Genomic DNA, 144,179 nt, shown 5'->3' with positions numbered 1-144,179 from the left:
CATTAATCTCAGGTAGGTACTCACCACACACAGCGCATTAATCTCAGGTAGGTACTCACCACACACAGCGCATTAATCTCAGGTAGGTACTCACCACACACAGCGCATTAATCTCAGGTAGGTACTCACCACACACAGCGCATTAATCTCAGGTAGGTACTCACCACACACAGCGCATTAATCTCAGGTAGGTACTCACCACACAGCAGCACACAGCACATTAATCTCAGGTAGGTACTCAGCACACAGCAGCACACAGCACATTAATCTCAGGTAGGTACTCAGCACACACAGCGCATTAATCTCAGGTAGGTACTCACCACACACAGCGCATTAATCTCAGGTAGGTACTCACCACACACAGCGCATTAATCTCAGGTAGGTACTCACCACACAGCGCATTAATCTCAGGTAGGTACTCAGCACACAGCAGCACACAGCACATTAATCTCAGGTAGGTACTCACCACACACAGCGCATTAATCTCAGGTAGGTACTCACCACACACAGCGCATTAATCTCAGGTAGGTACTCACCACACACAGCGCATTAATCTCAGGTAGGTACTCACCACACACAGCGCATTAATCTCAGGTAGGTACTCACCACACACAGCGCATTAATCTCAGGTAGGTACTCACCACACACAGCGCATTAATCTCAGGTAGGTACTCACCACACACAGCGCATTAATCTCAGGTAGGTACTCACCACACACAGCGCATTAATCTCAGGTAGGTACTCACCACACACAGCGCATTAATCTCAGGTAGGTACTCACCACACACAGCGCATTAATCTCAGGTAGGTACTCACCACACACAGCGCATTAATCTCAGATAGGTACTCACCACACAGCGCATTAATCTCAGGTAGGTACTCAGCACACAGCACATTAATCTCAGGTAGGTACTCACCACACAGCGCATTAATCTCAGGTAGGTACTCACCACACAGCGCATTAATCTCAGGTAGGTACTCACCACACAGCGCATTAATCTCAGGTAGGTACTCAGCACACAGCGCATTAATCTCAGGTAGGTACTCACCACACGGCGCATTAATCTCAAGTAGGTACTCACCACACAGCGCATTAATCTCAGGTAGGTACTCACCACACAGCGCATTAATCTCAGGTAGGTACTCACCACACGTAGCAGCACACAGCGCATTAATCTCAGGTAGGTACTCACCACACAGCACATTAATCTCAGGTAGGTACTCAGCACACAGCGCATTAATCTCAGGTAGGTACTCACCACACAGCGCAGAAATCTTCCTCTCCCACGTTGAAAGTAGTATAAAAGGCTCCAACCATCAGCTTCCTCTGTAGGCTCGGAATTCGCGGGCAAATTCAAGTATCGGTGACGTCACCGGTCACGTGAGGCGCGGGCACAGCTCTCATCGTGCACGGCAGCTGAACTGTACTGCTCGTGCACAATGGGAGGTCACATGGTGCCGATTCCAGACACCTCATTGGCTGGAATCGGCAGCAGGAATAACCGCAGTGTAAACTACTAATATGCCACCCGTCCACTAACCCTGCGATACACTTCCCTGCGGAACTCCGCCCACCGAACCTCTCACAGCCAATGAGCGCAGAGAGAAAGGGGAGCCAATCACTAGGCGGCTGTCATGTTTGTAGTACACAGGATCGCGAGCTGTGATTGGTCGGGTACTTTCCTGGAGCGTGGAGTGTGTGAGGAGAAAGTCCCGAGCGGACGTCAGCGGGAGGCGAAGGATGTGGTAGTGCGGCGTGTGAGAAGGGGAAACGGAGGAGACTTGTCCTCACAGAGGGGACTTGTGGCAGTTTATAGGAGGGAGAGGTGATTGTATCCTCGGGGGGGGGGGATATAACACTTTTAGTACATGATACTTTTTATTAGTTTTTTCTTGGAGACTGGCTGACAACACCAGAATTGTTTTCGTTTTTTTTTCTCTGACGACATCCACTGTGCGGGGTAAACAATGCTTTACCTTGATAGGCCAGACCTTCACGGACGCAGCAATGCCAAATATGTTTTCTTGTTTTGTTATTTAGATTCTTTTTTTGTTATAAATACGGCAAAATGGTTTTTTTTAACTTTTATTTCCCTTTTTATTTCTTTTTTAATAATTAATAAAACTTTAAACTAATTTTTACTGTATTTTTTTAGTCCCCATAGGGGACTTGAACTTGCGATGGTTTGATTCCTCCTGCAGTATGATGCCATAGCATTACATTATACCCTGCTCTGGCATCTTATCACGGGGGAAGCACTGCGGACCCTCGAACATTGATCAGGACATTTAAAGGGGTTGTCCCGCGCCGAAACGGGTTTTTTTTTTCAACCCCCCCCGTTCGGCGCGAGACAACCCCGATGCAGGGGTTAAAAAAACAAACCGCTCAGCGCTTACCTGAATCCCGGCGGTCCGGCGTCTTCATACTTACCTGCTGAAGATGGCCGCCGGGGTCTGCTCCCTCCGTGGACCGCAGCTCTTCTGTGCGGTCCATTGCCGATTCCAGCCTCCTGATTGGCTGGAATCGGCATGTGACGGGGCGGAGCTACACGGAGCCGGCATTCTGCACGAGCGGCTCCATTGAAGAGAGCAGAAGACCCGGACTGCGCAAGCGCGGCTAATTTGGCCATCGGAGGGCGAAAATTAGTCGGCTCCATGGGAACGAGGACGCTAGCAACGGAGCAGGTAAGTATAAAACTTTTTATAACTTCTGTATGGCTCATAATTAATGCACAATGTACATTACAAAGTGCATTAATATGGCCATACAGAAGTGTATAGACCCACTTGCTGCCGCGGGACAACCCCTTTAAATGCTGCTGTCAAAATTGCCTGCAGCATTTAAAGGGTTAACAGCTCTGATCAGCGGCGTGGCTTTTCGAAGCTGTTGCGGGTGGGTGTCAGCTGTAGGAAACAGACAGAATACCCCACAACTGCCAAAGAAAGAAAACATTACACAAAACCAATCCCTCCCCTAGAAGTTAACGGAACAGAATGAAACTTTCTCTGTGATTGTAACGTTGATCTAAGTAACTGATTACATATCAGGGCAAAAGATAATTTATTGCAGATAACTGAACACTTGAAGGGAGGATCTAGTACCCTGTTATACCGCCTCTAGCTTGGATACAAGATGTGATACAGGCGGGCATGGAGGCTCTAGTACCCTGTTATACCGCCTCTAACTTGGATACAAGATGTGATACAGGCGGGCATGGAGGCTCTAGTACCCTGTTATACCGCCTCTAACTTGGATACAAGATGTGATACGGGCAGGCATGGAGGCTCTAGTACCCTGTTGTACTGCCTATAGCTTAGATACAAGATGTGATACGGACGGGCATGAAGGCTCTAGTACCCTGTTGTACCACCTCTAGCTTGGATACAAGATGTGATACGGACGGGCATGAAGGCTCTAGTACCCTGTTGTACCACCTCTAGCTTGGATACAAGATGTGATACTGCCGGGCATGGAGGCTCTAGTACCCTGTTGTACTGCCTCTAGCTTGGATACAAGATGTGATACGGTGGGCATGAAGGTTCTAGTACCCTGTTGTACCACCTCTAGCTTAGATCCAATATGTGATACATGCGGGCATGGAGGCACTAGTACCCTGTTGTACCGCCTCTAGCTTGGATACAAGATGTGATACAGGCAGGCATGGAGGCTCTAGTACCCTGTTGTACCGCCTCTAGCTTGGATACAAGATGTGATACAGGCGGGTATGGAGGCTCTAGTACCCTGTTGTACCGCCTCTAGCTTGTATACGAAATGTGATACAGGCGGGCATGGAGGCTCTAGTACCCTGTTGTACTGGCTCTAGCTTGGATACAAGATGTGATACAGACTGGCATGCAGGCTCTGGTACCCTGTTGTACCAGCTCTGGCTTGGATACAAGATGTGGTACAGGCAGGCATGGAGGCTCTAGTACCCTGTTGTACCACCTCTAGCTTGGATACAAGATGTGATACAGACTGGCATGCAGGCTCTAGTATCCTGTTGGGCTGCCTCTAGCTTGGATACAAGATGTGATACAGGCAGGCATGGAGGCTCTAGTACCCTGTTGTACCGGCTCTGGCTTGGATACAAGATGTGGTACAGGCAGGCATGGAGGCTCTAGTACCCCGTTGTACCACCTCTAACTTGGATCCAAGATGTGATATGGGCGGGCATGGAGGCTCTAGTACCCTGTTGTACCACCTCTAGCTTGGATACAAGATGTGATGCGGATGGGCATGGAGGCTCTAGTACCCTGTTGTACCGCCTCTAGCTTGGATACAAGGGGTGATAAAGGAAGGCATGGAGGCATACAGGTTCTGGATGGTGTCCTGCGGCCTGTCAGTCCACATTTGCTGTAACTGAGCCTCTAGATTGTGCAAACTCGCAGGTTGTCGAAGTCTACAAGTCCTAGATGGTCCCATACATGTTCTATTGGTGATAAATCTGGTGACTGGATAGGCACAGAAGTGTGACAATGTTGTGGGGGCTTCCTGTGACCCCCTTGTGTGCGGCAGAGCATTATCCTGCTGGAAGCCTCTTGGAAGCCGCCATGAGAGGAACACATATGGCTGCAGATGTCCTGAAAATATCGCTGAGCTGTATTGTCCCTCGTACCACTACTATGGGGGACCGACTGTCATATGAGAACACCCCCAGAACATCACACCAGCAGGGGGCAGTGTGCCGCTCCACAGCAATTGCAGGATTAAGGCGCTCACCCCGAGGTCTCCAAGACACAAACATGGCTATTGTCAGCGCCAAAACTAAACCTGGATTAGTCGCTAAAGACAACACGGTCCACTCCCAGCACTCCCTTAACCCTTTCCAATCCACTGTCTGACCTCTGAAGACATTATGATTTAAGGCTGTACAGCTCTGATATTGGAAGACGTCCGTCGGGGTTCTCTTGCTGTATATTGCCAGCCTCTCTGCTGTCGGAGCCTATCCAACATGTCACCTCATGCAGTACTGGCTTTAGCCAGCAGATAGCGCCGTTGTATAATGGCAGAAAAAGAGTCAGCCCCCCTAGGAAAACCAGGATACAAATTGGATTGGAAAGGGTTAAGGTTTCTAAACTACAACTGTGAATTGGCTCCACACTTTTTCTGGGATAACCCTCTATTTTTTCCCCTCTAGGCTCTGATAATTCTGCAACTTTTCATTGGTGGGAGTCCAATGAATTTAATATAATACACACATTGAACTTGTAACACCAAGAAGGGAAATTGGAATTATGGAAATCACGGGATCGATAGACTTGTTAACGGTATGCAAATGATAAAAAAATGGAAATAAAGTATTTAAAACCTCTCGATTTATTCAGTATTGAATATGAGCGCCACGCACAGAAATACACGATTACACGCCTTGGTATGCTACCGCTGAGACTATTAGTGGTTGTCTGAGAAATGGTCTGCCGTGCTGAATGTACTTGGGCACACATCATCAACATGCGCTGCTGACAGCGCCCTTTATAATTGCCAATTAATGATGTCTCCGATGTGCGCGATGGGATACAAATCCAGAGATTCTGCTAGCCGTGGTAGGTAGCACGTGTAGGCCACGCAAGCTGCTCACAGTTGCACAAGCAATGTGTTGCCTGGCGTTGATAAATGGCTCCTGGCACACTTCAGCGAAACGGCCATACCACTGGTTCCACTAACAAGTCAATCTAACACTGAGTTGTTCGTGTACCTAGAAGACTGGAGGGGTCTGGCTACCGTACATTATGCCACCCCACTCCATAATGTTGGCAGTAAGACCAGTGTGACGTTCTCCCGTGAAGGCCTCTTTATAGAGTTGCCTATGTGGTCTCCACACAAAAGTGGGACTCATTGCTGAAGAGGATAGACCTCCATTCCACCCTCCATTGTTGTCTTGCTTTGCACCATTTTAGTCTTCGAGAGTGCTGGTGTGAGGTCAGTAGAAGACCTGCCGTTGGACCTCTGGCTCGTAGCCCAGGGCTGTGCAAGTGCCTTCTGATGGTTTATGTAGACCCTGTACAACACTTTAGGCTTGGGATGTGAAGTGCAGTTTCACTTGCAGTACAGAAGGGATCACTATGCACCATTCTTCTAATTGGATGACCTGTTCATGCAGAGGTTCGCCTCTGTGCACCTCCTACTGTCATTGTCCTCCCAACCACTGGCACAGGTGATGTTGAACGGTGCTGACATCTTGGCCTACCCGCGTAGTGATCTGCCATAATGCTAAACTAAGGTCTCTTGGTTCAAGGATTCTGTCCGCAACATGTGCTGATAACTGGCACGTTACTTGACATTAGACGTCGTACAATCATACTGTTCATCTGATTATTTTTTTTTAAGGCTTCATGTGACTGAAAATTTGCTTTCAATCTGGCTTTGATGCCGCTGAAGCCCCTCCCACATGCCACAGATTGGAGCTAGGTGCTTGACAATTTGAACACCTTCTACTTCCTCAGTTTGCTTGTCCTTCTTGGTGTTGTCATTTCAATGTTGAGGAATACCATCTACTTACTCTACAAAAAACTAAAAAGGCCGAAGTTGCAAAATATTTCAATACCATCTACTTAACAATTGGATGTCTTTTGTATACCATAACAGATACGAATAGGACATTCTCTGGTTTTGAAGGGACCTGTGACTCTAACTCCAACCTTAAGGGCGCATTCAGACAACCGGGTATTCACGCCGGCCGATATACGGCGTCTCTCTCTGCAGGGGGAGGAGGCTAGAAGAGCCAGGAGCAGTGCTCTGAGCTCCCACCCCCTCTCTGCCTCCTCTCCACCCCCTGCACTATTTTCAATGAGAAGAGGCGGGATGGGGGCGGAGCTAATTCCCGCAATTTAGCCCCGCTCCCATTCCGCCTCCTCTCATTGCAAATAGTGCAGAGGGGGTGGAGAGGAGGTAGAGAGGGGGCGGGAGCTCAGAGCACTGCTCCCAACTCTTCCAGCCTCCTCCCCCTGCAGAGAGAGACGCCGTATATCGACCGGCATGAATACCTGGCCGATGTACGGTCGTCTGAATAAGCCCTAAAGGAGTATTCCAGAACTTTAAAATTTTTTAAAATTATGATTGACACCGCCATTTAGATACCCACCAATCAGCTGATTCCCGGGGCTGCTGTCACTCCTCCGGTTAGTGCAGGGAGCTAAAAACACTGGCAATAGTGCAGCAGCTCAAATTGAATTCAATAGGGGCAGCATCTGCAGTACCAACTAACACCTCTCTGCTGACCACAGTGGCAGTAGACCCGGGGATCCAAGAAAATGTAAATAATCCCGGAATGTCTTTTCTTATAGGCTTACTTACCTGTTTGTCGATCCACCATATGGGATTTGCTTTCAATAAATTTACAAATATGGGAATGGTATATAAAGCTCTTATGCAATGTTACCTGGTCCGCAGTCGAATAGCTCATGCAGTGCCAAATTATCCGGCCACATGTTATTTTGACTGATTTTTAATAGTGGAGTTCCTACACTTATGGTGGTCTTGCCCTGTCTTGATCATGGTCCGGAGCCAAGTGTTTAGACTTCTGCAGAGTCTATTTCTTATACATAGAACAAACCTACTTTAGGCTGGGTTCCCACAGGGCGGAATCCCATTGGAAATCTCGCGGTTTGGCCGCAGCGAAAAACCGTGAGATTTCCGCCGGGAAAGCGCTGCTTCAAAACCTGCTGCACTTAGCCGTGGGTTTTGGAATGGCTTGGCCGCATGCTTTTCCGTTGCGGCCAGCGCTCCCATAGCGGACCGTGCAACTGCAACGGAAAAAAAAATTGACATGCTGTGGCCGTGGAATCCGCGCCGCAGCGCCGGCTTTGCCGTGACGGATTGGTTGTCACGTGGACGAGATTTTTGACAAATCTCGTCCACATGGCTGGCTTATTCTGGGATTGGTGGCCGCAGCAAAATTTTGGACGGAATTTTCGCTGCAAATCCGCCCTGTGTGAACCCAGCCCTGAAGTCATTATTTTAAACACTACTGCCCCTTAACTTATAGGCAATTTAACCCTTTGAGGATATGGCCATTCTTTGTAGTATCTGTCTTGACTGCAATTTTGTATCGAACTTAACCCTTTCCAATCCACTGTCTGACCTCTGAAGACATTAGGGTTTAAGGCTGTACAGCTCCTCTGCTGGAAGACGTCCGTCGGGGTTCTCTTACTGTATATTGCCAGCCTCTCTGCTGTCGGAGCCTATCCATCGTGTCACCTCATGCAGTACTGGCTTTAGCCAGCATATAGCGCCGTTGTATAACAACAGAAAAAGAGTAAGCCCCCTAGGAAAACCAGGATACAAATTGGATTGGAAAGGGTTAAGGGCTATCTTGTTTCAATTGTTTCAGTTTACAGCTCTGTAATGTCTTATTCTATCTGCTATCTATAAGTGCTGCCGAATATGTTCATATAGTATTTAAAAAATTAATAACAGGTTTTGATATAATTTTTAATTGCCAACTATTCAGAAGACCTCTACAGTAGATGCTCTGTGGAAATTTTCAGGGTAGGGTGCCACAGAGCGGCTGCCACATACCTGTGATGGGATTGTAAGCTGCGGCTCTCTGGGGCTCACAAATGGTTTAAGTGGTAACTGACTGTTCATGATTGATGGTCACGGGGTTGTAGTCAAACAGACGGCCAAGAACAATGAACAGTCAGTTACCACTTTGCGACATCTTAGACACGTGGTAGCTGTGCAGCAGCCACTAAGTGGCACCTTATATCCTCAGAAGGTTCCCTAATGATTTACTAAACTAGCGGTAGACAAGAGGTTGAGACTGAAAATAGTAACCGGATTACTGAATGTTATAACCTGTAGCCTGCTAACGGAGGACATGGGTTGCAATTCTTACTGCCTGGCAGATGCCCAGAAAATGCTGCACACTGGAAGGCTTAGTGCCAACTGTCAAAATGGGTGGGGGAGGGATGAATGGTATGGGGATGTTTCTCGGGGTTTGGGGTACCCTCTTATTTCCAGTGAATGTATCAGGCAGATGGATATGGATCAGCCTTGCCACACACAGGTTTAGTTTTGGGAGTACCTTGGGGAACCCCAGTATTCATGCTTAACTCCTCCAAATAGGATACTGACTTTGTTGCAGGGCCCCTGAGCCATTGTGTCCTGGTCATGTGGCTGCTGGCGCTGCACTGGGCCAAGCCGTGGTACCTGTAGGTGTGAACAGGAGCGTAGTGAAGAAACGGGCTGAAATCTGCCAACTTTGGTACGTTAATGAAGTTCAATCTGAAGGTCAAGCAGGCAATAGTAGAGTCCAGAACACAGAGCCGAGGTCAGGGAGCACAGACATCAGAATGGTCAATAAACAGGCAAGGGTCAGAACCAGGCATACACACAGACTGGAGCCTTGTCACAATGGCTAATGAGACCAATTACTTGTGCATAAAGAAATGATTTGAGGAGTTTGGTGTGGACCTGGACAGCCCTGACCTGAACACCATTGAAGACTTTTGTAATGAACTGGAATGTCAATGTCAAACCAAACCTCCTTTGACATCAGTGCCCGACGCCACCAATGCCCTTTTGTCTGATGGGCACAAAATTTCTAAAATCTTGTGGAAACAAATCAATCTGCAGTAATTCTTCCATGGCCGCTGATCCTGTGAGTGGCTGAGCGTCTCATGTACAATGGACAGCCCGCTGCTTCTTCCAGGCTCCGTATAGAGGGCTGGGCAGTGAGCCGCTGGGATAGGCTGGTATTCAATTTGTCGTCTTTTTTAACCTGTGTTTTTTTTTTTTTGTTTTTTTTAATGTCCCGGAATACCCCTTTAATTCATGCACATTGCACGCTCTTATACAACAAGCTGGCCTAGCAGCCCAACATGTACCATTATTACTTAGGATCCCGACTAGTATACACCCCCTGGTGGTTAGATACAGATTACAGCAATGCTGTCTCCTCAATTTCGGTGTCTTGTGCGGCTCCTACGAGGGCTTTGCCAACACTTTTAGATATAAATCGCCTAAGGCCTCGGTTCCTGTTAGAACATTGTTCAACGCATGGCAGGTCGCTCGGGCCAAATCATCAAATTTTCTGTCCACCTGGGTTTTTATCCACCTCTCAGAACTCCAGACCATATATCACATCCTGAGTTCAGGCACTTACAGCTTCGACATGCTATAGGAGTAGAATTTGGGTCACTACAATACTTTGTACTAGTTTGAAGGATTGACTTTGTACCCCTGATTTGGTTAACTCTTACTAGTCTGTATACACAACTCCAATCTAGAAGTGGTATGTCCTTTGAGAGTTCCTTTTGTAAATGGGCAATTCTTGTCCGGGAGCTTATGGACTGAGAAGAGATGATGAATATCTTTTTCTCAACTGTGGTGAGTGTCCAGGATATCAGGATATCCTAATACAATACAAATGTCCTTACGGAGTGTAGTACACCCCCTGCTGGTATGAAGAGGTTTGGGTATTTCTGACAATGGTGGCTGCTTCCAGTGCCAAATTCAACAAGGATCCTTCATCCATGTGTAATGGCAGTGCTTCCCAACTCCAGTCCTCAGGGACCCCAACAGGTCATGTTTTCAGGATATCCTATAGTAAGAACACCTGTGGCAATGTCTGAGGCACTGATGATAATTACATCACCTGTGGAATACTGAGGAAATCCTGAAAACATGGCCTGTTGGGGGGTAATTGAAACCAATAGGGGAAAAAATGATCCATTGATTTCCAGGTAGCCGGCTCAAGCTTGACTCGGCCACAGTAAAATGAGAATGGGGGGGGGGGTATAGATGACTGGAGAAGGCAATGGCAAACCACCCCGCAAAAACAATGTGCAAAGAAAGTGTCACGATGTGACGTCGCCCTAGGAGTCGGTCATGACTCGGTGTTTGCACCAGGGGACTTTACGTTTACTTTATTTCCATTTTAATTCTTTCCCTGCAGGGAAATGGAATTGTGGCTGAAGCCATAATACAGATGTGAACAGAGCCTGATCAGTCCTGATTAGAGATGAGCGAGCGTACTCGGAAAAGCACTACTCGCTCGAGTAATTTGCTTTATCCGAGTATCGCTGTGCTCGTCCCTGAAGATTCGGGTGCCGCTGCGGCTGACAGGTGAGTCGCAGCGGAGAGCAGGGGAGAGCGGGCGGGAGAGAAAGATCTTACCTCCATTCCTCCCCGCTCTCCCCTGCAGCTCCCCGCTCCGTGCCGGCACCCGAATCTTCAGGGACGAGCACAGCGATACTCGGATAAAGCAAATTACTCGAGCGAGTAGTGCTTTTCCGAGTACGCTCGCTCATCTCTAGTCCTGATGTATGATACTGGATACTCTTGTTTGTTGTTTTACTTTTTTGTATTGTTTATTGAACCAAACAAATCTAGTGGAAGCCTTCTCAGAATAGGGGAGGCAGTAATTGCAAAAGCAGGCTTGTCAGGAGTCCATACGCTCCCGGCTATACAGTGTACAGTATATTTGAGGCAATTTCCAGTTAACTTTTAATGCCATCTAGTGGATAAATGTGGTTACTACAAATAATTTCTGAAACAAGGTTTTAATTGTTTTGAAACTGGAGAGGACTGGCTTTGGTCTGTATTCCAAGTCATTGTAATGAGGCCTGTTAAAAGGTCAGACATCTACTTGTAAAAATGCTGCCTTCTAATAGGTGGTGCTGTAGAGGCATTCCCGACCATATGTGGCAAGTTGGGGTCACTCCCCTATCGAATCAACGTCCTTTCTGTCAGGAATGGGCACCCCACTCATAAAGATTAGGAGACTTGGGTTTTCTTGCAAATCTGGCGCCTACCAGCATGTATTTCATGAACAGCATAATGCCATAACATACACTAAAGTTTATCCATACCCCACTGGGGTAAGAGTCTTGGGGCGTCCTCCCTGTTACACTCTGGCCTTTACTGTCAACAATGGACCTGCTGAGCTGTCAACTTCCCCCTGAGTGCATCAGGAACTGATCCTTTTATGTTGCTTCCTACCATTCCCACGGGTTTTTTGCTTTCACTTCTGATACCAGAATGCCTGGCTACAGCCCCCTACAGGCCATTCTGTGTACTTCACTCCTACAATACTTATTTTATTTTTGTCCCACTAGGGGACTTTAATATCACCAAATCATTCTTTATCATGTTATCATTCTTCTAATACACTACTATACTGAAGTATAGTAGTGTATTACAAAGCCTATGAAGCTTAGTTAGAGGCTGAGCCTCATAGGCCACTGTAGCTAAAAGAGCAGGAGAATATATTCAAGCCTCTGGGTGCTATAGCAATCCAGTGGGACCCTGCAATCGCATTGTGGGTGCCCAATGGGTGAAAGAGGGAACCTCCTCCCTCTGTCAGTGTTTTACATGCCATGGTCGCAGAGACTGCTGCATGTAAAGGGTTAAACAGCAAGGATCGATGGTCTCTTCGGTCCCCACTGTTAGAGTAGGTGCCAGGCTGTTATCTGACAGCTGAGCACCCGTTCTCCCTGGCACAGGAGAACCATGCCACGCTTCTGATGCAGCACCGTCGAAAGATAGCGCATCAGAATAAAGCCTCTTAACGGCCGTTGTCAAAAGGTGTATGGGCGGTCGTTGATGTACTAGGACATTGCTTTAATTTATGGAATAGATAAATGGTAGGCCTTTCCAAGAGTTACTTTAGCACAGGAACGCAACTATTGTGCAGTCATTCGGCCTGAGTGAAGAGACGCTTTACCTGTTTCTTTACTGAAGACATCCTTGAAGTCCGTGTAAGGCCCTTGCAGCCAATTTAAATACCCACAGGATGGGCCAATGACTGGAAGAGAACATAGATGTCAAGGATCTCCCCAGTAAGTAATATAGCTTGCGTTCCAGTCAATGACTGCTGTGTCCTTATAAAGCTATGGTAAACCCAAAAAGAGAGGACTGACAGACCTCTGCATGATGTAGAATGAAATTTAATCCAGAAAGAACACTCCAACCTTCAAGGTCCAAAGAGAGATGGTGAAGTAGATGACTTCTGGCAGAACTTTGTTGAAGAAGATGAAGTCCAACAGCCCACAGGCAAATCCTTATTCAGGTGAGGTGGATAGAATGCAACACCACTCAGGGAACTTGAACCATGGATCCCTTCAAAAGTCCAAACATAGGGGGGCGTGGCCTAACCGAGCACCAAGATGGCTGCTTGATCTTGGCGCTCTGAGAACCTAAACTCTTTAAAGCAACAAAAAGCGACTTTGGAGACATTTCATCCACCCTACCTTGATCCTCGGATACCTCTCCACTATCTGAGCTACTGGCGGAGGTCTGCCTGATGGCTGGTCAGGTGTTTGGAGGTCTTCTGTCTTCCCCGCGTCCACTGCGCCTGGGGTCCTCTCTGTGCCACCCGTCCCACCTGTGGAGGGCAAGGTCCCGATCTACCCGACGAGCGGTCCTGAGGGGTCCGCGGCTGCTTGAAAGATCCCCCGCGGGTGCCGACAGCGGAGGATAGCGGAGCCGAGATTCCCTCTCATACACACTGCTTGCTGGGGTCCGCCGGTGCACCTGCCGTCCCTGGAGGTTTCTCTCCTCTGTCGGAGGAGGCTGGGGGACTCGGCGCTGCAAGGAGTCTCACTCTGTGGTTAGCTGCCGTCCCGGAGAATACAGCCGCTTCCTCTGGTGTGCCGGGAGCGGGTAAGAAGCCTGTCTCGAGCGCTGCTCTGAGCCGTCGGCTGCTGTCGGTCCCGCGATTCCAACCGGCAGCCCTGCAACATCGGAGGTAGGAGAAGCTTCTGCCCTCTAGCAAGCCCCGCGCTGCCGGTGATTGAAGCCCCGAGGGCTTCTAACGAGCACTCTGTTGTACCGGAGCCTGGGGAAGACCCTGCCGCTGGTGGATACTTTGTACCCGCTCCGGAGATTTCCCCATCGGCACTCCACTTCATCAGTGCCAGGGGGGAGGATTGCCTTATTGAAAAACCCCCACCGCTGTCCAACGCCATTTTGGGGTCCCAGCACTACTTAACAGAGAGCGGAGGCAAGTGCACATCTTCTGTTAACCCCTTGGTGCCCATAAAAGATATACTTGGGACATTGTGCTGCCTACTCACCCCAGAATAGATTGGGGAGAAGATCCCTCCTGCATTTAGATTAATGTTGCTTCACCAAGGTACAGAGGGGGGCAACTTATTAACTCTTTCTTAACCCCTCATGTCCCAGTTTTTGTTTTTTCTTTGTGAGGAAGTACTCGCACCAGTAAATAGGAAAGCTTGGAGAGACCCAAGGGGTCCCTATCACTGACGAGTGTCTCTCCTGTCTTCTGCCCGTCTGCCATGACCCGCCGCAAATCTACAAAACCGTCTCCTCAGCGCGTAGCTGATTTTTTCACGGTCCGCAGCAGTAGAAGAGGACCGGCTCCCACGCTCGCAGCGTCTCCGGAGGGCCCATCCACCGAAACTCCGGATTCTCAGCGAGGACTGGGATCTACACCGGGCAGCCCGGGTGCTTCCGGAGGAGGAGAGGCCCGTTCCCCTTCTATGATGGGAGAGGTGAGTGAAGCTGCAGCATCCACTACATACACCAACTCCCTCCCAACTAAAATGGGGCCCCACATCATTTCTGCCTCAGGAGGTGACCTCACTCCCTCAGCCAGCCCAGACAAAAGAAGACCCAGACTAGACACAGCCTTGCAAACACCACTTCCCCCATCAGACAGTGCAGAACTGATAGACAGGCTTCCTTCCTCAAACCAACCCGCGTCGGAAGCATTTATTAAAGAAATGATGGTGGCACTAAGAAACTCCATGCGGGAAGACCTTAATTCTATCTCATCACGTATTAGCACCTCGATTGCAGACGTGGAGGAAAGAACCACACACATTGAACATAAGATGGAGGAATTAACTAAGTCTCACAACACACTCATAGACGCGCACTACTCATTAGAGGAAGATGTGTCCCAGATTAAAATTAAAATGGCGGATCTAGAAGACCGCAACAGACGAAACAATATCAAATTTAGGGGTATCCCCGAAAACGTTAGCCCACCCGAGCTAAAAGACTTCCTAACACAACTGATGAAAAGAATGCTTCCTTCCACCCCCTCTCAAGAACTCATCATCGACAGAGCGCATCGTCTACAAAAACCAAAATTCCTCCCAGACAACATCCCGCGCGATGTTATAGCGAGAATCCACTTCTACCATATCAAAGAAGCCCTCATGTACGCCTCTCGCAAAGCGCCGGATCTTCCCTCTCAGTTCACAAGTATCCAGCTATTTGCGGATCTATCGGCCGCCACTATCCAAGCCAGAAAGGCATTCACTCGTATAACCACCTCACTCAGAAGAGAAAAAATCCCATATAAATGGGGATACCCCACAAAATTAATTCTTCACAAAGAGGGATCAAATTTCATCATCAACAACCCCGAAGACGGAGAAAAGATCCTAACATCCTGGGGCATTCCTATCTCGGACAGACTTCAGGACAAAGCTGAACCCCCCCCCTCCGGAAAGCCTCGTGAGGGGTCCCACTTCCCCTCTCCCCGTTGAAATGTCTCCGCCTATATCATAGTTTGGAGGTTCCTATATGTCAGGCGAACTCTCTTCCCCAGAAAATATGCAGGTTCCTGACCCTGCTAGAAATATTTTGGTTTTGCTGTGTTTTCTCATGTTCCATCAGCTTTCAAACCCTGAGCTTAGGAAAAGCTCCATACCAGACCACTTGTTCTGGTACTTTTGGCTGATTTTTTATGTTATACAGGTTCATATTTCCCTCCCTTATGCTCCTTCCTTTAAAAGTGGTTTTATAACAGAGATTCGTGGCCTCCTCATCGCTTATCTATCTAACCCATGGCTGTAAAAATTTGCTCCCTTAATACTAAAGGTTTAAACTCTCCTTTCAAGCGATCATCTGTCTGGAAAGATGCCCTTCAAAATAATGTAGATGTATTATGCCTTCAAGAGACGCATTTCGCGAGCTCAGCCCACCCCCAATTCTCCCACAGGAAATACCCAAACATTTTCTTATCCTGTGCGGAGAAGAAAAAAGCTGGGGTGTTGATCGCACTCAGGGACACCATCAGTGTTTCCCTTACGGAGCAAATTATTGACACTCATGGAAGGTTTATAATATTGGTAGGCCTGTTTAATAATATTCAAATAACTCTGGTGAACATCTACGCCCCAAACTCCTCCCAAATTTCCTTCTTAAACAAAACTCTCAGGAAGATAAGAAAATCGCATGTGGGTAAACTCATAATATGTGGTGATTTCAATATGGTCCCTGACAAACAGTTAGACTCCACCAGCTCCACAAATAGAACCTCCCCAGTCCTGGCCCCGTGGCTCCACAAAGAAGCGCTTTATGACACCTTTAGATGTCTCAACGCATCCTCAAAGGAATTTACATATTACTCCCCTCGGCACAGATCCTTCTCTAGGATCGATTTGTTTCTAGTTGACAGGTGGACCCTACCTGGAATTCTACGCGCTGAAATAGGAAACACTACATGGTCAGACCACTCACCCATCTACCTCTCGCTTAGCGTAACTAACTCTTCTCCAGCACCGAGAAATTGGAGAATCAACCCCTCTCTCATAAGAATTCCTCAATTCAACCAGGATATTAAGCAACACTTAGCTGAATACTTTTCAACGAACGCGAACCCAGATACAAACATATTTTCTACATGGTGCGCTCATAAAGCGTTCATGCGGGGCATTCTAATTAAAATTAGCTCTTACCACAAGAAGAAAAAACAACTTTACATAACCAACATTCTTTCGCAAATCACAAAACTAGAGCAAAGTATGCAATCCTCTCCCACACTAACGCTTCATAAAGAATTGATGAATCTCCGGCTCAATCTCCGAAGATCATTAATCGAAGAGTTCGACAATTCGTCTAAATGGTCAAAAATGAACTACTACTCAGAATTTAATAAACCCTCAAAATTGATGGCCAAAATAGCAAAAAAACGCCAAGCGACAGCAAAAATACCGTACCTTATCAAACAAGACGGTTTAGAAACAAAAATAACTCACCCCCAGGGCATAGCTGATGAGTTTAGTCATTTTTATGCCAAACTCTACAATCTCCACAATGACCCACTAACACCACAACCTGACAAAGCCCAGATTAATACCTTTCTGGATAAAATTGAACTCCCACACATCACAGAAGAACAACTTGGAAAGTTAAATACCCCTACAACACCTGCAGAAGTTCTCAATGCAATTAAATCTCTAAAACCCCACAAGGCTCCAGGTCCAGACGGTTTCTCAAATGAAGATTACAAAGATTTCGCTCTGGACCTGGCCCCTTACCTCTCTGAAACATTTAATAAAGCCATCATTGGTAGCACCTTCCCAGAAGAGATGCTTAAGGCCACCATAGTGACCATTCCAAAGCCAGGTAAACCCTCAAGTTCTACAGCAAACTACAGGCCCATCTCCCTGCTAAACTGTGACATAAAAATATACTCAAAACTAATAGCCCAACGACTGCTAAATGTGCTCCCACAAATCATTCATAGCGACCAAGTGGGCTTTACAAAAGGTAGGCAGGCATCAAATGGGACCAGGAGGGTGCTCAATTTGCTTTCGGCGGCGGAGGCGAACCGCACGCCGTCCCTGATCCTGGCTTTGGATGCAGAAAAAGCCTTTGATAGGCTCCACTGGGGGTTCGCCTTCGCCACCTTGGAAAAATTCGGCTTTAGGGGAAATATTCTCAGAGCCATTCAGGCTCTATATAGCTCACCTTCCGCAGAGGTTTTGATAGATGGCACCCGCTCAAGAAATTTCAAAATAACAAACGGTACCCGCCAGGGGTGTCCTCTGTCCCCACTGCTGTTTACATTAATCATGGAACCATTTGCTGAATCTATCAGAATAAATCCCAAAATTAAAGGAATCTCTGCAGGGCTTAGACAGCATAAAATCAGCCTATTTGCGGATAACGTTCTGTTATTACTCACTGACCCCTTATCTTCATTGAGAGAGGTATGCAAAACAATCCAACAGTTCAGTAAGGCATCATACTATAGGTTAAATATAGATAAGTCACAAATTCTGGCAATCAATATAGATAATTCTTTAAAAGACAGCATTAAAAAGGAATTCCCCTTCCAGTGGCAGAGTAAATCTATCCCCTACTTGGGAATAAAACTGTGCTTTCCAATCAACGACATAATTTCTGCCAATTTCTCCCCCTTATTAGAAGAACTCCAAACAGAGCTGAAAAATCTCGCGACTAAAGAACCGTCATGGCTAGGGCGAGTTGTCCTATATAAAATGCTAATCTTACCAAAAATCCTGTACTGTTTCCGCACTCTCACCCTACCGATCTCTAGGATGGAAATCTCAAAATTTCAAAAGCAACTCTCTAACTTCATTTGGGGAGGAAAGAGGCCTAGGGTGGCTGCGTCTATCTTATACCTCAATAGAAAACAGGGTGGCCTGGGTGTACCCAACTTGTGGTCTTACCTACATGCGATCAATAATAATCAAATCAGACATTGGGTGAGGGGTACCACGGGCCCGGGCTCGCTCCCAATTGAATCTCACCTCCTTGACAACAAGCCTTTCAAACCTCTTCTCCTAGCCTCACTTTTAAGTTCTCTAATACCCTCACTTCCACAAATCCAATGCCTGGCCCTACTGTCACCTCCAATGCGTGCTTCCCTCCATTCATGGAACTGGCTAGCACAAAAAACCAGAGACCAGAAGGGAAGAGACAATATTAAAATACCTATTACGACTCTTGAATATTTCATCCCCAACCTGCGTCTGAAATCTTGGGCTGAGAGTGGTATAATAAATGTAGAAGACCTGATACAAGGAGAGGACATCGTCCCCTTCCATACCCTAATGAAACACAACTCTATTCCAAGGGGAGAATTCTTCAAATATCTTCAGATCCGTTCCCTTCTTCAAAGCTCCCAACTCTGGAAGGTGAACATACCAAATGAAAATAAAAAGATCCTTAGTGGCTCCACCCCGTTGTCTCGATCCCTTGTGAGAACTTGCTATGGCGCTCTTTCAGGCGACATGAGAGAAACAAAAAAAGTTCATCTTCTCAATTGGGAGAGAGACACGGGAGGGAGAAATACAACAAACCAATGGATTTCAGCATTTGAATGGGCTAACAAGTCAACTCTTAATGCAAATATTCTCGAGGCCCACATAAAAGTGCTGACCAGATGGTACTACACCCTGGTGACCCTAGCTAGAGTCTTTCCTAATACAAGTGATTCCTGCTGGAGGCAATGTGGCCTCCCAGGCAGTATATACCACATCTTCTGGAGCTGCCCAAAACTCACGCGGTTCTGGGACGAAGTCTTTTCCCTTATAAGAAAAATTACAAAAACAACTACTATTAAGTCCCCAAGACTAGCAATTCTTCTACTGGATAGTGGGAAGTTCCCTACTCAATCGAGGAAGATTGCTTGCCACATTCTCCTTACCGGTAAACTACTAATATCAAGAAAGTGGAAGACCGAGGTGTCTCCTACCATATCTGACCTAATCCAGACAATATCAGATCATAGTATATATGAAAAACTTTACGCCCAAAAGAATGGAGGCTTCTCAGCATATCTAAACAAGTGGAACCCATGGCTGCATCTGTTTCCCAACTAACCACTTTTCATCCCCTCCCCCCCCCCCCCCCCTTTATCCCAATTAAAAGTTTATCTAAACGTTCTTTCTCTTTTTATATAACTTTTTTTTTTCTCTCTCTCTTTTTCTCTTCTTTTCATCTTTGGCCTTTTGCTGGATTCTGGCAGAGAAATAAGGCGATGTTAATGTTCTGATAATTCACAGAAGATGAATAAGTTCATTTGATTCATGTAACATTACACTCTCACAACTGTTCCCAAGAATTTTGACCCAACAACGGGATTCATGAACAGAAGACTTGTACTTGTGTTGTTACTCATGTTAAATTTACATTAATGTTACTTTATTCTTGTCATCTGCTGTATTGCTACCAAGATAAAAAACCAATAAAAATCTAATGATAAAAAAAAAAAAAAAAGTCCAAACATAGTATCAAGAACGTGGCAGCATAAATGGTGAAGATTAGAACACTAAGGGTTTATTCCTTCATGTCTTTAAAGGGGTTGTCCCGTGAAATCAAGTGGGGGTATACACTTCTGTATGGCCATATTAATGCACTTTGTAATATACATCGTGCATTAAATATGAGCCATACAGAAGTTATACACTTATCTGCTCCGTTGCTGGCGTCCCCGTCTCCATGGCTCCGACTAATTTCTGCATCTTCTGGCTTCTTTAGACGCGCTTGCGCTGTCCGTTCTTCTGCTCTGTTGAATGGGGCCGCTCCGGTGTGCTCGCGCCGGAGAGCTGGTCTGCGCATCGTCATCGTAGCTCCGCCTCCGTCACGTGGTGCCGATCAGCCAATTAGGTGGCTGTAATCGGCAGTGGAACGCAAGACAGGAGAAGATAATCCACGGTGCACCATGGGAGAAAACTGCGGTGCATCCCTGGGAAAGGACCGGCGGCCATCTTTAAAAGAAGAAAAGAAGAAACTGCCCCAACGGGGATGGAGGTAAGCGATTTTTTTTTCTTTTTTTTTTTTCTTTAAATAACAAAGGGATTGTTTTTAACGGGGCACAATGTGGGGGTATGTTGAAAAAAAAAATTTTGATTTCGCCGCGGGACAACCCCTTTAAAGATAAAGCTACGTTTCGACCTGCATTTGGTCTTTATCAAGCAAGAGATTGAGTTTTTCATCCACAAAGGGTTGTAGACTGTTCCATAGGGAATCCCCAGGTTGCTAAACTGTGAAGCTAAGCAAATAACCCCAAATCACTGTACCAACTTTTTCACAGAAATATAACACCTTAGCAGAGCGCCGGAACCAAATGGACCTTGTTTCGTAGGCACCGTGGGTGGGCCCTTGGGCGTTATCTGATGACAAGGGAATTTGGTGCTACTGGCCCTTTACTAGACTGGAATTTTAGACCTGCATATGAGCCCTGGCATAGTAATGTAGTGCAGGAGAGCAGTGGTGGTGAGGAAGATGACGCCGGACCCCACAGCAAGTACATTTACAGGTCCTGACTGCATCCTCTGAAAGTTTCCTGTCTGGCTATTGGAAAACCAATGTAAGTTAACATTGACTAATAATTCTGGAAAGAACTGAGTTGTCTAAACACCTACCTCCCCCTCTATATGCGTTGTAACTACCATCATACATTATATAATTGTTACGCGTGCTGCTGGGATCTGTAGTTCTAAGCTTCCTAGCAGCACAGACCTCACAGGGTTAATTGATTGAGCTGGCTGGGTGTGGTACTTCCTGCTAGCCAATCTCCTGGGTCTGTGCTCACATATAAACCCAGCTCCTGGTCAGTCTCTGTATGGTGTTCAGTGTGAGCAATCATGAATCCTTGTCTGTTGAAGTTTGCTGTGTGACCTGCTATCTGTGTTTTGTTGCAGCTTGCTGTGTGATCTGTGCCTTGCGGTTCATGTCCATTTGTACGTTTATTTTGTGTCAGTTTGGTCTGCTGAGTTTGTTTGCTATGTCTGCGCTAGGTTGGCCCCTAGGGCCCTCTAGTAGATGTGTCTTGCTAGTGTAGGGACTGCAAGATACGAGGGGCCTTGCAGCTTAAGTTCATTGGCCAATGTACGAACTAACACCTCACTTTTATATTCAGCTTATCATCTGGTATTAGTGTTTGCATTGTGGCTGCTGTATGCTCTGTATTCTGGCTCAGTGTGTCCTGTTGTTCAGTCCCTGTCATATGTATGTGTCCTGTTCTGGTGCGTGGCCCCTAGGATCAGCTAGGGCCGAGATCCGAAGACCGCTGGGCTGCCTTTATTGGGGCAATGTCCCTGCTTAGGTAGGGCCTTGCCAACCTCCTTGTAGCACAGGGTCAGTTTGCCAGAAACCCGTGTGCGTACCCAGTCCCCTTTGGTCACGATCGTGTGGGCCCCGTGCTTAGTTTGCCCACACGATCGTAACAATAATGTCAGTGCCGAAAAAATTTGTTTTTAACGTTCTATGTTTCTAATTTTATCAGGATGGTACTGTGTATATATGTTTACAAGGAAGATTGTAATTAGGAAATAATTTAGCCGGAATGGATGGTAGAGTCCCCAGACATGGAGGCCATTGCCCCACTCACACGCCCTATAACTTAATCCAGTGGACTCTGCAAATGTTGAACTTTTGTTTCTAGTTAATGTTGTGCATCTAAGCCCAAACTGCTTGGTTCAAACTTAAGTCACAAATATGAACCATCCTGTACTTTTTACAGAAACTAACTGATTTGTGCAAAATTGCATGAGGGCGCTTAAGAGTGCGCTCTACCAGGCTCAGACCTCTAAATAACTTGATTCCTGAGGCATTGGATGACTTGGGCAGGGCTAATATCATTTTTATCCTGCCTTTTTTCCCCTCATTGTATATTTATATGCAGCTGTAAACATATGTATATAAACTCAGTAGCTTGGGGTTGAATTTAAATTGAACTTACAGCTTTTAGGGGGCTTTTGTTTAATTGACAATTGTATTATCCCATTGAATTGAGGTAACACGTTGTTTATGCACATGGCAAACTGGGGAAAATTTGCACAAAAAAAGTGTAATTATTGTCTCTCTTTTTTTCTAGTACTACAAAAAAGTTAATAATTAGAGATGAGCGAGCACGCTCGGATAAGGCAGTTACTCGAGCGAGCATCGCTTTTCTCGAGTAACTGCATTTGCGTCCGAGCAGGCTCGGGGGGGCGCCAGGCGTGAGTGGGGGGGGGGGGGGAGGGAGAGAGATCTCTTACTCCCCCCCCCCCCCCCGCCCCCCGAGCCTGCTCGGACGAGAATGCAGTTACTCGAGAAGAGCGATGCTCACTCAAGTAACTGCCTTATCCGAGCGTGCTCGCTCATCTCTATTAATAAGCTATACGAACCCAAAAATGGAACCATTAAAAATACAACTCTTCTCACAAAACACGAGCTCTCATACAGATATGTTGACTAAAAAAGGCTTTTGCTCTCTGAATGCAGTAACGCAAAATAAAAAATTTTGGCTGCACTAAATGTCAAAAATAGGCTTGGTCTTCATGGGGTTAAATGTAAAATCATTTCTACTTAAATGGCTAAGGAAGGTCAATATATTTAATAGGATACTTATCAGTAGTGTATACATTTTAAAGTTAAAAATTAATGTTGTAGTTAGCCGTTTAGTCGTTCACGCCCCCCGGCGACCCTAAAGCTGAGCTTCCTCCATGTTTTTGCACTGCTTCTTTCAGCTGGTTGATATCCATGCGAGTATCCGCTCTGACAGTATCAGCCATCGTGTCCTTTGGCGGCCGGGTCGTCTTTTGCCACTGATCTGCTCGCATTACATGGCCAAAATACGTGAGTCCGGTCATCTTGCCCTCCAGTGATATATCGGGTCTTATACGATTCAGGACTTCTCTACTTGTTACTCTCGCCGTCCAGGGTATACACAGCAGCTTTCGCTAGCACCACAGCTCAAACGCATCAATCCTCCTATCAGCTTTTTACAGAGTCCAGCTTTCACATCCTTACATGGCTATGGGGAAAATGATTGTCTGTAATATTTAACAATTAATACAGAACATTAAACACTAGGTGGCGACATTATATCAAAACCATTTAGTTGGTTGTGAATCGGTATCTTCATACTGTTTTGTTTTTTTCTTTTTTTTAAATGTCATAGTTTTTGTTATAGTGGGTTTTTTATGCATACTATAAAGTTTGTTTTAATTCTCATTTATTCTTTTTTATAGGTTTACGGCACTTGATGAAAATGTCATAAACCTTAGATAACCCCCTTTTTCTGAGACTGATATGAGAATAGTTAAAGGGGTTGTCCCGCGGCACCAAGTGGGTCTATACACTTCTGTATGGCCATATTAATGCACTTTGTAATGTACATTGTGCATTAATTATGAGCCATACAGAAGTTATAAAAAGTTTTTCACTTACCTGCTCCATTGCTGGCTTCCTCGTCTCCATGGTTGCCGTCTAATTTTCGCCGTCTAATGGCCAAATTAGACGCGCTTGCGCAGTCCGGCTCTTCTTATCTTCTCAATGGAGCTCCGTGTAGCTCCGCCCCGTCACGTGCCGATTCCAGCCAATCAGGAGGCTGGAATCGGCAATGGACCGCACAGAAGCCCTGCGGTCCACGGAGGGAGAAGATGCCAGCGGCTATCTTCACCGGGTAAGTAAGAAGTCACCGGAGCGCGGGGATTCAGGTAAGCGCTGTCCGGTGATCTTTTTTAACCCCTGCATCGGGGCTGTCTCACGCCGAACGGGGGGGGGGTTTGAAAAAAAAAAAAACCCCGTTTCGGCGCGGGACAACCCCTTTAAACCTGAACATTCATGTGACTTTTCAGAATAAGCTCCCCTGTGTGTACATGAAGAATAACACTATCTTTTGCCATTATATGACTCGCATTGTGAATTTTAATCTGTTTTCCCTCTGCAGGCTTCCTCACTACTTCTTCTATTTTTCGCTGAGATGGTGGGTGGACAGTGTCTGCTATGATACATCCTGTAAAGTGCACATATGGAAAGTAAGAAAGTCTGCTTTCTAACATACAGTGAAGCAGCAGCAGCATGGGATACTTTATAGAAAAGTATTGAGCAATGTAGATGTGAACCCAGTAGCCGTGAGACAGTAAAACACTTACTATTAGCTGCAGCACCATCTGTGCGTATCTCTCTCACTTAGCTCTTCCAACCCTCCTTCCCTTCCAATTTTCATAGACTTCTATGAACAGCAAGTAATCTGACCTCTCAGTAAGCTTTTTATCCATTTTGTCTACCAAAATAGATTTGAGCAGTTTTTAAGAAAAATTGATTAAAAGGGTTTTCCAGGGAAATACAATTGATGACCTATCATCTGGATAGGTCATCAATAGAGATAACCAAGCACGCTCGTTTAAGGCTGATGCTCGATAGACCATCATCAGTCTTTTCGAGTAACTGCTTACTCGTCCAAGCAACATGCAGGGGGGGGGGGGAGTGAGAGAGCATGATGCTTAGACGAGTAAGCAGTTACTTGAAAAGACCGATGCTCTTTCGAGTATCAGCTTTAACCCCTTAACGACCAATGACGTACCTGGTACGTCATGGAGCGTCGGGGTATGTATGAAGAGAGGTTGCGTGGCAACCTCTCTTCATACAGTGCGGGCATCAGCTGTTTATAACAATTCTGACAGCGGCATTTAAATCCCCCGAACGATGTTCGGGGGTCCCGCGCGGCCCCCCCGCGGTGAGATCGGGGGAGCCTTGCACGTATCATGGCAGCCGGGGGGCCTAATGAAAGGCCCCAGGGCTGCCTTAGCAGACTGCCTATCAAGCCGTCCCCGTGGGGTGGCTTCATAGGCTGCCTGTCAAAAAGCAGTATGACGTAATGCTATAGCATTACGTCATACTGCAGGAGCGATCAAAGCATCGCATCTTAAAGTCCCCCAGGGGGACTTCAAAGTAAAGTAAAAAAAAGAATCAATAAAGTTTTTTTTTAATTGGAAAAAAAAAAAAGTTGTAAAAGTTTAAATCACCCCCCTTTTGCCATATCTGTTATTAAAAAATCTAAATAATAAATTAAAAATATGTATTTGATATCGCCGCGTCCGTAAAAGTCCAATCTATCAAAGTAGCACATAATTTTTCCCACACGGTGAACGTCGTCCGAAACAAAAAATGAAGAACGCCAGAAATGCATTTTTTTAGTTACCCTGTCTCCAATAAAAAATGCAATAAAAAGCGATCAAAAAGTCATATGTATTCCAAAATGGTACTATCAGAAACTACAGGACATCCCGCAAAAAATGAGACCTTGCTCAACTACGTCGACGGAAAAATAAAAAAGTTATCGCGCGCACAAAATGACGACAGAAAATAATTGAAAAAAATGTTATGTCTTTAAAAAAAAAAAAGAGGAGTATAGTAAAAAAAAACCTAAACAAGTTTGGCATCGTAGTAATCGTACCGACCCATAGAATAAAGTTATCATGTCGTTTTTGTTGCCATTTGTGCGCCGTAGAAGCAAGACGTACTAAAAGATGGCAAAATGTCGTTTTTTTTCCATTTTACTCCACTTAGAATTTTTTAAAAGTTTTTCAGTACATTATATGGTACTTTAAATAGCACCATTGAAAAATACAACTCATCCCGCAAAAAACAAGCCCTCATACAGTGACGTGGATGGAAAAATAAAGGAGTTATGATTTTTTTAAAGGGGGGAGGAAAAAACGAAAATGGAAAACGAAAAATGGCCGCGTCATTAAGGGGTTAAACGAGCGTGCTCGCCCATCTCTAGTCATCAATAGTTGACTGACCGGGGTCCACCGCTCGGGAACCCGACCGATCAGCTGGGCGGGTGCATGCTGTCAGCACCACACTAACACAGAGGTCGGTGTGTAAGTCTTCTGCGCCGATCTCTGTGTAGTGACCGACGCTTGTAACTGCAGGCACGGCTCTCATTGAAATTGATGAGAGCCTTGCCTGCAGTTATGAGTGTCGGCCACTTCATGAGAGGTCGGCGTGGAAACTTTTGCTCCAAATACACAAAGGTTTGATCGGAAGCCTCCGAGCTGACCTCCTTATAGTGGCCAGTGCTTGTAACTGCAGGTCATCAGTAGTATTTCCCTGGAAAACCCTTTTAACATTAGGAGGAAGCCAGAGGAAATGAGTGGAGAAAGAAGCATCCTTCACTGATAAGCATTATAAAGTTTATTATATTTGCCTATTATTGATTTATGCAAGGTTTACTGAGAGGCTGATGACCTTTTACAGCCTGGTTTCACATCTGTGCTTATATTTTCTATTCTGTTGGAGTAGCAGAAAAATGAAAATAGCGGCGGTGCCGGATTCGTCACACGACGGGGGGCACCCAACGGACCCTACTTGCTATTATGGGGTCCAATGAGTTTCTGTCACGGTGTTGTCATTTTACTGGGAAAAATCGCCCTCCTAATTGCAGCTCCTAATGGAGCCTTTAAGATACATGAGGAACTAGTCTAATGTTTGTTGCGAATACACAAACGGAAGCCAATAGAACGTGACTTAGGAAACACTGAGAGAATAGAGCTTTCCACACAATATCACTATATCTCAGTTCTGTAAAGCAGTAATATTTGGGTATTCCTCATTGCCTAACCGTTCCACTGCTGAGAATCCAGGTTTCATTGCTGTTAATCCCTAATATCCAGCCCCACTAACACATTTCTGCTGCTGGTCTTAAAATGTGTGATGTTAGGAAAGATACTGTACAACTGAAGGGAAGGCATAACTTGTGAATGCAACCAATTGGTTGATAATGTTGGTACCAGGGTACCATGAGCTCCTTACCTTGGTGCGTTGGCCAGTCTTGGCGAGTGGCTGTGCAGCTCTTTTAGTATTCAGCCATACATCCAGGTTCGCCAACAATTTATAAATTTCCAGTCTATGAATATAAGGAGATTTTTTTTCTCTAGCTTCTGTAAAAAAAAATAACTGCGACTGAGTTTCCTTTTTTCCCTGGAGGAGTTCGCGCAGACAGAGTTCGGGAAGCTGTCACTGTAGTTATCATTTTGCAGTTCAGTTAATGTTGCTAGAGGGTTTATATCAGTCTATAGACATAGATCACTGAGAATTGTTAGCATTCATTTACATTTTCTAATTTGTCTGTAAAAAAAATGTTGCCTGTCTGCAAATCTTGGGCAGATCAGATGGGGTGGAGGGTACATCAAATATGGAAGTAGCTACCCCTCCATGTGATCAACACAAGGGGAATCGGACAGCACAGCCAAAGTGGAGTAAATATAAATTCCTTTATTCAGTGTTGACCTATTTCATAGTACTTTTAGTGTCCTGTGACACCATGTATATATTTTCTATTTGCTTTCAGCTGCTTTAATCCCTTAGTGACTGCCGTATAAAGGGACCTTATTTCGATGGATACGCCTTTTTACAGTGAATTGGAATAAGGCTGTCATCCAATTAAAGGACAAAAAGTATTTAGCTAAATACTTTTTGTCCTTAGGACAAATATTTTACTCTGATTATATCACATTATCACGAAGCTCAGAGATGCTTTTTCTAATAGAATATTATTTATATCTCTCTGTGGGGGTCTCTTCCCTGCAAGGAAAGCCCTCTCTATGTCCTGCAGCTCTCCCGACACCTTGGGGATTGGATATATGTGAATGGGACTTTGAAGACCTTGTGGCGCATTCCTATGGTGTTATCCAATTAAAGGGTCCCATTAGACGACCTTAGGGCAGATATCTCAGGTATACGCTCTGCTCCAGAGATAAAAGACATGGAGGTTTTTACGAATGCAGTAATAAATGCGAACGGTGACTGGCCAGAGCTCCCCATCACAGGCCTTCCGGACCTTATATAATCTTCCTCAAGTCTCCAATTAAAAGGGCAGTCCATTCCATCTCAGACATCCTGGAATGTTTTAGATCATATTACCAAGAGCTTTACAACCTGCGAGATAGCCAGGGAGAAAGATGAACGCAGGACCTTTTGGATATAGACGCTTACCTAGATAGATTTGCCCCAAAGGCCCTCTCAGAAGGAGAGTCCAATAGCCTAGAAGGAGATATCTCTGAACAAGAGATCCAAGATGTGATCAGAGAACTAAAATTAGGTAAGAGACCAGGCCTGGATGGTTTCACTGCCAGATTCTTCAAAGCCTGTGTATACGTACTGCCCCCCTTCTCATGAGATCCTTTAATTCAATCTCTAGATTGTTCCCGTACCAAGCCCTACAGGCTATAATCACGGTAATCCCTAAGATAGGCAAAGACCCTACTTCTTGTAGCAACTACCATCCCATATCGCTTCTAAATATAGACACTAAAATATTCTTAAATATTCTGGCTTCTCGTTTGAAACAGTTTATCCCAGCTTTAATCAACAAGGAACAGACTGATTTTGGGCCGGGAAGCCAGGGACAACGCAATCAAACCTGTTTCCCTGATCTTGCAGGTTCTGCTCACTAGGGCTCCCATGTGCCTTCTATCAAAAATGTGTTTTATTAGAGACTTGTACATAACAGATTATAATGAAAGCATTGTTCTCCATATTATTCGTATCTGTGAAATATTCATAACAATGTCTTAAACTGCAATTTGGTAAATGGAATGCTTATGAATTCAATAAAGTTATTCCTTAAGGTATCTCTAAATTTTCTTTGTTCAACGTTCTAAATCTATGTAATAGTCCTTTTCATTATGACCAATTAACGAGTGATGGGGGTATCCGTTCCCTAACAATGCTACTGACTATATCAATGTCAATGTTGCCCCAGTAAGGGGTAGTAGCACCCCCATGTGCCTTCTGTCAGTTGATGCCGAAAAAGCCTTTGACCGGGTCTATTGAGGGTTCCTGGAGTCGACCCTGCGGAGGATCGGCCTGGGCCTTAGGTTTTTGAGATGGATCATGGCTTTATATCATAACCCGACTGTCTGCATGAGGGTGAACGGCTCCCTTTTCTCTCATCTCAAAATTAACAATGGAATAAGACAGGGAAGCCCTCCTTCCCCTTACTTATATGTGCTGGTGATGGAGTCCCTGGCCAATGATCTCAGGAAAAACCCGGATATCCAGGGGTTTAAGACAGAAATGTTCGAACACAAACTTGCCTTGTTCACGGATGACCTCCTGATATACCTCTCGAATCCAAGAATTGCCTTCCCGGTTGTCCTGGCGGAGTTTGAGAGCTTTGGTAGAGTTAATAATTTCAAAGTTAATGTCCATAAATCAGAGATCCTCAATGTAACACTCCTGCCAGCTGAGGCTTCGATTCTTGGAGCATCTTTCACGCTGAAATGGAGAGCTGACTACATTAAATACCTGGGTGTTAACCTTGCCAGTGACCACAACAACCTGTTTGATCTGAATTTCTAACCGAGTCTTGTTAAATTCGGAAAGGAGCTTAAGCAGTGGCACCCTCTCACTATATCCTGGTTTGGGAGAATTAATGTACTAAAAATGGACTCCCTTCCCAAGTATTATACTTATTCTAAATCTTACCACTGAGACTTCCTAAATCTTATTTTGCCAGAATTCGCCGAATAGCTCTTGATTTTGTGTGGGGAGGCTCTAAGCCCTGGGTGAAATTTAAAACCCTTAGACGTCAGAAGGCGTATCATAAGGCTGCCATATGTAATTGTGTTCTAGACATCTTTCACAAGAGATCCACCAAACTTTGTGTGGAGTTGGAACATGAGAGTGCTCCTGTTCATATAAATGGCTCTTTCCGGCTCTTGCCTTCGGTGTCCCATAAAATTCCTGCAAGGACCCCTTTCCTGCGACAGCTCTTAGATGCATGGAATGGTTTTGCCTACTATTTCGGTCTAGTCTCCCAACCGTGTCCACTTACCCCCCCTGATAAGGAACTCGGATCTGCCCTTGCTGCTGGGAGGTTCTTTTATCTCAGCGGGAGGGGACTCGCTTCCTCCACGAATCAGAGACGTCGGGTTGGCCTCGGGTCTTCACCCGCTGAGTGAGTTGTTTGGCGAGGGGGGTTCCAGGACTGGAGTGTGATTTCAATACCTGCAGATTAGTCACTTTATGCACTCTTAGGGACCTTTAGCTTTTCTCTTGTCTCCTCTCTCCCAGTTGGAACAACTATGTATGTCCTCCACGCCCTTAGTGGCAGAGGTTTCGGTACTGTATTGCCTCTTGCTGATGGTGGAGACCCATAATGATGCGGTGAAGTGTGTGGAGAACTGGGAGTGGGAGCTCGGTAAATCTTTTCCACAGGAGGTCTGGACCAAGTCCTTCACGCTGACGCATGCCCTTTCAGTATCCTCTCAATTTCAAGAAACCAATTACAAGACACTATCCCAATAGTATAGGACCCATTCACCATTAGCTAGGATGTATCCCCAGACCCTAGACATCTGCTGGAGATGCTCCCAGGAGAGATGCAGTTTCTTACATATTTGGTGGTCCTGTCCACTGATCCTTCCTCTCTGGCAAGAGATTACCAGTCTATATAACGTAGTTTACAGGGATCCAGTGGTCTTCACACCAGAAGCAGCCCTAATATCTATGCTCCCAGGACCAGTGTCAAAAACTGGTCACTGCCACTTATCTGCTCGCATGATATGGCCAAAATAAGTGAGCCCGGTCATCTTGCCCTCCAGTAATATATCAGGTCTTATATGATTCAGCACTTCTCTGTTTGTTACTCTCCCCATCCAGGGCATATGCAGCAGCTTTCGCCACACCGCAGCTTCAACGCATCAATCCTCCTTCTGTTAGCGTTTTCCAGAGTCCAGCTTTCACATTCATACATGGTGTTACATTCGTGTGGGCAAATAAGCACTGGGCCCACACAAACGTGCCCAAAACAGGCTGAGTATAACACAAACACGGGAACCTAAGACAGAATTCCCAACAGAACACTGCATACTGCGGACTGACTGATGGACAGACAACATAGGGACTAACAAATGACCAAAACTATCGCCATGCATACTAGTACACATAAGCAGATGTCATAGCTATAAACGTACGAGGTATTGGTTCGTACATTGGCCAATGAACGTAAGCCACAAGGCCCACGACAAGGCTCCTTGTGTCTTGCGGTCCCTACACTAGCAAGACACATCTACTAGAGGACCCTAAGTGACACTCTAGCCTAGAAATGGCAAATAACTCAGCAGGACAAAGCAGAGACAAACTGACAAAAAATAAACGTAAGAACGGACATGAACCAACAAGACACCAAACACACAGCAAGCGGCAACAGATAAGGATACATGACTGCTCACTCTGGACACCAAACAGACACTGACAGGAGCTGGCTTTATATGTGAGCAAACACCCAGGGGATTGGCTGCTGGAGATCACCACATCCTGCCAGCACAATACCACACCTGTGGGCTTGTGCTGCTAGAAACCATAGTACAACAGATCCCAACCAGTACAACCTAACACATGACTATAGGGAAAATGATGGTCTGCACTATTTAGAAATTAATACAGAGCATTCAACACTAGGTGGCGACATATCAAAATCATCTTGTTGGTTATGAACCAGTATCTTCATACTGTTTTTTGCTTGTTTTTTTTAAGCTGTTATAGTGGGGGTTTTTATGTATACTATAAAGTTTGTTTTAATTCTCATTTATTCTTTTTTATAGGTTTATGGCATGTGATGGAAATGCCATAAACCTTAGCTGACCCCGTTAAGATGCCCCTGTGTAAAAGATCAGTAGCTAGCAGTATTGAAGGCACATTTTCTTCAAATAGGTTAGTTTTGTATCACCATCAGCAACTTTGTCTTGTGTTATACTTGATGTTTTTCTGAGACTGATATGAGAATAGTTAAACCTGAACTCTCATGTGACTTTTTAGAATAAGCTCCCCTGTGTGTACATAAAGAATAACACTATCTCTTGCCGTTATATAACTCGCATTGTGAATTTTAATCTGTTTTCCCTCTGCAGGCTTCCTCACTACTTCTTCTACTTTTTCGCTGAGATGGTGGGTGGACAGTGTCTGCTATGATACATCCTGTAAAGTGCACATATGGAAAGTAAGAAAGTCTGCTTCCCTATCAGTTTCTAACATACAGTGAAGCAGCAGCAGCAGCATGGGATACTTTATAGAAAAGTATTGAGCAGTGTAGATGTGAACCCAGTAGCTGTGAGACAGTAAAACACTTACTATTAGCTGCAGCACCATCTGTGCGTATCTCTCTCACTTAGCTCTTCCAACCCTCCTTCCCTTCCAATTTCCATAGACTTCTATGGACAGCAAGTAATTAGACCTCTCAGTAAGCTTTTTATCCATTTTGTCTACCAAAATAGATTTGAGCAGTGTTTAAGAAAAATTGATTAAAAGGGTTTTCCAGGGAAATACAATTGATGACCTATCATCTGGATAGGTCATCAATAGAGATAACCAAGCACGCTCGTTTAAGGCTGATACTCGATAGACCATCGGTCTTTTCGAGTAACTGCTTACTCGCCCGAACACCATGCGGGGGGTGCGGCAGGGGAGAGAGTGAGAGATCTCTCTCTCTCCCCCCTGCTCCCTGCCACCCCCCCGCATAGTGCTTAGACGAGTAAGCAGTTACTTGAAAAGACCGATGCTCTTTCGAGTATCAGCCTTAAACGAGCATGCTCGCCCATCTCTAGTCACCAATAGTTGACTGACCGGGGTCCGCCGCTCGGGAACCCGACCGATCAGCTGGGCGGGTGCATGCTGTCAGCACCACACTAACACAGAGGTCGGTGTGTAATTCTCCTGCGCCGATCTCTGTGACCGATGCTTGTAACTGCAGGCACGGCTCTCATTGAAATCAATGTGAGCCTTGCCTGCAGTTATGAGTGCCGGCCACTTCATGGGAGGTCGGCGTGGAGACTTCTGCTCCAAATACACAAAGGTTTGATCGGAAGCCTCCGAGCTGACCTCCTTATAGTGGCCAGTGCTTGTAACTGCAGGTCATCAGTAGTATTTCCCTGGAAAAGCCCTGTAACATTAGGAGGCAGCCAGAGGAAATGAGCCTAAGTGGAGAAGAAGCATCCTTCACTGATAAGCATTATAAAGTTTATTATATTTGCCTGTATTATTGATTTATGTAAGGTTTACTGAGAGACTAATGACCTTTTACAGCCTGGTTTCACATCCGTGCTTATATTTTCTATTCTGTTGGAGTAGCAGAAAAATGAAAATAGCGGCAGTGCCGGATTCGTCACACGACGGGGGGCACCCAACGGACCCCACTTGCTATTATGGGGTCCATTGAGTTTCTGTCACGGTGTTGTCATTTTAGTGGGAAAAAATCGCCCTCCTAACTGCAGCTCCTAATGGAGCCTTTAAGATACATGAGGAACTAGTCTAATGTTTGTTGAGAATACACAAACGGAAGCCAATAGAACGTGACTTAGGAAACACTGAGAGAATAGAGCTGTCCACACAATATCACTATATCTCAGGTCTGTATAGCAGTCATATTTGGGTATTCCTCATTGCCTAACCATTCCACTGCTGAGAATCCAGGTTTCATCCAGCCCCACTAACACATTTCTGCTGCTGGTCTTGAAAAGTGTGATGTTAGGAAAGATACTGTACAACTGAAGGGAAGGCATAACTTGTGAATGCAACCAATTGGTTGATAATGTTGGTACCAGGGTACCATGAGCTCTTTACCTTGGTGCGTTGGCGAGTCTTGGCGAGTGGCTGTGCAGCTCTTTTAGTATTCAGCCATACATCCAGGTTCGCCAACAATTTGTAAATTTCCAGTCTGTGAATATAAGGAGAATTTTTTTTTCTAGCTTCTGTAAAAAAATAGCTGCGACTGAGTTTTCTTTTTTTTTTCCTGGAGGAGTTCGCGCAGACAGAGTTCGGGAAGCTATTGTCACTGTAGCTATCATTTTGCAGTTCAGTTAATGTTGCTAGAGGGTTTATATCAGTCTATAGACATAGATCACTGAGAATTGTTAGAATTTATTTAGATTTTCTAATTTGTCTAAAAAATGTTGCCTGTCTGCAAATCTTGGGCAGATCAGATGGGGTGGAGGGTACATCAAATATGGAAGTAGCTACCCCTCCATGTGATCAACGCAAGGGGAATCGGACAGCACAGCCAAAGTGGAGTAAATATAAATTCCTTTATTCAGTGTTGACCTATTTCATAGTACTTTTAGTGTCCTGTGACACCATGTATATATTTTCTATTTGCTTTCAGCTGCTTTAATCCCTTAGTGACTGCCGTATAAAGGGACCTTATGTCGATGGATACGCCTTTTTACAGTGAATTGGAATAAGGCTGTCATCCAATAAAAGGGTCCCATCAAATGACCTCAGGGCAGATATCTCAGGTATATCTTGAATACCTGTAGGAGAATTCTCTCCATCCTGGACCAGTATATAGAGATAAATGGCATGGAGGTTTTTACGAATGCAGTAATAAATGCGAACAGGGGCTGGCCAGGGCTCTCCATCACAGGATGTCCGGACCCTATATAATCTCCCTAAATTCTCCAATTAAAGGGGCAGTCCATTCCACCTTAGACATCCTGGAATGTTTTAGATCATATTACCAAGACCTTTACAACCTGCCGGATAGCCTGGGAGAAAAACAAACGTAGGACCTTTTGGATATTGACGCTTACCCAGATAGATTTGCCCCAAAGGTCCTCTCAGAGGGAGAGTCCAATAGCCTAGAAGGAGATATCTCTGAACAAGAGATCCAAGATGTGATCAGGGACCTAAAATTAGGTAAGAGCCCAGGCCCAGATGGTTTCACCCCAAGATTCTTCAAAGCCTGTGGAGACCTATTGACCCCCCCCCCCTTCTAATGAGATCCTTCAATTTAATCTGTAGATCGTTTTTGTACCAAGCTCTACCGGCTATAATCACGGTCATCCCTAAGATAGGCAAAGACCCTACTTCTTGTAGCAACTACCATCCCATATCGCTTCTAAATATAGACACTAAAATATTCTCCAAAATTCTGGCTTCCCGCCTGAAACAGTTTATCCCAGCTTTCATCAACAAGGAACAGACTGGTTTTGTGCCAGGGTTGGAAGCCAGGGATAATGCAATCAAACCTGTTTCCCTGATCTTACAGGCTCGGCTCACTGGGGCACCCATGTGCCGTCTGTCAGTTGATGTCGAAAAGGCCTTTGACTGAGTCCATTGAGGGTTCCTGGAGTCGACCCCACGGAGGATTGGCCTGGGCCCTAGGTTTTTGAGATGTATCATGGCTTTGCATCATAACCCGACGGCCTGGATGAGTGTGAACGGCTCCCTTTTCTCTCATCTCAAAATTAACAATGGAATGAGACAGGGAAGCCCTCCTTCCCCTTACTTATATGTACTGGTGATGGAGTCCCTGGCCAATGATCTCAGGAAAAACCCAGATATCCAGGGGTTTAAGACAGAAATGTTCGAACACAAACTTGCTTTGTTCGCGAATGACCTCCTGATATACCTCAAAAATCCAAAAATTGCCTTCCTGGTTGTCCTGGCGGAGTTAGAGAGCTTTGGTAGAGTTAGTAATTTTAAAGTTAGTGTCCATAAATCAGAGATCCTCAATATAACAATCCCGCCAGCTGAGGTTCGATTCTTGGAGCATCTTTCACGCTGAAATGAAGAGCTGACTACATTAAATACCTGGGTGTTAACCTTGCCAGTGACCACAACAACCTATTTGATCCGAATTTTAAACTGAGGCTTGTTAGATTCGGAAAGAAGCTTAAGCAGTGGCGCCCTCTTACTATATCCTGGTTTGGGAGAATTAACATATTAAAAATGGACTTCCTTTCTAAGTTTTTATACATATTCCAAACCTTACCACTGAGACTCCCTAAATCTTATTTTGCCAGAATTCGTCAATTAGCTCTTTATTTTGTATGGGTAGAGTCTCTAAGCCCCGGGTGAAATTTAAAACCCTTATACGTCAGAAGGCAAATGGTGGGGTTGGTTTACTCAGCTTCTCCCTATATCATAAGGCTGCCGTATGTAATTGTGTTGTAGACATCCTTAACAACAGATCCCCCAAACCTTGCGTGGAGCTAGAACACGTGTGCTCCCATGCATATAAATGGCTCTTTCTGGCTTTCGCCTTCAGTGTCCCATAAGATTCCTGCGAGGATCTGTTTCCTGCGACAGCTCTTGGATGCGTGGAATGGTTTTGCTCCCCACTTCGATCTAGTCTCCTGACCTGGTCCCCTTACACCCCTGATAGGGAACCCAGATCTGCCCTTGCTGCTGGGAGGTTCTTCTATCCTAGTGGGAGGGGACTCTCTTCCTCCACGAATCAGAAACGTTGTCTCGGCCTTGGGTCTTCGTCCACTGAGTGAGGTGTTGGGCGAGGGGGTTTCCAGGACTCAAGCTTGGTTTCAATACCTGCAGATTAGTCACTTTATGCACTCTTAGGGACCTTTAGTTCTTCTCTTGTCTCCTCTCTCCCAATTTGAACAACTATGTATGTCCTCCACGCCCTTAGTGGCATGGGTTTTGGTACTGTATCGGCTCTTGTTGATGGCGGAGACCCATAATGACTAGTGTGTGGAGAACCAGGAGAGGGAGCTTGGGAAATCTTTTCCAGAGGAGGTCTAGACCAAGTCCTTCATGCTGATGCATTCCCCTTCAGTATCCTCTAAATTTCAAGAAACCAATTACAAGATACTATCCCAATGGTACAGGACCCCTTCACTATTAGCTAGGATGTATCCCCAGACACCTGTTGGAGATACTCCCAGGAGAGAGGCAGTTTCATATTTGGTGGTCCTGTCCACTGATCCTTTCCCTCTGGCAAGAGATTACCAGCCTCTTTAACGTGTTTTACAGGGATTCAGTGGTCCTCACACCAGAAGCAGCCCTATAATCCATGCTCCCAGGACCAGTGTCAAAAACTAAAAAAAAAAACCTTTTTTTCTTATGGCTATGCGCCAGATAATCCCAAAGTTATAGAAATCATCCTTGCCCCCTACAAGAATTATGTGGGTGGAAACCATTGATCATATTTCCCAAATGGAAGAGCTGGTTGCAAATGATGGTAACAAAGTCGAAAAATTCTATGCGACTTGGACGGCTTGGTTACTCTTTTGCAACTTGCATGATCTGAACACCTGGCTCCAACTAGGTGTTGTACCTCCATAGACTTGATCAACCTTACTATCCAAGAGGTTATGTAACAACTGCTACTGCGGATGCGTACTTCTTTTGCTATCCCCGGTTATCCCCCTAACCTTCTTACACCTTCCCTGTAGTCTTACTATTATTCTCACGCTTGTGACTTGCCACTGAGCTCTTTCAACTGTTGAGCGATATTGGTGGAGTCCTTGGTTTTTACCGTAGACCCTCCCGCCAGTCAGTTTATACTCGGAGTCACGGAGGAATATTGTGTATACCTTTACACGAAGCCGTGTCAAAGAGCAAATGTACTAATATGTTTACGGTACAATATTTTGGTAATGTATCTCTAAAATCTGAATAAAAACATTTTGAATGATAAGATGATTTCAGCTGTGTTTCCCCTTTTAAGTGATTTATTCTTGATCTGTGGCAAGTAATATAATACATACTGTAGCTATGCTTTTATTAGTTCTTGCATGTTTGTAAGAGAAGTGAAAGTAAAACGTGGTTAAAAATAAATGATGATTATCGCAGATCTCCTGTAAGTACTGCAGGGATTTTACAGCAGAAATCAAGGAAAATCTCCAGGGTACTTTTCTAGAGAGAGATGAGTTTGGCTTCTGGTAGTTCATATTTTATGGTTCATATATTATTTATACATTTGAAAAATAAAATTGTGTCACATAGGAATTTCTCTTGCATCTGGACAGCTTTTTAATTTTGTCCTAAATAACTTGCAAAATGTCTACTTTGCACATAGCCTATCCACTAAGATATTAGTTTTTTGGGGGGATTTAGGCCCATTTCGGGGCCCCAGTAGAGTGAATCATACAACCCAGGGGTCATATCAGAGGCTGCAGCACCCCTGGCATCAGCACTCCTATCGTTGGCACCATGATGCCAGGAGTTTGGGGATGTGACTCTGCAGCCTCTGATTGGCTGTAGCAGTCACATGCTTCCGGCTGTCTGACTACACGGAAGTCACCGCCAAATACTGGCAGTGACAATCATCTGCATCCCGGGACTCCAGGAGGGGTGAGTATACCCTAATTTTTTAAAATTTTATTTTATGCAGGGCCAAGCTAGGGGACAGGGTATTGTCCTAATGACAAAACCCCTTTAAGGAAATCTCAAGCACAAGTCAACGTCTAACATGTTCCAGATACATTTAAGCATGAGCCTTAAACAAGCGTGCTCGCTCATCTCTAATGGCTGTACATTAGGGTGTCACTAAAAATTGAAATACACTGGCCTTGAGGTACCAGTAAATTTTGAGACAGAGCAAGAAAACTTTGGGATAATCACTTTTGCCTAAAATTGAACTAATTTAGTTGTTGGCACCAATAAATAAATTTTAAAAAGTGTCCAACCTAATACTTAAATATTATCATTCTTAAACCTTATGCTTTGTGGCACCTATGAATCAATTGTCTTCAAACTTTGTATTTACTATTTTATTATTGAGAGTCCAGGTAGTAATGGTTTTTGTGGAGAGGGTACCACTAGGGTGGAGGAAGTCTTATCTAGACCATGCAGGGCTCACTGGGACTAAGCCATGCAAATGATTGATAGAATAATCTTCCAGAGCACCACCTATTAGACTAATGGCCCCCTGTTAAAAGGTCCGATATTGACTCATACGTTGACTACCATGCCAATAAGTGACCCTGTGCCAGATTATTCCATCACTCATTTGCATTATTTTATTATTAAAAGGAACTAAATTATAGAATGGATCATTGGTTTTTCAAAAGTTGCAATTTTAAGTGGCATCCTATGCTACAAGCATAGTCATTTTCTACTGAAATAAATATAACTAAATGGGTTATCCAGGACTGAACTATTGATAACGTATCCTGAGGATAGGTCCTCAATAGTTAATTGGCGGGGGTCCACCAATCGTGACACCCACTGATTAGCTGTTATCTGGCTCACTGTCAATGTGAACGGATCCAGAAGCGGAAGGCTCCGTACACATTGTAGTGGCCCGGATTGGTAATGCAGGCACAGCTTCCATTGGATCCTCATTGATCAGCTATTGATGACCTTCTCTGGGAACAGGTTATTACTAGTTCAGGCCCAGACAGCCTTTTTAATGAAGCAATCATGTTTTGGAACCCTTATTGATTTATATAGAGTGATTATACCTGAGGTACCACATCTCTGCTGATGGGTGGGATTGGTTGTGGCTGTTCTCTGATTGGTGGGATTGTTCTCTGGATTGTGGAGAGTATTTTTTTTGAAAACTTATTTGTTGTATGATTTTTTTTTTCTCGTTCTTTCATAATTTAAAAACAATGTTTCTAACATCTTGCTCTTACAATGTATGGGCAATGTGATTAAAGGAGAAATTAAAGATATCAAAAACAAATCTCAGATGTTTTGCACGTTTTCAAAGTTCACATCTACTTTTCTAAGACACAAGAAGACAAGGACCATCTTTTGTAATATCTCTGAAGAGGTTTTATTATTTTTAATTTATGTATCTATATTCATAATCTGTTACATAAATATCGTAATATTGTGGGCAGCATCTGAAGCCGCTCTCACACAGGCGTTTTTACAGCATTTAGCGCAGAATTTCAGACGCTGTCAGTGTAAGAGCAGCCTAAAGTAACAATACATATATAATACAGTATATCATCATGAGAAATGTATTCCATGCATCTAATGAATTATGGTAAAGTGCATATAAAGGTCCACGTAGTCTTACTTCATAGTACTGAAGAAGGGGAGCCTGCAAAACAAGAAGTTCGGTTTAAATCTTTATATGATAAAACAATGATAGAAAGTTACATTTAGTTTATTTTAGTGACAGGCATGCCGATTACATTGATATATCTGCTGTATGTATCTATGCAGTAGATTTGGAGAAACTTGCCCTCTAGTCACTGACTGACCGCTATTAGTGAGCATAGAGAGAGCTATGGTTCATTGGCTGGAGGGTGGGGTGGGTGTGGCTAGCTGCAGCTCAACAATATGCAGGAGTACATCTGTGTCTGGTTGCTACTAATAAAATGCAAGTTTCTCCAAAACTACTGCACAGATACACACAGCAGACAGATCACTGTCATTGGTGTGATGGGCGTTACATTATGGAGCTCTCAGTGAGGGCAGCAAAAAGATGGTGACATTCCCTTTAACATTATGTAAGACCACAGTTATAAAGGAGTTGTCCATTTTGGAAAATCACTACTTGTTAGAATAGTTACTAGACAATAAGCTCATCATAAACTGTCCACCAGCTGCAAGGCTGAGTTTACACATCCGTATTGGTGTACATCCAGCTTTTCATCACGGGGTTCCATATGAATACCAGTGAACGATATTCAAATGAGGACGACGACTGAATCATTGACTTAATGAGGGAAACCAGAGACCAAAGATGCAAGATTTGGTCTCTAGTTGACCAGATTTATTCAGAACTTTTCGGTGGTGGCCAAACCCCTGACAAGTAGCTCGCTGGAAGTCATTTTGTAGGGCTCCAACAGTCCTTCTCCTTGCACAGAGGAGCAGATACCGGTCCTGATGCTGGGTTGATGCCTTTCTACAGCCCTGTCTAGCTTTCTCTGTAATGGCTCGTGTCCTGATATCTGCACCATGCTCTTCAGGCCGTACTGGGAGGCACAGCAAACCTTCTTGCAACGGCATGTATGAAGGTGCCATCCTGGAGGAGCAGGACTACCCCTGCAACCAGATTGGGGCGCAGGGACCGCCCCATGCTACCAGCAGTAACAAGGACGTTAGTAAAACACAAAACTACAGAAGAATCAGTCAGGAAGGATAAGGAGAGATTAACCCTTTCCAATCCACTCTGAGGACATTATGATTTAAGGCTGTACACCTCTGATGTTGGAGGACGTCCGTCGGGGTTCTCTTACTGTATATTGCCAGCCTCTCTGCTGTTGAAGCCTATCCAACGTGTCACCTCATGCAGTACTGGCTTTAGCCAGCAGATAGCGCTGTTGTATAACGGCAGAAAAAGAGTAAGCCCCCTAGGAAAATTAGGATACAAATTGGATTGGAAAGGGTTAATTGTCTCTGGCTACCAACTGCAAAGCCATTCCCTTTTGGGGGTTGTCTTCCTGTTGCCTGTCCAGTGCTTCGGTTGTCACTTTTATTTGCACCAAAGCAGATGAAATTCATTTACAATCATTTATGGTTCTTGAAGTGTAAGGGATTTGGGGTTATACTGTGATGTTTGAGGGTTCTCTTCATTGTTTTGAACACTGTGTATTTATATCTGCCACCTACTGGAGCCGATTGTTTATATATTTTATTGTTTCTGCCAAAAATATATCTGAGACCTTGTCCTCTTTCCATTATTTCCTTGTAGAATTATTCTGCAGCTAATCATCTGCATACTAATTAGTCATTTTAATATGGTAATTTTAAATCTCAGTTACAAGCAGACAAGTATTTTTTGGCTTGCCCATGACCAGCTTAATTCTGCTCTTCATTGGTTAACTAGAAACATGCCTATTCCTTTCAGCTTATTATAAGGAGCACCAATCAACAAAGCATGTCAGCGCTTTATGTATTTTGCACAGCACAAGAATTCCTGGTATTGAGACAAGCTATTAGATCATTACTACGTTCCTTCATCCTCATAGAGCTGTCACTGGTTGTCCTTGGTACCATCTTGGTTTATCGATGATATATTACCCATGCCCAAGGTGTGTTCCCTGAGCATAATCATGTCTTTGTGACACACTAGTGGTCCCAGAGCCCAGTGAGCAGCATTATGGTTTAATCAGACCAATCAAGGTTTTTGACCCCAAAACAATGCGTGGTTGATAGGATATTCTGTACCTTGTACCCTAAAAATGCTCCAAGTTATTAGATATGCACAGTACTGCCATGGAGCAAAGAAGGCCTTACAGGAAATAGTAAGAATGTAGTGAAAGAGTTTGAACATCACATACAATTCTATCCATATCTATAATGTACAGAAAAATTAAGAGGTTTCCGCACTCCAGAGGATGCCAATGAGGAAAGTGGTCCATTTACCCCGTGTCACAACTCAAAGGCATCATGAAAACACAGGTGAGCAGTATAGGACTTATTCATTATCTATGCAGTCCTTCAAAATCCATTGCAAAATTCTAGAGAAATTAGTCAAAATCGACTTATCCTTTCAGTTTCTGTTGCTATGATTTGCATTTTCTTGTAAATGAAGAAATGTTTTGTAAGCACTTCTTATAGTTTTCACAATCACAGACGGTTAGTCATAGTCTTTTATTAGGACTGGTAAAATAGATTACATGTAGGCATAGCATCTACAGTGGAAACACCTTTTAGATGACTACCCAAGATGGCCATGTAGGGGGTTGGTTCTGTCAAAGAAGATGGCCAGTATTCATAGCAGAGTTGCAAGGAAAAGTAAGTGAACCCTTTGGAATTCACTAGACTTCTGCATTAATAAAATGTGACCCATTTGTTATCTAAATGTCAAGTAGGTAAATTTCACACAAGCGTATGACGGGCACATTTGTAAGCCCTTTTAATACAGACAAGTGTCCTTGCCTCACCATTGGTCTACAGACCGCTACACAAAGGACCATAGATGCGTCCTACAGTTCAATCGTATTCTGGAGCTTAAAAAATAATAAACCAACAACTATTCACCTCTTGCATGCTGCAGCCACTCAGGCCTGCGGTCCACACTCACTTCTGAGTCCATCGGTCATATGCCAATCTAAGCATGTAACTGCTGTGGCCAATCGATGATCACAGTATCGTTGAAGTCAGTGATTGGCCACAGCAGTCATATGCTGATAAAGACCCAAAACCACTGGACCTAGAAGTGAGTGGAGACTGGGGAAAGCTGCATAAAGGATGCATTGCAGCCTGCTGGGTTAAAGGGAGCCTGTCAATTCCCCACAGTTCCATAAACTAAATCTAAAAGAGTAAAAGGTTCCCCTTCGTTTCGTGATCGAAAGGAGTTTCAAAAAGACCCGTTAGTCCATAGCTCAAGCTGTATAAAATTTATTATGCAACGCGTTTTGGCTTCTAAACTAGGCCTTTCTCAAGCATACATGTGTTCAATGCAAACCGCACTGGTATATATACACACATATCTTCAAAAAACACCCTCGCAGTTAGATAACTCGTGACAGACGCCGGAGCAGCCGCAGCCCTGACGTCACTAGTAGGTGTTGTTTTTTCCTCAGGTGATTAAATACGTCACCTGCTTGTTTGGTGGAAATCAATGTGCGTTTCACCCTCCCACCTCATTGGCTAAAGAACTCTGGAGCGCAGCGTGGATTTAGAATTGATGAAATGGAGTGATTCTGCAGAATATATATCTGAAGAATTGTCCTTTGCTAATAAGAGATTAATTTAAAAAAAACTTTTTAAATTTTTGGTTTTAACCTTTATCCAATAGACATCTGAATTGTAATGAAGGATTTTAGGTCTTTGTATAATTATTTTTACATTTATTTGAATGATTGATTTTTTTTTGTATAAAGTCTTTATTTATAAATTTTGGGGTGGATACAGAAAGAAAAAGGGGAAAGCCGCTTATCCGGATCGAAACCCGGAAAGGATGTATGTGGGAAAGAAAAACAAGAAACAGTATTTGTGACTATCATACGAAGCTATACAATTTTAATCCTGCTATTGAGACTGGATGGAGTCCGGTGCAGAAACAGAATGACGTCATTATGTTTGATATATGGAATGCACACTGCGCTCCAGAGCTCTTTAGCCAATGAGGTGCGAGGGTGAAACACACGTTGCGTTCCACCAAACAAGTTGGTGGCGTATTCGATCACCTTAAGGAAAGAAAACCGCACCTACTAGTGACATCAGGGCTGCGGCTGCTCCGGCATCTGTCACGAGTTATCTAACTGTGAGGGTGTTTTTTTGAAGATATGTATGTATATATACCAGTGCGGTTCGCATTGAATATATGTATGCTTGAGAAAGGCCCAGTTTAGATGCCGAAACAGGTTGCCTAATAAATTTTATACAGATCGATCTATGGACTAACGGGTCCTTTTGAAACTCCTCTCGATCACGGAACGCGGGCAACCTTTTACTTTTTTCAATTCACATATATGAAAGCCCCGGTTATCCAGTAGGCTTTACTTCCTGGGACGCTCTCCAGACAACTGGATCCAGGATCTAAGTAGGATGATGAGCGAACGTGGACACTAGGTGCCAGTGGATTCTCTTTTCCAGGGAATTCCACCGAGCACCAGGTAAGTGCTTGCCAGTATTATCTAGTGTGTGTGTGTGTGTGTGTGTGTGTGTGTGTGTGTGTGTGTGTGTGTGTGTGTATGTATGTATGTATGTATATATATATATATATATATATATATATATATATATATTTATATATATATTTATTTTTTTTAAGACAAGGCGCTAACAGCTATTTTCATTAAATCTAAAAGAAGTTTCACTGTATTAGATGCTATACCTACACAAATCCATTGTATCAGTTCTAATAACAGACTATGACTGATACAGCCTGTGATTGTGAAAATGACAAGCACTAATTGCAAAACATTTCTTCATTTACAAGAAAGTGCAAGCCGTAACAGAGAAGAAACTGAAAGGACATATTTAATTTTGACTCATTATGTCTCTATTATTTTGCATTGCAAATTTGAAGGGATTCTTCCACTTATGACTATCGATGAGCAAATTGGCAGAGGTCCACCATTTGGGAGTCCTGGCAATCATCTGATCCTGCAGGGTGGTCCCTGTGTATATAGAGCTGTCTTTATGCTGCAAGAAGACAGCACTTGACATTAAAGTGAATGGGACTCAGAGTGCAATACCAGCTGGGGGCATTGAGTAATGTATGGAGCTATCTGCTTCTGCGAAAAGATAGCTCCGTACACACAGTGACTGGCCTGCGGAAAATGCTGTACATCGGAAGTCAAGAAATTAGTTTGGGTCATCAGTACTCAAAAATAACATATCAGAGCTTGAGCAGGTTCAAAGACAGGCAACTAAGTTAATAAATGGAATTGGCGGACTAGAATAGTTATCAAAATTTGGGTTCTTCAGTTTAGTAAAAAGATGGCTGAGCGGCGACCTAATAACTATTTATAAATATATCAGAGGACAATACAGAGATCTCTCCTAGGATCTACACTTTGTAAAAAAAAATCAAGCACCTAATTTGTCGATTTTCTGCAAAACGCGGCATGCAGTTCCATCTCAGGCAGATATGCGAATGCTTAGAGTTGTGGTGATTAGATGAACGGTCTTATCACCTGAGATCCTAAAAGTGGTTCCCCCATGGCCTATAAGAGGCTCTGGGAGGCTCCTTCTGTGTAGTGACCTCTTCTTCTACTTGTGTAGAGCTTGTTGACCACTACGACACAATCAAAGATTTTCATCAGTTAACAGTTTAAGAGGGGGCGCATTATTGGAATGCGAGAATCTGGATGATGGTATCGATGAATTGCCGCTACCTGGGCCATTCTGACCAGATTGTTAGAAATTGTTGGTTCCAATGTATGTTTAAGGGCATGCACACAAGGCGAGAAGGCTCAGGATGCCCTCAAGGTGAGCGCTTCAATTCTGTCTTTGCAGTGGAGAGGCACACTGCCCCCACTGCTGGTGTGATGGTCTGATGGGCCAATGCATACACCAGTCAGTCACCCTTAGTAGTGGTAAGAGGGACAATAGGCTGAACTAGATGGACATATATCTTTTACACACTGTTACTACATTATCTCCACGGTCCTGATTAAACTGCATTGTCGTTCCTTGGCTTAGGCAGGGTGTGATGGTAATAACTGGTTACGTTTTGGTAATATTATTAGGTAATAATAAGCACCCTTGTTCAGTCACTGCTATTATTTACATATGCTGTGCGGCAAGTCAATGCATATGCACCTTGTCTGATCTGTGCTACATACAGCACTCCGGCTCTGAGTTGGAGACGTCAATCAATAATCATAGAGTGAGTTTTGGATGCAATATTGGGGAGAGTATCCAGAGTAGTCCAAGGGAGCCGATCACCCATTGAAGGATCTGTTGCTAATTTTCATGGCACACACAAAGTCAAAGAATGGCGATTTTGGGGTCATGGAAGGACTGTCAGAATGTTGCTGCTTCTATTCATATCGCCAACCTATACTCAGTGCAAATACTGCTGAGCAATTTCCTTTAAATCATCACACTACATTATTCCTAGAACAGTCATTACATAATATTACATGTACGACATCACTGGATGGTGAACGAGTATTCTAAGAAAGTGAAAGTCAGTCCCATTTGTTACTTGACAGATTCATGATACTTGCCTAGGTTCTGTTTACACCATGTGTGGAGTATGTCTGGAGTATAAGCTGGAAAAATCTCCAAATGTATACATTTGGACATATAGGTCCAATGTACAAAACTGTCGGGCTGTATAGTTGCATATACAGTATGCTGCCCCTTGACTCCCATAATAAATGAACAAACTAAACTTATACTGAGGATTTTTTTCTGTGATCCCCTTGTATTGAAAAATAAAGAGAACTACACTTTTCCATACAGTGAAAAAAATATAGTGATCCATACCAACCAAATGTATGACAAAAAGGCCGGGAGCATTTGCTGGAGTATACATCACTCATAAACCACGAACATAGCTTTCAATGACTTGAGATAGAGAATGCGCATTATTAGCAGTAACCGGCTAGCCCTGGTATTACTGCATCCTTAGATTCTTCATTTGCATGTAGAATAAAACGGTCTGTGACTGAGGAGGAAGGAAATATGTCCCAAAAAACCTTGGTCTTGTCATTCTGAAACATTGCAGTTAGAGATGAGCGAGTATACTCACTAAGGCACATTACTCGAGCGAGTAGTGCCTTAGCCGAGTATCTCCCCGCTCGTCTCTAAAGATTCGGGGGCCGGCACGGGTGACAGGTGAGTTGCGGGGGGGAGAGGAAAGAGACAGAGATCTCCCCTCCGTTCCTCCCCGCTCTCTCCCCGCCGCTCCCCCCCATCCCAAATCTTTAGAGACGAGCAGGGAGATACTCAGCTAAGGCACTACTCACTCGAGTAATGTGCCTTAGCGAGTATACTCGCTCATCTCTAATTGCAGTCTATTAAGATACTTTTGTATGTTTGATATATCAGATTGGACTGCCTCAGTATATCAGCCATCTCTGTTTTGTGCTCAAATGCCTATAGGAAACATGTTACATATTGATTTTAGGTTAGATACAGACTTTTAATAAAAATTTCATGCATGTATGCACTTCTCAATATTCCGTTATGACCCAAAGCTACACGTCATCTTGATGCTATAAGGGACGCTGATTAAGCCAAAGTCAGCTGCTATCATATGCTGCTGTTAATGTGTAACTGAGTCAACCATATCAGCATCCATATCTGTTACTAAAGCTTCTTAGAGTCCCTCCAACAAGTCATATGGGAATGTGTCATGCTTATTCAGCTTAGTGAATGTACAAAGTAGTTTTTTTTTGGTATCCTGAGACAATTCTTAAAATAATTCGCTTTATATAAACTACATTTTAAACCGGGTAACCTTTGCATTCGGAGGCTACACTCTAGAAAGAAAAAAGTGGCTAGCTCTATTAAGTATCAGTATTTACCCCTCTTTAGGCTAAGATCAGACGAGTGTTTTTTTGCGCATGTCTATGTGTGCAAAAAAAGTGCAGCTATTAAAACCATTTGTTTCTCATGACGTGTTTACATCTCCAGTGTTTACAGGTGCAAAATACTCGCACCTGCAAAAGATAGGACATGCGTATGTTGGTAAGGTCCGTGCTGCGCGCAAAGAATCCCCACGGGGAGTCCCCTCATTAAGGTACACTGTCACAGTGCTTAGTGATGATGGGACTCCCCACAGGGATGAAAGAATCCCCTGTCACAGCGGACCGCGATACCACCCCATTGCTTTCAATAGGACCGTCACTGCTGCTGCCCCATTGAAAGCAATGGGATGAAGGCAATCCGTGCAGGAATTTTTGGTAAAGGGCTTGAAAAAAATATATACATACATCACCTAGCAGCACTGTCAGGGCTCTGGTGTGTCTTCTCCCTGGCACTCTTTTGTATCATTTTTTCTGGCCGGAGATTTTAAAAATCCCCACCCCTTGAAAGCGCTGCCTCTGATTGGTCACATCGCTCAGTCAATCAGAGGCAGTGCTCAGCTGTAAATCATTGAATGCTGAGTGCTGCCACCGATTGGTCATAGCACTCAGCCAATCACAGGCAGCGCTCAGCCATTCATTGAATTCAATGAATGGCTGAGCGTTGCCTCTGATTGACTGAGCGCTATGACCAATTAGAGGCAGCGCTCAGTCAATCTGCCACAGCTGTGGCAGGGGATTCTTCCTCTGTCACAGCTGTGGCAGGGAATTCTTTAGTCCCTGCTGCAGTCCTATCATCACTGAACACTTACATTTAGTTTGATTATTGTTCAATTTATTGTGAGTTTATTGTGACACGGATGATTGGCTCTTTGCAAAAAAAACAAGTTTGTGTTTAGCTCAGTTTCCAATTGCACATAGGGAAAACTGAAAAATATGCAGATTGTGTTGCGCTCGCACTTATCGCGCTTCACTTTCCATTGCAGCTTCTATGTAAATGAAGTACATTATTTTGTGCAACTTTGTGATAAGGAAATGAATATTTCAGTTCCTTTTGACATGATTCGAAGCCAGCTGTTATTAGAAAAGAATGTAGTCATTTTGTCAGGTTGTTTTGAAAATGGGTTATTTAGGGTGGTTTCACATCTGCGTTGGAACCTCTGATGGGAGCTTCCACCGCAGATCCAGCTAAAAGCCAGGCAGCTCAGCTGAAAGTAAAAGGACCTAATTATAGTCAATGGGGTACATTCAGCGCTGTTCGGTTAAGTCCTAATACAAAGCCATTCGGCAAGGGGATTCCCCTTTCCTGCCAGCTGTCTGTAGCAGGAAAGTAGGACCCCTGCCAAAGGTGTGAAACCACACTTAGATGCTTAGTGGCTTGTAGGCAGGACTTCGGGAGTCAAGTTGTCTTATTAGAGTAGGAATCCAAGAGACAACGAGGACCCTTGTCGTGGGTCTTACGTTCTTTGGCCAAGTTACTAATACCTTGTATTTATTAGCTATTCCATCTGTTGATGCGTGTTGGTATTATTGGTGTTTGGCATTTGTCAGCCGTTGTTGTTTGTTTGCACACCTGTCCGGTGTATCTGTAGCATTTCAGTACAGATTGTTGGTGACATCTGTTGTTGGGTATGCACGTTCTCTCTCCCTGTGTGAACACAACCTTGTGTTCATCCCAGGCATGGCTGCACCATGTGCTCAGGGTGAACGAGTCAGAATGTCTCAGGCCTTAACTGTGTTGCGTCCTTGTAGGTCACGCCTGCACAGACGTGATATTATCATTATTTGTACATTAATAATGTTTAGTTTTAAGCTTTTTGAACTTAAAAGAATTGTTTGTATTTATTTAAAATACCCCATATATAGTATATTTTCACTCCGTGGAAAGCTACATAAAGTGCTGGTAGAGGGGTTAAAATGGTGCAATACCAAAAATATACTGAAGGAGCAAAAATATATATCAGAGTGTTAGTGAACATCATTTAAAACATCTATGCATTAGGAATTATTTTGCCAAATAGTGGTAAAGTTGGGATTTGCATGCCTTCGGGATATAGGAACATACCTTTTTTCTTGAAACACTTGAAACACCAATGTCGTTTTTTATAAAATATAGTTACCATTACTACAAAGGAAATCACAATACATCCAATTATTATTATTATTATTATGATCACTGTATGCAGAGGCTGATGAGCAGAATCTAAGGAAAATGAAGAAAAAATTAATATCAGGCTTTATTAATCACTAATTATTTTATTAAGGTGCAGTAAAATCATATGGCTACATTTAAAGTAGAAAAAATAATTTAAAAAGTTCATATATGGAGTAATGTTGGGAAAAATGGTAAATGGGGTCAGCAATTTCATAAAATATACTGGAACCTAGCATGTGATATGGCAATTCTAGCCTCTGGGCTTCCTGAGAGGGAAAATTAAATGGTGTCCATCTCTCCCCAATAAGAAACGGGAAGGCTGGATACTGTAGGTGTGTAGAGATTGCTATGTGTCAAGATTTGTTGGTATATCCTAAGCTTTAAGTCCCACCCTTCAAAATATTGGTCACAAGTTCTAAACATTTTCTGTTTCTAGACCGGTGACTTTTTCTGGTCCACATTGCCATACTGAACCATATCCAAGGGCCACAAGGATATTCCCATCTGAGACATTTATGGTATATCCTAAGCATATGCCATAAATCAAAATAAGTTTCACTTCCAGGATTCCCACCTACTCCAGAGAGGAGGAGAAAATGCATGTGGCTCTCTCCATTGTAGATGATGGATGTTGAGGTAGCTGCCTGGCATTTCATAAGTCCTATAAACTGGATAGAGAGAGCTACAGGCATATATGATGCCTCTAAGGCCGCCGGCACACAGGCGGATTTGCATTGCGGAATCTGGAGCCGGTGTCCGCCTCCGGATTCTGCAGCAAATACAGACCATAGCATGCTATGGCAAATCGCAATTTCATCTCCACGAGCGGAAATCTATTACGATTTGCCGCTGCAGAGAAGAAATCGCAGCACGCTGCGATTCTGTGCGGACTTCGCAAGGACGGCTTCCATTCAATGGAAGCCGTCCGATCTGCGGCCCTTCTGCAATCACATTGCAGAAAGGTTCCGGATTCCGTGTCATCGCTAAGCAATGACAGGGGCACTATTACTACTGCAGCCACTATAGGAGTCACTATTACTACTGCGGCCACTATAGGGTCACTATTACTACTGCGGCCACTAACACACAGTCACTATTACTACTGGGGCAACTAACAAGTTGACTTGTTGCTATGCAGGTCACTATTACTACTGCAGCTACTATACAGGTTACTATTATTACTGGGATCACTAACAGAAAAACTATTGATACCACAGCCATTAAGGGGGTGACTATTACTACTGCGGCCACTATAGGGGTCACAATTATTACTGGGGCCTCTTATAGCCGTCACTAATTCTACTGGGACTGCATACATGGTTACTGTTACTACTGGAGCCACTAACGGACACTATTACTACTGCGCCACTAGCACAGTCGGGGCAACTAACGAGCTGAGTGGCCACTATGCAGGTCACTATTACTACTGCAGCCACTATTCAGATTAGTATTATTATTAGGACCACTAACAGGGGCACTATGACTTGTGCAACCATTAAGGGTGTGACTATTACTACTGTGGCCACTGTTGAGGTTACTATTACTACTCGGATAACTAACGAGTTCACTGTTACTACTCGGGCCACTATGCAGGTCACTACTAGTAATGGCACCAATAACGGGCACTATTACTATTGTGGCCATTAATGGGCCCATTATTACTATTGGTGCCACTAAGGGTGGTATTTACTATTGGGGCCACTACTGAAGGCACAATTATTCTGTAATTTCAGACAAGTCTTAATTGTTCAAATATGTGTTGAGTATCTTGTGTATTTTCAATGCCTGTAAAATCAGTGGATTTTTTTCTGTGTCTCGCAGCGCAGAAAACTCGCATGACTTTGTCACCCATGTGAATGCCCTTTAACCCCTTCAGTGGCAGGTTTCTTAAATGAGTCAACAGTGCTATAAAAACCCCAGAAGATTTCAGATGACAGCTCAGTGCTCTGCACATTTCAGCACTAGAGCTGTCCACGAAAATCTTCCCGGGTTTAACTGCATGGTCAGTGCAGCAAGCCCTGGAGATCTTCCGGGAATGCTACTAAAGGGGTTAATAGAACAGAAGAATGGAACACTGAACAGAGCCTTACTAATGTGAAAATTGTAGCAGTTTCGAGGATTCTCAATATGTATATTTTATTAGCTGTGAATATTTATTTAAATGGTCACTGTCATTTCAGCAAACTTATGTTGATATGACAGCTAATGCGATAAGCAGTAAAAATGGCAATTGACTAGATTTACCAAAAGTTACATATTTTGGCCGGAAAACTCACTCACAAATGCTGGCCACTAGGGGTCTCCCTTTCTTCTAACTTGTCAAGTGATGCCCATGTCTAGTAACAGACACCAGGAAATTAGGGAGGGCGGTGGGTCTAAGCTAGTACAAAAAAGCTCCATGTAATACATCCAGCCGTGCATCATGCTTTCCTCAGCTGCTAAACTGGTGCCATGGGAGTTATCTCCCCCCTCCTGTCTTATCACTTAGTCATCACTGAGTCATCACTGCCTGCATAGAAGAACTGTCATAATATTTACTCCAAATTGATACCAATAGAAACAACAGGATGTCCCTAAAATAAAAAAATAAAAAATAAAAAAAAAGAGCCCTCGTACAACTGTGTCGACAAAAAAATAAAAAGGTAATGACAGTCAGAAGATGTTGTCAAAAAATTATTTTTTACAAAGATATTTAAATTTTAAAAATACTGCAGCAAAATAAAAAACAAAAACTATGTAAGTTTGGTATCGTAGTAATCGTACTGGTCCACAGAATGAAGTTATAAAATCATTTTGCTGCAGTTTTTACACCGTAGAAACAAGACCCCTCCAAAGATGGTGGAGGTGCACTTTTTATCCCATTTCACTCCACGTAGAATTTTAAAAAGTTTTTCAGTACATTATATGGTACATTAAATAGCACCATTGAAAAATACAACTCGTTGCACAAAAAACAAGCCCTCATACAGCGACGCTGATAGATAAATAAAAGTTAGGCTTTTTCAAAAACAGGGAGGAAAAAAAGATGAGAAGAAGGGCCATGTACTTAATGGGTTAATACAGCACAAGCATGGGTTAACCCTTTGCAATCCAATTTTGGATTCAGGGTTTCCTAGGGGGCTCTCTCTTTCTGCCATTATATAAGGGCGCCATCTGCTGGCTAGAGCCACTACTGCGGTATGTGACATGCAGGAGAAGCCCCCGACAACAGAGTGGCCAGTAATCTACAGTAAGAATACCCTGCCGGAAGTCTTCCGATATCGGAGCTGTATAGCCTTCAATCAGAATGTCTTTAGATGTCAGACAGTGGATTGGAAAGGGTTAAAAATGGAATGTGATTCTTTATTGATTTATCTCAGTGTCCTGGTAATACTATGTAATGCCACTGCTTTGTGTTGGACAAGGAAACTGAATATTTTAATACTAGTAAAACTTTGTGGGTAAGTTATTTGCATGTATTTCCTGCAGTGTGATTACCAATTTAGTGACCTTATCCAAGGCTGAATGATATAATCAGTGTACATCATGGGTGGTTACCCACATGAGCCTGGAGTGTTACAGAAATATTATGCAAAGCAGGATCACATAAGCAAATAGGACAATGTTGGACAATCGCATGGCTATAACAACTATCAGAAAGACATAGTATCTGTCACATCCGTGCGGCACACAAGCACCACGCTCAGCACGGACGCAATGGGATGAGAACAACTACAGTAGCTGATAGACTATTGCACTAAAGAACAGTGCACGCCACAACTAAAGTACGTAGCCCAGATAGAAGGCCCGAGCGACACCAGAGTACAACACTCCGCACAGGGAACGTACACACAGTAGGAAATAGCCGCACACCACGCTATGCTGAACGGTAGCACCACTCCAAGGAGAAGGAAGCCTGGCCCTAACCTAGCAGGGGGGGTGAAGGGTCCCTGCCTAGAAGCAGAATATTCGGCTCGATAGAGATGGCCCCACGGTCTTCACCCTGGGCTCTGATTGTCCCTGTAGCGACACCTGGAGAGATGAACCGAACAGCAAAGCAAAACAGAAATGAAAAGCAAAAATACAACTGAAAACGAACCCGCAGAAACTTATTTGCAAGTAGCAAAACACCCAGCATAGCAGAGCTCCAAACTCTAGAGACTCCACTATGGAACAGAATAAGCAGCAGTGGGCACATGGAGGAGTGAGAATATAAAGCCACTCTGCCCCTGAAACACTGGCAGAGTGAATAGAAAACCATACCTCCACCTACTCCCAGGCTTGACTAATCCAGCATGCATCCATGCAGCAAAGACAGACAGCACCAGCAGTCTCTGCACATGGTGCATTAACCCTTGACCTGCATAACAAGGCGACAAGACTTGGCCTTTGTCGAGGACCCCACGCCACGGCGCTGTTGCGACCGACAAGCCGCAACAGTTTCAAAATAATTACAGACACATTACATTGGGGATTACAGTGTGATTATTCTCAGTAAGAGAAACCAAGTAATCTTGTAGATATGATACATTTTAATGGCTAACAAAAAGACAGGATGTTACAGCAAGCTTTCAGGTTCTATCCATGCTTCGTCAGGCTAATGAATGAAATTAGTTTGGATGGCACACAAATATAACATACAAATGCAGAGGGGATGGGGGACACACCTCTTGATCTAAAATTTCTAACTCCAGATGAGGTTTGACTAAGGAAGAGTAGAGGGGCATAATGACCTCACGTGATCTAGACTCTATGCTTCTCTTAATACATCCCAGAATTGTGTTTGCCTTTTTGGCTGCTGCATCACATTGTTGACTCATGTTCAGTCTATGATCTATTAGTATACCCAAGTCTTTTTCACATGTGCTGCTGCTTATCCAAATTCCTCCAATTCTATATGTGCTTTTTTCATTTTTCAGATGTAGGACTTTACATTTCGCCGCCCACTGTTCAAGCTTTTCTAGATCTTTTTAAATACTCTCTCTCTCTCTTCCCTAGTGTTAGCTATCCCTCCTAGCTTTGTGTCATTGGCCAATTTGATCAGTTTCCCATCAAATCACTCCTCACGATCATTTATAAAAGATCATATAAAAAAATAATTTATAAAAATGTTGCATTACAACCTGGAGTTAAAGTGGATTTAGATTTGTATGTGATAGAACTGACAAAATAAGGCTCCCTGCACACAGTAGAGCGGGATTCTGCATGCGGAATCCATCTCTAGCAGCAGCGGCCCCCACGCATACCTGCTCTGTCACCGTCTTTTCTGTACTGCAGATGGACCCGGCGGTTCGCATCGTGCATGCGCAGTACAGATTTTTTTTTCAGAATTCTATTTTGCAGTCTCTAGTCAGAGACGCAGAATTGGCGACCTGTCCGCATCTTGATTGCAGATGGAGCGCGGGTCGGATGGCTTCCATTGCCTTCAATGGAAGCCGTCCGTGTGGAGCCTGCATAAAAATGGAGCATGCTGCAACTTTTCCTCCGCAAGCGGAAATGCAATTAATTTTTGCTCGTGTGTAGAAAGCAGCGGATCTCCATAGGAAGTACCAAGTAGTGATAGCTGCAAATTAATGGCACGGACGCCGACCGCGGATTCCACAGCAAATATCCGCCCGTGTGCAGGAGGCCTAATCCAAATTGTTGTAATGGAATGAAAAAAAAAATCTTGTTTAATAAAATAAATAAATAAATAAACCCTAAGACGTTGTGAGGGCCTATGTCAGTGGTGGCGAACCTATGGCACGCGTGCCAGAAGCGGCACTCAGAGCCTTCCCAGCTGGCACTCGCCACCATCGGCCGCTCACCACATTAGTAAATACCGGCAGGGGTGCCGCAGCTTCCCTGCTGGTATGCACTCAGCAGCACTGCTAGAGGCGCTGATCCCGGCGCACACTGTGACGTCAGTGTGCAGCCGGATCCTCCTCCCCCCTCCTCTGATGTCTCCTACTTGGTTTCGCGAGAGCAGGGAAGGGAGGAGGTGTCCGGAAGCACGTCACAGTGTGCTCCTGGGATCAGTGACAGCAACAGGGCCAAACAGAAGAGGTGGGGGGTATTTGGGTCTCAGAGGGTAGTGGGGGCGCTATTACTACAGGGGCCACTGTGGGATGTCACTATTACTACTGGGGATTCTGTGAAGTGTCACTATTACTACTGGGGACCACTGTGGGGTATCACTATTACCACTGGGGCCGCTGTGGGATGTCACTATTACTACTGGGGGCTACTGTGGGATGTCACTGTTACTACTGGGGGCTGCTGTGGGATGTCACTATTACTACTGGGGGTGCTGTGGGATGTCATTATTACTACTGGGGCCGCTGTGTGGTGTCACTATTACTACTGGGGCCACTGTGGGATGTCACTATTACCACTGAGGCCACTGTGTGGTGTCGCTATTACTACTGGGGGGCCACTGTGCGGTGTCACTATTACTGCTGGGGCTGCTGTGCGGGGTCACTATAACAACTAAAGCCGCTTTGGGGGGGTCACTATAAGCGCAGGGGCTGCTCTGGGGTTGTCACCCTTACTGCTGGGGCCGCGCTTGGAGGGGTCAATATCACTGCTGGGATATGTTTACACGAAGTGGAAATGCTGCAGAATGTCCTCAGCGGAAATTTTCGTGGCAAATTCCATAGCATTTCCGTATTCAAAAGAAGTCAAAATCTGCACCCAGTCTATTTTGAAATAGCCCTGTCCTTTTAAGAACGACGGAGGTAAAAATGATACGTCGTGATAAGCCCCACCCCCGACGTGTTGGCACTTTGCGATAAATAAGTGGGTTTTGAGTTGCAGTTTGGGCACTCGGTCTCTAAAACGTTCGCCATCACTGGCCTATGTATTCATCCTCTTTGCTATAAAACCAGTAAGGCCAGATTCACATGAGAGTATGCGTATTTGCGTGCACATTTGTACTACGTTTTTGCAGATTGGGCATTTTTTACTGTACTTTTTGCGAGCGCAAAAAACAAACACGCACCGATACTCTCAGCCATTGAAATAGCCAATAAGTTTAATAAGTTCAAGATGTGTTCTTTCCTTGTGCAAATGAACAGGAAAAGAGAACATGCTGCATATTTTTCTGCGCCACCGAATTGCACACTCCAAATACGCGCATGTGAATAAACCCATTGAAATCAATGGGTTCTGTTTTCTGCGTATTGCGCACACAGATTTTATGTATGTGAATATGTCCAAGTGAATCTGGCCTAAATAAGGTTTGGTCCAAGAAACTAATCTTGGAAGTCCCATAATTAGTTGAATAAGGTCTGTTTGAAATCAAAGTGTTACATGATCTATCACATGATGTCAGTATAAATGCATGTGTTCTGCTAGGCCACTGAGTCTGCAACACCACTAAAAAAGCAACATGAAGATCAAGAAACTCCCAAACAGGCCATAGACAAAGCTTTGGAGAAGTATAGATCCGGGTTGAGGTTATAAAAAAAAATCCCAAACTTTAAACATGCTACCAAGCACCACTAAAAGGGTATTCCCATCTCATTGTTTCATTGCTGAGATGGGAAACCTGTGGCTGTTTAAGACTAAGAAGGAGGTCCATCTTCCAGCAGGACAATGACCCTAGAACTACTGCTAAAGCCACACTGGAATCGTTTAAGGCGAAAGATTTAAATGCCTTGGGATGGTTTCGTTAAATCACCAACCTCAATCCAATTGAAAATTAAGGTCATGAGTTGAAGACTGCTGTATACCAACACCCATCTAATTTGAGGGAGTTGGAGTAGTTTTGCATAGAAGAATTGGTAAAAATCCGAGAGTCTACATGTGCTAAGAAACAAAAAACTTGCATCTCTAGTAGCAACAAAAGGTGGCTCCACAAAGTATTGATTTTCAGGGGTCGAATACTTATGCATACTAAAGTTCTTTCTTTTTTGTCTGGCTCACAGCAAAAAAATGTTGCACCTTCAAAACTCATTTACTACTGTAAAGGCCAATTTACACAGAGCGATGATCGCTCAAAAATCACTCAGCTTGAGTTTGAGTGACAGCTTTGAGCGATCATTTCGCATAAACTATTAAGTAGCTACTCAGCTACTTAGTAGCTTATTAGCATGCAAATGAAGCCTTTAGCTGAATGCAGTTAATAGCAGGAGGGCTCTTATCTGCATTCAGCTCCTTTGTTCTCCAATGGGTTAAACAGTTGAAACAATACTGTCAGCACTACCCGCGGAGAACTCAGCGTGCGGCCCTGATAAGACTGCAGGATGATTTTTAGGCTGGCTTGAATTTAACGTTCAACTAGCTGATGACACCCAGCTATACACCTCTTCCCGTGACATCTCTGCACCTTTACTCCAAAACATCCCTACCTGTCTGTCTGCTGTCTCTAACACCATGTCCTCTCTCTACCTAAAACTAAACCTCTCTAAAACTGACTTACTGGTATTTCCACCCTCCACTAACCAACCTCCTCCTGACATCTCCATCTCAGTGTGTGGCGCCTTCATAACTCCTAGACATCATGCCCGCTGCCTTGGGGTCATATTTGACTCTGATCTCTCTTTTACCCCCTACATCCAATCTCTGGCCCGAACATGTCAGCTGCACCTCAAGAACATCGCAAGAATCCGCTCTTTTCTCAATGTAGACATGCTAAAAACGCTAACTGTTGCCCTCATCCACTCTCTGCTCGATTATTGCAACCTGTTGCTGATCGGCCTCCCCTGCACCAGATTCTACCCTCTCCAATCCATCCTGAATGCGGCAGCTAGGCTCATCTTCCTGTCCAGACGCTACTCGGACGCCTCTGCCCTGTGCCAGTCACTGCACTGGCTGCCCGTTAAATACAGAATTCAATTTAAACTCGCTACCTTCATCCACAAAGCCCTCCACAGTGCAGCGCCCCCCCTATATCGCCTCCCTCATCTCAATACATCAACTAGCCCGGGCTCTCCGCTCTGCTAACGAAACCAGATTGAGCCCCCCTTTAATTCAAACTTCTCATTCCCGCCTCCAAGACTTCTCCAGAGGAGCACCAGTCCTCTAGAACACACTACCAAAGGATACCCGAGCAATCCAGGACTCGCAGAACTTCAGGCGTGCTCTAAAAATGCACCTCTTCAGGGAGGCATACCACATTCCCTAAACAAACCCCTCTGTACTCCGCCTGATAATATGCTCCCTGACCTACTGACTGCAATCCTTGCCAGCCGCCATCAACTGCCCTTGCAGTCATACTGTTTCTGCCGTCACACGGCTAAATGTCTGACCATTGTCTATGTGTATAGCATCCCTCACTCTCCACCTCGCCATACCGTGCACATCTCCAGCCCCTTTACCTTCTGTATCCCCCGATTATCTGTAGTATGTAAGCTCGTTGGAGCAGGACCCCCACCCCTATTGTTTCCATCAATTGATTACTATGTAACCGTGGTTCTGTAATGTTTGTACTTTTGTCTTTCTGTATCCCCCTGTCTATGTAAGCGCTGCGGAATATGTTGGCGCTATACAAATAAAGTTTACTATTATTATTAACTAGCAGTGCACGATGGCCGCGTGTTTAGATGTAATGATTATCGCTCAAACAATCGCTTTTGAGTGATCATCATTCCGTGTAAACGAGCCTTTAGCGCTTTGGGTAAAATCTAGTTAAATTGATCTTTAACCCATTCCCGCTGCAGGGCGTAAGTTTACGTCCTGGGAGCGGGGTACTTCCCGCAACAGGGCGTAAACTTACGTCCTGGAGATAGCGCGGGATCACATATGATCCAGCGCTATCCCGCAGCGGGAGCTGGCTGTCAGTCACAGCCGGCGTCCCGCTGCAGCAGCGGGGGGACATCGGAGATGCGCCCGCCACTTTTAACCCCTTCCCTTCCGGCGCGGCTCCCTCTGTGTCTCCGGCCGGAACTCGCGATGTCATCGCGAGAGCCCGGCCTGTCACCATGGCAACAGGACGCCAGACACTGGCGTCCTGTATTGCCTATGCCTGAGATCGCTGTATGAGCGATAAGGCATGGGAGAGCAGTAGCTCTGCCATGCCTTATACCAGCGATCATCAGGGCAGTGGTTAAAGTCCCTCAGAGGGACACAAACAGTGTGAAAAAAAGAAAGATTTAAAAAATGAATTAAAAAAATGTAAAAAAACCATTTTTTATGCTTTTTCTCAGATTAGCATAAAAAAAGGTAAAAAAAAAATAAAACCCCACATATTTGGTATTGTCGCGTCCGTAACGATGCGTACAATAAGTTGCACATGCTTTTGATTGTGCACCGAAAAAAACGCTAAAAAAAAGCTAAAAAACTGAGGCAAAATGCTCATTTTTAGCATTTTGCCTCACTAAAAACGCAATAAAAGTGATAAAAAAAGTCGTATGTATGCTAAAATGGTACCAATAAAATCTACAGCTCGTCTCGCAAAAAATAAGCCCTCATAGAGCTCTGTACATCAAAAAATAAAAAAGTTACGTGACTTTGAATGCAGCAATTTAGAATAGAAAAAAGATTTCCAAAAAAAAGGGTTTTTATTGCAGAAAAGTGGGAAAACCTTAAAAAAATGTTAGAATTTTGGTATCGTTGTAACCGTACCGGTCTGCAGAAAAAATGGAAAGTCTCATTTATGCTGCATGATTAACGGTGTAAAAAAAAAATAAAAAAATCTATGGCAGAATTGATGCGTTTTCTCTCTCTGCTATCATTAAAAAAAAAAAATTAAAATTTACAATATAGTCTATGTACCCAAAATTGGCATCGATAAAAACTACAGTTCGCCACGCAAAAAACAAGCCCTCATACGGCCGCGTCCACGGAAAAATAAAAAAGTTATGGCTTTTGAAAAATGGAGATGGAAAAATACCAAAAAATCACTTGGTCCTCAACGCCAAAATAGGCCATGTCATTAAGGGGTTAAATCACTTCCACATTAGGCTGGGTTTCCATGCTGCAGTAACTTCATACTATTGGAAAGTGTAGACTTAAAAATTGGGTTGATGTCTACTAAAAATACTGATTTCTGCACGGTTGTCTAAGGGTATAATGTGCATAGTAGCTGGTATCGAGTGAAAGAAAGCTTGGGGATGTTGGGATTCAATGTGGAATAAAAGCCAGATTAGAGTAAATTGACCCTAGCTGGAGCAAAGTTCTGTGTCGGCGCATGGAGGAGCAGAGATATGACTCCTATATGAAGAGGTGTGCGCCTTTTCATATGTTAGTCACATGATGTTCTGGCGGAAATTATATTAAGATCGGCATTTGAATGCATTCTTCCTACTTCATATATATGTGGATGGTCTGCACCTTCTTCATACAATTCCTTCCCACCATGGGCATCCATAGCAGGAGGGACTGAAGACAGAGGTTCCTCAATCTAGTGGTGGTTTCAAGTGGTGGACCCCCACTATTTTAACATTTATTATATGTTTAGTGGATGGCTAACAAATGTCAATAGTTGGAAAGTTGATATATGTTGGGTTTCCTGTTTGCTATTGGATATAATCAATATGTCTGTGTATGTGTGTGTTTTTTGTTTTGAGCAGTTAGCAGGAACACATTGAGGAATTGAAACTAAAAGTAAAGATAAAATCCTTGTAAACAGTATAAACTTTGTTTACACAACAGGACAGGAAAATCCCCTTGTAATATGCTAAAAACAGGGATGTTGATTCTGAGAACTTTTAGCAATCTTACCATTCCTCTGTGGAAATCGGTTATAATTTGGTCCATAAGTAAGAAGCTCTACATTCCCTGAAAGTAAGAAAGTTTTATCAAGTGAATTCACATTAAAACTGCAAAGAAAATATTCCATTCAAATTATATATAATAGTATGATTTTTGTTATAAAATTCACAATCTGCCATTTCTGGTACAGATATGAGCATCAGTGTTTGCACTTCCAGTAAGGGTCCTTTTACATAATGTGACTGTTCTCAGTAAGAGAAGCCAAGTCATCTTGTAGATATGATACCTTTTAATGGCTAACAAAAATACATGATGTTATAGCGAGCTTTCAAACCTAAGCAGGGTTCTTCCTCAGGCTTAGGCCAAATGCCCACAGACATATTATTGCAGCGGAATTCACGGTCAGACACCGAATTCTGCAGCAATGTCCGTCTATAGACATGCTGTGTTACATGATTCTCCCCTGCCTACGAGCGGAAATAGACTGCGGGGGGGAAACGCAGCATTTTCTATTCTATGCGGAATATCGCACAAACGGCTTCCATTGCAGTCAATGGAAGCCATCCATCCCGCGATACTTCGACAGTGAGCACTGCGGAAGTACCACAAGAATCCGTGTCACAGCCCAACGCCGCCGGCAGAGACACTCGCGAGTGAGTATAGGGTCTCTGGGGGGTCGCGGGTCTGTTTCTGCTGTGATATTTCACAGTCGGAATCTGACCTGGACGTGGGCATGAGTCCTTAAATGGAATGGATCAGAAGAGGCATATATATATGTATTACACTATTACACACACACATATATATATATATATATATATATATACACACACACAATAATACACACGCCAGTCGTTTCAGTAATAATCGCTCCTGTGTGAAAGTGAATGGAGGCAGAGCAGACTGGAGATCTCCATTCATAGTAAACAGGCGGTCGTTCATAGATGAACAACTGCTGATCATCGTTTGATTTTGCATACACTGAACGATGAACAGATTATCATTCAGATTCCCGCGATCCAGCAAGAATCTGATTGATTATATGTTCAGTGTAAAAGGGCCTTAAGTTCTCATGTGTTTTGCATAACTTTGTCATAGATATAGTACTGTGCAAACGTTTTAGGCAGGTGGAGAAAATATACTGAAAAGGCTTTCAAAAACAGAAGTGTTAATAGTTCAATTTATCAAATGCAAAGTGAATGAACAAAAGAAATAAAATAAAAATAAATCTAAATCGAATCAATACTTGGTGTGACGGCCATTTGCCTTCAAAACAGCAGCACTCCTGGGTACACGAAGTCAGGGATTTCTGGAATTATAGTCAGGTATATGATTAACCAATTATAGCAGACAGGTAAAAAATGATCATCGTAGCAGCATTTGTCTTATAGACTCCGTGAAAAGAGCTCAGCCCGGACCTCACGTTCTGTTCCTGATGTCTGCGTTTTATATATTTGTCTCGATCATTTCTCTCATATAACCCTCTCTGACAGACATAAGCGTTGGCTTGTAGATTGCCGGCTGCCACCTTCTAACATTTTTAAACAACTTTCCTGTATTTTACTATAAGGCTGGTTCACACGGAACTGAAATCTCGCGGAATGACCGCACGAGAATACTGCAAGATTTCCACAGGAGAGCCGCAGCTTCAAAACCCGCGGCATTGCAACAGGTTTTTGGAACGGTTCGGCCGCTGGCATTCCATTGTTGCTTTCTCTACCCATAGAGAGGAGTGAGGCCGCAATGGAAAAAAAGAAAAATTGAGATGCTGCGGCTGTCAATTCCGCAATTAATCGCCGGTTTCGCCTAGCTTTGCCGCGATGGATTGGCCGCCCCGTGTGGATGAGATTTTTGCAAAATCTCGTCCACATAGCTGGCTAATCCCAGGATTTGGGGCCGCGGGAGGATTTGCCGCACAGAATTTCCGCGGCAAATCCGTCTTGTGTGAACCCAGCCTAAGGGTGTATTTACTTGTGGCAAATTTGTTGCAGAGATTTCTGAGACTGAAAATCAATTCCATTAATCAATTCTGTTCAATTTTTCTGCTACAAAGTTGCTACATGTGAATATACCCTGGAAAGGGATGCTTCTATTCATAGATCAGCAAAGTCTGTTGGGAGCCTCTTTCATAAATTCCTCCATATATGATAGAATAGCCCTCCGTTGCAGTACTATCTTCTAGACAAAATTATGGAACATGACGAGCCCCATTCTACAGGGTCTGTCGGACATTGTTGTTATCCATCATATCATTGATTCAGCACTGTGTCCTGGCTTCCATTATAAATTGATTCCACAATGTGAACAGATATCAAAAATATATGCTATCAGGCACAGAGGTTCAATCACCATGTAATGTTTTAATACATTGTATACGGACAACTTTAAGAATGTAGACAAGTCTAAGAACCAGCCCATACATCCCATCATAGCATTACTACTGTACAAAACAATGAGTGTCAATCCAATTCTCATTTGCTGTTGCGAGGGCTAGAGCTTATAAGGGCCAGGTACTGATCATGTTCTGAAAAACTCTGGCATTGTTTTGGGGGCCAAGAGATAGGCATGAGATCTTCATCCCCAGAATACATCATCTTTAAACAACAGACAGAATTATTTGGGAATTTACAGACATTAGGAATTCACAGACTTGCAGTGGATTGAAGTCCCTTAAGAATGTAAGGGTTAGAAGTTCGGTCGTCTTGCATTTGTCCAGCTTCCTCACATTTTACATCCAATCTTAGTAGTCTGTACTTTAGATATTTAACACAGTTTAAAAACCTTTTATTCAAGCAAAAAAAAACAAAAAACACATCATAGCATTTTATGGTTTGCTCAGATGGTAGATGTTGGGCTCCATTTCTCCAATCTCCAAAAACTAGTGGGAAGTTGACCAGGATTGAAGTCCCTCAGCTAAAGGTCCTTTTACATGAGCTGATTGTGGGGCTTGATCTTTCCTCCATATACTCATTCACCCTACACTCCGGCCATGTAAGGGAACCGTTTCAGCCTACCAATGAGTGAATGTTTGTTCATGAACTGATTGGTGATACTTCTCTCTGTGTGAGGAAGGAGATGTACAGCTGGCCTATGGGGGACAAAAGATCGTAGTAGTGATCATGTACGGTGGATGTCAGTAAGGGGTTAAAGTGATGGAGAAGGCCTGGTATGCTGTTTTCACATTTCTGTTCGGAGCCAGTGTTTCTGACATAAGTGACGTAAAAAAATAGAGCAGCGACATAAACTTGCAGGAATGCTGCCTTCCAATAGGCCACGCTGCAGAGGTATTGTTGTTCCATCCTTCCTTATTTCAATATTTCCCAGAGGAGCATGGATGGCCTTATAAGTGTTGTCACTCACCCTTTAGGGGCTCTCTTTAAGGAGAAATGATACCCTTCCAGACCCAAGGGCTGTCCAAACACAGGGGATTAACTTTACCTATGGTGACCTGACTGGGCTTACAAACACTTTGAAAGTTTATGGTTCAAAATATTTTTATTGGGTTTGCACACATGAACAATTTTGAGAGAATAACGTATTAACTTGATATACACATTGCTTCAATGGCTCTTGTGCATTTTGTCATTTTGTCATAAATGTCGTTCAAATAACATTTCGTATAAACTAGCGAAAGAAATAACTAGATTAACATAGTGGAGATTAGTAGTGAAAGAAAAAGAGAAAGAAATAGATAGATAATAGAGGACAGAGTGGGGGGGGGGAGATGGGTCAGTGGGGCAGGGTGAGGGAGGGGGGTGTGGAGCACTAATGGCCACACTAAAGCAACTTGTGTTAGTAATGTGTACCTTAGGGATAGTGGATTCAGGTTGGAACAACGCCCGATTGGAGCCAGGTCTTTAGGTCGTTGGAATTGCGAAATAGTATCCAAGCTGACCAGATTGAGTAGTATCTCTCTCTTTTGTTATCGTCTCGAGCCATTATTTCCTCCATTTGTGCTATATGGTCCACAGTCTCCAGCCATTGGATCCTTGAGGGAGGTAGGGGAGACTTCCAGAGCCGTGGAATTATTTGTCTCATGGCTATTAGGAAGAATTTGAATGGGCTTTTTTTGTTTTTGGTTATGGAGCCAGGGAGTATAGATAGTAGTGCCGCCTCCGGTGTAAGGACTACCGAGTCCCTGAAGATAGCGTTATAGAGGTTAGTTATATCACTCCAGTGGGGGGAGACCAAAGGGCACTCCCACCAGATATGGAGGAGACTACCTCTTCCCCGGGAACAGCGCCAGCAGGTATCTGGGGTCTGGGGATACATCCTGGCCAGAGTTGTGGGTGTTCTGTACCACTGTGAGAGTAGTTTGTAGTTGGTTTCTTGAAATTTAGATGAGGTTGTTAGAGTGTGGGTTAAGACAAAGGACTTAAGCCAGTCTTCCTCTAGGAAAGTTTTCCCCAGCTCTCTCTCCCATTTCCCCTTAAAAGCTACAGCATCATTTTGAGTCTCTGCCGACACGAGGAGATGGTACATTACCGAGACCCCGGACCTAATCGGCGTGTGAGCCACACAGAGTTTCTCAAACTGGGAAAGAGGAGAACAGAGAGCTTCCACGGGTCCCTGGATCTGGACAAAATGTCTTATTTGAAGGTATCTTAGCCACGCTCCAGGTCTGGAGACCCCATCTCCCAGGATCTCATTCATAGGCTTAACCCCTGACGTGGAAATGACATCTCTAATTCGCAGGGGAGGACAGGTCCCCTCTGGTAGTTGGGAGAGCTTCTCGTTTAGCAAGGGAAACTCTGGATTCCCTGACAGGGGGGTAAGGGGACCTGGTCTGGAAACTAGTCCAAAGCGATTTGCGAAACTGTTCCAGGTGTCCAGTAGCCGACTTGTCAGAGGTGGTATAGGTGTGACTCTGCGAGATGCGATTGGCGAGAGCCAGAAGAGGCCCATGATTTGCGAGGGGATACTCTCGTGTTCGAGTTCGACCCAGAGCTTGGATGTCCTATTGTGAATGATGTCCAGAATGCAATTGCAGATGGATGCCTTATGGTATAAAGAGAAACTTGGAAGGCCCACTCCTCCATCTCTCTTTTGGCGTATTAGAGTCTTGAATCTCACCCGGGGCCTGGAGCCACCCCAGACGAAGTCGCGAGATATCTGGTGTATTTTATCAAAGTACGATTTAGGCAGCTTTAATGGGAGGGTTGTGAAGAGGTATAGAAACTTAGGGAGGGAGTCCATTTTTAAAGCATTAATTCTCCCGAACCAGGAGATGGTAAGGGGGCGCCATTTTTTAAGGTCCCTTCCTAAGTTAGCCAGAATCGGTTTGTAATTTAGGTTAGAGATCGTTTGGGTCGCTAGTTAATGCGATTCCAAGGTAGTTAATGTGATCACCCTTCCATTTTATGTTGAAAGAGGACTCTAGGCTCGTAGCTTCATCTGATGGAATTGTTATATTTAAAATTTCGGACTTGTGAGCGTTAATTTTGAAGTTACTGACCCTACCAAAGCATCTAAGTTCTGATAGAATTACTGGTAAGGCAATTCTCGGGTTGGTAAGATATACCAGAAGGTCATCCGCGAACAGAGCCAATTTGTGCTCTGATGCGCTTGTTCTGTAGCCTTGTATATCGGGGTTGGCTCTGAGGGCGTTGGCCAGGGACTCCATCACCAGGACGTATAGGAAGGGGGACAATGGACAGCCCTGTCTTGTTCCATTGTTGATTTTTAGGGGGGAGGAAAGAGATCCGTTAACTCTGACACACGCTGTGGGATGTCGGTACAATGCCATAATCCAGGACAGACACCTAGGTCCCACACCAATTTTTCGAAGGGTTGCTTCCAAGAACCCCCAGTGCACTCTGTCGAACGCCTTTTCAGCATCTACTGACAAGAGGCACAGGGGGCTCCCCGCGAGACGGGCTCTAGAGATTAGGGAGACAGAACGGATCGTATTATCTTTCGCCTCCCGTCCTGGGACAAATCCAGTCTGCTCTTTATTAATTAAGGCTGGGATGAGCGGTTTCAGGCGGGTTGCCAGAATTTTGGCGAATATCTTGGTGTCTATATTTATTAATGAAATAGGGCGATAATTACTGCAGGATGAGTGGTCTTTCCCTGGTTTAGGGATAACTGTTATTATGGCTTGTAGAGCCTGATGTGGGAATGGGCATAAGTCCGAGACAGAGTTAAAGGATTTCAACAAGAGGGGGGCCAGTAGACTCCCGTATGTTTTGTAGAATCGGGGGGTAAACCCATCTGGTCCCGGGCTCTTGCCTAGTTTAAGATCTTTAATTACATCATGGATCTCCCCCTCCGTAAAGCTTTCCTCGAGACTATCTGTGTCCCCCCTTGAAATAGTTCCGGGTGCGTGTCTATTAAGGTAGTCTTCTATGGTTGGGGGGTTTTGCTGGGACACTGCTCCCCTATTTTCCGATAGATTGTAAAGATCATGATAGTAGGATCTGAAACATTCTAATATGTCTGCGGTGGAATAAATCTGACCTTTTCTGGGAGAGTTTAGGGAGGCTATATAAGGTGTAGACGTCCTGGGATGGAGGGCCCCGGCCAACCCCCGGCCACATTTATTTCCGAATTCGTAGAAGCCCCCCCGTCTCCTATCTCTGGAGCAATCACTTTGGAAAGTTTATACTTTGCTTGCCACCATGCTTCACAGACAATTGCCTTTCTTCCCCACTGCCAAGCTCTTGGGTAATAAACTCCCAGGGATAAACTGCCTGCATAAAATGAACGGAAAGCAAATCGATTTATCGTTCATCACTCAATCTTCGGCTGCGTTTATACTGAACAATTATTGTTCATTTTCGCTTGTTTGATTGATCGTTCCGTGTAAAAGGGCCTTTAGTGGCAATGTGAAGCATTGTAATAGAACCTTCTCCAGTGTGATTGGCCGAGCGGCTCTGCTCACTGTGCCGTCTTGATAAAAGGACATTACAGGTGTTTGGTGAGGTACTAGGGGGGGGCAGTAAAAAAATTGTAGAGAACATTTAGTTTTACGCTTAAAATACAAAATAATCTGTAGTTTAATTAGCAATTGATCACTGCAAATGTTCAAAAATGCACAGCTGGCTTCTCATTCACATATTTATGCTAAATAGAAAACTCCCTAAATAATTTCTGTTGTGAAAAGTAGTAAATAAATGAGAAAACAGATCTAATCACTCCGGGGATTTACAGGAAAAGAACCCAAGGCCCATAATATCACAACAATGTTTGGAAAGAATCTGGCATTTCCCTAATGCTGCTCTTGCGGAATATGGGACCATATTGAAAATCCGGGATAATCATTAAATTTAAGACTTTTCAAAAATGCAAAGAAAAGTTGTGAAAAATAAAAAGAGATTGTTTAGTATTTTAGTTCACCATTTAAATGTAAGCAAATATCTGACATTGATCAATTTCATTCCTTTCATTTGTAGTCAGGTGGATTTGATCTACTCAACGTAAGTTTAAAGGGGTTATCTCAAAATCTAGATTTTTTAAAAGTCCTGTACTAAAGACGCCTGCACACGAACGGGCAGGAGCCCGCAGCTGAATCCGACCCTGGCAGCAGCCGGCATCCACATGTAGCTGTCTTTTTCTCTTATCTGTACTGTGGATGGTTGCGGCTAGCCATCGGACATGTGCAGTACACATTTGTTTTTAAATGTTTACTTTACCTGTGCCATCGCTAGGCGATGACGCTGAATTTGCGACCATTACGCATTATCAATTGCGGAAGGACTGTAGGTCGGACGGCTTCCATTGACTTCAATGGAAGCTGTCCATGCAGAATCCACACTAAAATAGAGCATGCTGCGAGTTTTCTTCCACTTGCGGAAATCGCAATTTGATCCCACAAGTGTGCAGGAAGAAGCGATTTTCCATGGCATGTAATGAACGGTATTAACTGCGGATGCCGACTGCGGATTCCAGAATGCAAATCTATTCATGTGCAGGCAGCCTAACATCTCGTTTAGGCCTGCTTCACACGGGCTACAAAATCGCACGATTTTGTAACAATGCAAGATCACTACAAAACGCATGTATGTGAGGGCCCTAGTTTTCAATTGGTTCCTTCACACGAGCGATGTTTTTTAGCCTGACAGAACCCATTGGAAAGCGTGGGCTTCAGATACGTGCGTTTTGTAGCCTGTGTGAAACATGCCTTAAGCATACATAGATGTGCCCTAATCAACTTACTATCTCATCTCTTTCCATTTACTCTGCCTCTGTTTGATCTGTTCCTCCTTCTGGATGTACATTGCAAAGAAAAATGGGTGGTCTTGCAACACCTGCTCATATGACTGCTATTTACTTCTGGCAAACTACATTTCCCCCAAGTGCCTTGTGTCTCCTTACAGGGGTGCTGTCATTAAAAAAGAAAAATTCTATACTTACCTATTCCTCCCCCCCGTCAGTCTCTTTACCTCATCTTCTCCTCCCCAATCTTCTCCTGTCTCCTGCAGTCCAGGGGAGGAAGGTCAATTCACCTCCAGCTGCCTGACTCTTCTCCTTCCTGTGAGGTTACATACATTGGTTGGCAGTCTTCCTCTTGCCAACCAATGTACGTTACGTCACAGGCCAGCAGGGGGAGTGCCTATCTACTGCAGAGGTTGCCCATGTGAGCTTTCTCTGAAATGGATTAGAATTCCTTCCTAGGCAGTGAACGCTACATCACTGGGACCTGACCTTCACTGACCCGGCCCGAAGGAATGTAAGGAATGCAGCCTTCATAACAAGCCGCTGGCCGAAGTACAGTGAAGTGACCCCGGGGAACTGCAGAAACTCAGTCAGGAGAAGATGTTCTAAGGAGACTGACTAGGGAGGAATAGGCGAGTACAGAATTTTTTTTTTCAATGACAACCCCTTTTAGACTCATTGTACTGTACTTCATGTCACACTGTGCCGTGAAGACACCAAAACTGTGCATGCGATCGATATCTTCATGCACAGAGTGAGGGAACTTGTTATGGAAGTTATGGATCTATACTGCATGCTCATTATGATCATGCTAGGATAACTGTTGCTAGCTACCTGATGGCAATTGGGTAGAGACAAACTGCTAGCATAGACTTTTGGGGATGGTAAAAGCTGGAGTTGTGTTTACTACTAGAAAATGATTATATCTGACAATTGCATTTATTTTAGCAGTGGAGGACAATGACGCATAAATATGATTGTGTGAACACCCATTTAACTTGATCTACATGCAGCCATTGTTCTCTTAGTGGCTGTTGGGTTTCACAAAACATTTTGTACTAAGTAGCAGTGCGACAATGGAAATATGGAACAAGAACTACGAAGTTGGTTAATCCGAGCAAATAGCTTTCTCAAATTATGGTTTGTACTGAAGGTTTCTAACAGGGTGGTGCACGGTTTCAATAGCTATTTTTCATCCACAGCAAAAGACAGACCATAAGTCACCGCAACGGCCAAAGCGTAACAACGTTATCACAGATACCGAATCCAATTATTAACAACTCCAGTTATTAAAAGTACCATAATAAAATGCTTAGTCAGCAATGGCCTCAAAGGACAAGTATTGTAGCAGTCTCTATACTACTTCTAAGGCCCAATGTCCATGGGCGACTTTTTGCTGTGGAATCCGGAGCAGGCGTTCTGCTCCAGATTCCGTAGCAATAACCCTTCATAGCATGCTATGGTAAAACGATCTTTCATGTTCACGAGCGGAAACCAATTGCGGTTTCCGCTTGCGGATTTTAAAAAATCGCTGCATGCTCCATTTTGCTGTGGTTCCTGCCCGGGCGGCTGTCATTGAAGTCGGATTCCATGGGAAAGCAAGAGTTTCAAAAAGGAAGAACTCTACTGCGCATGTGCGCCGGCCGGTGCTTCTGCACACATCCGCAGTGCAGAGAAAAGAAGACCCGGACAGGTAAGCAGGGTCCTCGGACGCAGGCTGGATCGGAATCTGACCCGCCCGTGAACATGAGGCCTTAGCAGGAGAAACCAGGGCAAACAATAACAGCATCGTGGAAGGCGTTAGTACTTAGCAGTATAGATGTGATTTCAGTATTAGTAGCACAGTAAATCATTCACTATTAGCTGCAGCAGAAACATTTGTGTAAGGCTATCTGCTTTTTCACCCTCCTCTTCATCCCCATGTCCTCTCCATAGACTGCTATGGGCAGCATCAGACAACACCCCCTCTACGCCCTGCTATTTGTCGTGTTATCTCTGTTACTAGAAATGGACTTCACATGGCAACAGGCAAAATTAGAAGTAATGGAGACCTCTAGTTTCAGCACAAAAAAACCCAACTCATTTTAGGTAAATAAGGCAAATCACACTTTTGCTAATCGCAGTTTAAATTTAAATTCTATGATAAAAAATATTTTCCCTTTGCAGAACTAGCATTCTGAAATGTTTCATCGGATTCTATCACACCTCGGTTTAGATGGACTACTAACCTCATTTTAAAAACTGCAATAATGAAAATAGTGAAAATTTGGAAAAATAAAAAGTTTCCAAAATGTTGTAATGTCAATGTGTGTTATGATGAATGGGGTAATGTGTAAAGCCAGTACTTATTATCAGTATGAATTTGGGTTTACAGTAATTTATCATCAAAAATTAAGAATAATGTACACATGAAATAATTAAGTAAAACACCCAACACATTTTACATGCTATGGAATCCTGATTCCTTAAAGGGGTTGTCCGGTTGTAAACTATTGATGGCCTATTCTTAGGGTAGACCATCAGTAGTAGATCGGTCACGTTCTGCTACCCGGGACCCCTGCTGATCAGCAGTTTGCCAGGCTGGTTCACTCATGCACTAAGGTCATTTCTGCAGGAAGCAGACAGCTCTATTCTCTCGGCAGTGACCAAGCTTGGTATTACACTCATAAATTCCAATGGGAACTTGGCCTGTAATACCAAGCCTGGCCACTGCAGTGGGAAAAGAGCTGACTGCTTCCTGCAGAAATCAGCTGAGATAATCGCTTATCTGTGACCCCTATCGTTCTAGTATTGATGGTCTATCCTAAGGATAGGCCATCAGCAGTTTGCAACAGGACAACCCCTTTAAACTTTCCATGCCCTTATGTAGAGATTGTGTAATATATATTCTTTGGAATAGCATAGTGTCATATCGCAAACATTCCATTGTTTAGCTTTGCTTATAGTAAATCTATTCTCTGAAAGTACCTGAATGTTCCAGCAAAGCTTCTGTCTCTTCATTAAGCGCTTCGTTCCAGAACACACAATTGTAGTACTGATTCATATCTACGGCTTTGATTGTACTTGTTGTTCTATATAATCCATCTGAAGTTCGAGAGTGGGAAGTATTTACCGGAGAACTTACATTCACTCCATTTGTTTTCCAATAAACCTCTGCCTTGGGAAAACCTAATGACTCACAAGTCAAAGATATTTCATTGTCTTCTGTTACGTGAGAGGACGTTGCAATTTTACTATAAGATGCTGTAATGAAAATAATTACAAAAAACCATAATATAAATACACATTATGTGGCAGACAATCTGGTTGGTTTCACATCTGCGCTGGGGATTTCGCCTTCCTGCTCCGTTCAGGAAGCAGGTATGGGGAATCCCCACGGCTGAACTGCTCAGTTCCTGGACAGAATCGAACAGTGCCGGGCAGACCCCATTGACTAGAATGGGGTCCGCCTGCTTTCTGCCCAGCTGCCTGGGTTTTAGACAGAAGAAAACGCTGCATGCATCGTATTTTCAGCCGTACCTGTGATACAACCTCCAACCGGAGGTTCCGACGCAGATGTGAAACCAGCCTTACCGAATATACATCATGCTGCTCCATGACTGTTGCCATAGCTACTAAGTTTAAAAGGCTTTCCCGTATTATTTTTTCCTATATACTTCTGATTTTTTTGTTTTTTGCAATTTACAACATTTTACAAAATATTTGCAGTCATTGAATGGGATCGTCCTTGTTTACGACCAGAGGATGAACATGATCATGTTCTGATATAGATACAATGGTGGCTAGGCTTAGTTTACAGGTAGAAATTTTTTTTGCAGTCCGGCCACTGATTTATCTGCCTCACCACTTCCAGTAGGGCATATATCGGTCGGGTTTTCACACTAAGTTCCACTACCGCCCCACCCGCTCCCATTGCAAACAGTGGCGAGGGGCAGAGAGGAGGCGGGAGCTCAGTGCATTAGCTCCCGGACCAGCCCGCCTGCTCCTCTTGCAGAGAGGGGCAGCGTATATCGGCTGGGCGTAAAAACCTGACCGATATACGCCCGCCTGAATAAGCCCTAAGGCTCGGGCCACATGGGGCTGATTTGCTGCGGAATGTCCACAGTGGATATGCTGCAGCAGATCAGCAACAGAAAGCCTGACTCCAAACCCACATGTGTTGCGGGTTTTATCGCGTATTTCTGTGCAGAATTAACCCCCTCATTGAGAAGAGGTGAATTCCGCAGCGGAAACATAGGTAAAATGGATATGCTGTGGAAATGAATCCCGCACTGGTTTTGTGGAGATTCTTTCCGCAGCTTGTAGACGAGATTTTCAAAATCTTGTTCACTTTACTGCTACTGTAGTTGCAGCAGAATTTCCGTACAGAGGGTCCACGCAGAAATTCCATGGCAAATCGGAACTCAATTTAATTGCAAGTAGAGCATTTGTAAACTGAGGAATCAGTAGGAAGTTGATTATAAAACGTTATGACTTTTATACTACAATGACAGCTTTAGATGCAGAATATTCCCTTCCCAGCCTGTAATGTATATATAAGCGCTATATAAAAATCGCGGGTTGCTAGATATGCCCGCAATTTGAGATGCTTTGTAGCCCATGTTTCCCTATGGAGCTTTACTATGTGTTGCATCACATCGCACAAAAATGCTTTTTTTGTGTGCGTATGATGAGACTTCTACAGTAGGAAATCCTACTGTATCCCCTAAAATAAGCCCTAGCTGCAGTAAAGGAAAAAAAAGAAAAGTACATCAACCGCTATTCACTCTGCCATAGCTCCCCGCCACTTACTTCTAGTTTTCCCTCAGCACTTCCTGGTCAGGGGTTAAAATTCCCCACCTTCAGGAAGTGCTGGCTGTGATTGGTTCTCGAGGACCGCGGCTCAGCCAATTAGAGCCAGCGCTTGAAGAACCAATCACCGCCAGCGCTTCCTTGAGGCAGGGAATTTAAACCTCTAATCCATGAAGCAATGGCAGAAGACTTCAAGCAGGTCTGCCGGATCTTCAATGGAGACACGCAGGGAGCTAAAAGGTGATGTATTATTTTTTTTACGCAGCTAGGGCTTATTTTCGGAGTAGGGCTTATACTTTGTAGCGACACAAAATCACGATATTGCGTCGCCCATGTGAAAGAGGCCTTAGCTGTAACATACAGCTTACTTCCTGCCGCAGTGGCAGGGATTCCAGGGAAAGTACAATACCAAGCTATATAGCCATATTGAAAAGACTTGGGGACAAATGGGGAAATGTATTTGTTGGAAGTACTGACCTTGTGTTTTTTTGTTGCATTTTTGGTGCAATGGCTGCCTCCATTTTTGCATTTGTTTCACCCATCTGTCCCAAGCCTTTTTAATTAGACTATATAATTTGGTATCCTAATTTTTCCGGATTCATTTGGAGGCTCAGACCTAAAGAGTGGTGTCTGGTAAACGTGGGAAACCTATCTTCCTCAAATCATTTCAATTAGATCATATAGCCTGGCATCACACTACCCTGAATTAATTGAAGGCTCAGAGAAGTATATGTTAGGACCAAAAACATGGTCACATGAACGTGGTGGATGGGCCCACGTGTTTTGATCAAAATATGTGCCTTAGACTGTTTAATGCGATTTGTATATACAAGAGTTATGCAATTTTATTCACATATTGAATGTGTTGCCATGTGTTTCTGCTTGTACTCTAATATAATGCCTGCCAGCATTACACTGGCAAGCATAATATACTGCAATGCAGAAGTTTTACAGTGTTATATCAAGTACCCTAATGTTAAAATGTAAGAAAAATATTATAAAAAAGGGGGGAAAAAACCCACAAAGTTTAACCTATTAAAAATCCTTTATTATGTAAAAAATAAGAGCATACATATCACTGCTTTTACTGCAGTTCTAACAACCCCGACTTTACAATGAATGTGTTATTTATTCTATGCAGTGAATGATATAAAAAAATGAAAGTGACATTTTAGAATTGCTCTTTTCTGTTTATCCCATAAGCAGGGCCTTCTACTGCTCAAGTCATGGAAAAATGAAAATGCAGATAAGCTATTCTTGTAGCAGTAGAAATCCGACAATAGTTTCCCTTTCCGTTCACGAGATTTAGAGCTTTGTGCTGACTGCTTCAGAAGGACAATACTTTTCTTTAATTTTTAATTACATAGTACTGCCAAATTTAAAAAAAACAACGAATAAGCAGAAATTCTAAAAAATATTGAGTTTTAATTTATTAAGGCCCAATTTCCATGGGAAAATTTGAATTGCGGAACCCGCCCGGGGCCCCCCCACAGACAATCCACACTTCAAGCAGCCCATAGGGAGACATGGGCATTCACAGCTTAATTAAAGCATGCGGATTTGTTTTGTGGACCTTCTAGTCCGGAAAACAAATCGCAGCAAACACCCCGAAACAGTCTGTATATGCATGGTTTCTGGCTTGGTTTAACCCCTCAATGACGCAGCCCTTTTTTTTTTCCATCACCCCCCCCCTTTAAAAAAAATCATAAATCCTTTATTTATTCATCGACGTCGCTGTATGAGGGCTTGTCTTTTGCGGAGCAAGTTGTATTTTTCAATGGTGCTATTTAATGTACCATATAATGTACTGGAAAACTTTTAAAAAATTCTAAGTGGAGTAAAATGAAAAACAACGACATTCCGCCATCTTTCAGTGCGTCCTGTTTCTACGGCGCACAAACTGCAACAAAAACGACATGATAACTTTACTCTATGGGTCAGTACGATTACTACGATACCAAAGTTGTATAGTTTTTTTTTACTATACTATTTTTTATTTTTTTTAAAGACATTAATTTTTTTTCAATTATTTTCTGCCGTCATCTTGTGCGCGCAATAACTTTTTTTTTAATTTTTCTGTTAACTTAGTTGAGCGATGGCTCATTTTTGCAGGATGTCTTGTATTTTCTGTTAGTACTAATTCGGAATACATATGACTTTTTGATCGCTTTTTATTGCATTTTTTCTGGAAGACAGGGTAACTGAAAAAGTGCATTTCTGGCATTCTTAATTTTTTTTTTTCGGACGACATTCACCGTGCGGGGTAAATAATGCACTACTTTGATAGATCGGACTCTTACGGAGGCGGCAATACCAAACATGTTTTTTTTTATTTTATGATTTGGATTTTATAATTGCAGATATGGCAAAAGGGGGGGTAGGTGATTTAAACTTTTATTACTTTTTTTTTTTTTACAATTAAACTTTATTGAACTTTTTTTAACTTTACTTTTAAGTCCCCCTGGGGGACTACAACATGCAATGCTTTGTTCGCTCCTGCAGTATGATGTAATGCTATAGCATTACGTCATACCTCATTCTGACAGGCAGTCTATCAAGCCACCCCATGGGGGTGGCTTGATAGGCAGTCTCCCAAGGCAGCCCTGGGGCCTTTCAGAAGGCCCCCGGCTGCCATGACACCTACAAGGCTCCCCCGCGACCTCTTTGCATACATACCCCGACAGTCCAGAACGTAAATGTACGTCCTGGAGCGGGAAGGGGTTAAAAATCCCAATCACTGTAGACCTTTTTTATAAGGTCACTTTGAATTGAAGGAATGCTGCCATCCAATAGATGGCGCTATAGAGGTATTTTTCCATCTTTTTGATTTGCATAAATTCCCCAGAGGAGCATTGCCTTATAAGTCTCCTTACTTAGCTTTTAGGTGTCCCCACACCCATTCTGGGTGCTCTCCTTAGGGAGATACTATATCATCCCCATATCCACTCACCCCCTAGGTGTCCCCAAACACTTTTTGGGTGCTCACCTTAAGGAAACACGACACCACTTCTGACCTACATTATAGGCCGCTCACAGACTTACGCAGAGACCTACTGCACACTGATGCGGGGCAAGTACCCTGAAACAATCTGTATATGCATGGTTTCTGGCTTGGTTTAAAAATCCCAATCATTGTAGACCTTTATTTATAAGGTCACTTTGAATTGAAGGAATGCTGCCATGCAATAAATGGCACTGTAGAGGTATATTTCCATCTTTCTGATTAGAATAAGTCAAAGTCTGGAAGAAATCAGCAAGACCATCTAACAGACAACTAACCTTGGACATTAAGTGTCATCTCCTGGTAATCAGATCCTTCCAGTTGTAAAACACATACATATGTTCCTGCATCCGTCAGCTTCACTTCTTCAATTTGCAGAATGGCCATACCATTTTTCAGCTCTTGGCTCACCAAACGGGCTCTTCCTTTATACATGTTCTCCTGGCTTAAAACATCTTCTATCCCATTGTTAAACATTATTACTTGTCTTGCTTCTTGGTCCTTTGTTTGAACATGTGTCCAGGATACTTTAAGTTTATTTATCTCATCTTCTTTTGGAACTGGAAAATTGCATATCATGTGTACAGTGTCCCCATATCTTGCAGTGTAAGTCAGTTGTGGAGCTGTGACTATGAATAATGCTAAAGCGGTAAAAAAAAATATATATTTTTATTCTCGTAGTACCGTATATAGCAGTCTACATTAATTATGTTGTTCTCAAATCAAGTCACAAAGCATATCAGATGCCACAAAACATGAACCAAGCTTATTTGCCATCCAGAACCAGATACCTGTGCAGTATTCATCTTGGAAGTATGTGTATAGCGTATATTAGGCTGCCTACACATCTACGTTTTTGTCGCAGACCCGGCACAAAATAATGGAAGAAATAGAAATGCAGCACTTTTTCTTCCAGTAAAATGCGGGGCAGCTGAGTGTGAACCGAACGGACCCTCTTATAGTCCATGGGGTCCGTTCGGCACTGTTCAGTTCCGTCATACGATGGATCCATTCGGCAAGGGGATTCCCCTTTTCTGCTTCCTGATTGGGGCAGGAAAACGGAACCCCCAGCGCAGATGTAAGGGCAGACATGCTCACTGAGTGTTCATTGAAATGAATAATGGCAGTAAAGCCCTCATATTATAATAGGGAAGTGATCATTCATCTACAGCCATGTTTCCATTGAATCATTGTTCCCAACACCTTTGGTAGTCACAGCATCCAGACCCCACAGGTCACACTATTTTGACATTTTCATAAAAGTATTTCCATACGAAACCCTTTTAACTTCCGCTCACACACTTTTCCATTTTTAGAAGTGTCTTATGTAAAAAATGTATTCAAGCATGTTGATATTTCCACACTCTACCAAAAGACTGCATGTTGTTGCAAAGGCAAGTCTTAAAGAGGTTATCCCAAAATCTAAAGTTATCCCATATCCACTTTAGATTTTATGATAACTTTATGAGCGGACGGGTCTCACCCCCACCCATCCCGTGTCCCTCCTCACTGCGGGTTAACTGCACCCCCTGCAATGAGGAGGTGATTGAATGGAGTAATGACTGCTCATGCATGGTGCCACTCCATTCACTTTCAAGTGGACTGACGGAGATAGCCGAGTACTAGCGATCAGCAATTCCCGTTCGCCCCCTTGGAAGGAATGAAGCAGCAGCCGCGCATGCTCGGCCATTCTCTCCATTCAATGTGACAGCACTGCGGGTGGAAGAAGCATCCTCACAGTGATCCGAAGAGGGGAACATGGGACCCCCGGTCTCAGGATTGGCACAGCTTTTGTTCAGTTTTATTGATGCAGTTTAAGTCAAAACCAAGTAAAGATCAGAAAAGCAGAGAAAGATTAAAGGACGGATTACAACTTCTCTTTTTTCGATCCATTACTGCTTTTGCCCTTAGAAACTGCATTAAAAATGTAAACTAAAACTGCATGTGTGAACGCATCCTACAACAGCACTCATAGGTGACTTCTAGGTGTCGCGGCTTGTCAGTCGCGACAGCGTCGTAGCATGGTGGCCTCAACGTATGGCAAGACCTCTCACTTTGTTATGTAGGACAAGGGTTAATGCACCATGTGCAGAGACTGCTAGGTGCTGTCTCTCTTTCCTGCATGGATGCATGCTGGATTAGTCATGCCTGGGAGAAGGTTGGAGGTGTGGTTCTCTAATTGCTCACCCCGTCCGCCCCGTCACGTGTGCCGATTCCAGCCTCCTGATTGGCTGGAATCGGCACACATGACGGGGCGGAGGTACGCGATGACGCGTACAAGGGGGCGGAGCCAGAACGCCGCTGCTGCCGGACCGAGCTGAAGGCAGAAGACCCTTCTGCGCAAGCGCGTCTAATCGGGCGATTAGACGCTGAAGTTAGATGGAGCCATTGAGACGGGGACGCCAGCGCAGGGAAGGTAAGTGAATAACTTCTGTATGGCTCATATTTAATGCACGATGTATATTACAAAGTGCATTAATATGGCCATACAGAAGTGCTTAACCCCACTTGCTGCCGCGAGACAACCCCTTTAATCAAAAGGTCACTTACCTAGGTTTATGTTGAAATACAAAAACAGAAAAAGCAGGATGTACAACATGATTTTTCTGGACCCACAAACATCAGTAGACATATGCAGCTCCAATCTGTTGATATAGGTAGGATAAGATGAAAGTTGGGTTAATGCACACCTTTCAGTATCTGTAAGACCGGCCAGAGATGCCTATTTACACACAAAGATATTTTGTTAGGATTAAACACCAATCTTCGTCTTACACGTTTTTTTGAATTAGGTAAATTAAGGTCTGCCACTTCACTATGATGGAGGCGTCTCTTAGATGCTTCTTACACTTTACATCATGATTGTAATGGTGATTGGCAAATATTCTTTTAGGGCTCGGGCACACGGCAGAGCCCAGTGCACTGAACCTATATGACATGGAGGCATAATTCATTGTACGGCCATACAAACTTCGTTGGACTCTAAGTAAATGTAGTATATAAGTAGTGTGCTGGAGCATGCCATACAAAAAACTCAGTGTGCCTTAAAGGAGGTCAAATAAGGATCTTCACAAATCAACTGATCCCCACAGCGTCACTCACAGTAGGGTGCTGTCTTTGCTGCCAGAAGCAGATAACTCTGTACACTGTGCAGTGGCCCTGGCTGATATTACACACAGAGTCCCATTGAAGTGATTTGGACTCAGCATGCAATAGCAGCCAAGGCCACTATGCATTTGTACAGAGCTGTCTGCCCCGTGGAACCCCGCCGATCTGCTGTTGATGACCTATCCTGAAGATGGGTGATCAATAGTGGGACAACCCTTTTAAATAAATAATAATGCAGTAATAATGCAGAACCTCTGATTTATGATTATTCATGATCCTTTTATCTAATGTTCTATTTTATTTAAATGTCACATGATTCATAGTGGCAAACATAGAATAAGATGAGGCAGCTAGAATGGGCGAATACTTTTGTATAGCTTAAGTGCAAAAAGAGGAATATTATTAATGGGGTTTTCCTATTACTCAAAATTGCTCCAAAGCCACTCTGTTGCTAACGAGGACATGTGACTGCTGCAGGCAATTAGTGGTTATAGAAGGTCATTGCTGTGGTCAGTGATTAGCTGCAGGAGTCACACGTCCCGGTTCTGCAGCTACCAGGAAGTACAGAGTGGTTGTGGAGCAATTCTAGGTAATTGGAAAACCCCTTTAAAGAGGGCTCACTAGAAAGGCTTCCATACTTGGAGAAAAGTTGGCTAATTTCTGCGTATCTAGCCAACTATCCGATGTGCATGCAGACCTCACGTCTGCAGACCTCAATTCTGCAGAAAAGAAGGAACCAGCATGTTGCATTCCAATCAATACTAGGAAACAATAGAGGGAAATTCCATTGAAATGTTTAGTCTCTGCTTTAAAGCTTTTGTTACAGTCACAATTCTTGAGAAAGCAAAGCATAATCTGCTAAGAAGAAAATTGCTAAGATATTCAATAACCCCAAGAATGACTAGTGAGGCTTCAGTCTTGAGAATTTGAATTTAGTATTTGGCATTTAACTTTTGTTAGGCCGGATTCATAAGACTATATTCGCACGCGCACTACGCAGTTCATAGAACCCATTCATGCCGCACCTTCAACAAGGGCCCGTTGACACTAGCGTTGTGTCCATCTAGCTGTTCCATTTTGGGAGCAGCTAAATGTAAAGAAAACAAAAGTAAAACGGAAGCAAATTTATCGCTTTCCGTTTGCATCTATTTTCCATTGAAAACAATGTTAAAAAATTGAAGTGTTTCAATACGTTTTGGTTTTGCTTTTCTAAACTGGAAACGAAACTTGTGATTTTTTTAACGTGAGCATCAATGGGACTTTTGTAATGTTAAAAACGCATCGCAACTTTGTGCTTTGTGATTTTTGTGCGATGCGATTTTACCATTAGAAAGTCCTATTGACATTCGCGTTAAAAAAAACTGCGTTGACACAGCGTTAAAAAAAACACAAGTGCGTAGGAGCCCTAAAAAACAGAAAATAGACAAACGGATTGAAACTGAAGGTCTGGAGTTTCAATTCATGTCTATGTGCCCAAAAAACAAAGCGTTTTCTTTCTGTTTAGCTGCTCCTATGACAGAACAGCCAGGCAGAAACTAAAAAGCACTAGTGTGAACTTAGCCAAACGATTCTAAATTTATTGATACACCATGCTTATAGAAAGCAAAAAGTAGACACAAAATCCCAAAACGTTGGAGAAAATGTCTAGTTTTCCTGGATTCTAGAATTGGTCTACTTCATTAGGGACTCTTAATCCCTGCTTGATAACTGCTTGATAACTAATTACATTTGGATACTCAGTGAGCTTCTTTCTCATTAAAGGATCACTTATAATAATTGATAGAATTGCTCTACTACCGTGTTATGCCTAGAGCACAGCATTACAGGAAATCGCCCAAACATGTGTTGACACCAAAGGGAGAATTCCAGTGACAACCCATTCTTGCCTAATCAGTGCTTGGAGTTTATCACAATTTCTGTGTTTTTGCTTGTCCATCTGCTATTTGAGTATAGACCACAAGTTCCCAATCGGATTGAGATCTGGGGAGTTTCCTTGTCATGGACCCAACATTTCAATGTTTTGTTCACTGAGCCACTTAGTTATCACTTTTGCCTTATGACATGGTGCTCCATCATGCTGGAAAAGCATTGTTCATTATCAGATTGCTCCTGGATGGTTGGGAGAAGTTGTATTTGGAGGGTGTTTAGATACCATTTTTTATTCACGGCAGTGTACTTAGGCAAAATTATTAGTGGACCCACTCCCTTGGGTGAAATACAACCCAACTCATAAATAAGATGCTTTACTGTTGGCATAACATCGTGGTAGCACTCACCTTATCTTCTCCGGATAATCATTCTTCCAGATGTCCCAAACAGTCTGAAGGGGACTTCATCAGAGAAAATATTGTACAGGGATTGGACTGCAGAGGACTGGAAGAATAATTGTCCAGAGAAGAAAAGGTAATATTACCATTTTCATGTACCCGGCTATATACAGTACTTTGATATCCTACCATGCAGTTTGCACACAGTTGCCTCAGTGGAATTGATCAGGCATATGACTCTTCGTAGACCAGCATCTACCGTATTGATGGTTCTCTGTGATGGGACAACCTCTTTACACAGCATGATAATATACTTGTGATAGACAGTCTCTAAGTGACAGTGTTAAATTAACTAACTTTCTCAATATCAATTTATTGACTATACCAGGAAAATACCATAGGCACTTTGAGTCTGAAACTATGTATGCCATAATACTGAAACTGAAAAGGTAGGAACATCTCATCATATAATGCATTGATTCATGCATCTGAGATCTCCTTACACATCATGATGCCTACTGAGTCACAAGATTTCAGATTACATTTCAGCAATATAAAATTACCCTTGGCTCAACTGACCCCATTACAAGAACTGCGTATGTGTGACTGTCTTCGGGATCATTTTCACCTTCTATATCAGAAAATATTTAACTTTAATATCTGTAAGCATCACTTAATATTTCCAACATTACCAGAATACATCTTACTTATATGTAATTTACTGCATACAACCTTAGCCACTAAACAAAGCTGGTCTCCACCCACCAGCTCAAGGAAAAGTGACAATTAGGGTGCTTTTATACTGGACAATCCACTACCACTACCAATGAATAATGGCAGAGAGGGCCGGGGATCGTTGTGGCCGCCCGTCTCCATTCACAGTAAGCAGGCAGTCGTTCATGAGTGACCGACTGCCTGTTTACACGGGTCAATCCATTCTTCAGTTTTCTGTATGCAGAAAATGAACAACGAATGAGAAATGAACCAATTCTTGTTCGTTGTTCAGTCGGGGCATTCAATAACTGAACGATAATCGTTGAGTATTCCTGCTGGATCGACGGAAAATCCAAACGATCGTCATCCCGTATAAATGGTATAGAGCTTAAATGGTATAGATATAGAGCTTGCAGAGTGGAAAACTGTTGAAAATTCCATATGCAAGTCGTAGCTGGAAATACTAGTCATATACACACATGGCAGCTTATTCCGAAATGCCATCTGAAATTTTAGGTATGCCTTGTATGGTCAGCCTGTGTACTGCGCATAACTGCGTATCTCACGCACATGGTCATGCGCAGTGTGACTGCCTTTTTTTTTTAATTCCCCACTCTGTTTCATAGCGGGGTTGTACATGAATCGCCGCACGTATGCAATATATTGTGCATGGACAGCATTGCATATGCTGCCCATAGAAAAGAATAGGCCGAGAAAGAGAGCGTGCTGCGATCTATTTCTTGCGCGTATCTACAAGCAGTGTTTACACGCTCATGTAAATGGAGTCTATTTACTTTCATTGACTCCATTTACCGCGTGTCACGCGGCCGTATATTGCAGCCGTAATACACGACGAAAACAAGCTTATGGACGTGAACCCTTATAATAAAGTGTACTTTTTAACAAGCGCCCTTGTATTTGTAATCATCCCTCAGCTCTGCTGCACTGGTGCTCTCTCTTCTCTTCCTACACAGCTGCCTCTTTTGTAGCTAGCTCTTGCTACAACTAGGGTATTAACCCTTTCTTTCCCTATTGCAGGTATTAGAATGCCTAACTAGCACACTCTGCAGCTCATTCTGTGTAATGCTCCGCTAATATAATATATATATATATATATATATATATATATATATACATACAGATATCATGTTTCCCCGAAAATAAGACAGTGTCTTATATTAATTTTTGCTCCAATAGATTGTACTTTTTTACATGTACAGCTGCCTGGACACTATTTATATTGTTCTTTTTTAATAACTGTAAATAGGGCTCAATTTTTATGTAGGGCTTATACTTCAAGCATCCTCAAAAATACTGAAAAAGCATTTTCAGAGTGCGTCTTATTTTCAGGGAAACAGGGTATATATAAACACTAAAACCTCTACTAGCATTGACATCTACTAGGGCTGTTTTCGAGTAAGGCCATTTTTTTTTGTAACATTGGCTGCCTCTAATAACACCGGCGCATGCCGGCCCACTTGACCTTGCTGCTGAACCCACGTGATCTCCTGTTCGGTATCTCCTCCTCCTGCTACTAATGCAACCCACCCTTCTCCATCATCGGCGACAGGTAATACACTAGAACAGTACTGTACAATTGAACTCCAATGTAACAGCACAGAGAACACAGTGATAACGCTAAGGACAGATAATAAAGTCACCTGCAGTCCTATATAACACCACAGAAAACACTGATAACGCTGAGGACAGATGATGTACTGTAGTACAGCAGATGTTACCTGCAGCCCTATGTAACACCACAGAGAACACAGTGATAACGCTAAGGACAGATGATGTATTGTAGTACAGCAGATGTCACCTACAGCCCTATGTAACAGTACAGAGAAAACAGTGATAATGCTGAGGACAGATGATGTAGTAGATGTGACCTGCAGTCCTATGTAACACCACAGAGAACACAGTGATAATGCTGAGGACAGATAATGATGTCATCTGCAGTCCTATGTAACAGCACAGAGAACACAGTGACAACGCTGAGGACAGATGATGTACTGTAGTACAGCAGATGTCACCTGCAGTCCTATGTAACACCACAGATATCACACAGTAACATGTTCAATAACCTGTTAAATGTTCATTTATTCTTTACAGTAGTCTTTTATATTTATTAATTATTGTTTTTGGTATTAAGGACCACATTCATTCTCCATTAAATGTGGTCTGGTGTGTTTTTTTGCAATGTCTAGAATAAATTAATTAGATTTACATTGATTCCTATGGAAATAATTACCTCGAGTAGCAACGGTTTCAGGTAAAGCTGATTGCTTTCGGACGGATTACCAACATTAGTAGAGGTTTTATTGTGTTTGTGTTTGTGTGTGTGTGTATATACATATATAATACACACACACTACCTATCTATCCATCTTCTATAGTATCTGTAGTGCTACATTAAATGAAGCATTCCCTCTTAACTATACTTCCTTCTAAATATTTACATCCCTCCTTGCGCTGTATATCGAAGGCATATAAAGGCTAATGATCCCAGCCGTATGGGTCCGGACATGCTGCATAAAGTACAAAAACCAGTGCCTTACCTGTTCGATCACTGCAGTCTAAACTGGGAGGGATGAAGTTTCTACTTTCACTTTCCTTTCAGTTAGATACAAAGCTCGAGTGTCTTCTGGCCATCTGCCAAGAATGAGACTGCACTAATGATAGAGTAAGGCTGGGTTCACACAGGGCGGATTTGCCGTGGAAATTCCGCACGGAATTTCGCTGCGGCAAATCCGCCTGCGGCCGCTAATCTCAGGTTTAGCCAGCCATATGGACGAGATTTCTCAGAAATCTCGTCCACACGGGATGGCCAATCTGCTGCGGTAAGTCAGGCAGGAACCGCGGCTGCGGTCACCGCAGCCGCGGCTTTACAATAGGCAGCATGTCTATTTTTATTTTTTTTCATTCCCATAGAGGAGAGCGTGGCCGCAGCGGAAGAACGAGTGGCCGGGCCGCTTCAAAGCCGCCGCGGGTTTTTCCGCGGCGCTTCTCCCGGCAGAAATCTCGCGGTTTTTGCTGCGGCCAAACCTCGAGATTTCCGGCGGGATTCCGCCCCGTGTGACCTCAGCCTAAGGCTGCCTGTCCACGGGTGAGCCGCCGCCCGGGAGCAGGAGCCGGCAGATGGATATCCGCAGTCAGCCTAACTGACAGGCTGACCGCGGAGAATCGCATTAATCTGGCTCGCGGAGGTCAAATAATAAAATAAGTGTAAGTTTTGCATGGATGTATAATTAGTTTAGAAATCATGGGAAGGTAAATTATTTTTGGAATGAGACAACTTTTTGTGCTCAAGAAACTTATGTGATCAAAAATTGCATGGTGAGTTCAGGTGAGCCACAAGCTTTGGCCTAAGATGGTCAGAATATCATTGAGTGTTGCATAATGATTGTGGTCTATTACAGTGATCACTGGGCTTATTTAGCACTCTATCCATATTGGATACTAAGATTATCTAAGGCTAGCATTTGTGTAATAAATAACTAGTTATGTGATCAAAAATTGCATGGCGGGTTCAGGTGAGCCACAAGCTTTGGTTTAAGATGGTCAGAATATCATTGAGTGTTGCATAATGATTGTGGTATATTACAGTGATCACTGGGCTTATTTAGCACTCTATCCATGTTGGATACTAAGATTATCTAAGGCTAGCATTTGTGTAATAAATAACTAGTTATAAATGTTATTTAGTTGTAAATGTTATTTATTACACAAATAAATTTCACCTCCGCGAGTGCATAGGACCTTCACAGGCATCGATATTTTCCCATCTAGAAGGTCTGGGAACAAAATGAAAAACATTGAATCTTGTAGAGCAAAAAATTCTCTTCCAAATAGAACAAAAATGAAAAAAAAAAAATGGAGTACGGTACATTCCGATTTTCGCCTTTGAAAAAGGGAAAAATTAGCAAAAAAGGGTTTTTTGCTATTTTTGACTCATTGTATCTTAAGAGCTATGCATCCTTTTGGGTCCATAATGTGAATAATGAGAAACATTTCTATGGAGTACACATTGATAAATTCATAGCTGAGTTGGATTGCATTGATTATGAGTTATTACTGCTTAAAATATGAGTTTTATTTTGCGCGATAGAATTTTTCAGCTACTTTGACATGCAATGGTGGCAGAATGATGATAAGAGTGGCAGTCTGAGTAGCTTAGCTGGATTCAGCACCAAAAGTTCTCCTAGTGTGTGAAGTTTCATTGCTCTAGAGTCATTAGAACTGGCTTGGCAATGGATCGAAATCGCCACTTTTTTCAGGTTGCGCGCTGTAATCACATGACAACCCCCTAGATTAAGACCTGTAGCTCGTGAACCAAAGCACTTTGAAGCCTAATATTCTGGCTATCTTAGTTTAGGGTCAGGGTTAGAGATGAGCGAACGTGCTCGGCCCCGCCCCTTTTTCGCCCGAATACCGCGATTTTCGAGTACTTCCGTACTCGGGCGAAAAAATTCGGGGGGCGCCGTGGCGGCGCGGGGGGTTGCGGCGGGGAGTGGGGGGGAGAGGGAGAGAGAGAGGGCTCCCCCCTGTTCCCCACTGCTACCCCCCGCACCGCCGCGCCTCTCCCCGCCCCCCGGCGCCCCCCGAATCTTTACGCGCGAGTACTGAAGTACTCGAAAATGGCGGTACTCGGGTGCGTAAGTACTCATTACGAGTACGTTCGCTCATCTCTAGTCAGGGTCTATCTTTGTGCAAAGTTTCATTGAAATCTGAGATGGTCGACCGGGAGTGTTGGTTGAACTGACACGGAATGACCCCACTACAACATAATAATGGATCCTTTGTGCCCCAAAAAAGTAAAAATTCAACTTTTCTGCTCCCTCAAACTGATAATGCCTTTTTATTGCTCCTGGTCTAGTGTCCCCATAAAGTAATAGCACCCGCATTGTGCACCCATAACTCAATAGTGCCACCCTTGTGCTGCTCCACAAGGTAATAGTGCCCCCTCTGTGCCCCATAAGGTAATAGTACGCCCTTATATCCCATTGTGTTGTAATGCATCCTCTGTGCCCCCATAAGCTACTACTGTAGTTTTCCATTTTGTCTACATAATCTAATAGTGCTCCCATTGTGCCCCCATAATGTAATAGCACCCACAAAATGTAATAGTGTCTCCTTTTAGCCCCCATAATGTAATAGTGCCCCACCCGTGCCATAATAATATAATAGCCTTATTTTGTGCCCTACAAAGTAATAGTGTGCCAGTACAGTAATAATCTCCCCACTGAGCCCACCACAAAATACTAATGCCTCCATTGTGCCACCACACAGGAAATCATTGTCTGTTTGTACACCCTCAAAGTAATAATGCCCTCTTAGTGCACCTGGTCAGGTGACCCACAAGGTAATAGAGCCACCTTTGTGCCACCTTAACATAATAATATTCCTTGTTTTGACTGAAATCAGTTTATTATACATTATAAAAATGTTGTAGTTTTTACAATACTTATTAAAAGTAAAGTTTTATTGGAAATTTTTAAATGTAGTTGTACTGCATATCTGTGTGAAGCTTCAGAGGACTGTGGGAGTTCCAAAGTTGTATGGTGGGCAAACTCTCAATATTGTAATTATGTTCTACGTTAGCGAGTGCCTGCTACTCCAACAATATTATAGAACTTTATGTAGCAATATTCAAGTAATGTTTCAGTAATTAAAAACAAATATTCTATTTCTGTTAAGCCATACACTAATTTCCTTACCAATCCAAGTTAGGCCTCTTGTCCACGGCACGTGGACAGGCAGCCTTGAGTGTTTCTGGGTTTTTAAAGTCCACTCAGATATCAGCTAAAGAGCCATAGAATTGAATTCTAACATTCTGGCTGTGTGAAGCTGTCATTGGGGATAACTTTGGAGCTTGCTGCACACATAATAATTATGGAGTTCAATGCATAAATCTTTTTTTTAGATTTGCTTTCTTAAAATACAAAAACTCCCACAATAAGCATTGAATGAATAAACCGTTACACCAAATATGTAAATAGTCGGATTATAACTTTACAAAATCGTTTCCATACAAGTGAAGATCCATCCAGTACAATGTCTCAAGCGTAAAACAAAACAAAAGCTGTTCAGAATTTATTAAGGTTCTCATGCTTCAAAAATAGGAGGATAGTTTGGAGTGGATAGAGAGTTTTTGATAAACTAAGCCTCTTTATTAGATGGCACCTTCCCAAAAAAGAATATTCCAACTGTGATGTTCCCCTAACATTTTATATATAAAAGGAGGGTAATTGGATCGATACTGTACCTAGGTAGCTAATTGAGGCTTTGACTACAATAACAGGTGTGTCAAAGGTAGTAAAGCTGCGTAGACTTGACCTGGGAGAGATACAGTGGATATAAAATGTGTATACACCCCTATTAAAATGCCATCTATTTGTCATTCCGATAGAGATGAATCATTTTTAGATTTATTTCCACCTTCCGTGTGACCCATATCTGTACAATTCCATTGAAAAACAAATTTAAATCTTTAGGGTGCGGGCAGACGAGCGCATAAACGGCGCGTTTTTGCGACCAAACGTATATACGTGACCATCTGAAGCAATGGTTTCGAATGTATTCGTTCACATGGGCGATTTTACGGCGCGTAAAAACGGCAATTCGAAAAAAAAACGGAACATATGCGACCGAAATACGCGCCAACGCATATTCGATCGCCGAAAAGACGGTTTGCAAAGTAGGAACAAACGAAAATACGCTTTCTAGCTCTGGTCGTGATTGGTGAAAAACGATCGCTTGGGCGATTATACGTTGCGCTCGTGTAAACGTAAATACGCCTACGCTCGTCTGCCCGCACCCTCAGGGTGGAAAAACTGGAAAAAAAAAATACAAATTAAAATAATGTTGTTGCATAAATATGCACACCTTAAAACTAATAGTTTATTGATGTATCTTTTGACTTTCTGACAGTATTCAATCTTTTTGGGTAGTTGTCTTTCAGCATGGCACATCTTGACTTGGCAATCTTTGCCCACTCTTCCTTGCAAAAGCGCCGCAAATCTGTCAGATTGCTAGGCCATCTCGTGTGTAGCGCCCTCAGATTTTCAATGGGATTCAGGTCTTGGCTCTGGTTGGGCCATTCCACAACACTGATCTTTTTCAGGCAAAGCCATTTATTTAGATCTTTGCTTTGGCTCATTGTCATGCCAAAAGTGGAAATTCTTTCTCATCTTTACCTTTTTAGCAGATGCCTGAAGGACCGATATTTGGGACTGTTAATAATTCCCTCCAGCGTGACTAAAACCTCAGTTCCAACAGAAAAACAGCCACAAAGCATACTGATGCCTTCAACATCTTCACTGTGGCTGTGGTGTTCTTTTGATGATGCGCAGTATTGGCTTTGCGCCAATTACACCTTTTGGAATTATAGCTAAAAAGTTATACCTTGATCACTGGACCAGGGGCATTTTAAATATGGTGGTGTGTCCAAAGCACCAAATCCCTGAAAACAACTTCAGAACGCAGGGAGAGTGCCACAGGTAAAGACCACAGCATATAGCAGATACCTCAGTTGTATAAAGCAGAAAACAAAAGAAAATAACATCCCCATGCTCTTGGTGGACAGATAAAAGGAAATTAAAAGTTTGCTTCACTTTCTTCATAGAGGAGTCCATTATGAAAATGGACCAATTCTTACAGTGTTTCCCCAAAAATATGTCCTACCACGATAGTAAGACCTACTAGGTTTTCGGGGGAGGCTTGAAATATAAAGCCTTCCCCGAAAATAGTACCTAGCTAACATGCCCCCACCCCCCCCAAATAATTAATACTCACCTGGTCCGCGGTGGCGCTGCGGCAAACTGCTGAATCCTCTCTGTCTGCTATCTCAGCTTCTGCTGGTGACGGGGCTTTGAATACCCCACCTCCAGCAAAGTGAGCGCTGTGATTGGCTATTCGAGCGCCAGCAGGCAATCGGCTGTGATTGGCTGCTGGCGCTCGATTAGCCAATCACAGCACTCGCTTTGCTGGAGTCGGGGTATTCAAAGCTCATTCACCAGGAAGAAACTCAGCTGTGAGACGAGGAGGACGAAGTTTACTGCAGTGCAGCCAAAGACCATCGTGAGGCATCGGGACGCTGTGGACCAGGTAAGTATAAGCCCTCCTTCCCAAAAATAAGACACCATGCCCTTTTTGGGGCAAAAATTAATATAAGACAGTGTCTTCTTTTTGGGGAACACGGTAGTATCCAAGGTAGTTTATAAAAGAATTCAAGTAGGGATTATGAAGTACAACTCTTTATTCCAATTAAACAAAAATAACCTAAAACAAAAACTAACTATATGATATGCAGCTACAAAAGGGTTTCTGTCTGTAAAGAGCAGCACGCTTCGAAGGTCCTCAAAAGCCTCTTTAGTCAAGCTCAATATGGGGAGGGTGCACACAAATAAATGAGGTTGTTTTATAGTTGCAGATGAAACTGAAATGGGAGAGAAAGAAAGAGTATTCCTGCCAAATGGGCCTAGTTAAAACATGCCCATTTCAGAAGATGTGCCCACGGAAATACGGTGTCCAGGGGAAGTTCTCCCACATATTTTTGGCAGACGTGATATAGGTTTTGGCAAAACATAGCCGGGCTTGGATGTTTTTCTTTGTTAGAACAGGCCTCTGACTTTCCCCCAACCCCCCACAGCCCAGATATATGAAGAATACAGGAGATTGTTGTCACATGAACTACACAACCAGCACTTGCCAGAAATTCCTGCAGCTCCTTTAATGTAGCTGTAGGCCTCTTGGCAGCCTCCAGGACTAATTTTTTTTATCTTTTCATCAGTTTTTGAGGGACATGCACTTTTTTGGTAATGTCACTGTTGTGCTAAGTTTAATCCCCTTCTTGATGACATCTTCATTGTGTTCTATGGTAGATGTAATGCCTTCTCAATTTTTTGGTTCATTTAATGCATTGTAAGCTCTTTACGGAACATGACTTTTGCTGAAGAATGCAAATGTCAGGAAAATCCTACTGAAAGAGCTGAACTTTATATAGGGTAAATCAGAATCCCTGTAAATAATGGCAGCTGTGTGCTGACTACTATTTATCATGAGTTTAAGTGTGATTGCCTAATTCTGAACACAACAACATCCCAAATAGAAGAGGGGGTTTACATTTATGCAACCACATTATTCTAGTTTCGCTATTTTTATTTTTCCAGCCTAAATGATTTCAATGTAATTGTACAGATAACGGGTCACATCGAAGGTGCAAATAAATCGGAAATGATCCACTATATCTAATAATTCACATTTAGTAGGGTAGACCGTAAATCCTGATAGTCTTCCAAAGGACTCCAGTAAGGCAAAAACCTTAGCAATATCTCTGCGATTGGGTTAAAGCCATAAGTATGTCGTCAGCAGAAAATGCAGATTTGACAACTGTATGATATATTTTAATGCCTTCTATGTCACTGTCACCCTCAAGACTACGAAGTAATGGCTCAATATTAAATAGGAGCGTTGATAGTGGGCATCCCTGCTGTGCGCCGTTTTGCAAAGGGAAGGGTGAAGATAAAAAGCCTGGTGTGTAAATCTGTGCCATTGGGGATTTGAAAAAGTTCCACAGATACATACAAAATGATCCACGAAAGCCCATATTGTCCAAAACTGCCACCAACTATCTCCATGATACATTGTCAAAGGCATTTTCAGCATCAATAGTCAGAATCCCTGAAGAAGAGTGAAGAGACGTACTTTTATGTAGTCGAGAATAGTTAGTATTTTATGGATATTGGACACCGCTGGATGTCTTTTGAATAGGTGTAATTAACCGTGGGAGAATGGTGGCGAACCACTCCGCCATTATTTTTGCTATCAATTTAAATCTGTGTTTATTAAAGATATCGGACGATACACTGATGCCTGAATAAGATCTTTACCAGGCTTGGGCAATAACTTGATATAGGCAGTATTAATAGCATTATGGATGGGTGTACATGTGTTCTTTCTTACTCAGCCAGGATTCATAGGCTCGTTTGACCATTTGCAAGACTTGCTTTGTCTGGGGGTTGGGAAAAGATTGAAACAACGTATAGGCAGCTTGCAGATTAACACTGTGTGCCTCTATGTTTGTCTGAGTGTGGTTTCACATATGCGTTGGAGCCTCTGGATGGAAGTTCCATCGCGGATCCGGCACAAAATACTGGAAGAAAAGCGCTGCATGCAGTGTTTTCTCTTAGACCAAAAAGCTGGGTATCTGAGCGGAAAATGAATGGACTCCATTAAAGTCAATGGGTGTTGGCTCAGCGCTGTTCAGTTCTATCATGAGACAGAACAAGGCTAGGTTTCAGCAATGGAACTGTCCAAGGCCTGATAGCCTAGCAGAGAGAGCTCTAGACTAGTATGCAAGAGATTGTGGGTTCAAGCCCTGACACAGAGGCTTCCTCATCAGTTTCTCACTAGAGATGAGCGAGCACCAAAATGCTCGGGTGCTCGTTACTCGGGACGAAATTATCGTGATGCTCGAGGGTTCGTTTCGAGTAACGAACCCCATTGAAGTCAATGGGCGACCCAAGCATTTTTGTATATCGTCGATGCTCGCTAAGGTTTCCATTTGTGAAAATCTGGGCAATTCAAGAAAGTGATGGGAACGACACAGCAACGGATAGGGCAGGCGAGGGGCTACATGTTGGGCTGCATCTCAAGTTCCCAGGTCCCACTATTAAGCCACAATAGCGGCAAGAGTGGGCCCCCCCCCAACAACTTTTACTTCTGAAAAGCCCTCATTAGCAATGCATACCTTAGCTAAGCACCACAATACCTCCAACAAAGCACAATCACTGCCTGCATGACACTCCACTGCCACTTCTCCTGGGTTACATGCTGCCCAACCCCCCCCCCCCCTCACGACCCAGTGTCCACGGCGCACACCAAATTGTCCCTGCGCAGCCTTCAGCTGCACTCATGCCACGCCACACTCATGTCTATTTATAAGTGCGTCTGCCATGAGGAGGAACCGCAGGCACACACTGCAGAGGGTTGGCACGGCTAGGCAGCGACCCTCTTTAAAAGGGGTGGGGCGATAGCCCACAATGCTGTACAGAAGCAATGAGAAATAGAATCCTGTGCCACCGCCATCAGGAGCTGCACACGTGGGCATAGCAATGGGGAACCTATGTGCCACACACTATTCATTCTGTCAAGGTGTCTGCATGCCCCAGTCAGACTGCGGTTTTTTATAAATAGTCACAGGCAGGTACAACTCCGCAATGGGAATTCCGTGTGCACCCACAGCATGGGTGGCTCCCTGGAACCCACCGTCTGTACATTAATGTATCCCATTGCAGTGCCCATCACAGCTGAGGTAATGTCATGTTTAATGCAAGTGGGCTTTGGCCCACACTGCATGCCCCAGTCAGACTGGGGTTCTTTAGAAGTGGACACATGCAGTTACAACTCCGTGTGGACCCACGGCATGGGTGGCTCCCTGGAACCCACCGGCGGTACATAAATATATCCCATTGCAGTGCCCAACACAGCTGATATAACGTCAGCTTTAATGCAGGTGGGCTAAAAATTAATTGGATTACACTGTAGGCGAGGGCCCCCAAAAATTGGTGTACCAACAGTACTAATGTACCTCAGAAAAATTGCCCATGCCCAACCAAGAGAGCAGGTGAAACCCATTAATTGCTTTGGTTAATGTGGCTTAATTGGTAACTAGGCCTGGAGGCAGCCCAGTTAAAATAAAAATTGGTTCAGGTGAAAGTTTCAACGCTTTAATGAGCATTGAAACATATAAAAATTGTTTACAAAAATTAAATGACTGAGCCTTGTGGGCCTAAGAAAAATTGCCCGTTCGGCGTGATTATGTGAGGTTTCAGGAGGAGGAGCAGGAGGAGGAGGAGGAATATTATACACAGATTGATGAAGCAAAAAGGTCCCCGTTTTGGATGGTGATAGAGAACGATGCTTCCATCCGCGGGTGCAGCCTACGTATTGCTTAGGTATCGCTGCTGTCCGCTGGTGGAGAAGAGAAGTCTGGGGAAATCCAGGCTTTGTTCATCTTGATGAGTGTAAGCCTGTCGGCACTGTCGGTTGACAGGCGGGTACGCTTATCCGTGATGATTCCCCCAGCCGCACTAAACACCCTCTCTGACAAGACGCTAGCCACAGGACAAGCAAGCACCTCCAGGGCATACAGCGCGAGTTCAGGCCACGTGTCCAGCTTCGACACCCAGTAGTTGTAGGGGGCAGAGGCGTCACCGAGGACGGTCGTGCGATCGGCTACGTACCCCGTCACCATCCTTTTACAGTGCTCCCGCCAACTCAGCCGTGACTGGGGAGCGGTGACACAGTCTTGCTGGGGAGCCATAAAGCTGGCAAAGGCCTTGGAGAATGTTCCCCTGCCTGCGCTGTACATGCTGCCTGATCTCTGTGCCTCCCCTGCTACCTGGCCCTCGGAACTGCACCTTCTGCCACTAGCGCTGTCGGATGGGAAGTTTACCATCAGTTTGTCCACCAGCGCCCTGTGGTATAGCATCATTCTGGAACCCCTTTCCTCTTCGGGAATGAGAGTGGAAAGGTTCTCCTTATACCGTGGGTCGAGCAGTGTGTACACCCAGTAATCCGTAGTGGCCAGAATACATGTAACGCGAGGGTCACGAGAAAGGCATCCTAACATGAAGTCAGCCATGTGTGCCAGGGTACCTGTACGCAACACATGGCTGTCCTCACTAGGAAGATCACTTTCAGGATCCTCCTCCTCCTCCTCCTCCTCCTCCTCCTCCTGCCATACACGCTGAAAGGATGACAGGCAAGCAGCATGTGTACCCTCAGCAGTGGTCCAAGCTGTCTCTTCCCCCTCCTCCTCATGCTCCTCCCCCTCCTCCTCCTCCTCAACGCACTGAGATATAGACATGAGGGTGCTCTGACTATCCAGCGACATACTGTCTTCCCACGCCTCCGTTTCCGAGTGCAAAGCGTCTGCCTTTATGGTTTGCAGGGAACTTCTCAAGAGGCATAGCAGAGGAATGGTGACGCTAATGATTGCAGCATCCCCGCTCACCATCTGGGTAGACTCCTCAAAGTTTCCAAGGAACTGGCAGATGTCTGCCAACCAGGCCCACTCTTCTGTAAAGAATTGAGGAGGCTGACTCCCACTACGCCGCCCATGTTGGAGTTGGTATTCCACAATAGCTCTACGCTGCTCATAGAGCCTGGCCAACATGTGGAGCGTAGAGTTCCACCGTGTGGGCACGTCGCACAGCAATCGGTGCACTGGCAGATTAAACCGATGTTGCAGGGTCCGCAGGGTGGCAGCGTCCGTCTTGGAGTTGCAGAAATGTGCGCTGACCCGGCGCACCTTTCCGAGCAGGTATGACAAGTGTGGGTAGCTTTTTAGAAAGCGCTGAACCACCAAATTAAAGACATGGGCCAGGCATGGCACGTGCGTGAGGCTGCCGAGCTGCAGAGCCTCCAGCAGGTTACGGCCGTTGTCACACACGACCATGCCCGGTTGGAGGCTCAGCGGCGCAAGCCAGCGGTCGGTCTGCTCTGTCAGACCCTGCAGCAGTTCGTGGGCCGTCTGACTCTTCTCTCCTAAGCTGAGTAGTTTCAGCACGGCCTGCTGACGCTTGTCCACCGCTGTGCTGCCGTGCCGCGCGACACCGACTGCTGGCGACATGCTGCTGCTGACACATCTTGATTGCGAGACAGAGGTTGCGTAGGAGGAGGAGGAGGGTGGTTTAGTGGAGGAAGCATACACCGCCGCAGATACCACCACCGAGCTGGGGCCCGCAATTCTGGGGGTGGGTAGGACGTGAGCAGTCCCAGGCTCTGACTCTGTCCCAGCCTCCACTAAATTCACCCAATGTGCCGTCAGGGAGATATAGTGGCCCTGCCCACCTGTGCTTGTCCACGTGTCTGTTGTTAAGTGGACCTTGGCAGTAACCGCGTTGGTAAGGGCGCGTACAATGTTGCGGTAGACGTGGTCGTGCAGGGCTGGGACGGCACATCGGGAAAAGTAGTGGCAACTGGGAACCGAGTAGCGCGGGGCAGCCGCCGCCATCATGCTTTTGAAAGCCTCCGTTTCCACAAACCTATACGGCAGCATCTCCAGGCTGATCAATTTGGCAATGTGCACGTTTAACGCTTGAGCGTGCGGGTGCGTGGTGGCGTACTTGCGCTTGCGCTCAAACAGTGGCGCTAGCGACGTCTGGACGCTGCGCTGAGAGACATTGCTGGATGGGGCCGAGGACAGCGGAGGTGCAGGCCAGGAGACGGTACTGCCTGTGTCCTCAGAGGGGGGTTGGATCTCAGTGGCAGGTTGGGGCACAGGGGGAGAGGCAGTGGTGCAAACCGGAGGCGGTGAACGGCCTTCGTCCCACCTTGTGGGGTGCTTGGCCATCATATGCCTGCGCATGCTGGTGGTGGCTCCCCAGCTGATCTTGGCGCGACAAAGGTTGCACACCACTGTTCGTCAGTCGTCAGGCGTCTCTGTGAAAAACTGCCACACCGTAGAGCACGTTGACCTCTGCAGGGTGGCATGGCGCAAAAGGGCGCTTTGGGAAACAGTTGGTGGATTATTCGGTCTGGCCCTGCCTCTACCCCTGGCCACCGCACTGGCTCGGCCTGTGCCCACACCCTGACTTGGGCCTCCGCGTCCTCGCCCGTGTCCACGTCCTCTAGGCCTACCCCTACCCCTCAGCATGGTGTATTACCAGTAGTGCAGAAACAGAACGCTGTAATTAAATGTGCCGCTTATTAGCCTGTGGTTGGAGGCTGACTTCGCTTACGGAACGCCAGGAAATAATTTTGCGCAAGCCTGCTGTAACACTTAGCTGGCTGCGTATGAATTAGGAGGACAACTACACCCAGCACAGACCCAGAACACTGAGGACAGTCACAGGCAGCCCAAATAGATTTTTTTCCCCAAATGTTTTTGGAAAGGCCCACTGCCTATATACACTGTATATGTCTTCTCTCTCTGCGTCACCACTACTGGCCCTGGAGTATGTAAAATAACTGCAGACTGTTGCACTGTGGACTGGAATACAGCGGTGATTTAACAGCCAACACAGAGCCAGGAAATAATTTTGCGCAAGCCTGCTGTAACACTTAGCTGGCTGCGTATGAATTAGGAGGACAACTACACCCAGCACAGACCCAGTACACTGAGGACAGTCACAGGCAGCCCAAATAGATTTTTTTCCCCAAATGTTTTTGGAAAGGCCCACTGCCTATATTCAATAAATATATGTCTTCTGTCCCTGCCTCACAATATATGTCTTCTGTCCCTGCCTCACCACCACTACTGGCCCTGGAGTATGTATAATTACTGCAGGGCGCAATGCTCTGCACGGCCGATATACAAAAAAAAAAAATGTGCAACACTGCAAAAAGCAGCCTCCACAGTACTGCACACGGTTAGATGTGGCCCTAAGAAGGACCGTTGGGGTTCTTGAAGCCAAAAATACTCCTAACACTCTCCCTATAGCAGCTCCGGCACCAACAGCACTTTCCCTCCTCTATGTCAGAACAAATCTGTGGCGAGCCGCGGGAGGGGCCGATTTTTATACTCGGGTGACACCTGATCTCGCCAGCCACTCACTGCAGGGGGGTGGTATAGGGCTTGAACGTCGCAGGGGGAAGTTGTAATGCCTTCCCTGTCTTTTTATTGGCCAGAAAAGCGCGCTAACGTCTCAGAGATGAAAGTGAAAGTAACTCGAACATCGCGTGGTACTCGTCACGAGTAACGAGCATCTCGAACACGCTAATACTCGAACGAGTATCAAGCTCGGACGAGTACGTTCGCTCATCTCTATTTCTCACTTATACAGGATATAACTCATATACTGTATAGGGGAGCAAACAGTAAGGCCTCCTTCACATGGGTGACAAAGTTGCGCGATTTTGTAGCGTTGCTACAAATCGCATGTATGTAATGCCCATGCTTTCCTATGGGTTCCTTCATACATTAGATGTTTTATAGCATCCTACAAAATGACACACAAACCTCACAGGTCCGGCGATATGCCCACGACACGCGAGGTTTTGTAGCCCATGTTTCCCTATGGAGCCTTCCTTTCTGTTGCATTGCATCGCACGATGCAATGCAACTTTGACAGTAGCAAATACTACTGTCAAAGCTATAATCTAAGCCCTAACTGCCAGAAAAAAAAAACCAAATACATCACCTCTCCCACGCTGTCAGCCTGGCCGCATCTTCTCCCCGGGTCCCGGCACTGATCTTCTTTTCTCTTTTGGCTGGGGATTTAAAAATCCCCGCCTCCTGGAAGCGCTGGCTGTGATTAGCTGACACTTAGCCAATCACTGCAAGTGCTCAATGAATGGCAGTGATTGAACCAATCACAGCCATTCTTCGAGCACTGGCTGTGATTAGCTAAGTGTCAGCCAATCACAGCAAGCGTTTCCAGCATTTTTCAATCCCCAGCCAGATGATGAAGAAGATCAGTGACAGGACCTGAGACAGCGCGGAAGAGGTAATGTATACTTTTTTTTCTCTCCTTTAGTTACAGCTTATTTTCGGGGTAGGGCTTATATTTCAAGCCCCAACGAAAATCATTGCACGTAATGCTACAAAGTCACGTGATTTTGTAGCATCACGTGACTTTGTAGCGCTACAAAATCGCGGTATTGCTGCGAGAAAATCGCAGCGATATCGCACAGTGCAGCCATGTGAAGGAGGCCTAATGTGGAATCGTTACTGAAGCTGAAGTGGTTTTAGCAGCAGGAAAAGACAACATTCTGGATTGTTGCTAAACATTTTTCAACCATGGAAGGACTCAGTTCTGGAAAGTTTGCTAGGTCTATGAGAGACATCAGCCTGGGAAGGAGCCATGGTAGGTTATGCTAAACTTATACTTGGTGGAAGTTACAACTTTGATTTACTAGAGAATGGTGTGCAGTGTGTAATTGGGGGTTGACTGCCATAAAGTCTACACTATATGGCCAAAAGTATTTGGACACTGCATGTTTTTCAGTAAAAGTGCTTTATTATTCTATTTAGTGACGTGTCAGCCCTCCTTTTGCTTGTATTACAGCGGCAACATATCGAGGCATACTTTCCACAAGTTCTCTGCAAGTCTGGGCAGGAGTAGCTCGCCATTCCTTGTGCAAGGCTGTGAGAAGAGATTGTTGTGAGGATAGGCGCGGGTGGCGGTGTTGTACCCGTTGCTCCAGGGGAGGAGGCTGGAAGAGTCGGGAGCAGTGCTCTGAGCTCCCGCCCGCCCCCTCTGCCTCCTCTCCATCCTCTCTCCGCCCCTCTGCACTATTTGCAATGAGTTCCGGGAATTAGTCCCATTCCACCTCTCCTCATTGAAAATAATGCAGGGGGGTGGAGAGGAGGCAGAGAGGGGGCGGGAGTTCAGAGCACTGCTCCCGGCTCTTCCAGCCTCCTCCCCTGCAGAGAGAAACGCCGTATATTGGCCAGCGTGAATACCTGGCCGATATACGGTCGTCTGAATGCATCCTTATAGTAACATACAGAGAGAGATCTTTAAAACTGTTCTGGAATGTTCAAGTGTATAGAGCCACCTAGAGTGCAGTGCAACCATTATGTATATTGTGCCCTATCAAAGAGACTGTATCCATTAAGAGTTGTGCCCCTTTTGTGTGAAAAGAAATGTAAAATCTGTAGTTCAACTGTTACAGTTTGCGATCTTTCCTGTAATGGGGAACCAATTAGCTACCACCTTGACCATGCAATCAGCAGTGATATACCGTGTTTCCCCGAAAATAAGACAGTGTCATATTAATTTTGTTCAAAAAGGTTTAACTTTTTTACATGTATGGCTGCCTGGACACTATTTAAATTGACTTTTTTAATTAACTGTTAGCAGGGCTTAATTTTGGAGTAGGGCTTATATTTCAAGCATCCTCAAAAAGCCTGAAAAATCATTTTGCATCCTCAAAAAATCTGGAAAATCATGCTATGTCTTATTTTCAGGGAAACAGGGTAGCAATCGTATGTCATTCGTTAGGCAAGCGTTTACACTGAATAATAATTAGGTAGTTTTAACTGCTCATTCGAATGTAGCCTCTTATCATTCTTTCTGCCATTGCTTTCTATTTGACAAATCATACAATGCCCGATTATACCAAATGATGCAGTGACAGATGAACGATTATTTTCACGTCCACCTGAAAAATCTAATCAGCGATAATCTGACAATTTATTGTTGATCATTCGCTCGCTGCATGCGTTGCGCCATGTAAAAGGGCCTTGAGAACTAGAAGGTGGCCGCTAATGTTCACCTCCCTACAGAGAAGATAATGGAGGGCTAACCGTTGTTAGGGTTTTTCTAATAAGCCATTCTTGAATAGATTTTAATTGCAGTGACTTAGGTATGAGGATTTGTCATTTGTAGATTTTGCAAACTTTATAATCCCAGTATGAAGTGCTAATACTAACCACATCTTTGCATGCTAGCCATAAATGCTAAAGCACATGATGCTGACTACACATGGCAATGGTTTTCACGCTTGAATAATATCCTTATGAGTTCTCGGTAGTCTTGTGGTGTCGAGCATACTATTTCATGACAACATTTTAATTTCACCACTAGTTGTTGGCTGCTAAAAAACAGAAAATACAGACAAAATCCTAAGCAACTCTCATGGTTTCTCAAGATGCATCCGTATTCAAGAAAATTCTTTTAAACTTATTACGAGATGGTACAAAACTCCCCATCAACTATTCAAACTGAATTTAACACCCTCTGATAGCTGTTGGAGATGCGGCCACCAAGTGGTGGAATTGCCCAGGGATAGTTCCATATTGGAAACAAGTATTTAACCAAATCAACAAAATCTGTTCGACCTCATTAAAATTGGCACCGGAGGAGGTATCACTGTGGCAACCATCTAAAAACTTTACACAAAGAAAAGACTCCCTGCCAACAATCCTATTATCTGCAGCCAAGCTATTCATCCCACTAATGAACCCCCTTCCCTAACCCAATGGGAAAACAAAATACGCAAAATATACTGCTACCCTACTTCCGCTTAACTCAAACACATCCCCATCATTCATTGAGGGTTTCACGTACAATTACAGGGGAAATACCCCATAAATAACCAAATGGCAAGTCTTCAGGCCAGAATCTATTAAGAACCAGCGTAGATGACACCCCCCACCCCCTAGCCTTTCCCCCCTTTATTGGTTTATAGGTTACTGTTTTTATGGTTATTGACATCGCTATTGTCTTATGATGTGCTTAAAAGACATAATCCTCATACAATTAAAATATTTATGAGAGCATTCATGGTCATTTTAAACTGTGACAAAATGTTTCTTCCTGTATGTTTAAATAATCTGTATGGATATGCTTCTCAGACTTGTCTGTTTTATTAAGCATTTCTTGATAAAAAGAGATTATATTAAAAAAACAAACAATAGAAATGATCCTGGTAGTAAGTTTCTCATTTAAAGAGAATCTGTCAACCTATAAGTCACTTAAATAAAGGTATGAGCTCATAGGAGCTGAAATGCTGAATCCAGGGATGCCTGTCTTATACTTACCCTACTCCCTGTTTCCCCTCTGCCCTTACATTCGTGCACGCTTAGCATGAGAGGACTAATACTGTCATTCTATGCTCATGCTTATGTAGACAGCGATCTGCATGCAGCCATTGCTTTTAGAGTAGACAGCGAGAAAGCGAAGCCCGGTAAGTACAAGAGTAGCATCTCTGTATTGAGGGCTTCAACTCCTATGAGCTCAAAACTGGAGTTTATGGGGCTCATAGGAGCTAACAGATTTCCTTTGATTCCTCAGTGACCAGCCATACATGTTTTTACAGTGGTCACTAAAGGGCCTTAGGCTAGACCGCTGTAATAACATGGTGGCCTGGACTAACACTGGCATATACTATGTGCCCAGCAAGAGGTGGAGATTAGTTTAAAGAAATGCTTTCAATAGAGGACTATTGGATTTTGTGGTTAAAAACCAAATTTCCACATCATACTGCAAGAACAATCAAAGCATCCTAAGTTGTGGTCCCCTGGGGGAGCTAAAAAAGTTAAAAGATCAATAAAGTTTTACTAATTGTATAAAAAAAAATAATAAAAGTTTAAATCACCCCCCTTTTGTCATATTTATAATAAAAGTATCATAAAATCCTACAACAAAAATACATATTTGGTATCGCCACATCTGTAAAAGTACAATCGATCAAAATAACACAATTTTACCTCGCACGATGAACGTCATCAGCCAAAAAAATAAAGAACGCCAGAAATGCACTTTTTGGTCACCCTGTCTCCAAGAAAAAATGCAATAAAAAGCGATCAATAAGTCATATGTATTCCAAAATGGTACCAACGCAAACTACAGGACGTCCCGCAAAAAATGAGCCTTGGTACAACTATGTCGACAGAAAAATAAAAAAGCTATTGCACGCAGAAGATGGCGGCAGAAAATAATTTAAAAAAATTAAATATCTTTGAAAAAAAATACGGGTAGCACAGCAAAAAAAACTATACAACTTTGGTGTCGTTGTAATCGTACTGACCCATAGAATAAAGCTATTATGTCATTCTTGTTGCAGTATGTGCACCTCAGAAACAAGAAGCACGAAAAATGGCGGAATTTCATTTTTTTCCATTTCTCTCTGCTTAGAATTTTTAAAAAGTTTTTCAGTACATGATATGGTACACTAAATAGCACCATTAAAAAAATACATCTCGTCGCGCAAAAAGCAAGCCCTCATACAGCGACGTCGATGGATAAATAAAAGAGTTACAATTTTTTAAAAGGGAGGGGGGGTGAGGGTGGACGAAAATAGAAATAAACAAAAAAGCTCCCTCATTAAGGGGTTAACTATCTTGAGCTACATCACACTTTACAGACCCGCGGGTGGCATTCACAAGTCTGTTGACTGCAGCTGGAACAGTGAGAAGCTTATATGTATTTTCCAACTTAAAATATTACTTTTTCTTACTCTGCCTGTTTTAAAAAAATAACAAATGTGTCTATACGCACCTGCCCTGGGTCCCTGGAGCTCCAGCACCTCTGTTCTCCCTGATGGAGCTCTGTTTACAGGCTGCTGCAGCAAATCACAGCCCTCATAGGTTGACTGCTGGGGTCTGTGATTGGTTGCAGCAGCTTGTGATGTTTCATTCATAGACTGTCTCTGCAGCTCGTAAACAGACCAGGTGGGATAAACAGAGATGCAGCGCTGGAAGGATCCAGAATGAGTGAGTATAAGCATGTTGGGGTTTCGTGGCTGAAAATCCACTGTGGTGTAATGGGGTGAAAACAGATGACAGGTTCCCTTTAAGTGCTTTTTTTTTTACAATTTTTCCTTTTCATTTATAGATGAAGGTATTGTTAGTTCTATTTTTCAGTTTTTTACCTTAGTTATATAGTGACTTTTGACGTCTTATATGATTTGGAGTCACATTGTTCACATTATGCTCTGATATTTCTCAAAAATCTTAATGTTTCCAAAAAAATACATTTAAAAATGTATTCCAATTCAAATGCACGTTTCAATGCGCCCGGTTGATATTGTTTTTAATAAGATTGTTAAAAATGCAGCGTAAAAAATAAAGTCGGAAAGTAGAATTATTACAAAATAAGTGTTTTATTCCACAAAAGTAACATTTTCATGATAAATTCTTACACATTTCATACAGTGCATTGTAGACATAGTATATAAAAAAAAATTTTGGGCTTACTGGTGTGAGGAACTAAAGTACGGATGAATTGAAGAATAGAAAATATCATCTCTGTGCCTTCTTGACTCCTCCCACAAACCTACAGCTCTTAGTTCTGACTGCTGAAAACTGTTTGGTTCACGCTTATCAGTAATGCAAATTATTCACTGATTGGCTTACTAACGTCTTATAGTTTTTTGTCTTTTTTTTTTTTTTAATAGATGCGCACTGCCTTAATACGGCTCTATAGAAGCACAGAGTTGCACTGAGCCCTTATACGATACCTGTAGTGGTCTATGGGGCGAAACGATGCCCCTGCATGCCTCTGACTTCATGGCAAAATAGAAATAGGACAAGCCCCTGATGGCTAGGACCATCAGAGGGTAAATACTGCACTAGCCCATTGAATTTGTGTATTGCACAACTTTTAATACATGTGATATATAGATATGTCCTTCTTTATGTTAAGTCCATATGTTTGGGACTAAGACAGGATCCTTTGTTAGGTGATATACAGTATAAGGGCTTATTTACATGAGCGTATATCGGCCGGCGCTTTCACAGCTGGCCGATATACGCTTCCATCTAAGCAGTTCCCCCCTTCCCTCCCACTCACCGGCTCTCTGCCTTTCTTCTCCCCTCCGAGCAGTTTGCAATGGGAGTGAGCAGGACGGGGGAGGGGCTCAGTTCCCGCCCCTTCTCAATAGCCAGCAATGGGAGTGGGTGGGACAGAGCGGAGCTTAGCTCTGGCCCCGTTCCCTCCCATTGCAAATGCCAGACTGGAGGAGAGAGGGAGAGAGGCAGAGAGCCGGTGAGGGGAAGGGGAGGGGGGAACAGCTTAGATGGAAACGTATATCGGCTGGGCGTGAAAACCCGACTGATATATGCTCATGTAAATAAGCCCTAATACAAGATTTGTTGCCAAGCTGTTTGCTCTTAGAATGAATTACCAGACAGAGGATTTTTTCCGTGTCTGAAATGTGGAATTTGCGTCCAGTTATAGAAAAAGATTACTTCCTTATACCCACCATATCCGGAGCGTTTTATCCAGTATGTACAGATACCAACATTACCATGACCGGCAGTGGTCTCCTTCTACATTCGTTCCTTCTGATGTAAAGGTGTTCCATCATTAGGACAAAACCCTGTCCCCCAGCTGGGCCCTATGTAAAATAAAAAAAATGAGGGTATACTCACCTCTTCTGGAGCCCTGGGATGCAGCTGACAGCCGCCGCCGGTATTCGGGGATGACTTTCTGGTAGTTGGGCGTCAAAAGCAAGTGACAGCCAAACTCATAGCATCATGACACCCAGGATAGAAGCGCTGATGTCAGGAGGGCAGACTCTAAAGCTGCAGCTAACAACTGTCACCTGCTTCCCAAGGTTTCAGGACAGGTGAGTATACCCTTGTTTTTTATTTTGCACATGGCCCAGGTGGGGGATGGGCTTTTGCCTTATAGTCAAGTCTCTCTGCCACATTCCCTTTTAACCCCTTGAGTGGCGCGCCCGGAAATTTTACGGGACGAGCTCCACTGCCGATAGTGATATAGCCCGAAAGATTTCCGGGCTATGTATCACTATGGGAGCTGCAGAGCACAATGCCACAAGATGTGACAGTGTGCTCTGCCTGCACAGACCCAGAGATAACAAAGCAAGGGCTTTGAAAAACTAGCAGAGGATATTGCCGATCTGCCGGCAATCTCCTGCTTCTAAGTCTCCTGCTTTGTTTACAGGTTGCCATAGAGACCATCGGCTTGTCAGAAGCAAGCCGATGGTCTCTGCGGCAGGGAGAGCTGGTGCTTAGCTGTCAGAGGACAGCTAGGTACCTGCTCTTACAGCAGAGATCAGAGAAAACCTCCGATCTCTGCTGTGTTAACCCTATGTGACTGCAGCATGTAAAGGGCTGTCACTGCAGCATGTAAAGGGCTGTCACCATCGGACCCCCGGAAAGTGATCAAGGGGTCCTGATGGGTCCCTGTGGAAGTCCCCTAAAGGGCCAAAAAAAAAACCGGAAAGGTAAAAAATTATAAAAAAAAAATTATAAAAACACTTGTCTCCCTTTACTTTGTAAAAAAAATCAAAAATAAAATCACACATGTGGTATCCATGCGTCGTAATGACCCAGAGAAGGAAGTTAATACATTATTTAACCCCTTAATGACATGGCCCCTTTTTTTCTTTTTTCCCCATTTCTTTTTTTCCTCCCCTCTGTTTAAAAAATCACAACTTGTCCCACAAAAAACAAGCCCTCATATGGCCATGTCAATGGAAAAATGAAAAAGTTATGGCTCTTGAGACGCAACTGCAAAATTAGTTGAAATTCAATGATTAGACCATTTTAAAAAACCTGCCCTGGTGGGCACGACAGGGTGGTAGGAAACCCGCCACTCAAGGGGTTAATACAGAATACAACAAAATAAATAATGACATGTTACCACATTGTTCCTTGGAAGTATTGCTGTACAGAGATGCCATACAACTACAAACAGACTGCCTACTGTTTCATACTAGCTAAAATGGACAGAGTAGTCCTCTATGAGGCCTCTTTCACACGGGCTACAAAATCTCGCTACAAAAGGCATGTATGTGAAGCTCGTGGTTTCCAATGGGTTCATCCACATGAGCAATGTTTTGTAGCCTGAAAGAACCCATTGGAAACCATAAGCTTCACATGCGTTTTGTAGCGATGATTTTGGAGCCCGTATGGATGCACCCTAAGTATAAGGGGAATGCCAATTCTCCATGAGAATAGAGCAAAAGCAGTAAGCAGCAATTTGTCCCAGCAGAAATCATGGGACACCCATGAAAACACTCATCACATGTATTGATCCTGTCCTTAACATAAAACCCTTTTCAATTTTGCATACTCAGATACCCAAGACATGGACTCAACTGTGTCACGGGCTTCAATGGATAATAATCGATAGTTTTATACAGCCTCAGTATTTTTCCTTATTACCAGATAAATGTAAACCAAAATATTGGAAACCGTGTTCTGGACCCGCCAAACACAGAACCTGAGTAAACATTCTCCTCTATAAAGTGCAAATAAAACATTCTCCGCTCTTCTTTGCTTGTAATTTTCATTGATAGATCTCAGCCGTCCAGGAGTCTTGTGACTGTGTTGTCTACATCTGTAAAATGAAATTGAACCCGCTATGAATACAACTATGTAGATACAGTTTATATTGATTTAATACATTAATTATACTAATCATCTTACAAGCAAAGTACAGGACATCCTACTTAGAAAGGAAGTCTAAACTTGGCCAAAACAATGAACTATGAAGAAAACAGTCACACTTCCATGGGCCAATACACTAATCCCCAATACTGTATATCCTGAACTTTACGGGATCACATTATCTTAAGATGAGGGAGCTTGGATATATAGGTTATATCAATTAACTCGATTAGAGACTAAAGCACGGAATATACTGTTGTAAAAAACAAGATTGGATATGGGTTCTGGCCGTATATACTTACTGATATACTGATGCAAGTGGGCAGGTAAAACATCCCATCACTCAACATGCAGACAGCCAAATGTCAAATGGAGCAGTAATGTGCACAGGTGATGGCACTGATGAACAGCCCCTCACACACCTTCCTTATATTGAGGGGCGGCTGCTTAGTACTATTCTTGCAAAAAGAAGAATAAGTAAACTCAGTCACCTCCAGGGTTATATTTAGGGATGTACAGTATATTCCTGAAGTGCTCAGGTCACTGTAATTGAAAATTTTTCCTAATTAAAGGGATTGTCCCAATTGAACAACCTTTATGCATATCATATGCATATATAGTTGCTTGACATGATGTAAGGTAAAGTCCCCTGGTGTAAGCACTGAATCATGACTGACTCATAGGGTATTTTCACAGTAGATTGTTTTTGTGGAGTGGTTTGCCATTGCCTTACCCAGTCATCTATTTAGTCAACCTTGAGCCGGCTACCTGACCCAAGCGGTGACCCAACCCGCAACCTTCAGGCTATGAGTGAGAGCTTTGGACTGCATTTCTGCTGCCTTAACACGCTACGCCACACGAGGATCTTGTCAAGAGATCTCCATGCAAATATTCCCTTGACTTATGTTTCACATTGCAAAAGAGAGGATAGGCAATTGCCACATAATAGCCGTGTCATGTGAAGTGTGTTAGGGTATCACGTTTATAAGCACCAGAAGAAAAGGGACTGGGATTAAAAAGTACTTCTCCAGGTTAGATATATGTTGGAAAACAGATTATGCAAATCTCTACATATTTCTTAACCCAAACAAGTTCACTTAAAGTTGCTGGATGTTCAGATATTCAGGTTTCTATATGCTGGTTACATCAGAACATGTACAGTATATAACGTGAGAGAGTATTTACCAAGAATCGTATCCTCGGATTTGTTTCCCACGCGTTCGGTAGAATATTCCCTTGTCGATGACACATTAGTATTGATGATGGGAGGCTCATTCGTACATATTCTGTTGGGCAAGCTTATCTGATGACATTTTTTGTGCTTTTTTAAAACTGTGAAAAGGTAAAGTAAAATATCAAAACACAGATCATAACTTATTAATGTCCACATACTGGAATATCATCTTTAACACAAGCATTTGCTAGTGTACAGCGCTTAACCCTAATATAGAATGTCTCAAAAATATAACTAGTACGTTTAGGAAAAAAAAATATTGGAAATGAGTGACCCAATGGCTGTGTGGAGTCAGAAAGGACTTCTTCTAAGGATTTTGAGGTCTGATTTGCTACAGTTGGTTGGGGGTCGTTTTTCTTTCCTTTTGTTCAAATGTCCAGGGGTCCTTTTAGACAAGACGATTCTCGTTTGAACGAGCAAGTGACGCCACCGCTAGCTTGTTTGCTCTTGTGCAGCCTGTTTAGACAGGCAGAGGTATCATCGGCTCGTTCAAACGAGAATCATTCAGTTTCTCACATTCGCCATACAGGCGAATAAGAGGGGCTGAACGATTGCTGCTTAAACCATCGCTAAGCAAACGAAGCAACAATGGTTTCTATCTCAGCATAAAATTAATGACGAGCGAAAAGTAAACAATTATCATTCACCTTTCGGGCATTGGCTCATGATTATTCTTCATTTTCATTCGTTTTAACGATTTTTTTTAACGAAAATCGTTCCATCTAAAAGTAACCTCGGTCTGCGAAGGATTAATCTTGGATCTGTGTCCTATTTCAGCCTACATTACTACTACCGTGTTTCCCCGAAAATAAGACAGTGTCTTATATTAATTTTTGTTCAAAAAGGTTTATCTTCTTTACATGTATAGCTGCCTGGACACTATTTAAATTGACTTTTTTAATTAACTGTTATCAGGGCTTAATTTTGGAGTAGGGCTTATATTTCAAGCATCCTCAAAAAGCCTGAAAAATCATTTTGCATCCTCAAAAATTCTGGAAAATCATGCTATGTCTTATTTTCAGGGAAACAGGGTATATACATCCTCAATTAGACAAGGTACAAAGAGTAGTTCTACCTCTGGAGGATAAGGGATAACTTTCAATTATGGTACAACCCCTTTAAATCTTATAATATAATGCACCAAAGCCATCTGGAGCAGGACAGCTCGAAAACCTGACCATTTTAACAGTCTGCTTAACCTCCTCATCTGTTATATCATTTTCCAGAAGGTCCTGGTGGGCAGGAGCGAGAGTGAATGAAGAACGAGCTTTTGAGCACTCTGTCATGCATGACCGACTTGGGATTCTGTGAAGTTTGGGGATGGCGCCCAACGTTTGTCTTTGAACCAGTCTACGTGCTATGAGAGTGCCTGGCTTATCTCCCTGGGAAAGAATTTATAATTAGACTCTCGCAAACGTTTTTCAGCTCAAATTTATTTATTGGTGATTTTTAGAGATGAGCGAACGTACTCGGTAAGGCCAATTTCGCAATCGAGCACCGCGATTTTCGAGTACTTTACTACTCGGGTGAAAAGTACTCGGGGGCGCTGTGGGTGAGCGGGGGGTTGCAGAGGGGAGTGGGGGGGAGAGGGAGAGAGAGAGCTCCCACCTGTTCCGCACTGCTACCCCCCGCTCCAACACGCCCCGCCCCACAGCGCCCCCGAGTACTTTTCACCCGAGTAGTGAAGTACTCGAAAATCGCGGTGCTCGATTGCGAAATCGGCCTTACCGAGTACGTTCGCTCATCTCTAGTGATTTTCTTTATATGACCTCCATATTGTAATTTGAAGCCATTGTAACATTCAGTGTAATTTTTTCTGTTTGTAAAAGATGTTCTCAGTTTATAGACAATGTATTTGTATTTGAGATGGATTCTATCTAGAACAATGGGTAAGTTTTAGTTTATGTATTTATTTGCAGTGTACCCAAAGTACACAGTCTAAAATAATGGGTCTTAATGTTTGCTTGGCTGTCTCGTGACTTCTCAACTCAAACAGACAAATATTAAGTCAGCACTACCAAACAACAGAATGTGTTTGGTAAATTTTTGTAAATAGTATATAAAATGGGCTTAAGATTATGTTGGCAGGAAACTCGCCTATGGATCTGGTAAGATGCCTGGGACCTTTACCTGGATACAGATACAATTCCTGCCTTGACAGAAATCAAGAATTTCTCTTGTCTGATGTGCTGGCTAGGATGTAGAGAAGATGACGTCTAATCAGTGACGTATTCTCTGATGTTTTACTAAAGGCCCATATACACACAATGATTCGCTCTAGATTTGTACAAACGAGCGAAAGTGAGAAATAACCGTTCAGTGTGAAGTGAAAACAAATCCCTCACTTGTCATTTGTGGTTGTTTTCTCCCTGGCTTCCTGGCGCATCTTCTCCCCGGCTCCTCATCACACTTCTGAAGCATTTTCTCCTGGCTGGAGATTTAAAAATCCCCACCTCTAGAAAGCGCTGAGCGCTGTGTCCAATAAGAGGCTGCCGGCCCCATTAACAAGGTGAAACCCTTGAATGTGACCGCATCCAAGGTTCAAGGAATCCCCTGCTGCAGCTGTCACAGCCTCAGCAGGGAATAGCGATCTGCTCCCATTGCTTTCAATGGGGCGGCAGTAACGCCAGACCCATTGAAAGCAATGGGCATGGAGCTTCGGTCACACGCATTTGGCACATCTGTGTGGCGCATTTTTTTTGCGGACATAGATGCACAAAAAAAATGCTCATCTGACTGAGCCCTTACCTTGTAAAGGTGGCAGCCTTGGGACTCTTTTTTTTTTCTCCTTCCCCCTCCCTTTTAAGGCTCATGCCCACGGACGGAGCAGGATACGCCTGCAGTTCTACGCCGTGGGAATCCCACAGGGATAAACAAAAAAAGTCCCCGCTGGTGATTGTGGGAAAACACGCTTTTTTAATGCGGTCTCTATTAATACTATATTAATGGAGATCTCCCGCCGCAGAAAAACGCAGTAGAATCCCGCATGTGATGACTGAGATATTAGGCTCAATAGAACCTAATAGCTGCGTTATTCCGCCGTGGATTTACGCCGTGGGGAACGTGGCATAAACCAGTCTGTGGGCATTAGCCCTTACTCCTTTGTCTCCCCTTTGTGTTACTATTGTTGATTTGATTATACTGTATTCGTTGCTCTATATAACGTCTTCTTCTGGAATTTGTATTGTCAAGGTGTTAATCTTTATGCCTCATTTGTTCACATTTTGCGAATATTTTATGGGGTTTTTTTTAAGAATACAAAGATTATTGCAAATTAAATCTCCAGTTATCAGACACTGATGGAGGGGGAGCACTTTGTAATATTAACACTTTATCTTACTGTGGTGTAGGGTCTTATGTGAGAGCATGTACAAGTGTTCCCTGGTAGTGGAGAAATGCAGAGAGCAGCAGCACTGGTGCCCTGCACACCAATGTAGGAACACATTTATATATATATATATGCACAAATAAATGTAATTAACTTACCACACATTAGTATGAAGAAAGAAAACACAACAATGAATATTGTCAAAATGGTAAATGAAAATTTCCATTCTTGAGATTTTTCACTTTTCATATTTTCTGTAAAAAATTTAAATATAAATAACTAAATAAAGAATGAAATGTGAAAACAGTGTATGTGGCCCCTTAAAGGGGTTGTCCCGCGCCGAAACGGGGTTTTTTTTTTTTCAACCCCCCCCCCCCCGTTCGGCGCGAGACAACCCCGATGCAGGGACGTACAGAAAGCTCACCGGAGCGCTTACCTTAATCCCCGCGCTCCGGTGACTTCTATACTTACCTGTGAAGATGGCCGCCGGGATCCTCTGCCTCCGTGGACCGCAGCTCTTCTGTGCGGTCCATTGCCGATTCCAGCCTCCTGATTGGCTGGAATCGGCACGTGACGGGGCGGAGCTACACGGAGCTACACGGAGCCCCATAGAGAACAGGAGAAGACCTGGACTGCGCAAGCGCGGCTAATTTGGCCATCGGAGGGCGAAAATTAGTCGGCACCATGGAGACGAGGACGCCAGCAACGGAGCAGGTAAGTATAAAACTTTTTATAACTTCTGTATGGCTCATAATTAATGCACAATGTATATTACAAAGTGCATTAATATGGCCATACAGAAGTGTATAGACCCACTTGCTGCCGCGGGACAACCCCTTTAAGTACTAAAGTATGTACACGACCTCGGACCCTTTAGGGAGGATTATAATTGTGGGAGATACTGCTGCAATCTAAATTCAGTACTTACAGTTACATCCCATGCATGTATGCATTCAATTACTTTGGAAGGGACACAGGTTTTTATTTGCTTCCATACATGAAGTGTACAGAGCTAGTCTCCCCCAGAAGCACTGCAATATATGCAATATCCCAGGCAGACTCCCCCTTGCTGATTAAGTACAGTAGTTCTAAAGAGTTCTGCCAGCTTATAAAGAGAACCATAAATATGGACTTGTGGTACTTTATTCCCAGGCCTCATGCACACCGTAGAGAAGGAGGAAAAGACCTTATGTATGGAAGCAAACAAAAAACCTGTGTCCCTTCCCAAGAAATCGCATGCTTACAGAGGTACAATAAGCACCCATGCACTTCTATTGGAAATGTAGTCAAAGTCCAGCCCATCCAAAAGTTTGAGAAAAATAATTACAAACAATAAATTTTATAAAAGTTCCTTTTTAGATATAGAATGTATTCATTTTTCTGACGTATTTCCAGCACGATCGAGCAGCGCCCTTAGTTGTAGCAAATTAATTAAAAGCAAGACTTTTCAGATACAATAAGGCATCTTTCACACCTGCGTTAGGGCTCAGTTCAGATTTTTCGTCTCCACTCCGTTTTTGGAGGAAAAAAAATGAAATAAAATGGGAAAAACTGATCAGTTTTTTCCCCATTGATTTCAATGGGGTTTAAAAGTGACGTAAAGCAAACGGAAAGGCTCAAGTCCGCTTCCATTCTGTTAGGTTTCTGGTTTTTTGGACAGGAAAAAAGTGCAATCTGCAAGCGTTATTTTTTTGTTAAAAAAAAACAAAAACACGGAAACCTGCAGAATGGAAGCTTTTCTGTTTATTTTCCATTATTTTGAAAACTGATTGAAATCAACGAGAAAAAAAACAACAATTTTTTCCTAATTTTATTTGTTTCTCCCCTCTAAAAACAGAGCAGAGAGACGAAAACCCTGAACTGACCCCAACGCAGGTGTGAAAGCAGCCTAACGTATCTCAATCTTCAAGTTATGCAACTGTGAGAGATTCCACAAAACCTTTAATACGCTTGTTGTTGCCTTATCAATTAAAAAAAGACAATTAATGATTTAGAAAAAAAACAAAATAAGCTAAAATTAATTTGAACTAGAGATATAAATGTTAAGAGGTACAGAAAACTCTGATTACCTGACACAGTGAAAGTAAGAGAGGTTGCATTGTGAGTGCCTTGGTTCCAGAAGGTGCATGTGACTGTCCTATTGGATGTGGCTGGGACTCGGACTACACTGGTGACACTGAACAGTCCGTCAGCGGTAAGTATGTAGCTGATGTTATGGACCGCAGTGAGATTCTCTTTGTCCATCATCCAGGTGACCTTGGCCTCCGGATACCCAAACGACTGACAGGAAACTTCCTTGACTGTCTCTCCAGAGGCGTTAACCACATCTCTGACTTGTGGTGTTATTGTCCTGTATGGTGCTAGGGAAAGAAAGATATCCTATTAAAGCACAAGGACATAAACAGAGAAAAATACACATAAGCAGCTTTGTGGTATGGACCACCATGCTTGTTTTTTGGGTTTTTTTTGCAATTATGTAAAATATTCTACTTTTTCCCCTTTTTATTTTCTTTAGTTTATTACTGAAAAGTATTTCTAATTCGTGTTGTTATAATTATGAAGTTGCCAAACATCTGAATGTTATATTAGCGCGTGTACGCTAATATAACATTCAGACATTTGGCAACATATTTGTATGTGCTTTTTAAAATACAATGTATTTATTTTAAAAAAATGTAATTTTTTTAGTCAAATTTTTTTTTACACCATTTAAAGTTTATTTAACTTTTTTACTTTTTGTTTTTAATCCCATAAAGGGACTTCCACGTAACATAGAGTTTTATTAGTTACATTATACTTGCAGAGTTATTTATGCCTATGCATACACATTTGCACAAGCACCTTTTAGGGCAAACCACTAGGTTTTACAACAGATAATCCTGGAGCTGGTGATCAGTGCTACAAGTAGATCCCGCGCCTTTGGACAGTGCTGCAATCAGGCTTGATCATGGTACTGAGAGGGTTAATTGCATATAATTTTTGTGTAAAAGTCTTGGGGCCATTGTGACATTTTCAGAAAATGCAATATGAGCCTTCAGTGACATTTATTATATCTCTGTGCATGATCTAAATATTTAGAGCCAAGGATTGCATTGGATTCCATCCTGTGATACCGGAAAATCTTATTAAAGAAGATCATTGGCTCTAAATATTTGGCTCATAGAGGCGAGGGACAACACTAACAATACCCTTCTCATAGTAGACAAAGCTAAGATCCTAAATAACCCATTCTGCCTTCTTTCTATTGATGCTGAAAAAGCTTTTGACCGTGTACATCCTCCAATCTTCCCTAGAACAAATTGGACCTTGCACCAGGTTCTTGAATAAAGTCCTGGCCCTCTATAGTGACCCATCTTCACAAATACACACGAATGGTCTCCTTTCTGGGATGATTCCTATCAGAAATGGCACTTGAAAGGGGTGTCCTTTGTCTCCGCTGCTGTATGCCATAGTGATGGAACATCTGGCTGTGGCCCTGTTGGCGAGCACCAATGTGCACGGTATACAGATTGGCACACTAATCTGCAAAATGGCCTTGTACGCCAATGACCTTTTGATGTATGTATCTCAGCCTCGAGTGTCCTTACCGATGATACTACAAGAGTTTTTGAGATTTGGGTACCTGGGCAACTTTAAAGTAAACTTAAGCAAGGCTGAGGCCTTGTATGTGTCCCTTCCATCTGAGGAAATGGCCCACCTATCTAATCAATTTGACTAAGTGGCGCTTGTCATCTCTCCAATATTTTGGAGTGAATATATCTGCAAACCTACCCTCCTTATACCAACTGAACTATATCCCCCTGATGGAACTGACAATGCGAGACCTAAACACTTACTCAAAAAAACATCTGTCTTGGTTTGGCCAGATAAACGTTTTAAAATTGGATGTTGTGCCAAGATTCTTGTGCTTATTCCAAACGCTCCCCATCCAAATCCCTGCTAAATATTTTAAAGACATGCAAGTAGCTTTCAGACGGTTTATTTGGGAAGGACGGTCTAGTTGACTTAACTTCCAGACACTAACACGCCCCAGGACTTGGGAAGGGGGGGGGGGGGGGGGAGAGCCGGAGTACCTGACCTCAAACTATATTATACTGCATTAGTGTTGACCAGACTGCTTGACTGGCACTTCTGTCGAGGTTCTAAACAGTGGGTAGACCTTGACACAGAGTTAACATGGCCCTACTTACACACACTGCCGTGGCTGTCTCCAAAGGACAGACCCTCCTCTGCTCCCCACACCCTCCTTTCCACCGTTTCCTTGAGAATTTGGAATGGGCTTAGGGCCAGAGGTGCCCTCCCAACCTGCACAAGGGCTTTAACTCCTCTTTTTCATAACCCAGCATTCCCACCTGCAATGTACAAGCGTATATTCCTTTGTTGGCAAGATACTGAACACATCCGGCTATGCAACATCATACCTGGCAATATTTTTCCTTCATTTCTATCCCCCCAGGCATCTCATCCCAATATCAAAATCTCCTGGATGGAGTATTTACAACCACCCTCTTTCCTAAAAAACATTCTTTTTCTCCACCAATCAAATTCTTTACCAACTCCAATTGAAGACCTATTTTTACAAAAGAACCCCCTACCTGTGTCCTTTCCAAGATTTACAACATTATATTATGGCAGGACACCCCCAGTTTACTAGATCGTGGGAGAGCGAGTTGTCTGTTTCTATATCAGACTCTGATTGGGATAGGGCATTTACATTTTCACACAAATTGTGCCACACAGGAAAAAAATAATGAATTGCTCCACAGGTGGTATAGGTGTCCAAACCTCATTCGCTGTATTTATCCGGCAATATCGGACTCTGCTGGCACTGTGGTTCTGTGAGGGGTACCTTACTCCATGTTTGGTGGGACTGCCTGTATCTCCGGCCCTTTTGGGATGTGGTCTTTCAGATCCATGAACAGGTAACACGCAACCCATTTGTCGCATCACCTAGATTGGCGCTACTCTCTATTATTCCAGGCTCGTTTGCCCAGGCTAGAAAAGGTTCATTGCGTCATTTCTTACCAGCAGCTCGAACTATAATTCTTGCCATTGGGAACCCCCGGCACACCTTCCATAGAAGAGTTTATTCAAGAGCTGAACTATTTAATGCACATGGAAGAATTGTGGTGACATCATTGGTTCATTCGCTCATGCAAAAGAGAATCATTAAGACTAAAAGGGGCTTTTGGTTAGAAGTCTGGAAATGTTCCTGATTAATCTGTTTAATGTACTGATAGGTTTCTATTGGCAAGGTCTATGTGAAAAGGCTTTTTTTTTGTATAAAAATCACTAGTATATATGTCTGTATACCTTTTCTTTTCAACTGTACTAAAAGAATAGCTGACTAAGCTTGCAACACAGAGATGGGTGAGGAAAGAATGCTTTAGATAGGACATCAAAACGTAATATTTCTATGGAATTTCATATCTTTTCACTCTCTAATATTTGTCTAATCTCTTAATCAACCAGTGATTTTCGTTAGCTTATTATCATGCGCTTATCCTATAATGACATCATAGAAAAACGTTTACCTTCCACCTCCAGCGTCATCACTTTATAGTCTGATCCATCAGAAGATATAATGCAAAAATATTGGCCCGCATCAGTCATCTGTACTTTACTTATGTGAAGAATGGCGCGGCCGTTGTGCAGTTCGTCCGATAAAAGCTTCATGCGGGCACTAGAGTTCTTGCCTTGTAATACTTCAACATCTTTGCCATTAATATACTTTACTACTTCTACACCGCTCGCTGTATCTCTGTTGTGTTTCCATAAAACACTTAAATCTTTAACATGCGTTCCCAAGTCCATGAACTGACACTCCATGGAGACGTTACTCCCATACTCCGCAATGTAGTGAGACCTTTTGGCCTGCACTGTAAATAACCCTGAAATATAAAATATATGTCAGGAAACAGTCATGCATTTTTAAATACTGCAGATTTCCTGTTTTGAGGAGTGAACAAAAACTGTCTTTTCAGGTGGTTTTTGGTTGTTCCTCAATTATTGTATCCATGCTCTTAAAGGGTTGTACCATGATTACAAGTTATCCCCTATGCACAGCTGAGTAATTCTGAATAAAAGGGAAGAAAGTATTAAAGAGATTATCCCAACTCCAATCCAACAGATAGGTGATAAACGTCCGATCGGAGAGAGTGGTTCGTCGCTAGGAGGCCCACTGATCCCAAGAAAGAGGGTCCCATGTTCCCTTCTCCTCCTCACTACAGGGTTGCTGCACCTACCGGCAGTGTCAAGGAGATTGAATAGAGTAGCAGTTGCACATGAAGGGTGCTACTCCATTCACTTCAATGGGGCTGGTGGAACTGAGTACAAGCACTTGACTATCTCTAGAAGTCCCATTGAAAATGAATGGAGTGGCACTTCTGCTCCATTCAATCTTCTTTTCACTGCAAGAAGTTCCTTGATCCCACATTAAGGAGTAGAGGCGAATACAGGACCCCCATTCTTGGGGGCTCAGATGTGAGACCTCTACCAATCAGACTTTTATCACCTATACTATGAATTGGTGATAAAACTCATTCTTGGGATAACCCCTTTAACAGCCGCCACCACCAGGGAAGGAAAGGTTCAAGTGAGACGCTTTTGTAATGCACATGTGAAACTAAAGATGAGCTTGATCTTATCTCCCTTTTCATTGTCTTTTTTTGCAATGCACTACATAACATTGCAGACAGGAAACAGAAAGTGTCGCGTTCAGGAAAAGAGACTGTAACTTTGCCAGCATAATATCCCAAAAATTGACCCTATGTGTTACAGAAGAAGTCTCTTGGGTATATCCCAGGGAAGGCTATTCTTCATAGACTACGAGTACATAGGCTTACAGGAGATCACTATGAAGTATGGTTATCCTTTCCATCTTAACTCTGAGTGGTATTAGTGGTTAAGGGGAGCTATCATTTTCACTAAATTGTATCTCTGCAGAGTTTATAACCTGGTCTATATTAAAGAAGGACAAATGGATGATGGCCTTCAATGCCTGTGATGGATATTACATATACCTGGTCATGTCTTTGTGGCTTTTTAATGCTCTACCTGACAACCAACATTTTGTCAATGAGCTATTCTGTAATTTCCTCCTTGGTGTATCTGGATAACATGACCGTTTATCTCCAAAGAGCTTCACTTCAGCAGCATGGATGCTAATACTTACAGCTTCTCAATGAGAATTTACTTCATGCAAAACTGGAGAAATACTTTGAGAAGTCTGAACTTCCTTCTCTTAGGTACGTCATTTCAGCTCAAGATTTGAAGATGGATTCCAATAAGATTTCAGAGTAAAAAGTGCGGCAGCATCAAGGATTGCAAAAGAAATATTCAAGCTTTATTCTTCCATGACATCAAGATAAAACAGCAATGTTTCAACTGAATGGTCTTTTTCAAACTGTCACAATATACAGAATATCCCCTTTAAATAATCCCCGTATAATCCAGAATTCCAATTATAGACTAGGTCAACACCAAGTCTGCAAACCTGGATGCTGCCGCACTTTTTACTCTGGACTTGCTTTGGGAATGTGTTCAGGTTCCTGATGGCTATTGCATACTGGAGGTCCAGCCACTAATTGTGGTGAGCAGGACTGCTGCTGGTGCTCTACTATACATGCCTCCAATAAGATTTCAGTCATTCTTTGCTGTCCTCATCCTACAGTTCTTAAAGAACTGTAATGTTTTGCTAACTACTATAATTTTTTTGGTCAAAGTGGATGCCTCTTCAATGCGTGTAGATGCCATTTTCTCTTTAAAAAGCATCTCCCTGGTGGACCTGAGGGCTATTTTTTTGGATTAAAAAAGTGAACTCCTCTGTAGTACAACATCTCTAGCCTCTCACTTTCCACCTCCTTACAATATAGAAAAGTAATGGTTTCAGGTTCTCCTTAAGCTCAACCCCTCCCCCTTCCCCACTGTACCCTGTTATCCTGAACCAACCCTTCTCCCCCAGCAAGCCTACAGATAGTTTTATTTGGTGGCGAAGTAGAGGATTGGTTTCACTACATCACTTTGTCACATTAAATGACTATACAGCAAGTCACAGAAAATACTCAGTTCCAGGCCACCTGTGGCTGGAGGGTCGCCAGATACAAAGCTTCCTGCAATCCATGATCCCCCAACCGAACTCCCAAATATCCAAAACGCAGTTTGAGAGACTGTGTATCTGGTCACCCCTTCATCCGGGAATGATCTCCCTCCCATATAATAAACTAAATCTACCTTCACACAATAATAAACTCCCGTTTATGAGGCGCCGGGAGGAGGATCTGAACATATCACTTTCAACTGTGAGATGGCACCATTGCTGTGCATTTATTGCCAAGGGAAGCTACCGGGTGATTTTGGCTGAAACATCTTATAAGATATTGCACAGGGCTCACTAGGTCCCCACAATGATTCACAGGTTCTCTCCCACCACCTCCGCCAACCGCTTTAGAGGCTGCGGGCCGTTGAGTACATGTTTGCATACCTGGTGGACATGCCACTGGCGAGATCTCTATGAAGACGAGTCGTCACCCTGATAATGATAAGTCATTGCCTCTGACCCAGAGGTGTAACTTGAAACGTCTGGGCCCCAATGCAAAATCTGTAACAGGGCCCCCAACTATAATTCTTTATTCATACTACTAGGCTCCCTATATGTAGAAGAGAGGCCTTAAGGGCCCCCTAAGGGTCCTGGGCCCGGGTGCAATTGCATCCCCTGCATCCCCTATGGTTACGCCCCTGCTATGACCCCCTCAGTTTGTCTGCTGGCAGATAAGCCGACCGGGTTTAACAATCAGCAACACAAACTATCCCAAGTTGTATGGCAGCCAGGATCTATATAGCACCTCAATAATTGAAACTCTTCCTTGATCTAAACCCTACCATAGCTAGAATTTCCAAAATGATGATTTGTGAGAGACTGCCCGCTTTCACAAGTTTCAACTTCATATTCATCTAAAGGCCAGCTTACATGAATCGTAGGACTGGTACCCCATCTTGCTTCATTGATGCATCTGACTCCTATTTAGAGGATCCAGTGTGCATTATAGATTTGCAATGTATTCTAGCCCATCTGGGAGTCTCCTTGCCATCTACCTAGTGGTCTGAGCTTTATAGCTCCTGCCTTGTGCTGCTAGGTTCTTTTGCTAAGCACATTTCTCAATGCTGTCTGGCCATCCAGCCAGGTTGCAAACCATGCATCTCCTCGCAAGATACCACTGGTGTTCTCACTGCAGATGAGATGTTAAGGACATTGTGTCGGCCAGCTTTTCCTGTGCGTGAGGCACATTCTGCTCTACTGCAGCCATTTCCCATTCCCACACACGTCCATGGAATTTTTCCACATATTCCTAAATTTCCAGAAGGAATAAGAGAAACGGCTCAACATAGGATTCTAAGAAAATATATATTTCATGTGTAATACAAGTATTTCCTAAAGCAGACATGTCAGGAGGTTCTTTTTAGTAAACAGCACAGTTTTGTAAGGCATAGGAGGTCTGATGACTGGAGAAACATTTACTGCTTACCTTTTATAATGCTGTAACTGTTCCACAAAAACAAAGCAAGCAGAAAGTTATTATGTGGAGCCATCTGGAGCCTAAACCACAAAGACAACAACAAGTACAATTGGTCAGTTATTCAGTATGACCAAGCTTTGTAAACAGTATAAGGTTACATTCACATGCAGTGGATTTTGGTGTGGATCTGCACCCAACTACGCAGCATAACTTGCACCAAGATCTGCACCAAAATCCACACCATATTGTGTAGTGATTGACAAGGATCGGCAGCAGATTCCACCCTTTCAATCGCAGGGGTGAAGTCTGCAGTGGATCTGCGTCAAAATCCGCACCGATGGGCAGATTTTGTAGGTTTTTGATGAGAAATCTCACATGGATTTTGGTGCTGATTCTCCGCTGCAGAAAATCCACACCAGTTCCGCTACATGGGAATGAATGTATCTTAAGCATTGATTAAACTAGTGTGGGTCCCCAGGGGGGTCGTGTAAAGAGCTGGAGGGGCTATAAAGGGATTTACAAAATAAAATAAAAAAACGTAAAAAAAATGTATTTATCTTTAATAAAATGTGTATAGCGGGTAGTAGTTGTTTAATATACAAATATTGACTTGTTGGTCAACAGTATGGTGTATAGACTGGAAATGCTGTGTCATTCAGTGCCATCTAGCTATGAATGGCACATGCTATTGAACATGCTGGAAAGTCCACAAAATAAAGATAAGCAGATTGGGCTACTTGGTAACTGCAAGACATAATGCGTATGTAAATATCATTCAAACTACTATTGTGATGCAGGAACGGGTCAATGCAAATCGAAAATGGTGCTTTGCCATTTGTTGCCTAGTAGCCAAATTAGTTTACCTTTGTTTTGTCGACAATTTAAATATGTTTTAATGCCCTCACTGTGTAGCTAGATGATGCTGGAGTCTTCTGGAAGCAATCCAACTATATATAAGCAGTGAAGTGCAACGGCACATTATTTCCAGTCTGTGCGCCATGCTGTTGACTGACAAGTGCAATAATAAACAACTGGTAAAAGCTATACGCATTTTGTTAAAAAAAAAAGATATGTTTTTTTAAAAAGTGATACAGAATATTTCATGCCATTGTTGCACCATATACGTGTTTTTGGTTTTACAGGGACTTTTATTTTTTGAATGGGGCCAATTATGATGGTGGTTGTGAGGGTTTGCAAACAAAAGTCTTCCCCAAAAATTAGTTGCACCTTCAGAAAGTTTGGTAATAACCACTGGATTAAACAGTAACATATAAATCAATATGATAAAACAAACCAAATCGGGCATGTGTGCAGTAGGGTATTGTGACATATCGCTATCTAGTGGATGGTGCAGTCAATATCAAAGTGGGACTTGTTAAAGTATATCTTAAGAGAAAAACGAAACCTTCACAATGGTCTTAGATTCTCTAGGCACTACCCTCTGTGGAGCCTACATGCTATTCACACATAGCAGATTTTTTGCAGAGATTTTTGACTGACTGTCCCATTCATCTGAATGCGGCTTGCAGAAATCCAGGTCTTTGCTGTGAAAATAACCCCATTCAGGCGAACAGAACTTATTACAGTCATAGAATCTTCTGCAATCAGTCTGCTGCTTGTCAATATTACTTTAAGGCTGGGTTTCCATGGGGTGGATTCCCGACGGAAATCCCATGGTTTGGCCGCAGCGAAAAACCGCAAGATTTCCGCTGGGAGAACCACTGCTTCAAAACCCACAGCGGTTTTGAAGCGGCCCGGCCGCTCGCTCTTCCACTGCGGCCGGCGCTCCCATAGAGGAGAGCGCGGACGCAGCGGGAAAAAAAAAATAGACATGCTGCGGTCGGCAAATGCGCACCGCAGCAGCGGCTTCTGCCGGCTTAGCCGCAGCGGATTTGCCGTCCTGTGTGGACAAGATTTCTGAGAAATCTCGTCCACATGGCTGGCGAATCCCGGGATTAGCGGCGGCATGTGGATTTGCCGCAGCGAACTTCCGCACTGAATTTCCACGGAAAATCAGCTCCATGTGAACCCAGCCTTAGGATAATCTGTTTCTGCTCTAGACCTCTTCTTCCTCTTAATTCACTAACAGAATGTTAGGGCTCTTTTTTCTGGGATTTGCGCTCATGATACACAGTAGCAAACTTTTGGCCCCTTGCACACTGCAGAGCCAGATTCTACATGCGGAATCCCGTAGCAGAATTGGGCTCTGCCAGCAGCGGCTTCTGTGCGTACATGTCACTGTTCATTCTCTTTTGTACTGCGGATGGTCCGCACAGGCAAGCCATCGGACATACACAGTACAGGTTTATTTTTTAACTACTGCTTGACCTTTCTGCAATGTGACTGCAGAAGGGCCTCAGATCAGATGGCTTAGATTGACTTCAATTAAAGCCATCCACGCGGAATCCTTGGAAAAATGGAGCATGCTGCAAATTTTTCCTCCGGAAACCGTAGTTGGTTTATGGAAGTGTACAGGAAGAATCAATTTCCCATAGCATGCTATGGGCGCTATTTGCTGCGGATCCGCGGTGCAGACGCCCGCCGCGGATTCTGCAGCAAATATCTGTCCGAGGTGCTGAGCCCTTACGTTACTTTCAACCGTGCCTCACGCACACCGCATGCAGTATCTTGGTGCGTATTACACATGCATACTTGTCAAGATAGTGTATGGGGTATTATCGGTACACTGCAACTACGCAATGCATTGCATACTGCTGCGTGCTCCCGGAGTGGAGGATACGCCCACGAAAAAAACTCGTGTGAGAGAGCCCTTATAGTTGTCTGCCATGGGCAGTGAACCTTCAGCCTGGTCACTAAATTGAACTACACGGAGAGCTTCTGTCAAAACTATCATTGTTTCTATTCTACAGAATTGTAATTTGCTCTCTGCTGCTGTAGAGAATAAATTACATGTTGCTATGTAGTATGGCAGTAACCGAGTCGCATAAAAGGCCTCCATGTGTGTTCTTCATACATGTAAGATCTTAGAAATGTAGGAAAGTTCACTACATTGCCCTGATTTCATGATGACCCTACTATGAAGCGGCTGTCAATCCCCCTTTGCAGAACTGAAGGGTAAATCACATCATTTAACACTTCTGAAGCACTGTGTTGTGTCCACCAAATGCAAAAGTCATTGCCTTATATTTTTCTATTTTGGGCATCATTTTTTAATGCCAGATTTTCTATGTTTATTTTTGTTTTATTCATTATTCTCAATAAGTGGAAGTCATCTTTACGCAATATGCATACTGTGCAGCCTTCAGTTTCTGATCCTTATTCTGGGGATAGTTCTGCTTTAAAGGGGTTTTCTGGACAAAAACAAATCGATGACCTATCCTCAGGATTGGTCATCAATAGTTAATTGCTAGGTGCCCACTGCACAGATTCTCCTGTGATCGCCTGGCCTGCTATCACTGCAGCGGGACGGACATGCATCATAGGAAACAGGACCGGAGGTCGTCTAGCTGGCTTCACTCCCATTGAAATCAATGGGAGCCAAAGCTGCTAATACACTTCTGCAGCTGACCCTAGTGTCAGAGGCAGATGTATAATAGCGGCTCAGCTCCCATTAATTTCAATGGGAGTGAAGCCAGCTAGGCCAATTCCGGTCCCATGTTCCACGACGCACATCTGGCTCGCTGCAGTGACAGAGGGCTTGGGGATCAGGTGATCGCTGGGGATCCCGTGTGGTGGGTCCCCGGTGACTAGCTATTGATGACCTATCCTGAGGATAGATCATCCATAGTTTTTGCCTGGAAAACTCCTTTAAATTGAAATTATATCCTAAACCTCTAGTCTGGCTCCCTTATTGTGAGGGACATTGCTGGGTGAAGAAGGGGATCTATGTTAAACAGGTCTTTCCCTTTTAGATATAAGATGTTTTCCATTATTAGAATGGACCGATCTGGTGACTGGGTTAAAGAGGTTGTCTCACTACAGACAATTCTTATATATTGGAGCTGCTAGAATCCTTGGCAAACTTCTGTTTTGCAAGGGGAAGCTGTGGTCAGCTGGACATTTCCCGTGCAACTGTATTCCATGTCAGCTGTATGGGGGGAATTAAGGATTATGATAAGAGATTAGTGAAATAATCAGTTTGTGTCAGTATCAGGCTGATTTCACGAAAATCATCGTGAATTCAGACGGTCAATTCTGATTACCGTTAAAATCGATGGGAGTAAAAGTCTGGTTCACTAATTTGCCCTCCAGAAAGTCTCCAATGCAGCCAAAGCCCTTGAAATTGCATGAAAATTCAGCCATGCATCTAGGGAACACTGTGTTCCACCCAAAAATTGGTAAAAATAGTATACAGTGGTGTAGGGGTCAAACATAGCACAAGTGAGTCACTGAAAACAAAAGAAGGCCCACATAGGGTCTTGTAGATCAAAAATTGTGCCAAGAAAGACAGCAGGTGTGCTGCTTGTTATAAAAGGAATGGTATACATTTTACGAGGAGTGATTCTTCCAGGTGAAGACGATACTCAAAAAAACATTGTGGAGCTACAGCTGCTTCTTGTGCTTTAGAAAACTTTACCTTTTAGGCCCCCTGTCCATGGGTGTGATTTCGCTGGCGGCAAATTGCCGGCGAATCACGCCGTCTGAAGCCCAGTGTCCACAAGCAGAGAATCGTTGCGATTCTCCGCTTGCGGACGGCAAGTCACAGCACGCTGCGAATTGCCGCGATTCTCCGTGATCAGCCTATCTGTCAGATAGACTGACAGCGGAGATCCGTCGGCCAGCTCCTGCTTCCGGGCGACGGCTCCTGTGGCAGGGATCCGCTGTGGGTTACCACAACACCCGTCGCCCGGGGACAGGGGCCTTAGTGTCGTTTTCTGCAGCTTATTAGCTATCTTTGTGGTTTGCAGAGAATCACTTCCAGCTGCAAATGGCCTGCAAATAATTGATAGTGGCCAGACTGGCGACTAAACAATGTCTAAGACTGCTGACAAGCACTGTGTGTATTTGCTATTTCTCTTTTTGGTTTTATTTTTGTTTTATATTAACAAAAAAAAACTACTTTCAACTAAATAAGCTGCAATTCCTGGGAGGCACAACATGCGAGAATAGAGGGCCACAGTGTATAGCTTGTATCTTTTCAGCTGTCCCCGTTTGGTGAAGCGTAATTAAATTTCCCAAACCCTACTACTAGCTGCTTAAGGTCTGCAAATAATTTATAGTGGCTGGACTGGCGACTTTAAAATAGGTCACTGACATGCACTGTGTGCATTTGCTGTTTCCCTGTTTAGTTTTCTTCAATTTTAACAAAAAAAAGCACTGCCAACTAAATAGGCAGCAATCTCAGTTAGCTGTGTAAGGTCTGAAAATAGTTTGTACTGGTTGAACTGGTGACTTTGGATGCCTGTCCACGGGCGTTGCGATCTCCAGATCTCCGGGAGCCACCGTTGGGGAGCAGGAGCCAGCTGATAGGCTCACCGTGAAGAATCGCGGCAATTTGCAGCATACTTTGATTTGTCGGCTGCAAGTGGAGAATCGCTATGATTCTCCACTCGTGGATAGGGGGGCTGTGCTTTCCATAGCAACGCTATGGGAAGCGTTCACTGCGCTCCCCGTGGCCAGATTATCGCTGCAGGGAACACAGTGAAAATTCGCCCGTGGACAGGAGCCCTTTGAATTACATATGAGAACTAAACAGAGAACTGCAATATTCCCCACACCAAAGCGTACTTTGTCTGTCTGCTTTGCTGCTATATATGTTAACAGCATCAGAAATATACCCTCTCTCAATGTACAAATCACATTTCGTATAGGCATATAAACCTGATGCAACAGCTTTCTCTGCTCCCTCCAGTAGAACCCCATTTAGGTTCTCTACTTCTATACAAGCTTTCACACCCAGCAGCAATAAATCCTTTGTAGAATATCTGTCCCTATTAAAATAAACTACATTTTATGTAGTCATATAAACATGATGCAGCTTCTCTGTCCTGGGCTCAACTGTAAAATGTGCCTATGTTATACATGGCTAGGTCTTGTGATGCCGGCTTCCAATGAAACTATTGCCCATATGCAGGATGGAGGACACATTTTGTGACATCAGCAAAGCATCCTGGCTGCTGATTTGCTGCACGCTGACCTCTGCAGGAGGCATAATAGGAAATTTTATTTTTTCCAAAAATCAGTTTGGACTAACCTGATTCGATTTTGCGAAATTCTGCACAATTTTATTGCCCAGCTGATTAAGATGACCATCACGACTAGAGATACCATGAGCGCTGGGCTCTTTAAAAAATATTGGCCCCTGTTACCAGCTTCAGAATTCCAAAGCTGTTTACCAGTCCATTAAATATGTAGGTGTAATGCATATATACAACGACCAAACCAAGCCTAGTGCATACATACAGTTCCAAAACCAATGCCACAACATAAATATTGTAGTAGAAACAGCTTAGTACATTTGTATGGTAAGAGAACCAAGGTTACTGAATAGAGGCACACCGGGAACCAAGGTAAGCGCATAAATACAGTAACCAAACCAAGCCCAGTATAAGAAGGAAGGAACGTAAGCCTTGTATATTGATATAGTGACAGAACCAAGTTTAGTATATACATACATTAATAGAACCAAGCTGACTGCACAGATATTTCCAGGTGGATTTGTGGCAAAAATGAACTTTATGGGTTTTAAAATCCACGTGTTCTTTATTTCGCGCTGATTTTTTTTTCAGAGTGTGTGAATGGACCATAACTTATCCCATTCATATGCAATGCTGGTGAAATACCAGCTGATTCTGTGAGGGTCCAGGGGTGAAATCTGCACCGCAGGCACGCTCTTCCCCAGGCACAGTTTTACATGCATACTTCTATACACACAGGTGTATTTTTGAGCATCCTGTCACATTCATAGCCCTACATGTGCATTTGAAGCTGGATGGTTACCTCATTTCATAGTCTGATGCTGGGTTCCCATGAGACGGCTTCACTGCAGAAATTTTGCGGTTTTGCTGCAGTAAAAAATTGCGAGATTTCCGTGGGATAAGCGCAGCTTCAAAACCCACGGCACTTGGCTGTGGGTTTTGGAGCGGCTTCGCTGCATGCTTTTCCGTTGCGATCAGCTCTCCCATAGAGAAGAGTGAGGCCGCAATGAAAAAAAAAAAATAGACATGCTGCGCCCCGGGAATCCGCGCCGCAGCGCCGGCTAATGCAGACTTTGCCGCGACAGATTGTCCACCCTGTGTGAATGAGATTCTTGACAAATCTCGTCCACATGGCTGGCCAATTCCGGGGTTAGCGGCCGCAGGCGGATTTGCCGCAGCGAAATTCCGTGGCAAATTCGCTCGCTCTGTGTGAACCCAGCCTTAGTCTTCCTGAATGCAGGCACCTTATAAACATAACATTTGATATATCTGAAAGAGTATAATTGTTGTGCATCACTAAGGCTGTCTGTCCACGGGCGATCATCCGCGGGTGATTTATTACGCCCTGAAAAGCTTTCCGTAGTGTTGCTATGGAAAGCGCAGCTCTGGCGTCTACGAGTGGAGGATCATAGCGATTCTCTGCTCGCAGGATTTAAATCGCGGCATGCTGCGATTGCCACAATTCTCTCTGGTGAGCCTATCTGTTAGATAGGCTCACGCAGGAGACCTGACAGCTCTCCTACGCCCCCCTTCCTTCCTTCAGGAGAATATCGCTAGCGATATTACGCCTCGGCCGTGGACAAGGGGCCTAAAACTGTGATAATGAGTGCATGACACATTAACGCTTGCGTTAGCAGCCCCATTGAAATGAATGGGAGCGTTGTACAGTGTTAACGCAGCGCTGAAAACACAGCACTAAACGCTGAAAAAACCGCCTGTGTGGAGGGAGGCCTTAGCATGTGAAATATTGTCACAGTAAAATAACTACTAGTTCTGCAGAAATGCCACAGGAACCACGTAGGGTGACATTCACCTACTATGGTATATGACAGAATGGGCATTGAAGCCTAGGATACTTCTATCTAATAGTCTGCTACATGCAACTATGTAGGAACAGTACATTTAAATTAGCGGTGGAAGCACCTATATGTATTTACTACATGGTAAAACCTGACAAATGACATGAAGTATCACAAGACATCTTACCTTCTTTCCTTGCTCTACCATTCTACAAGGCAGGTTAGGAGGTTTATATTCCACCCACAGGTTTCACACAGCCTATAAAACGTTTTCACGCTTCTAGAATCATCACTTTTTAACCCACTCAGCTATGATTTTTTCCCCTGCCATTTAAGAAAGCTTTGAACCTCCACACTATGACATCATGCAGGGGTGTACATATAGGTTTTCAGGTAATTGACACAAACCAGTCTGAATTTCTGGTCTGATTCATTTCTTCTCTCCGTTTGGACCAGTGCTCCTTCTTTCTGATATAAACTCACAATACCCTGCTTCCCCCCACAGTCAGAGTGAGGGCGGGCTCACACGGGCGGATTTGTATTGCAGATTCCGCGATCGCCGTCTGCGCGGACAATCCGCAGTAAAACGTGGGCATGGAAAGCCATATATGTTTTGTCCACAATCACGGGTACGAATTGCATATTCCATGAGCGGAGGAAAAATCGCAGCATGCTCTAGAGTGCCACGGAATCCGCAAGGACGGCCTCCATTGATGTCAATGGAGGCTGTCCAACCCACGGTCCATATGCAATTAACATTGCGTATGGGCTGCAGGTACCCATGTCATTGTAAAGCGATGGCACGGGAAATACAAATAAACAACAAAAAATAGAATGTCCACAGTATAGAATGTCCCCTACTTACAATCAGGTTCCGTTCCAGGAAGCTGCTTGTAAGTGCATTTTATTGACAGCGGTATTTCAAGAGTTAACAGCTCCGATGAGCGATGCGGCTTATCGAAGCTGTTGCAGGCGAAGAAGAAACAGCCTGCACTCGATGTTCGGGGGTCCCGTACGGCCTCCTGCAATAGGATAGCGGGATGCAGTGCGGTTGTCACGGCAGCTGGGGGCCTTGTGAAAGGCACTCTGCATAGGCAGCCCTGGGGCCTATCAAGCCGTGCCTGAATTCTGCACCAAAATCCACACCGCTAACTGTGGATTTTGATGCAGAATTGCCAGTAGGATTCTGCTATTTTCAATTCTGTACCGAAATCTGCATGCTAGCAGTGTGGATTTTGGGGCTGAATATTCCGCAATAGGGCATATTTCGCAACGCTGCTGTGGAATATTCCATCCTGTGTGAAAGGTCCCTAACCAGTCCCTTATATAGGATTAATAATGTGCGCTTCTGTGTATAATGCAGATAGGTTTGCTGTGTCTTGCTTATATAAATCTATATAGATAACTATTATTTAGAATTTGCTCATCTTTGGTTCCTATTTTTGCACGTATTTTACTGATACAGCATAATTTTTACTGGGAAAGTACAATATTTATTTTCTCACAGATTAAACGGCAAAATGAGATAAGATCTAAGTTCATATTTCCCAAAAGCAACTTATGTAATATCCTCAGTAGAGATGAGCGAGCGTACTCGGAAAAGCACTACTTGCTCGAGTAATGTGCTTTATCCGAGTATCGCTGTGCTCGTCCCTGAAGATTCGGGTGCCGCTGCGGCTGACAGGTGAGTCGCAGCGGGGAGCAGGGGAGAGCGGGCGGGAGAGAGGGAGAGAAAGATCTTACCTCCGTTCCTCCCCGCTCTCCCCTGCAGCTCCCCGCCCCGTGCCGGAACCCGAATCTTCAGGGACGAGCACAGCGATACTCGGATAAAGCAAATTACTCGAGCGAGTAGTGCTTTTCCGAGTACGCTCGCTCATCTCTAATCCTCAGCAATCTCACAACACATATAGACTAGCCGTGTCTGCAGCGCCGCCTGCGTTAAAATGTAATTAGATGGAAAGTAGCTCAAATGAAGCTGCTTTCACATGGATGAGAATATCACATGAGATTTGAGCGTTGCAAGACGCAGAGATCTTGTATGAATATGAACATCAGTCTTTGGAATGGAGTCGTATACATTGCAGCATGCTTTATCTTTGCACATTCCTCAGAACGCATCGCCCATTGTTTTCATTGGGACTGGAAAACATATCGCACGGCGTGCAAGGTGCAAGCTGCACGCAAGTGAGATGCAAGGTTTCTTATTGAAAACAATGGGTAACATTTGCCAGTCCTCCAACATGACTGAAAGCCATGCTGGAGGATTGCAACTTTATTGAAGTGATGGGAGGCGTTTTTGACAGTGATCTGGGCTATCTCTAGGAATTTTTAATTCATTTGAAGGCTGAAGTATATTTCTAGTTCTCCTATCAACTGCGTCACTGGCATGGTTCAGTGGGAGAAGCTGCTTATTAGTGAAGTATACCTCGAACACTAGTAGTACTATGAAATAGGGTCTAAATACCAAATGTGTAGTGGCCCAAAGTTAGCGGGGCACCTCCATAATGTTAGGTGTTTGTCTTGTGCTAATTGTATTGTCAATGTCTTCTATGTAGTGTGAATTTGAAATGTTTATTGCACCTTTGCAGCACTGAATGGGTTAACGTTAGAGATGAGCGAACGTGCTCGGCCACGCCCCTTTTTCGCCCGAATACCGCGAATTCCGAGTACTTCCGTACTCGGGCGAAAAAATTCGGGGGGCGCCGTGGCGGCACGGGGGTAGCAGTGGGGAGTGGGGGGGAGAGGGAGAGAGAGAGGGCTCCCCCCTGTTCCCCGCTGCTACCCCCCGCACCGCCACGCCTCTCCCCGCCCCCCGGCGCCCCCCGAATCTTTGCGCGCGAGTACTGAAGTACTCGAAAATGGCGGTACTCGGGTGCGTAAGTACTCATAACGAGTACGTTCGCTCATCTCTAGTTAACGTCTAGGTTATGTCTGAGAAATGTGTCATGTGACTGTTTTTATATATATATGTTGGTGAGAATGCTATGAAAGGCAGTCTAGAGAGAGTCTAGTCTAAGTCTGCAAGTGACTGAACCCCACAGACATTGATTGGTCTGTGGGAGGAAGAATGGAGGAAGCTGAGAGATATCCTTCAGCTTGGCCTGGGCCTGCCCTACCCAGGATGTGCCAGGGTGTTACCACTAAGCACTGAGGGAGAGAGAGAGGAAACCACCTGAAGAGTGAGTGTTGACGGGTAGAGAGTAGGAGGGAAAGAGAGTCGCCAGGAACAGGATCACACAGATAACTGTGACTGTGGATTGCCTGGATTACCCCGAGAGAGCCTTCCTGTCACACCACCTTCTAGAAGTGTAACTTGTGCCAAACTGCTGTTGTTTTGTTGGAACTTTGTTTAAGTTAAGTAAACGGATATTACCGACCGTTCCCGGTTTGTCCAAAAAGTTATCCCTGTGTGGACTACTTTTATTACAACTCAAGGATTCAACGCAGAGTCATCACGAGTGACACTGCATTTTAAGGTAACTGCAAGTTACCCTTTCCCTGTGACTCCTCCCAGCAGTAACTTGGTCAGGTCCCAAGCTACCCTCGGGGGAGGAGATGGTAGAGCCACCGTGACATAGAAAGCCTTATCTACCCCGCCATCACCTTGGTTGTGGGCCCGCTCCTCAGACGCTGCAAATGTAACAACAATAAACTGATACCCTAATTAGCAGGTCAGCGCAGAAGATATTGTGCACATGTAGACCCCTGATGATAGTTGAAACACAACAGAAATGTGTAGGATTAATTTATTTCTATATGCTTTTGGATTATTAAACGGATGATTTTTTGGCACTTGGTGTTGCGGTGCCATATTGATATATATTACCATTGGAACGTATGTGAGTGTGAGAGGTTTATGTCCATTTTGTACGCAGCTCTTTTAAAGGAGAGTATTTACTTTATTATAGTATTTTATCTATTTATTACTAAAGCCCCATGTACACTGATAGATGATCGCTCAAAAGTCGCTCAAACGATAGTTTGAGTGACAGTTTTGAGCGATCATCTTTTCATAGTCTATAGTAGCTAAGTAGCTACTATAGAATATGCAAGCAGAGCGGGACACAGCTGCTAATAGAAGAATACAGCTGTTTTGCATAAACAAACAGCTGTATTCTTTTCCGCTGACTGCCAGTATCCCAGCTGTGAATTCACAGCAGGACACAGGCACAGGGAATCTTATCAGCGCAGCTGGCTGATAACAGCCTGCTCTGCTGATAACAGCTGATCACTCAATTTTAGCAAGCTATAATTCAGCGATGCACGAAAACTGCACGATGTCTTTGCATTTAGACAGAATGAAAATCGCTTAAAATACGGATTTGAGGGATTTTTTTTTTTTTGAGCGATTCTCGTTGTGTCTAAAAGGGCCTTAATAAAGGTTATGATTTAGTTTTTTTTCTGTATAAGAATGCGAGGTGTGCCTTTCTCTATCAGCAGTGAGACATAGTTTTGACCCCTCAGAAAACTTTTCAACATGCTTAGGGGCATGTCTTTCTCTATCAGCAATTAAACAAACCTCTGTCTTTTCTATAAGTTCAAGGCTTCTAATACCCGGATTCTCCGTGGCCCCAGCGAATGAGTAGATGATGTAAACATCAGCTCATCCACCCATAGGCACTTTCTTTAGACTGCACGATTCTCAACGGAATAGGTAAGACAAATAGCAACAAGATGCATCAGTATTGAATACTGTAACAGGAATTATGAACGCTCCATTAAGGCGACTTCCACGCGGGCGACAGAATATGGACGTGAGAAAATTGAAGCAATACCACATTGGTGGTCCGTGCGATATCGCTGTGCTTTCTCACGGCGATAACACAATTTTGTGTCACTATAAAGTTGCGCGACTTTGTAGCACCATGTGTGAGGATTTTCCGGGGGAGGGGGCTTAAAATATAAGCCCTACCCTGAAAATAAGCCCTAGCCGCAGTAAAAAAAAACAAACAAAAAAACTTCATCACCTAAGAAGCGCTGTCATCTTCGGCGTGGGTCTCCTCTTCCCCTCTGGCACTTGCCTTTAGTCTTCTGCCAGCCCTTCCTGGATTGGGGGATCAAAATCTCTGCTTCTAGGAAGGGCTGGCTGTGATTGGTTTTCGGGTGCTGGCTCAGCCAATCAGAGCCGGCACTCGATAAATCAATCACAGCCATTTATTCATCGAGCGCTAGCTCTGATTGGCTGAGCCACGGCCACTCGAGAACTAATCACAGCCAGCCCTTCCTAGAGGCAGGGATTTAGATCCTCCAATCCAGAAAGGGCTGGCAGAAGACTGAAGACAAATGCCGAAAAGGAAGACGAGACACGCGCCAGAGATGACAGTGCTTCTTAGGTGATTTATTATTTATTTATTTATTTTATGCAGCTATTGCTTAGTTTAGGGCTTTTACAGTAGGATTTCCTACAGAAAGGAAGGCTCCATAGAGAAACATGGGTTACCAAAAAAATAAAAAAATTACAAATTGCTGCTGTACGTGGCATGCTTGGATTTTGTACTCTCGCAATGTCGCAGACTACAAAACATTGCTTGTGTGGAAGAACCCATAGGAAAGCATGAGCTCTACATACATGCAATTTGTAGCACTGTCGCATTTCGACAAAATCGCGCCATAAAGTCGCCCGTGTGGAAGCGTCCAAAAGTAGACCCATCATCAGATTGATACATTTTTCTGTATAAATGCTATACAAGGATAGCTGTGAGTCAATGCCTGTAGGCTGCGTATCCTGGACTCACTTCTTGAGTCTAGTTAGAATTTTTCAAAATGTATGTTACATAATGACGCCACTCGAAAGACCCCAAATGGTCTATTTTACGAATCGCTGCTCTTCATGCATTTTGGCATATATATACACCCTCAGCTGATGCTATTTTTGACAATTTTTGTAACTTAAACAGATGAGCAGGCACCAAAGATAAATTTGAAGAGGTGCAATCACCTTATGGCTGAACACTAGTGAATAACAATAAAAGCAAAGAGTCTGTAAAGAAAAACGTCATTTAGACCCGAAGTAGAAAAAAAAAGCATATAGCAGCCTTTATTGATGATATGCAAAAACACACACAAAAGAAGTGCATCAAGAGTTAAAAACATGTAAGAGTTACAAAAAGACACTCCCAACCACCAAAAAAATAGGGATGGGTGGGAAGCAGTACCCTGTACAAATATGCAGCTGCAAGGTTGCCAAAATAAGTATGAAACCACACTAATCAATAAGAATATGAGAAGCCTAAACAGCTTAATATACCATTGGTAAATGGCATAGGAAAATGTGACATCCAAAAAGAACCACAAAGAGATCTCAAATGAAGCGTGATAATCCTGGAAAAGTGTACTCATTTTTGTGTGTTTTTGTACACTACCGTTCAAAAGTTAGGGGGTCACATTGAAATGTCCTTATTTTTGAAGGAAAAGCACTGTACTTTTCAATGAAGATAACTTTAAACTAGTCCTAACTTTAAACAAATGCACTCTATACATTGCTAATGTGGTAAATGACTATTCTAGCTGCAAATGCCTGGTTTTTTGTGCAAAATCTACAAAGGTGAATAGAGGCCCATTTCCAGCAACTATCACTCCAGTGTTCTAATGGTACAATGTGTTTGCTCATTGGCTCAGAAGGCTAATTGATGATTAGAAAACCCTTGTGCAATCATGTTCACACATCTGAAAACAGTCTAGCTCATTACAGAAGCTACAAAACTGACCTTCCTGTGAGCAGATTGAGTTTCTGGAGCATCACATTTGTGGGGTCAATTAAACGCTCAAAATGGCCAGAAAAAGAGAACTTTCATCTGAAACTCGACAGTCTATTCTTGTTCTTAGAAATGAAGGCTATTCCATGCGAGAAATTGCTAAGAAATTGAAGATTTCCTACAACGGTGTGTACTACTCCCTTCAGAGGACAGCACAAACAGGCTCTAACCAGAGTAGAAAAAGAAGTGGGAGGCCGCATTGCACAACTAAGCAAGAAGATAAGCACATTAGAGTCTCTAGTTTGAGAAACAGACGCCTCACAGGTACCCAACTGGCATCTTCATTAAATAGTACCCGCAAAACACCAGTGTCAACATCTACAGTGAAGAGGCGGCTGCGGGATTTTGGGCTTCAGGGCAGAGTGGCAAAGAAAAAGCCATATCTGAGACTGGCCAATAAAAGAAAAAGATTAAGATGGGCAAAAGAACACAGACATTGGACAGAGGAAGACTGGAAAAAAGTGTTGTGGACGGATGAATCCAAGTTTGAGGTGTTTGGATCACAAAGAAGAACGTTTGTGAGACGCAGAACAAATGAAAAGATGCTGGAAGAATGCCTGACGCCATCTGTTAAGCATGGTGGAGGTAATGTGATGGTCTGGAGTTGCTTTGGTGCTGGTAAGGTGGGAGATTTGTACAGGGTAAAAGGGATTCTGAATAAGGAAGGCTATCACCTTTTTTCCCGAGTAACTGACTACTCAGGCAAAAAGATTTGGGGGGCGCCGGGGTGGAGCGCGGGGGGGGGGGGGGAGTGGGGAACAGGGGGGAGCTCTCTTCCCCCCCCCTCATTCCCCTCTGCAACCCCCCGTGCATCCCGGCGCCCCCCGAATCTTTTTGTCCGAGTAGTCAGTTACTCGGAAAAAGCGGTGTTCGGGTCCAAAAACACCCGAACCGAGTACGTTCGCTCATCTCTAGCCGTTATCACTAACAACTATGTTCCCACATTAACAGCCATTTAACCATTAAAACATTGTGATTAATATTGAATGCAGTGTTAATAAAGTGAGGGGGGAGCTCCTTTTGGGCCCATCAGGTGAACCTTGGCATTGTGACTCCCAGAGTTTTCTGTTCTACACAGACAGTCCGGGGACCTAAATATGGTCACTTTTTATACGGATGTATTTTGTTCGGTATTTTCAAACCCAAGGCTAGGTAAAATTAAAACTGGAGCCTTCAATGATAAAATATTGTACCAACAACACATAATACAGTCACTATACAAAGACCAGTATTAATAATGCCACTATACAAGCCTCAAATACTGCAATACCATTGCCATTACCTATGCAATCAAGGCGGATACAAACATGCCCATGGAAGAACTGAAAGTGTAGTGGCCTAGGGTAACAGGGCCCCTCCATAAGTATGAATGCAACTATGTGAGTGAATTTGATGTGCATTGCACCTCTGCAGCACTAAATGGGTTACTGTCTGGGTCATGGCTGGAAAATGTATCTTGTGTGTTATGTGACCATGTAATATATATGTAATTGCAAAGTGTATGCAAGGAGTAGTCTTGGTCTGTCTTACTAGCCTTAATCTTGGTCTGAGAACTGTGCCTGGTCCTACAACAAGCCCCAGGATGGAAGAGGCTGAGCGATTGTCTTGCATGTTCCTGGGCGCACTCTACCCAGGCTTCGATGCTAGTGACCTGGAGGACTGCAAGTGTATGAGAACCCGCCATGCAGCACTGAATGCCTTTTCATAAACGTGAGTGTATACCGGTAGAGAGAGAGAAAGAGAGAAGTTTGCCGAGAACCGGGTCACGCAGAAAACTTGACTGCGGATTGTCTGGAGCAATCTGAGAGAACCTCCCTGTCAGACCACTAATTTGCCTGCACCAGTGTCCTGATGATGGATGCAATTTGTTTTGGACTGTAACTTAAACTTCAAGTAAATGAGCTCTACTGGCCGTTCCCGATTTAGCTCTGAAACATTAACTCTGTGGACTCTTTATTGTCACCTTATGGGTTCACCGCAGAGGATGGAATGGTGGCGTCACGAGTGACAAGGACTTAGGGTAAACCACATAAAAAATTACTATTCAAAGACCAATTTTACTACCATACAGTGACCATATACTGGTATATAGCAATCTTACAAAGGAATTTTGTACACCATATAAGGGAATACAGTACTGTTAAATCCCTCTCCTATTTGTGCCAAACCTTCCCCTTTAACATCCCTTAACTTCACTTCCCAGAAGCACATTGGTGCCACTACATACATCTCCCATTCAGGGCATACTCCACAATCTGTACCTTCCCCTGTAGCTGACAGCTAAGAACACCATCATTTCCACAGCCAGTTACAGCTGCAGGTCATTGTGGCACAGATTGGCATTCACATGTCAACTGATCAACTTGCAAAGTGTTAGGTCGGGCAGACAAGGGAGTCGTTCTTTGAAATAGGGGATTGCCTTTTTTCCAGCACATCCATGGTTAAATTGGTTCTGCCTCTTCCACCCAGCTGTAAATTGTTTGTCATCTCTTCACCACTATATAGAGGCCTCAGACCTGACAGCCTCTGCTGCAGTGTTGGTGTATGAGTCTGATCTTGTATGCATATGGCGCAGCTGCTCCTGTTGTTCCTGTGTCTGCAGTTGGTGCTTGGTCTTCAGTTTGCTCAGTACGTCCACCTTGGTCCTCAACTTGTTCACTCCTTGGTTCTGCAAACGGTGTGGTGTTATCCAACTTCCTGGTGACCAGTCCTAACAGGGTTAATTAATGCCTAGGTTTACCTGTCTGTTTTGACATAGCCCTGTAATGATGTCACTCAATTCTGCCAGGTATCCTAACTCAGCTCAGCAGAGCCACATCATCAGCTGGAGCATTCTCCTGTGGACACTTATGAATAACTGATAGGATTACAACCAACAAAACAGACTTGGTACTGTAAGTCATTTTGGAATTAGAGCACACAAGAGGAAGCTTGTAAGGACCCTGAACCTAAGGACTTCTCTGTCAACAATGAGTATAAGTTAGTTTGTGTAGTGAGCTGATACTCAATTGTGTCTTGTCCGCGTATTATATTGTGGCTCCACATTCCAGGTTAAACACTGGGTGGATATTGTTTAAGTTCATGTATCGTGGTGAGGAGGTGTTTTGGTGGCTAAAGGTACCTTTATAGGGAATAACTGTCCAACATCTGCCCCACTGACAATCACTGCTGTGCTTTCACACAAGAGCAATAGTCGTTCAGAGAATGGAGGCAGATAGCGCTGGAGATCTCTTCCGGCCGACCGCCTCCATTCACTGCAAACAGGCAGTCGTGCATAGATTAACGACTACCTGTTTACACAAGCTGATAGTCACTTGGTTTCTAGGTGAGCTAAAAGCCAAGCGACTCCAACAAGTGAGCAATTTCTCACTCAATATCCTGTTGGTGGCCATGTGTACATAATATGACTAGCTCCCTATTCAGCTGTTTCTGGAGATTACTCGGGTGATAAGAGCCCCGTGTAAAGGTACCTCAAGGTTGTAGGGCGCAGTAAATTCAGATGAGGCCAGATTAGTGCCAATAGTGCCTATTATTGTATGTAAGGATTATACTGTTAGTGTGATTGATAGAATTGGACTATTATGCTGCACGAGCAGCAATGTTGGTTTTTCTCTGCAAACTGGATCTGTGAGGGGACCAACGACTGTGATAAAGGGGGCTGGATACTGTCTGTAAAACAGGGCCTTACACCTTTCAGGATTGCCCATTGTTCTCTTGGACTGATCTTAACAGGACACTCACTCCCAAGGTGAGTAGCAACAGTCAAGAATTTTCTCCCTTTGGATATAGCTGTGGGCTGATGTACACCCGGGTATTTAGCACTGCTTTTGTGTACTTTTCCAGCCTAATACATCTTTATAAAATTGCTTTTTTTTATTCCAATATTTTTTTTATTGAAATGATAACATGTTACATCTCTTTTGTACTCAACAACCTTGAGTGTTACACACAATTTCAATAAACTTATACTTAGAAGTTATAACTGGGTGAACAGGCTGTTTTTATAAGATGTCTTTTGATAGTTGTTTATATTAAGGCATAGTTCATACTAGACCTCTTGAGAACACATTTGTCAGTAATCAGGCTTGGTATGCCTCTATTTAATAGGCAAAGCACCTGTGAAAACCACATTTCTCATCTCTTTAACTTTAACACCTGTTGCCAATTAGCTCTGGTGAAGTCAATAACAGAGGTTTACTTATTTTTTTTCTTCACTGTGGATGTTTACTTAATGTGCTCAATAAAAGACATGCTTGCATGCTATTAGTTTAGTAAGGGCTCATTGACATGACCGTGATTTTGGTGCATATTACGCCCACAATGCATGACGGCGTGACATGTGATGAATGGAGTCAATAAAAGTAAATGGACTTTCAGTGATCCATTCACATTAGCGAGTAAACACTGCGTGTAGATACGCCCAAGAAAAAGATCGCAGCATGCTGTATTACGCAGCGTGAGCCCTATTCTTTCCTATAGGCAGCGTATGGAATACATTGTGTTTGGGCAGTGATACATATACAACCCTGCTATTAAAAAAAAAAAAAAAAGACAGTCACCCTGCGCATGGCTGCATGTGGTCATGCGATGTGCACTCGCTGCCATACATGGTGTCTGCTGGCTAACACAGACCAGTAAAATGCTGCGGGATTCCCAGTGTTTCACGCATACAGTCATGTGAATGAGCCCTTAGACTGTGTTTGTCTATGACGTGGATCTCATTCAGACCATAATTGTTAGTAATCAATACAGCAATCCAATTACAGTAATTTCGAAAGGTTCACTTATTTTTTCTTACACTTATATATGGCATGCATCTACTTATCACCAATCTAGAACCCTCACTTAACTCCTCTCAGAATAGATACAAGTTATTGCAAATCCATTGGTTTACTCCTGAAGAGTCTCTATGACTTTTTGTGACTCACCGAATTCCCTAGGAATGAATTACATATTCATTTGATATTAAAGGCAATAAAAATAGTGGTGAGCCATCAACAGCATTCCAAAAAATTATTATTAATATATACATATATATGCAGACAACCACAAGTGAAGAAAAGTCACAGATCCGGCTCAAAATACTGGAAGAAACAGCGCTGCATGTAGCACTTTTCCTTCCATCAAAAAGCCAAGCAGCTGGGCAGAAAGTGGATGGACCCCATTATAATCAATGGGGTCTGTCCAGGCTGTTCGGTTCCATCCTGAGACTGAACCATTCAGCTGCAGGGATTCCCCTTTCCTGTCCCCGAGCAGAGCAGGAAAGCGGAACCCCCAATTTCTACCATAACCTATAGTAAAAATTAAAAATATATCACAAAACTGTAAAAAGCCCAGCACACCACTATACATGCTATAACAGTATAATCAGTGCAGACAAATACCGTATATCGCTTTATATAAGATGTAAGAAAGCAGATTTGATGTGATTGATAAGGGACTGAATAGCACAAACACATTTTCATTTAGAACCAGTTATGGAAATACAATCCAAAGTTCATTAGTTTTATAAAATATGTTTCAGCCATGTGTTAAAAACGTTTATCTGCCTTCATAAAATACTAAAAAATACATCGTTATATGTAGTGGTGGCAAACTGCCTGGTATAAAGAATAGTGCCAGCAAAGTGCCCCATATAATCAGTGCCTGCATATTCCGTCATCGAAAATCATGCCAACAAAGTGCTTCAAAAGTAATCCAACAATGCCGCAGATTGCCCCCAACAGAGTGCCCAATCATACATAGTGCCAGCACAGTGCTTACCTTCAAACAGCCAAAAAGTTAAATGATACAGTTAAAGTCAATGGAAGCAATATAAATATGCAGCAAGTTCCCCCTAGTGGCGTCTGCCAGCATGTAGCGGTATGACATATCTGAACTTGGGGTAAATCAGTATGATGCTCTCTAGTTTCCTATGTTCCTGTTAAAGGAGTGCAAACTATGCATTGGATCCATGAATACATTACTAATGAGGCAGATCTAGAGGCTACTGAAATAAAAATGTGCCGATTTTTCTAAAAATTGATATTTTTCAGCTTGCCAAAAGCAGAAGAGTCCAAAATATTTTCTCCAGAGAAGGAGTTCACAAAGTAATTTTAGCTGATCTTCTATTCATGTTCTTAAAGACATGTTGGGTGCAGGGTTTCCTTGATGAGTAGTTGTACAGTCATGTGAGCGGACGGTAATTGTGTATGTACTCACCCGGGAAGCAACGGCCACAGAAGATGTCATTCTTTGCTCTGTACTGTTACAAGCTTCCTTCTAATATATAAATGTTGCGGAAGGAGGAAGTATGTTTTCAGTAATACCGTATATGATATTGTGGGAAAATCTACTTTACCAGACTGTTGCTGGAAAATGAATACGTGGAAGATGAAAACATGTCTTCTAGGAAACGTTTAGCTAAGAGAAAATTACATTGTGCTGCAAATGCAGGGTTTTCGTTAATTCATGATGTTACAAGTTCTCATAAAAGTTTCTTTTTGACCTGGGTAGCATCTTGTGTGGAGGTGCTTATATTACATTACACTTGTGTAGTGGGGTGGCATTGGTTTACTGATATGAACGGACATGTAACTGTCATCAACATACTGTAAACCTCATACGGATATCTATAAGCCGAACGGTGAAGGAATCCCCTCATTTTTAGTCAAGGCAACAGATCCGCTTGTCTCATTAACTTGACTGTTCAACCATGAGCTCAAAAGCGTGTATATATATATATATATGTACATCAGTACCTGCTAGCT

At 43.6% G+C, this 144,179-nt stretch overlaps 1 protein-coding gene and 1 long non-coding RNA gene across 2 annotated transcripts in view; both read right to left on the bottom strand.

Moving 5' to 3' along the window:
- Window positions 1-1,455, bottom strand: part of LOC136627062 (uncharacterized) — a 2,904-nt gene extending 1,449 nt beyond the window's left edge. The window contains exon 1 of the long non-coding RNA XR_010792743.1: window positions 1,260-1,455. This is a non-coding gene — a long non-coding RNA (uncharacterized lncRNA). The remainder of the gene's footprint in view (window positions 1-1,259) is intronic.
- A 38,506-nt stretch (window positions 1,456-39,961) lies between these two features.
- Window positions 39,962-143,679, bottom strand: LOC136628938 (hemicentin-1-like). Its single transcript, XM_066605011.1, has 15 exons — window positions 143,632-143,679; window positions 122,788-122,858; window positions 118,798-119,154; window positions 115,333-115,623; window positions 113,422-113,517; window positions 109,887-110,033; window positions 108,619-108,651; window positions 83,363-83,503; window positions 81,932-81,993; window positions 80,349-80,520; window positions 78,077-78,439; window positions 72,974-73,249; window positions 61,859-61,915; window positions 50,147-50,284; window positions 39,962-40,241 (listed from the first exon to the last, which is right to left on the bottom strand). The coding sequence occupies exons 2-15, from the start codon at window positions 122,849-122,851 to the stop codon at window positions 40,219-40,221; spliced, it is 2,220 nt and encodes a 739-aa protein (XP_066461108.1). The 5' UTR covers window positions 122,852-122,858; window positions 143,632-143,679; the 3' UTR covers window positions 39,962-40,218.
- Between the last annotated feature and the right edge of the window lie 500 nt (window positions 143,680-144,179).

The sequence above is a fragment of the Eleutherodactylus coqui genome, chromosome 5 (assembly GCF_035609145.1).
Source record: "Eleutherodactylus coqui strain aEleCoq1 chromosome 5, aEleCoq1.hap1, whole genome shotgun sequence".
NCBI classification, from domain to species: Eukaryota; Metazoa; Chordata; class Amphibia; order Anura; family Eleutherodactylidae; genus Eleutherodactylus; species Eleutherodactylus coqui.
The sequence above is the reverse complement of the archived record's forward strand: the minus strand, read 5'-3'. Positions and strand labels throughout refer to the sequence as shown.

Bases quoted from the DNA above. Each gene is read 5' to 3' on its own strand.
- LOC136628938 (XM_066605011.1), bottom strand. From the start codon at position 122,851: ATGGCTCCACATAATAACTTTCTGCTTGCTTTGTTTTTGTGGAACAGT. The intron at 119,155-122,787 runs GTAAGCAGTAAA...TTTATATTTCAG, and splicing joins CAGTTACAGCATTATAAAAG to GGTTATTTACAGTGCAGGCC. The intron at 80,521-81,931 runs GTGCGGCATGAA...GTGTGTAAATAG, and splicing joins TCAACGGGCCCTTGTTGAAG to GCATCTCTGGCCGGTCTTAC.